This window comes from Phocoena phocoena, chromosome 7 (genome assembly GCF_963924675.1).
Source record: "Phocoena phocoena chromosome 7, mPhoPho1.1, whole genome shotgun sequence".
In the NCBI taxonomy this organism is placed as follows: Eukaryota; Metazoa; Chordata; class Mammalia; order Artiodactyla; family Phocoenidae; genus Phocoena; species Phocoena phocoena.
In genome coordinates this window covers 52,050,522-52,194,700 of record NC_089225.1, presented here as the reverse complement: position 1 = coordinate 52,194,700, position 144,179 = coordinate 52,050,522, and the positions used below count along the sequence as shown (strand labels likewise).

The 144,179-nt window shown below is 40.2% G+C and overlaps 2 protein-coding genes and 1 pseudogene across 5 annotated transcripts; 1 reads left to right on the top strand and 2 right to left on the bottom strand.

Annotated features, from left to right (window-relative positions):
* Positions 1-6,169: 6,169 nt before the first annotated feature.
* Positions 6,170-19,874, bottom strand: DHRS9 (dehydrogenase/reductase 9). Of its 2 annotated transcripts, none has more exons than XM_065880756.1 (5): positions 19,730-19,874; positions 11,703-12,072; positions 10,236-10,494; positions 9,733-9,896; positions 6,170-6,736 (listed from the first exon to the last, which is right to left on the bottom strand). In XM_065880756.1, exons 2-5 carry the CDS (start codon positions 12,013-12,015, stop codon positions 6,504-6,506), a joined length of 969 nt encoding a protein of 322 aa, XP_065736828.1. In that variant the 5' UTR covers positions 12,016-12,072; positions 19,730-19,874; the 3' UTR covers positions 6,170-6,503. The 2 variants fall into 2 exon arrangements, with proteins under 2 accessions (XP_065736828.1, XP_065736829.1); XM_065880757.1 differs by lacking the exon at positions 19,730-19,874 and adding an exon at positions 19,325-19,511 and having other exon boundaries at positions 6,229-6,736.
* Positions 19,875-32,266: 12,392 nt separating this feature from the next.
* On the bottom strand, positions 32,267-32,568 carry LOC136125372 (ATP synthase subunit g, mitochondrial pseudogene; annotated as a pseudogene).
* Positions 32,569-50,435: 17,867 nt separating this feature from the next.
* Positions 50,436-134,590, top strand: ABCB11 (ATP binding cassette subfamily B member 11). Of its 3 annotated transcripts, none has more exons than XM_065880224.1 (27): positions 50,436-50,511; positions 52,022-52,043; positions 55,095-55,149; positions 55,924-56,162; positions 64,025-64,112; positions 65,237-65,370; positions 73,998-74,169; positions 77,029-77,153; positions 78,607-78,781; positions 85,026-85,139; positions 87,097-87,207; positions 89,470-89,595; positions 90,991-91,194; positions 92,778-92,948; positions 93,459-93,660; positions 94,585-94,654; positions 98,747-98,849; positions 112,967-113,131; positions 117,756-117,860; positions 117,948-118,109; positions 120,329-120,532; positions 122,033-122,274; positions 124,985-125,141; positions 126,287-126,484; positions 130,798-131,004; positions 132,310-132,456; positions 133,535-134,590. In XM_065880224.1, exons 1-27 carry the CDS (start codon positions 50,436-50,438, stop codon positions 133,733-133,735), a joined length of 3,975 nt encoding a protein of 1,324 aa, XP_065736296.1. In that variant the 3' UTR covers positions 133,736-134,590. The 3 variants fall into 3 exon arrangements, with proteins under 3 accessions (XP_065736296.1, XP_065736294.1, XP_065736295.1); XM_065880222.1 differs by having other exon boundaries at positions 94,579-94,654; XM_065880223.1 differs by having other exon boundaries at positions 130,798-131,008; positions 132,311-132,456; positions 133,535-133,735.
* Positions 134,591-144,179: the final 9,589 nt, after the last annotated feature.

Genomic DNA, 144,179 nt, shown 5'->3' with positions numbered 1-144,179 from the left:
CCTGGCCCATACTTGGGCAAATTGTTCACCTCTCTGTGACTTCATTTCTCTGTCTCTAAAAAGCACACCTAATATCCAAAATATATAAGGAACTACTCCAACTTAATAGCAAAAAACCAAATAAGCTGATTAAAAAATGGGCAAAGGACTTGAATAGACTCTTCTTCAACGAAGATATGCAAATGACCAACAGGTACATGAAAAGATGCTCAATATCACTAATCATCAAATAATGCAAATCAAAACCACAATGAAGTATCACCTTACACCTGTTAGGATGGCTATTATCAAGAAAACAAAAGATAAGTGTTGGTGAGGATGTAGAGAAACTGGAATGCTTAAGCATAGTTGATGGGAATGTAAAATGGTGGAGTTGCTATGGAAAACATTAAGGAGGTTCCTCAAAAAATTAAAAATAGAAATACCATATGATCCAGCAAATCCCACTTCTGGGCATTTATCCAAAAGAATTGAAATCAGAATCACAAAGAGATACTTGCACTTCCATGTTTATAGTAGTACTATTCAAAATAACCAAAATATGGAAACAATCTAAATGTTGAGCAACAGATGAATGGATTAAGAAAATGTGGTATATACATACACTGGAATATTATTCAGCCTTAACAAAGAAGGAAATCCTTCTATATGCCTCAACATGGATGAACCTAAAAGATATTATGCTAAGTGAAATAAACCAGTCACAGGGACTTCCCTGGTGGAGCAGTGGAAGACTCTGTGCTCCCAATGCAGGGGGCCTGGGTTCGATCCCTGGTCAGGGAACTATATCCCACATGCATGCCACAACTAAGAGTTCTCATGCCACAACCAAGGAGCAGCCCACCTGCCACAACTAAGACCCAGTGCAAACAAACAAATAAATAAATACAAATAAATAAATATAAAAAAAAGTAAGAAACCAGTCACGGAAAGACAAATATTGCATATTACCACTTATATCAGGCATGTAAAATAGTCAAACTCATAGAAGCAGGGTGTAGAATGGTAGTTGCCAGGAACTGGGGGGAAAGGAAAAAGGGGAGCTGCTGTTCAACTGTTGTAAAATTTCATTTATGCAAGATGATTGAGTTCCTGAGATCTTTTGTACAATACTGTACCTATAGTTTACAATATCGTATTGTACACTTCCTTTGTTAAGAGGGTGGATTTAATGTTGTGTTCCTACCACATTAAAGATAAATGAAAAGCAAAAAGCCCCCATACCTAAGATATGATTAGGGTTAGGTAAAATCATTCATGCAATGTATAAATGCATTAAGAACCTGACATGTACTGAGTGTTGAATAACCATTACTATATTTTTCTTATTATACCTGTGAGAAGCCAGGTTGCTTGGATTATTTGATCCATAACAAAGGTACCATCATTAATTGGGTAGCATCATGCTCAAGTTCTAGTTGTCATATCTAGGAGGAAAAAACAGACCCAGAAGGCTGAGAGTAAATATTTTACCTAGGCATGGGACTGGATGGTTTTTGTCAGGGCTTAAGCTATGTGTCTATAGCAGAATGCTTTCCATCTCCAGTTTCTCAAAAGGAACTCAAATGGAACTGTTCAGGGTAGTTGCTGGTGTAGAATGTGACAGAATGTTATGTTGCTTTGCATGACCTGTTTCAGGCTGGAGTGTTATTTATTTCCAGGAATGAATTAGGCAAGAGCTGTGATCTGGTTTTTTCCTAGGCAGGTACTATGTGCAGAAAGAGCTTGGAAACTTTGCTAAACCAGAATCTGCATTAGAGCCCTGGCTATTTTAATGCCTCATATAGAAGAATGGATATTACTCATATTGTTTTTTTAAAAATGAATCACAGAGTTGAGGAAGAATGTCTGAATTGAGTATCAACAGAATTGTCTTATTTTTCAACATGCAAAAATTCATGAAACTCTTGGCCAGTATTATCCTTATAAACTGCGGCAAAGATTAAGTTGTCACAAATAATTTGTAAATATTAAAAAGCTTCTTATTTTACGAATGTTTAGCTCTTTCCTCCACACCGATGGCACTGTTATCTCTTGTGTTCTTGACAATTATTGGGATTAATAGGGTGGAGAAGAGCCAAAATTGATCACTTTTCTTAGAAGCTCCTGAAAGTTTTCCTCATTAAATGCTGGGCTGGGTTTCCCACAGAAGTTATGGAGTTTCTGGAGAGATTTTAAATAGAAGAGATTCTCTTCAGCCTGGATGGCATGGACATATCCTGCCTATAGTCAGAGAAATGGACAAAATGATTTTTTTTTTTTTTTTTGCCACATCACGCGGCTTGCAGGATCTTAGTTCCCTGACCAGGGATTGAACCCGAGCCCTCTGTAGTGAAAACACGCAGTCCTAACCCCTGGACTGCCAGGGAATTTCCTGGACAAAATGATTTCTAATGTTCTCTTTTTCTGTGACCACTGGACCCAGGAAGTCTCAACATAGACGCAGGCTCCTTCACAGTATCTTTGGATCAACAGGTCACTGGGAAATCACTATGGCAACACTGACTAATCTCTGAGGGAATGCTGATAGCAGAACCAGAGGTAGGGAGCCCTTGCGGAAGTACTCAAAGGCTTAAGGAAGTTACAGGATTTTGTTGAACTGACATTGATAGCACAAGTAATGGGGCTGACAAACTTGATCTTAAGTGATAGACGGCACCTTAGTCAGAACGGCTAATACAGGCTGATTTCTGAATTTATTCCACAAATATTTATTGAACACTGGTCTATGTGCCAGTAATGTGCTAGGCAAGGGAATACGAAGATAAGCAAATCATCATGGTTCCTGATTTCATGGAACTTAAAATTTGATAGGGAGGGTCATACTGTTCACTCTCAAGGTGACTGTCCCCCTCCCCCATACGTACAGACAATAATAGGTGTGGAATGTCATCAGTGGCAAACATTTCACAGATTTTTATTTTGTTTCTGTCTTCAACATTTTTGACACCGTGCTCATAGTTATATTCAGTACATGAAAAGATACTACTGTGTTGAAAGCCTTTTAGGAAATTTTGACAGTATTTTTGTACAAAACATTTTTTTGAAAAAATACTTGTTAGGGCTTCCCTGGTGGCGCAGTGGTTGAGAGTCCCCTGCCGATGCAGGGGACACGGGTTCGTGCCCCGGTCTGGGAAGATCCCACATGCCGCGGAGCGGCTGGGCCCGTGAGCCATGGCCGCTGAGCCTGCGCATCCGGAGCCTGTGCTCCGCAACGGGAGAGGCCACAGCAGTGAGAGGCCCGCGTACCACAAAACAAACAAACAAACAAAAAATCAACTTGTTAATTTATTCTATTTTAATTTGCCAATGTCAATAAAAAGTTAAGAAAAAAAATTGATAGGGAAAACCAATATTAACTAACTTACCAGCCACACAAATACATAATTACAGACTGATAAGTACCCTGAAGTAAATTATAGGGTGCTGTGAGAATGTATGAGATGGGAACCTAGTTGGGATGAAAAGATGGTGGTCAGATTTTGGAATTGTACACGCTTCCCTGAGGAAGGGGCTGAGATCGTAGGATGAGAACACTAGATAAGCAGGTAAAATCAGAACATTCTAGGGAGAAGCATGGTCAAAGGCCCTGAGGTGGCAAAATGAGAATAGTAGCCTAAAATGAGGCTCATGAGGCATGCCAGGATAACGTGGTTTATGTTATGCATTTTAATCCAGTCAAAGCGCAATGGGAACATACTGAAGGGTTTAGGAGAGTGGAGGTGGGGAGAAGACCAGCATGATCAGATTTTAATTTTGAACAATCTGACTGAAGTGAGGAGAAATCATTGAAGCTACACAGGGCAAATATGCTATAGTTGAGATAAGAGATGATGGAAGCTTGAACAGATGGTTGCGCTGGACATGAAGAGAAGTAGATGGACTTGAGGTCTCCTCAGGAGATAAAATTGCCAGTAGTTGGTGCTGGACTGGGAAAGGGTAGGTGGGGCGAGGGAGATAGAAACTCCAGATTGGAATATATTGTTCAGATAGAGCTATATTGGACACAGCTGGATTTTTAGAGCGGACCAGAGGGAACATCTGGGAAGTTCTCCTGGTCCCTCCAAACTAAGTGGGGAAGGACCTCCCAAGCTCAATGTGGCAGAAGACGACGTCTCAATTCATTTTGACCACAGATTCCTGGAGAAGCTCCTCTAAGGCATCCTGAGTGGCAGCCTCAGCCTTTGGATTACCTTAAGCTCTGTGAAGGAAGGGACCATATCCATTTTGTTCCTGACTGTAGGCCAGTGCTTAGCAGAAAGCCCAGCACATATGTCCACCAAAATATTATTGATAAAAATGTATTTCCCCAAGAGCACAGAGAATATGAGAAGTGATGGTGCGATGGAGAGACGTCTAGGAACCCATAGTTCAGACTCCTGGTGCCGTGACCTTCCCATGTCCCTCCCCCCTGAGTCCCTCCCTCCCCCCCAGGTCTTGTGCTTTTGTTGAGACTATGCCTTTATACTCCAAATGCCCCCACCTTCTCATTTAGTTGAAAAACTTTAGAAGTTGCTTGGATGAATATATTTGGTTTCATTTTAAGGTGATATCATATTTGAGAGCATTCACTTAAGTACAGCATTTTTTTGGTTTGGTGAAACAGGGAGTTACCAATTGTAGCTACTTGGAGAAATGAGTAAAGAACTCAGGTCTAGGTGAAACAAAGGAAATAATACCATTAGGTAAGCCCAACGACACGGTGGAAAGTTCAGCAAAGGAGGTTCCTGCAGATTCTAAAGCCCTGGAGGCCCAGAAGGTCAGGGAGCAGCAGGCTAGATGTTTTTAAAGCAATGAAATGAAGCCAAGATCTAGGAATTCAAGGTGAGAAGGAGGAGCCCCAGCAAACAATGCAGATGAACTTCAGCTCCAAGGACAAGCCGAGTGACAGTCACCTAACGCATAGGTGGTTCGTTGCAACAAGAAGAAATCAGGAATCTATAGGTGGATGGTCTCTGGGGCTAGGACCAAGATGGAGATGAGTTCATAAGTAGGTAGTGATGATAGTTGAGATAACTTTGCCCGAGAATTTTTCTGTCTGATTCTTGCTGTGATTTTCTTCATTTTCATGCAAAAAGGATGAGAGTATCTACTCTCAAAATCACGAAATATATGTTCAGGTGGACCTGACACCATTGGAAATTTGATTTTGCAAAGTCATCAGTATGTCGCAAATGTGAAAGGAGGAAACTACCTCATAGGCAGATGTTTCCTGAAAGGTGAGTGTAAATGAATTGAATTACTGATGTCTTCTAAGTGACATGGTTTCAAGCAGCAGACATTAAATAGTTTCTTCACTGGAAGTTCAGTGTGTGTGTGCGCGTACACACAAATATGCACACTAGATAATTTCTCCCGCTGTTTCATCCTACATTAATCTGCAACAAATGTTAAATTTTGACAATTCAGGCTTTTCATGTAAATATTCAGCCAAACTCTGTGAGTGATACTGGGCTGGGCGCTGGGTTTTGGGCAAGCATCCGTTTAGGTAGCTGTTTCTTTTGGATGGGGGGTGGGTCCAGAGTCAACCCAATTTAGAACCATGATATGAGCCAGGAGCAGACCTGCTCTCACTGTAACTGTAGGTGAAAGAGAGTCTTTGAATTTAGCTCTGTATTTTCATGGGGCTTCAGAGACCCCTTCAAATATTGGATTTCCAACCATCTCAGGTGTGATTGTATCAGATAGTCTATGTCTTGTTATATTTACAATAAACCAGAATAGACACACATGCTCTACATTTTTATTCTTTTGGAATGACTGGTTCCTCTGTTGTTACCATCTTTCCACAGAGAGCTGTATGGGCATCAGTGTTCATAGTGGCCTTGAAGAAGCTGTCCGTCCTCTGTAGTTCCCTCTAGGATAGGCAGGCTTGTCTTGGAATCTCCCTACCTCTACTTTTACACTTGTTTCTTTTTTTCAGTCCTCCTATTCCTTTTCTCCTTTTCCTTCCCTCCTACTTGTAGTCTTACCTAGTACTTTTCTGCTGCCTCTTAGCTTATACCAGTTCCATAATGCTTCAGTACCCTTCCTTTTCTTGCCTCCATCAAGGCTCACAGAACTGAGTTCTAATCCTTATTCCTAACCTTACTCTCAACAAGATAACACACCTAATCCACTTATAAAAGTATTCTACTTATCTCTCAATGTTTTGATAAGGGACAAATATTTAACATTCAGGAATTACTTTTAAGTGCTGTGGACTAGAAGCATGGGGCAGGCAAGGCGTGGAGATCATTTTGGATGGGAAAGCCTTCCCATTTTCCTTACATCATACCAAGCAGGCAAAGCCTGAATGTCGGGCAGGTGTCATACCTGCCCATCTTTTCAAATAAAGTTTGAAAAGGGACCCTGGGACATCATCAGTGACGGTGGGATCTCTTCTTTTACCAAAAGACGCATCATCTAAATGAGTCCAGGTTAGATTCGGTAAAGAATGAGATGGAGAAGGAGATGTGTCCTTGGAATCAGCCAATCTCATAGCCTGGGGCAGGCGTTTGTGGTCAGCTGAGTCCCACTGCCTTGGGATTAGCCAGCTCTACTTTCTGTTTCAACAATAAAAAGTCTTGCAAAACTGCTGGCATGTGAGACAGAGGAATCCAGAAAATTTTGGCATCTTTTCCAGCAGCATAATGGGTTTTAGGGAAGAGACTTGTGAGAGCGTGGTCCATGCATTCCACCACCAGGGAGAGGTCCATGTTCACAAGGGATGTAGTGCCTTTCAGTTTTTCTAGACCTGTAAAAAGAGACAAAAGTACATTTGCTCTGTGGAAGAAGAGGAATAGGGGAGTGTGAGCCTAGGTTGCAAAGGAGAGGATGCAGTGAGGGAATTTATTTTGAATTTGCCATTATAACTGGGTCCCCTTGTGATGGGTTTCTATCTATTCCTCAGAAAAGGATGCAACAGTGATTTCTTTAGACCACTGGCTCTCAAACTTGAGTGAGAAGCAGAATCTCCTAGAGGGCTTGTTAAAAGCCAGGTCCCACCTCTAGTTTCTGACTCAGTGAGTGTGAAGTGGAGCCCAAGAATTTGCACTTCTATCAAGTTTCCAGCTGATGCTGATGGCGCTGGTCCACGGACCAAACTTTGAGAAGTGCTACTTTAAACCAATGTAGGAAAGATACTTCACAAAGTCTCGGAGGCTCCTGAACCCAGGAAGTTAGTAGTTTGATTCCGTATTTGTTTTATGGGAGTACTAAGTTTATAGGAAATGTGAGTGTTCACAAGTGCTTGCGCCTCTGTGTGCGTACACTCATATAGCATGTGCCTCTATAAGTCAGTGAATAAAGAGAGAATTATCTCCCAAAGTCCTGACTCAGGAAGCTAAAGGTATCCTGCTTCTCAGGTAAATGAAGTGTTTGAGTAACGAGCTAAGATACTTTTTAAAAAATATAATATATTTATTTATTTATTTTTGGCTACATTGGGTCTTCATTGCTGTGCACGGGCTTTCTCTATTTGCAGCAAGCGGGGGCTACTCTTTGTTGTGGTGCACGTGCTCTCATTGCGGTGGCTTCTCTTATTGTGGAGCATAGGCTCTAGGGGCGTGAGCTAGAGCAGCACGTGGGCTCAGTAGCTGTGGCACACGGGCTCAGTAGTTGTGGCTTGCAGCTCTAGAGCGCAGCCTCGGTAGTTATGGCACACGGGCTTAGTTGCTCCGCGGCATGTGGGATCTTCCCAGACCAGGGCTTAAACCCATGTCCCCTGCACTGGCAGGCAGATTCTTAACCACTGCGCCACCAGGGAAGTCCCGAGCTAAGATACCTTTAAAGAGGCAGGTATTTTATCAAGGGAGTGGTGATGGCTTGGAGCATTCCTCCTAAGCTCTTAAAACACACCTTGCGTTGTGTCTTCTCAAGGGAAAATCTATTGTGTTAAATCTTTCTTTCTACTTCAGGGCCAGTAGCCAAAAGTTGTTCAAAGAGTCTAATTGAGGCTAGCTCGTAAGTCTTAGTCAATTTTAAACTCCTACTACTCCACCTTGCGCAATGAAGCAAGGTGAGCTTAAATTTGTGGTCTACTTTGGAACTGAGTCTGGCTGATCTTGAGGTCCTGGCTCAGAAAACTCTAATGAGCACCCAGGACAAAATAGGGCTCTAAACCTTTGGGAATTCTGAGAAAGGACACCTGACCCAGGGGCCAAGTCAAAAATAATTTTGAGATGGAAGTTGATGATATATTCACAGGCACTTAGAAAGTATCAACGTCAACATCAAACAGGGAAAGCTCTTTTCAATGAGGGATTTTGTTTCCGAATTTACTTAGAACCTTCAGAGGTGGTACGTGAGTGAGAAACAGAGTTTAATGGCAGTGGTTGTAACCCTACACATAGTGACATATCAGCACTGGGAGGTTTGTCAAACCAGATGTTCTAGTTGACCTGTGTGTGTGTGGGGGGGGGGGTGAGGTGGCTGGGGAACTCAGTCTACAAACTTCCCCAGGTGGATCTGACTAGGCTCTTGGCTCCACCTTGAAAACTCCTGACCTTGAACCTTGCCATAGTTGGCTGTCTTACCAAGCCTGCTGATGAAGAGGTAAGGTCACAGCTGGGGTTAGAGTGACACAAAATTAGGTGGGGCCCTGTTTGGCTCAAAGCAGGAGCTTAGTAAGTGTTCGAGGAATGGCAAATAAACTAACAGGGCCATGACGTTTGACGTGGAGGTGGGCCCCTCATACAGGAAGTTCCAGCAGTTCCTCAATGCCTCTTCACTGTTGCAGTGCACGGCCCGAGAATAGATGGCGAAGTCAGGCTGTCTGGGTTTAGATCTAGCTCTTCCACTTACTAGCTGTGCCACTTTGGGCAAGTTAAATCCCTGTGTCTCTGTTTCTATAAAATTCAGAGGGTTTGTTTGGGCATTTTAAATGAAAGAGTTTGTGTAAAGCACTTAGAATGGTGACAAGTACATAGTAAATGTTCACTATGTGTTAGTCATTGTTATCCAATCTTTATGATTATTCCTCTATCCCTGACTCAGTCTGACTTATGTTACTTTTCCTTCCATCTCCATCTCCCATGCATTCCTGCTCCAGAAGATTTCCACCCAAATCATTTCTTCCTGTTTAGGCTTATTCAAACCTGACCTTTCATATAAAGGCTTCTTAACCGGCAGTACTTTTTATCCTGTGCTGAATTTCTTGGTAATTAGACAGCATACTATCTAGCACCCCTTCTGGGCTGTTGGGTTGTGTCTCAGAAGTAAAGGATCAAGTTTCTTGCATGTTGTACAGTCTCATCTGCTTACATTTTGTTGTCAACTAGCTTGTAAGCTAGTTAAGGGTCAAAGTCTGAGTCTTTATATTTTGTAACCTCCATAAATCCTTGAACAATGTTGAATGAGTGGTCGGTGATTACCAAAAAGAGGAGGTTTGGGTAGGGGTGATGACCGTGGGCTCCAGTTCAGGCACGGCCTGGGGGAGTTGTATAAGCTTGGGTAGGACACTTCCCCTTTCCAAGCCTCTGCTCACTACTATAGTTCTTTTGAGGAATAAATGATATAATTTATAAGGCACTTAGTATAGAACTTGGCACTTAGTAAATGCTCAGTAAGTGTTTATAAACACTTGGAGGAGCAAGAGATGACACCGGAATTAATAAGGATCCTTGATCCATATTTGAGATCTCTATTGGTGTATTACCATGAGAACCTTATTTTTTCAATTATGTTTGAGTCTCCTTCAAGCTGTCTAGGACAATGAATACCAGAGAACCCTGGGTCCACCCAGAAACTCACTTTTTTCGATGTAGCCTTCTCCGTATTGTTGTTTGATATCTGGAGACAGATGCTTCCAAATGGTGAGTTTTCTTTCAGTGGTCTTTACTGGATCTGACAGATCTGTTTTGAACAATCCTGGTTCAATGCATGCGACGTGCACATCAAAAGCTTTCATGTCCCGCCTGTGAAAAGAGCCCATAGAAGATGTTTAATCCAGGCTTACTTGGAGAATGTTTGCTTATGAATCTTTTCATGGAATCATGGAATGGGGTGCATGGGAAAGAGCATCTTGTTCTACCCTCTCAGTTTGCAGATGAGGAAACTGAAGTTCAGGGTGGTGAAGTGAGGGCTGGTTTAGTGGCAGAACAGGGAAGGGATCTGGGTAGACCCATCCCCAGTGCAGTGTTCCCCCAAAAGATAGTGTCTCATTAAGCTGACAAGCGTATAGTGTCTGGTACATAAATAAATGTTCAGTGAATGTTAGCACCTATTATTTTCTAATATGCCCATCTTTGCTTTACCTTAAGCTGTCATTGAAGGCTTCTACTGCATATTTGGATGGAGCGTAGCCCCCTCCGCTGAATGCAAGCCGACCCCCAATGCTGGAGACGTTGATAACCCTCCCTCGAGCTTTCTTGACCAAGGGAAGCATATTTAACGTGACACTGATGAGTCCAAACAGGTTCACTTCAATAGGTTCTCTGTAGTCCTCCACTGTCAGCCAGTCGGTGGGCGCCAGCACACCGAGAACACCAGCGTTGTTGATCAGACCCCAGAGACCTAGAACAGAGAGGAAGGGAAGGAGGTGTGGTAGAAGGTGGCATTATATGGGCATCCTTGATGGAAATACAGCCCCTTGCTTTACCTGATGGTGCGATTTCCTGCTCCTAGTCATACTCCTTCCTGCTTTGAAATACTTTACTGTCTTGGGAAGTGAGAGCACAGAGGGTGGGAGGCTAAACTGAAATGGCTGAAGTTCTGTGACTGGAAGCCAATCTCACAATTCTGCTTCTGTTTCTGCTTCTGAATGTCAAATACTGATACTGTCTGAGTGAGACTTTTTGCTTTTTAATCTCAGATGTGAGTAAATTGGTCGATTTTTCCTACCGTGCTAGATGGCAAAGCCAGAGAATATTTATAAACAGTTCTTTATAGACAAAGAACAACATTGATCTATTTCCCAGTTATTTTTGGTAAAAATCCAGTCATTCACTTGGCTTATTTTATGGTGGGGAGCATTTAATATTGTTAAAGGTGTTTGGAATTCAAGCATTAAAAAATAACTGGAGCCTCATCAAACCATTGTTTTTGAAAGTTTCAGAGTCTCAACTATATGATGAAGATGTGATAGAGAAAAATCACATACATTTGTTTTTTCCTTTGTGGACTCAAATATCTTCATTCATGAGAATATTTCAAACTTGATCCAAGCCAATAAAAGTATTCTAGTTCAGAATGCTGCCATCTTTGCAGAATCTAAGGCAGAATGAGGTCCAGTGACTCACTACTCTATCACGACTATCTAAGACACCTTTGCTCAGATCCTCAGACCATTTTCTTCCTTTCCCAGTGAAAATGTGTGAGCTCTGGAACCATTTTGTAGTGAGAAGTGGGTCCCAATCCAGCTGACAATTTGGAGATTGCCCCCATGATCTCCTGTGGCTTTTAGCCCCAAGTTCTTTGCTGTGCAGGGGGCTAGAGTAACAGTTTACAGGAAAAGTCCAGGAAAAGTTAATACCTCTATCTCAGTTCTAAATTCACCCACTGGGACTTAGGATAACGTGGGCTGTGTCTCTCATGCACGTAGAGAGCTTGCAACTTAGAACTACTCAGGGGGTTATTCTAAAATTTCTCCAATCTTCTCCAGTACACAGCTGGTATTTAGGAAGCATTTTTTTGGAGGAACTATTTAAAATCAGAACACATTTTATTTAGCTTTGGTAACTTCTCAACACCCCTTTCATTCTTCCCATCCCCACATCACTCACCTTTCTCCCCTGCTTGATTTTTCACCCACTGGGCAGTCCTCTTGACACTTTCTGGGTCAGTTACATCCAGAAGCACCGTATGAAGCCTTTCTGAGGTTTCTTCCTTTAAAGCTGTTGATCCTGATTCAGTCAGACAGGCAGCAATTACATGAAATCCTTTTTTATCAAAAGTTCTGGCTGCCAAGTTTCCAAAGCCAGTGTCACACCCGGTGATGAAAATGTACTTATCAGTGATGTCTGTGATCTTTAGCTGTCCTTTATAATGCCATAGAAAACCACAAAGGATCAGGAGGGCTAACACCCAAAAGAGCATTTCCCCCTGTGTATGACAGAGACACTTCTTTCTTGAACAGTAAAAGAAGGTGGCGTCCTGAGTGTTCAAAATTAGAAAGAAAATTCAAATTAGAACCATTAAGGCATTATAACCCAGGAGTGATGAACTTAAGATATCTTAATGCATTTGAGTGGATAAATAGATAGTTAAAAATACAATAACTCTTATTTGGTTGGGAAGATGGCCATTTAAGTGCTAAAACACTCCTCTAAAGTAATGCAAAAACTAACCAAGTAGTAGAAAAAGTAATGGCAAAGTTGACACAGGTCATTGGGTTGATAAGACATTTATTTCCTGCATATATATGCAAATATTTCTTTCCTTAATAAGGAATACAAACATACATACAGATAGAATGGTACACACACACACTCATGTGCACACATACACACAATTTTATTTCTATTGCTTTACAAGGAACATATTGTTTCAGATAAAAAATAGTGTAATATATCTTCACTTATCATGGAAAATTTGGGCTCTGCTTTCATCTTTTTTTCCTGCCAAAAGATCTATAGCTAAAGAAAGAAAAAAAGAGTAAAAGAATTACTAACTGATAAACATAAGTCAGAGGTAAATGGTAGGTTTGTGAAAACTAGTTGATTCTTGTGATATAGCTGTGACTATTTCTAAAGCAGTCAGGTTTTTAGACTATCGTGGCGTAAAAATTTGGTATAGTTTCTCCAAATCTTCCCTCTGTAGGAGTTATTCATTTGTTGCAAATCATGTCCATGTAGCAGGATTTCCCCTTCTCAAATATATAAATACATTAAAAATATATAATTTTGAGGGGTGGGGTGGTGTAACCAACTCTTGCAAACTTTCATATTTAGACATTTTAAGGAAATTTCATGTTTATACATTCAATTAGTATAGTGTTTTGTTCAAGTCCTGGTCTTGATAAATAATTGTCAAATAACGAAATGTTGACTATATTCCCTGAATAGATTCTGTAGCCTTTATTGCAATCCGAACTCCCAAGGGAATTTTGTGAAAAATGCAAAATGCATTTTGCAAAAATGCAAAATGCATTTTGCAAAAATGCAAAAATGCATGGGGTTTAACGTGCCCTAGAGCAGAGAGTGGAAATTTTCTGTGTCATTGTGTTTGGCCGATGGCAGGCATAAGGTGAGCAATAGTAAAACAATGGCTTACATTTATGAAGCATTCTGCACTGTATTTACATATAGGTCTCATTTGATCCTCTTAACAGCTTTCTCAGTTAGAGAGGGCACATTACCTGCCTCATTTTATAGGAGAATTAATATGCCAGTTAATAAGTGTAAAACGAATGATGGAATTAGCAAATCATCATTTGGCAACTGACATAGTGACAATTATTCCAGGCAATTTTAAACTAGTGGGTGAAATTCTGACGGGAAACAATAACCATAGAATCTTAAAGAATCTCTGCATAAGATTTGTACTAATTAAAAAGAGAGCAATAGTAATTTCACAGTGGAGAAATCTGACAGATACCACTTTAACCAAGTGATAAAAATGAACACTACTAGTTATGGGACAAACCAACATCATGTCCCTCCTGGTATAGCCACTGAGAAGGACACAGCAGCACTTCTGTGCATAACTGAAAGCTAATCATGCATAAGGCACATCTTTCAATTCCACACAATGTATGGCCTGTACTCTTCAAAAATGTCAAAGGCATGAATGAAGGAAAAGAAGGACTGAAGACTGTTCCTGATTAATGGAGACTAAATAGGAGTGACAACCCCATGCAACTTGTGATCTTGCACCAGAAAATCATTTTTGTCTTTTGTCAAAAAGAACATTTTTAGGTTGACAAGTGAAATTTGAGTAAGCTCTGATAAATAGTACTACATGAATATCAATTTCTCAATTTTGATAATTTACTATGATTATGTAGAAAATGTCCTGCTTTTTAGGAAATACACACAGAAATATTTAAAGATTAAGTAGCACCATGTCTTCAACTTACTCTCAAACAGTTTAGGAAATAATAAGAATATGTATATAAACAAATATATTAGGAACACATTTGTTCTCTAAGGAGAGAATAAGAGTGTAAATGTGGTACAATGTCAATATCTGGGGATTCTGGGTTGTACTATTCTTTCAACTTTTCCATAAGTTTGAAATTAATTCAAAACAAAAAAGTTAAAAATTTGGCAAAGGAAAAGAAAGCTTTTTTTTTTTTTTTTTTCTGAGAAAAGTGTTCGACTGCTTTGAGTTCCATGCACAGAATAGGTAAGAACTATTTCATACCCAGGACTTCAGAACCTAGTGACGTTGGACACTGAGTTTTCTACCTTCTACTCTTTGGCAAGTTCACCTTCATAACGACTGGAGAAAAACAAAAACTCAAACCAAACCAGTCAGACTCCCTCTTCTCTCCTCATCTTCTCTACACCCCATTCAACCTCCTCCTTCCCTAGCCAAACCAATTTTTCCTTGATAACAAGCAAACAGAGAGTAGGTTTTAGTTGTTAGGGATGGGCTCACGTTCAAATGTGTTGTCCTCACTAGTTACCCCTCTGGGCTGAGGGTCATTTCAGATGCTGGTGTCCCAGCCTGCAGCCCGAATTTGAGGACAGCAAACCTTGACCTAGAGTTTTGCAAATCCTGTCCTTTCCCCAAAGATTATCATCCCAAAATACTGGTCTTCTTCAGTTCCTAAGGTTCACATTCCTCTAGGTCATTGGACCAAGTCAGCCACAAACCAACACATACCTTTGTCCTCTAATAGTATTTTAGCCAAGATGCCACCTCTGAGTAACAACCATGGGTCGGTCAGAGTCATTGGGAACATGACCTGTACACAGAAGCTGATTGATGGCTGATTGGTTCATTGACCACCGAGAAGTAAATGAGTAACAGCAACTAATAGGTCTACTTCAACCTTAGTCTGCCAGGTGTGGTCACCTCCACATAGTTCTCTGGTGACAGCAATTCAGTGACTCAGGACACTGACTTTAGTTGCTTGGGTTGTTTGCTTATATGTTGTGTTTTCCAATTTATCTCACACAAACTGCTTGGTAGGGGTACAAATCCCTTGGCAAGAAGCACCTAGGTCTGCAATAGTCCTTCTAGCACTCAGGGGCTGTGAGCCCCTTGACTCGTCAAGGACAAGAACCAAGTAAGAGAAAGCAGAGCTGCAGCCCCTACAGTGCAGTGCAAAGGGATGGGTGCAATTCTGAATATAAGTCCTCTGAACTGGTCATGGAAATTTTTCTTAAGCCAAGATAAAATCTGGAAAAGCAAGGACCAAGGTCACACACATACACACACACACACACACACACACACACACACACACACACACAACAATTAGAGCAGGGCTTAGGAGCCCAGGCCTTGGAATCAGGCCGGTAAAGTTTCAGTCTCAGTTCCTCTACCATCAGAAGGCCTTTGGGTAAATTACTTTTATTGTCTTCACCTCCATTTTTTTCTCTGTAATATGGAGATAATAACTTCTACCTTGAAGAGTACTTGGTGAAATAAAGTGACTAGGCGTGCTACACAGGAAGAACCTTGTCGTATGGCAGGATCAATCACTTTCACTTTGTGAGGGGGCTGCTCTATGCATTGCCCATATTTTGGATTAGGTTCTCAACCTCAGTACTTCTGCAATTTTGGGTCAGATAATTCTTTGTTATGGGGTTTGTCCTGTGTCTTACAGGGTGTTTAGCAGCACCCCTGGTCTCTCTTGTCTAGATGCCAGTAGACCCCCTCCCCAGTTGTGACAACCAAAAAACCAAAAGTGTCTCCAGACATTGCCAGATGGCCCCCGGGGATAAAAGCACTCCCATTTGAGAACCACTGGTCTAGCGCTGCCTTGTCTTGGGGGCCCAGAACTGTACAGCCTCAGAACTACTTTTCTGGAAACTCAGTTGTTGGTTCCTCAGTAGTGCCACATTGATAAGAGTTCATATTTTTTTATAGTCTTACCAGGTAAGTTTTGTTATTTATAAATATTATTCATACCCTGCTGCTGTAAGCATCAATTTCTATGTTTATAAAAAAATAATTGCCTTTTTGTCATCAGGAGGATAGGAGGCAGTGAACAAAGCCAAATTTATGTGTGATACAATTTGTGAATTTAGAAATTACCAAATGAGCACTCACAGCTTTTATGAGGCCTAAATTCTGGCTGAGCCTTTTGAGTTTGGACCTCTCTGGACTCCTCTGGGGCACCTTTCAGATGGGTGGCCTGCTGACTACAGAATTCAGAGGATGCTCCTAGAAAGCCATGGTCCTTGGGATTCCCAGTTGACCAAGTCAGGTAGAAATGATAATAACTCTATGATTTATTGAGTATTACCACATTCTAGGTGCTCTGCTAGGATCTAGAAATATCTTTCTCATTCAAACCTTACAGTAAAATGATCTGTATTTTATAGATGAGGAAACAAATTCAGAAATGCATGTTAATTGGCTCAAGATAGAATTGTGCTGCTCTGGGGACTGCTATGCAGGCCACTCAATCCCAGCATCCATGCTTTAATCCTCTGCTCCACTGCTACCTGGATTCCCACGCAACTCTGGGCTATGTGTACACTTCTCTACACCACCTGTGCATTGTGTGATAGTTGGTATTAAGTAAATAAATGTGGAAGGAAAGAAGGAGGGGAGGGAGAGAAGGAAGTTTCCACTTGAACACCAGGGTTCTTCTAGTGATAATTGGATTAATCTTTGAGCCCTCTAAATCATCAGGGCATCATCAACATCATTATTATTGTCATCTAGTCACACTTCCAATTTAGATAACTTTAAACATTTTTGAAAAGTGTTCAAATAAAATTTATCTCATTAAATTGTCAGAATACTTCTGTGAGCTAAGTAGGGTAGATGTCATACATAAGGTCATTTGCCAGAGAGCGGCTAGATCTAAAATTTTGATCTCAATTCCTAAACTGTGTAAAAAGAAAAGTAGAAATAGAAAGAGATGAACACATTATCAGTCAATAGGAAAAATGAAAATACATTATCAGAATGCTCCACCATGCCACAAAGCCTCAAAAGGAACCAAGAAAGGAGAACTAATTTTCTCTTTCATCTGCACGGGAAGGGCTGAAGAGTAACTGCTTGGCTGCAGCTATAGGAAAAGATTGCAACTCGATTGCTGACCTTGCCCACTTCTGCTTCTTTTAATTTTCTCTCTCTGGCTTTCTTTTCCTACTAAAATATCTAAAATAAGATCCTTTGATATCACTTCTCTTAGTCATCTTCCTCTGCCCTTTAAAAATAAATGACACAGTTTAAAAGAAACAAAACGGAAAATAATGTCTTAACGTTTCAATGTCATTGCAAGGTATACTTTTTATAACAAATGTCGAATTCTTTCCATACAACTTGGTTTTATTTCCACAGAACTTCACAAAAGACTTTGTTTTAGAAAGCAATACTGAGACTAGTCAATCACACTGATCGTTAAGGGATTTGTAGAATCTTTATTTTTTTTCAATTTGTTGCAATCATGGCCTGAGTTGAATCCACAACTAAGTTTTTATCAAAATACATCAAACAGAGAACATTTAGCAATTGTTTTCTAAAATATTTCCTTTCTGAGGTTCTCTTGCACAAGCTTTCTTAGTGTTGACAGCAGTCTGACCGGACGTGTATGTCCTTTGTATGTTTAAATATTGTAAACCTGGTTAATTGACACCAGATTCCTTTTTATTTTTACCTTTTCATTGAGTCAAGAAATTCTGTCACTATTTAACCTAACTGCCCTTTCTGAGATTTCTGTGGCACTTTTCTTTAAGAAAAATGACACTTGCGCCTAATGACACAAACTAATTCGTATGACTAATGAATGATGTTCCTGTGAAAAATATGTTCACGTTGGGCACCCAGAAATCTAAAAAAATTTTTTAAAATGAAGCTGAGGGACCTTACCTGAAATAGCCTTACATAAGGCAACAAACGGTCCGTTGAGGGTCTGATTAAAATGATAATGATTATGATGTCCCTGATAATACGGCTGAGATGGTATTTATCCTTGTAAGTTCCCTCACTCAGTGGGAAGAAGAAGCTCCTCCACCAGTTATGTTCCTCTTGCATCCTGCTTCCTGCAGGAGGGAGGCAGCCCTCGGTACCCAGTGTGCCCTGTGGAGTGGGACATTGAGGTATGGAGAGGGGTGTTCCTCTTTGCAGACTCATTCAGTCTCCTGGCAGAGGTGTGCCAGCCCACTCTTTTGTAGGGAAAACCTGACGAATTTACGTTTTGCATTCTTTAGTAATAAGGAAAAAAATATCTCTTTCTTTTGCTTTCTCTCAAAACTTTAAAATTATAATTGATAAAAACATCCATAATAATAAATTAATTAATATTTCCAGTCCCTCCTAGGTTTATTATTTTGCCCATATGCTTCCTGACAGTACTGGCAGGTTAAGAATTGTTGTTAAAGCCATGGTTACCTTATTTATGTTGCTGAATAAAAGTTGCTAATTGGAAGACATTGTATTTTATTATAGCTTAGTTACAAAGCTTCAAGGAAAGCTTAGAATACAGAGAGAATGTTATGTAGAGATGCAGAAAGCATGTTCAGATCTTCAGTATATTTCTTTTAGTCTCAGTTATCTTTGAGCAGAAGCAGAGTTTTTAAAGACAGTACCTTGAGAAAGTGACATGCCTTATAAGGGTTTTAGAACGAATTCCCATTTTCTCCATTTGATATGTATGAGATAATAATTTTTTCCTTGCATTGAAATATTGAGCTTTGTCCTAAAAATTGGGCACACTTTTCGAATGTCTAAAGTACAATAAAGATGATACAACATTTAGTTTGTATTTTATGCAGTATCTAGCCAAGGATTTTTTTTAGAGCACTTACTAAGCTAAATAAAACATAATCCTTACCCTGGAGCTAATAGTGTAGCAGGACATTTCAGAACTATTTGTACAACCCTAAATTGAATTTTAATTTAAAAGTGTGTTTTCTTTAAACTTTTTCCCCAGCTGCTAAAAATCAACCCGCTGAGAGAGAGACACCACACTACCGTTTGCATCATAAAGCCTTTAACAAGGGCTGTCCTTGAAGCCACTAAATTGACTTTCTCCCTTTCTCATTGTATGTTGGGAGTTTCAGGTAAAATCCCAACCTGAATCATAAAATGGAGAGTAAATATACGAAGTAGGTTTATTATTGTCATCCCAGCGTCCAGGGATCAAATGTGTGTTGAGGAATTTCCCTGCTTCCTTCTGGACTAGACAACATCTTTCTCACTCAGCTAGCATGTGTGTATATAATATTTGCCTAAATTGACATCTGAAAATATTGGTAAAGCAGGTAGACAAACAGACCTGACCTGCAGTTGGTAGCAAATCTGTTGTTCCAATCAGAAACTCAGCTAAGATTCCCACTCTTTCTGGAGCCTCTTCACACTCCAGTTTGCAATTAATTATAAGATTCACAGATGGTGGCAAATAAGCACAGAGAGATGAACTAGATGTAAATGTAATTGTAACTCTAGGGTGCTAAAGAACATTCAGAGAGAAACCTGGGGAAGTTCAAGGCCAAGTCTCGAGGGACACTGAGATCATTTCTGTGGTGAGATGGACCCAGGGCCCGTTACAGCCTCCTAACATATCACTTTTTTTTTTTTTATAGCAACCGTTGACTGCAGCATGAAAGACAACTTGATTCATTTTGTGAGACAAAACAGTTTGAAGACTGACATGAGAAATGAAGGAATAAATGACAGTTACCTTATTTAAGATGAACGGGGACACAGAAGCTGGTGTGGACTGGCTGGGCTGCTTGTGATCTGCCCGATCTGCCCTCTGTGCTGGGGAAAGAAGGGTTGTGCCACCCTGACGTCGAAGATCCTCTTAGGGTGGAGGTGCCTGGGCTCCTGTCAAACTCAAAGTGCTTAAATGTGTGAGGAGTCCTCAGGTTCCCTCCTCGCTCTGTGAGTCACCCTCGCTGTGACTCGGTGATGACTAAATCTCTCTTCTGCCGTTGAAGGAAGCCAAGAAGTTGTGGGTCACGTGTTTCCAAAGGAATCAGCAGTATCTTTAGTAAATGAAAGGTAATTACTTTTAGAAGGGACTTACAAATGATCAATAACACCACTTTCACTGTGAGTACTGAAATAATTAACATGGAGACATTCTTTTGCCCAGTGCATTGTTTTAATTATTTAAGTTTTGAATTATGATTATTGTTCATGATCTCTAGTTATTTTTTTCCTCCCTGTTAACACGCCTTTGCTGATTTAGTACTCCTTCCCTCCTAGGAGTGTAGGTAGGGGAAACCAGTCTCTGATGATTCGTTTTTACCACTTTTGTTGTTGTTGTTGTTATACATTGGAGAGCAAGGAGATCAAAACATTTTAAGGAAATGAGAGAGTGGACTTATTTATAAGTCTTAATTTGTGTTTTAAGGTATGACAAGGAGATATTACTGAAGTGGTCTCTAGAACTGAGACCACTGGGAAGAGGAAAGGACGCCCCCTCCCTGCCCAGAGTTGGTCTGTTTTAGGGTCATCACAATTGACCTGGCATATCCTGGGATGCAACAGAAAGTACCAAGGCTGCAGGTGCTAATATATACACCAGCCCCACCCATCCCCAAGCCTGTCACCTTCACCCTAGGCACTCAAGCTGGTACAAACGCCACTGATTGTTTAGTTTCAGTCTCTTTATATACTGATTTGTTGCTATACGTCTCAGATTTCCCAGGCTTCTGTGTCCCTTCTTTGAAAAACGCAGTTTCTTACGGTTGAGCTGAGATGAGTGGATGAGTGAACATATCTGTCTAGGTAGAGTCTAGACAACTGCTATCACTCTTTAAATTACACAGGGATCTTTTTTCTCCAAAAGAACAAAACACCAAAACTGAATTTTACTCAGGTAAAGATTTAGTGTGTCCAAAATGTCCAAATATAGTTTTTCCCCTTTGACATTTCACGTCAGAGTAAGGCTTAAATAGAAATCTTCTTTGAGAGATAATACATTGACTTACATCCTCATGAAGACAGGTATAAATGATTACTGTCTGACCTTTCCTGCAAGCAAGTTACTGTCACTGAGAGGTGGAGAGAGCCACAGACACCTGGGTGGTCATGGGGTAGAGATGGGAAAAGGGCCAAGAAAAGGCTGTAACATCAGTAGGTTTTGCTGACTCAGCAATCGTGTTTGGTGCCCTGTTTTAAAATTTTCCCAAGTAGACTTTAAAAAAAAAATCAGATGTTTTGTCTGATCTGCATGTTGAGAACCAGAATTCTTGCCGTGTGTCTGGATCCCTCAATTCCAGTGGACCCAATTTAGGAGTTCAGCTTCAGTAGCCCTGGCACCAGGGTTGGAACACTTGCTTCCTTTGCCAAATGATCCCATCTAGGTGTTCAGTTAATGAAATCATTTGTCAGCAGCGCCTTATCTGGACTGTTAACATATCTGCATTCAAATTCACTTCTTAAGTGCTAAGCTTTCTTTCATTTCCATTCCTTAATAAGGCAACATATGAAAGTGTTTTTTTGTTCAGAACTCTCCCTACATTAGACTTCTGGTCATCAAAGGTGATGTAAAAAATCAAGAATGAAATTGCAATTCCATTTTCTTCCTAGTTCCTTTTTAAAACAGAGATTGTATTGTGAATTTCATTCAAATGTAAATTTCGATGTTGATACTTGGGCTGTAATCATACAGGGGTAAGTCTAGATACTGCCATAGAAAAAACACTAAACGTGACTCTCCTTTTTCTTCTAAGTGTGTATGTCCCCCATATTTCCCTCTGATTTCTGCCCAAAGATGCCTTCTCCACTCTTTTCCAGACACCAAAACACAAGGAGAATATCCGGATCCAACACTGTCTCAGAGGACATACATCAAGTTCCTTGTCACGGCACTCTGCTGGGGTGGTCCAAGCCACAGGTATTCTTAAAATGGGAGTCAAATGGAAAAAAGCACGTACCCCAGCACTGCAGGCTGTAGGGGATCCAATTCCTGGAGTATGGCTGGTGTCACTCTTGTAAGGGTTGCCAGAGAGAAAAGACTGTTTATGGAGTTTGCGTGTTGACTTCCTCCTTCCTGGCATAATAATATAGTCCTCTCTCCAAGGTCGCTCGCAGTGGAGTGCGTTTCTCTGAATAACCAATAAGGAATTGGATTTATGGCTTCCTGGTAAAAACAGTACAGGCTGTAATTTCTACCTCCTTCCTTTGTCAACAGGCAGCTCTCTTATTTCCACTATAAAGGTTCCCCCGACTACACCAACAATGCCTCTGACATGCGAGGAGCTGAATTGCAAATGCTGTTCATAAATGCATAGCTAGGCTTGGTCAGAACCAGGAGCTTTGTTATTCATTTGGCATTCCCTGACTGTCCCAACTGTAAGATGAAGCTGGGCTAATCTTTTGTTCCCCTACACTGTAAGATATTTAGGTATAATAATAAGGGACTGAGTCATGGGAACATTTGGTAGATTATTTGAAGAAAGATTCTTCTCATTTGCAGAACACACATCATTTTAACTTACTCAAACAAGAGGTCTTGGTTTGAAAGGTGGGGTGAGGAGTATCGTATCGGTGAGCATTGTCCCGTCAAGGCACGTGGAGCAAGAGAAGATGGGTGAGAATGGAGGGAAAAGATCAGAAACACTGGGGATTCTCAGCAACAGGGAGACTTGCGAGAAATAAGGGTGGAGGTTTAGTAAGAAAAATGTGACTCTCACAGAGGGAGGGAGGTGTTTACTCCTTCTGGTGTGACCAACACACATAGAGCATTAAACATTTTTTTATCCCCTGGCTTAAGAATGATCCTCTTGCTAACTTTACTGGTTTCTTCCTTTCCAAGACAACTTCCTTTTCCCAGAATCTTAACTGAGATGATAAAGAATCAAAGGAAATTATGAGCAGATGCTTGATGATATACAAGTGCCATCCAGTAGGAAAGAACTCACTGGGATCCAGGAAATGGAGAGGAGTTAAAAACAACATTTGGTAGTTAGAGATAACTGTCTTCAGACCCTGTTTTAAGGTCTTCTGAGCTGTTTGTTCTATGCCACTCTGTGTTAGGCTCATGAGATGCAAGGATAAATAAGTAGGGCCTTTCCTATTGAGGAATCACTCACCATTGGCTCATTAATTGTTGATGAAGGAAGCCCACAGAGCTTTTTCCTCTCCTTGAATGACCCCTGCCCCTTGCTGGCTCCCAACATGTGACTCTCATCTGTGACTATTTTTTGCTCCTTGAGACTGTTTTATATTGTCTGAGAAAGGGTGATCTCATCCTTGGCTGGTGGATATGTGAACCGCTACAGCCTTTTTTGAAAGCTAACTGGAAACATCTATTAAAATAAAAAATACATATTACTTTTTAACCCAGCAATCCCACTGCTGGGAATCCATTTTATAAAAACAAAGCCAGTATACATGTATATATGAACCAGAGGTGGCAACAAGATCCAGGATTGCCAAAGAGCAAAGTGATTGCCACCAAAAGTGGGATGGCTGAGTAAATCATGGTAGATGTGTACATGGAATATTATTTTAAAGCCATTAAATAGAACAAATTACAGCTCTACCACTTGGCTTGGAAGGCTTTCCATGTCCTCACTTTTGTAAAGTAGACAGGGAATCTCTATGTGCACGTGTGTAAAGATATTTAAGTGAACAGGGAGAAATTATGGAGGGATATGCCCTGGGTTGTTAATATGGGTCGCTTGTAGATGGGTGGTATAGGTGAAACAAAGAGAGGATGAAACAAGAGAAAAAGGAAAAGATACATATATATGTGTATATATATGTGTGTGTGTGTGTGTGTGTGTGTGTGTATATATATATATATATATTTTTTTTTTTTTTTTTTTTTTTTGCTGTGCTGCGTGGCTTGCAGGAGTTCCCTGACCAGGGATTGAACCCAGGCCCTCAAAAGCACAGAGTCCTAACCAGTTGACCACCAGGGAATTCCTGGAAAAGATATTTTTAAAAGACTGCACTGGGGACTTTCCTGGTGGCAAAGTGGTTAAGAATCCCTGCTAGTGCAGGGAACACAGGTTCGAGCCCTGGTCCAGGAAGATCCCACATGCTGCGGAGCAACTAAGCCCGTGTGCCACAGCTACTGAGCCTGTGCTCTAAAGCCCGCGAGCCACAACTACTGAGCCCACGCGCCACAACTACTGAAGCCTGCATGCCTACAGCCTGTGCTCTGCAACAAGAGAATCCACTGCAATGAGAAGCCCACGCACTGCAAAGAAGAGTAGCCCCCACTCACCGCAACTAGAGAAAGCCCGCGCGCAGCAACGAAGACCCAACACAGCCAAAAATAAATAATTTTTTTAAAAAAAGACTGCACTGAAAATGATATGACCCAACACAGTGCCAGCTAGGAAAAAGTCCTGCCATATCCCCAACCACCCAAAAAACCAAACACCAACCCCGCCACCAAAAACCCCTTGAATCTCATAGAGCCTTTACATCCAATTACCAATTTATAGGAAATATAGAGAATAGGGGAAACAAGTCAAACTATATCTTGGGGGCTATAATCAATAAACCATTGAAGGAATCTTAAGGACAAACAACTTGATTTATTCAGTAAAAATGAATCACACACAAAATAGTGGAGACGGAATCTACTGATTAAAGGAGACTTAAAAGATATAACCAATTGCAGTATGCAGACCTTATCTGGATCCTGAGGGGACATACTTTAAAATAACAATAAATCTATTTATGGCAATTTTTATGGGACAGGAATTTAAATTAACTGGGATAGGTTTCCCTGGTGGCGCAGTGGTTAAGAATATGCCTGCCAATGCAGGGGACACGGGTTCGAGCCCTGGTCAGGGAAGATCACACATGCCGCGGAGCAACTAAGCCCGTGTGCCACAACTACTGAGCCTGCACTCTAGAGCCTGCGAGCCACAACTGCTGAGCCCGTGTGCCACAACTACTGAAGCCTGCATGCCTAGAGCCCGTGCTCTGCAACAAGAGAAGCCACCGCAATGAGAAGCCTGCGCACCGCAACGAAGAGTAGCCCCCACTCCCTGCAACTAGAGAAAGCCCACGCGCAGCAATGAAGACCCAATGCAGCCAAAAATAAATAAACAAAAAATAAGTTAACTGGGATAGTTGATTACATTAAGTAATTTTTGTTAATTTTTCAGATATTATGATGGTATTAGAGTTATCAGTAAAGGAGCCCTTATCATTTAGGTTAATTACTGAAGTGTTAGTGGATGAAATAATATGATGTCTGGGAATTGTTTCAAAATACTATGGAAGTGGGAGGAATGAATGAGAGTGTGGCTGGACTGGTGATGTGTACGTGGGACTTCAGGATACTAATTTGCCTACTTTTATGTATGCTTGAAATATTCCATTATAAAAAGTTTAAAACATGATATAACCACACTTTGTTATTTATATAAAATTTTTTGCAAATTTTTTAAAGAAATTACGTAAATTAAAAAGACTGACTTTGAGATATTAAACATATCTATTTTATCAATGTTCTCCTGAATGAAAATTCAAAACTGAATTAAAGCATTACAGAAGAGGCGGCCATACTAGATTAGCTTCCAGTCTCATAACCTGTGCCTGAGATGAATATCTTGTTAAGAACAGATTGCTTACCTAATGGAAGGTATAGTTTTGCTGTAGGTGTTTTACACTCTAAATATGCTTTCAATTTGTCTCTGTTCTTTTGCCATAACGATGTCTAAAAAGTAAGATGCCTCATTGTTATTTATAAAGTGCATCAAATGCTTTCCCTATGGTTATGGAATTGAGCCTGTATTTGCAAGACAACAGCACCCAACGTCAATTCATGTGGTTTGGATATTAGTCAAGAAAACCAATCTGGCCCATGTATTTCTTTTTATTTTTTAAAATTTTTATTTATTTATTTATTTATTGGCTCTGTTGAGTCTTCGTTGCTGAGCTCGGGCTTTCTCTAGTTGTAGGGAGTGCTGGCTACTCTTCGATGCGGTGCGCAGGCTTCTCATTGTGGTGGCTTCACTTGTTGTGGAGCACGGGCTCTAGAGCACAGGCTCAGTAGTTGTGGCGCACAGGCTTAGTTGCTCCGTGGCATGTGGGATCTTCCCAGACCAGGGCTTGAACCCATGTCCCCTGCATTGGCAGGCGGTTTCTTTTTTTTTTTTTTTTTCGGTACACGGGCCTCTCACTGTTGTGGCCTCTCCCGCTGCGGAGCACAGGCTCCGGATACACAGGCCCATCGGCCATGGCTCACGGGCCCAGCCGCTCTGCGGCACATGGGATCCTCCCGGACCGGGACACGAACCCATGTCTCCTGCATCGGCAGGCGGACTCTCAACCACTGCGTCACCAGGGAAGCCCCTTCACTCCTTTTTGTAGCCAAATAATGTTCCATTGTATGGTTATAACACATTTTGTCTAACTATTCATCTGTTGATGAACATTTGGGTTGCTTTTGGCTATTATAAACAGAGCTACTATGAACATCCTTGTACAATTTTTTTTGAATATCTATTGTTTTTTAAAATATATATATACCTAGGAGTAGAATTTCTGGGTCATATGGTAATTCTATGTTTAACTTTTGAGGAAGCACTGAACTGTTTTCTACAATGGCTTCACCATTTTACATTTCCACTAGCAATGTATGAGGGTTCTAATTTCTCCACACCCCTGTGAGAACTTTTTATTACCTGTCCTTTTAATTTTAGCCAGCCTGGTGGGTGGGTATCTCATTGTGATTTTGATTTGCATTTCCCTAATGACTAAAGATGTTGAGTATCTTTTCATGTACTACTTGGCCATTTGTGTTTCTTCTTTGGAGAAATGTCTATTCAAGTCCCTTGCCTGGTTTTTAATTGGGTTGTTTACCTTTTTGTTGTTGAGTTACTAGTGTTCTTTATATATTCTAGATACTAGATCCATATCAGATATATGATTTGAAAACATTTTCTCCCATTTTGTGGATTGTCATCTCACTCTCTTGATAGTGTCATTTGATGCAAAAAAGTTTTTAATTTTGATAAAGTCTAATTTTTCTTTTGTTGCTTATGCTTTGGGTATCATATTTAAGAAACCGCAGCAAAACTGAGGTCGTGAAGATTTGTTTATATATGTTCTCCCAAGTTTTATAATTTTTGCTCTTACATTTAGGTCTTTGTTCTATTTTGAGTTAATTTTAGTGTTAGGTGTGAGGTAGGAGTCCAATTTTATTCTTTTGTGTGTGGCTATCCAGTTGTTCCTGCGCCCTTTGTTAAAAGAAAACTATTCTTTCTAAACAGAAAACTCTGAAAATCAAACACTCTTCTTTCTAGAATCTGTTGTTGGTCCTTGCTGTGGGTTGTAGTTGTTTGTTTAGTGACTTTTCTAAGCTATTTTTGTAAAGAATGTATTCTTTGTTGGATCTCTGAAGTCTCCATTTCTTTAGCTTAGTAGTCAGCTAGTTGTTTGATAGTGACTTCTTTAAATGACTGGAACCAAGAAAAAAAGAAAAGAAATGAAAAGAAAATTGTCTCCAGGCCTTAGCAGATTGGCTCTGTGTTGGGCCAATCCTCAGTGCTTAGCCAGGCCATTTACAACTCTGAATTAGCCTTCACTTCCTGCTTACGCTGAGCCTAAAGTTCAGCTAAAAGTGGGGGAATCCCTGGCTGTCCAGTGGTTAGGACTCTGTGCTTCCACTCTAGGGGGCAGGGGTTTGATCCCTGGTTGGGGGACTAAGATCCTGCATGCTGCGATGAGCCCCTGCCCCCAGCAAAAAAGTGAAAGCTTACAGTCTTTTCTAAGTCTTTTCTGAGCATTCATGATGCCCTGGGCATGTGCATGGCTTTCTAGATTCCCTGGTATACTCAGAAGTTTTGCAAAGCCTTTATTCCCCAGAATCTTACTCCCCAGGTTTTTCTTCCTTTTGTCACGTCTATTGTTTGCTTCAACTGTTGATTTTTGTCCTAGGTGGCAGCAGCTTGTTCATTTGGCTGTCAATATTTTCGAGGAACGTCCTGCACCCTGAGGGCATTCCAAGATAGGTGAAGCAAGGCAGGCTTCTTGTGTTGTTCTTCAAGGAACCCATAGACATGTCAAAACAAACGTGATTCTTTGGGAACAAGGTTTTCTCTACTCCCTCCAGTACCAGGTACTCGTACTTGGAACTCAAACTGTTATCTTGAAGACCACTATGTGGGGAGAAGGGCGGGACAAGGCTAAGTTAAAATGCCCCAGAGTTCTCTATGTTTTAGTGGCCTTCTTCTGGTTAAATGTTTACTTGGTTGCTGTTAAGCTTTGTCTGTTTTCCAGAGTTCCAATAAGGTTGATCCTTACAGTTTTTGGCAGATAATTTGATGTTTCTGGGGAGGGACAAGCCCCTTGTGGTCGCTATTCTGCCATCTTCATTGGTGTTACCAGTCCACTTGGATGACGCTTGAATCCCTTTTGTATATCTCCAGTTGGATAGCAGACTCGGTGCTCTGTGTCGACCTAGATGGGTGGGATGGGGCAGGGGGTGGGAGGTGGGGTGGGAGGGAGGTCCAAGAGGGAGGGGATATAGGTATACATATAGCTGATTCCCTTCATCGTACAGTAGAAACTAACACAACATTGCAAAGCATTTATACTCCAATAAAAAAAATTTTAAAAATAAAATAAAATGCTGCAGAGACATAGAAAACAAACTCATGGTTACTGAAGTGGAAAGGTAGGGGGGAGGGATAAATTAGGAGTATGGGATTAATAGATACACACTACTATAAATAACATAAACAACAAGGATTTACTGTATAGCGTATGGAACTATATTCAGTATCTTTTTAATGACCTGTAATGAAAAAGAATCTGAGAAAGAATATATATATATGCATAACTGAATCACCTTGCTGTATACTTGAAACCAACACCATATTGCAAATCAACTACACTTCAATTAAAAAAAAACACAGCAGAATGAGATATTATTTTTATTACATCTTAAATTTAATTAAAATTAGTTTTAATGATAATATTCAGTGTTGCTAGAACTGTGAACAGTGTTTTTTCCTAAGAAAAAAGTGCATTTCTAGAACCTTGAAAATGCTTGAGTTCTGTGCCTCAGTAATTCCCCTTTTAGTAATTATCCTAAGGGTATAATCAAATTTGCAGTCAAACATTTATCAAATATTTATCTACTTGTCATCATTCATACGTCTTAAAAGTACTTTCAAACTTTCTTTAAAAGTGCGATAATCGGGGCTTCCCTGGTGGCGCAATGGTTGAGAGTCCGCCTGCCGATGCAGGGAACACGGGTTCGTGCCCCGGTCCGGGAGGATCCCACATGCCGCGGAGCGGCTGGGCCCGTGAGCCACGGCCGCTGAGCCTGCACGTCCGGAGCCTGTGCTCCGCAACGGGAGAGGCCACAGCAGTGAGAGGCCCGCGATAAATCTATGTTGAGTGCGATAATCTATGTTGAGCATGGTGGTTAAACGGGTTGTGTTAAATCTATATCAGAGACTATAATGCAGGTTTTATAAACCTTGTTTTTGATGAATATGTAATAACATAGGAAACTGTTACAGTGCTGTGGAAAAGGATGATATAAAATTAAATACGGTGTATATTTATAAAGTTTATTTTTAAATGCATATCAATTTTAAGTGCAGAGAAAAGGACTGGAATAAGAAGCAGCCAAATGTTAACAGCGAAAGAAACAACTTTTGCTGTCTAACATACTTTCTTCTTTGATGATTATAGAGGATAATGGCAGGATTTTTTTTTCTGGCTCAATTTCTGATTCTCTGATATGCTGAAAAGATGCTTGATTATCTGAAAAACTTAGTTTACAGAATCCATTACTACAGACCCTTCTGGGTTTTAATCAACATTTCTAGAGGTCAGTTTTTAGTCTCCTTTGGCCCAACCTTAAATGATGGAGTCCTTCAGGGATCAATTGTAAAAATTTTTTTTCATTCTATACTCTCCAAGCGGATTTTTTTTTTTTTTTTTTTTTTTGCAGTACGCGGGCCTCTCACTGTTGTGACCTCTCCCGCTGCGGAGCACAGGCTCCGGACGCACAGGCTCAGCGGCCATGGCTCATGGGCCCAGCCGCTCCGCGGCATGTGGGATCTTCCCGGACCGGGGCATGAACCCGTGTCCCCTGCATCGGCAGACGGACTCTCAACCACTGCACCACCAGGGAAGCCCAAGGGGATTTTATATTCTTCCAAACTCATAAATACTGCAGGTACTCCAAAGACTCCAAAATTAACATCTCTAGTCCATGGTTACTTGCTGAATTCCAGACCCAACTGCTACTCACAGTTGTCCTTAATATCTCACAATATCTCAAAATAAACTTATAAAAACTGAACACTTAGTTCTTACACTTACAATTATTTTTCTCCTCAGTTCTTCCCCATCTTAGTAAATGACAGTTCTATCCATCTATTCATTTATTCTAGAAATTTTGGAGTCATCCTTGACTCTCCACTCCTCTTGACCCACAAATTCTATTAATTTTGATAATTAATAAGTAATAATTAACCCTATATATATATTTCTTGAAAGTGGCCAGTTCTTGACAACTCCACTATTAGCATCATAAGATAAGCTGCCATATCATATTTTGCCTGTTTTACTCCATAGCCTTCTACCTGTTTCTCTGCTTCCATGCTTGCCACCTTCAACTCACCCTGCCATGAGTGAATGTTTAATCATGAAAATCAGATCCCATTACTCTTCTGCTGAATCGTAACTCGTGAGTGTGGCTTTCAAGGTCCTGTGTGATTAGCCTTCCACCCACCTGTCCAGCCACAGGCCGTGCCACTCTCTCCCTTTCTCATCACTCTCCAGCCACAGTGGGGTCCTTTTAGTCATTCAAATCTACAGGCTCTCTCCTGACGTAGGGCTTTTGTATGAACTATTTTCCCCTAACTGTTGTCCTCTTCTTTCTACTCTTTTCCTGGCCAGTCCCTTCACCCTCTCTTTCTCAGGCCAGCCTCCTCCAAATCCTCAATCTAAGTTAAATCCCTCTTCTCAACTCTCCCATAGCCTCTTGAACATTTCCTTAATAGACTTTATGACCTTTATCATCATTTCTATGCTTGTGTGATTATTTATTATTGGTTCTCCTTTGGATTATATACTTCATGAGACCACACCTGTTTTGCTCATCATCTCTATCCATAATGCCTATCGAGATGCTAAGCTAATAGTCATTGATAAATGAATATTTGTTGAATGAATAAATAAAAGATTGAGTGGATTAGGGATCAGAAGCAGTCCTATTGTGATTTTTCCCAAGGGGTAACAGTATTAAGTATTTCTTGGGCACCTGTCCACGTTACAGCAATGGGAGTAAACCCCTACTTTCCCTTTCCCCTCATATGTGTCAGGAGTGTGATGTACTTTGTTCAAAGACTGCTCTGGGATGAAGGAACTGAATGCCAAGATGAGCCAAGGGCAAGAGAGGAATCTTCTTTACGCTCAAGATGAACTAGGAATTACCATGAAGGAGAGAAGCTAAACCCATTAGATTAAAAAAAAGGTTTTTTTTTATTGGGATATTTACAATTGAAGTTGATTTACAATGTTGTGTTAATTTCAGGTATGCAGCAAAGTGATTTATATATATAAAAATATTCTTTTACAGATTCTTTTCCCTTATAGGTTATTACAAAATTTTGACTATAGTTCCCTGTGCTATACAGTAGGTCCTTGTTGGTTATTTATATATAGTGTGTATATGTTAATCCCAAACTCCTAATTTATCCCTTGCCCCACCTTTCCCCTTTTAAACCCATTAGATTGTTTAAAAAGTTCAAAAGGCCATAGGTTTATAAAGAGGGATTTATCAGAAATGTTATGATGATGTGAGTAAAATAAAAATGAGAGCAAAGGTCATTGGAGTTATGACAAAATCTAACATTGTGTCAAAAAACACAGCTGCAGGCCCTTGCAAGGGGAAGTTGAAAAATGCGAATCCAGCAGGAGGGTAAAGACAAGAGGAAGTGGTTTCTCAGTGTTGGGAGTTATAAGTAGTTCAGGGGCTTATAGATTTGAAGGTGATAATTGAGAAGCAATGTTGGAAATTATGAGGAAAGATGTATAAACTTAAGTATTGCTGTGAATTTTAGCCTTATTATAAAAGATAAATATGAATGTTCTGAAACTTAGGATATCATAGGAAATATTAGAATTGATAAATGGGGTTTCATGCATGAAAAAGGTGTACGTATTTTTTATCATACGTTATGTTATTTTATTCAGATACCAGTCTGATCACACATGGTCCAAAAACACTCAAATAATAAACCAAATATAATCAGGTGTTAAAGACTGGTCCTTAAACATTATAGTCAATAATACCAGGCTTGCCTATGATCTCACTGATATAAAGCCACAACCATGCCTCACTGGCCACCAAACTCTTCAGCACAGCTTCCTTAACTGTGAGCTACTTACAGCAACCAGGTTGAGCACAACTGATTATTTTTTCAGGCTCTAAGTAGTTGTAGAAATCTTAGCAGAGGTTGGAGAAACCAGCTCAATCTCAAGGTCATGCCAAGATGTGGCTAATCTAGGCTTTGAGTAAGTCACAGCAGCATTTATTTGCACTGGGGCCTTCTCAGTGAGGTTATGGACAAATTGTCACCTTGGATGGTTGACTGTATCAGGTATAGGTATTTAACAAGGCTGATGAGAAGAAAGGGTTCCAGGAAGTAGAAGTACAGAGAAGAGCAGAGCTTAATGTTTTACCAGTGGATCTGAGCTGGCAGTGACACATCAGGAATCAGGCTGAAGGAAGAGAGGGAAGTCAGTAATCACTTAGGTGGGGGAATCACTCAGAGAGGCCACGAGAAGTTGTTGGAATGAAGATTTGAGATGAATCATTGCAGAGTCACTTAGTTGAGTTGTCACTTCCTTTTTTTTTCTTACTTATTTTCTTGTGCCATTTTCTGAATTCTCTATGATGAAATCTTCAGAATTTATAAAATTGTGTACCTGTGTCCCTCCTTGAAAAGTAATCAATTTAATTTCTGGAGCTTTCTAGGAATGTAAAGAGTTTCTGTTAGCATATACCTAGCTGCCTATGAAAGAATATCCTGGTAATGGTGGCTTAAATAATAAGCGCAGTGATTTCACAGTACATGAAATATGGAGGTATTTGGTTTCAGGGTTGGTTCAGTGGTTCAAGTATATCATCAGGACCCAGACTCTATCTCTCCACCCTGCTGCCCTCAGTATGTGGCTCGTCATATTTTAGTATGTCATCACCTCATGATCACCAGACATAATTTCTTTCTTTTTTTGTTGTTGTCTAAATGAGGTTTTATTTATTTATTTAGGCTGCATTGGGTCTTCGTTGCTGCGCACAGGCTTTCTCTAGTTGTGGTGAGCGGGGGCTACTCTTCGTTGCAGTGCACCGGCTTCTCATTGCGGTAGCTTCTCTTGTTGTGGAGCACGGGCTCTAGGTGAAGGCTTCAGTAGTTGTGGCACGCAGGCTCAGTAATTGTGGCTCACAGGCTCTAGAGTGCACGCTCACTAGTTGTGGCGCACGGACTTAGTTGCTCCGAGGCATGTGGGATCTTCCCAGACCAGGGCTCGAACCTGTGTCTCCTGCACTGGCAGACAGATTCTTAACCACTGTGCCACTAGGGAAGTCCCCCAGACAAAATTTCTTAAATTCTGACTTAGAGGGAAATACCATAACTTAGAATATGATACATTGTGAGTTTTGTTTCTGCTTGCCATGCATGTGCACACACAAACATACACACACATTCATTTATATTAAAAATAAAGGCATATACAACAGTCCAGAGGAAGAACAAGAACTAGTGACTGTCCTTAGTATATGCCCATAAGGGGACTTCCCTGGTGGCACAATGGTTAAGAATCCTTCTGCCAGTGCAGGGGACACGGGTTTGAGCCCTGGTCTGGGAAGATCCTACATGCCGCAGAGCAACTAAGCCCGTGTGCCACAATTACTGAGCCTGAGCTCTAGAGTCCACGCGCCACAACTACTGAAGCCCGCGCCTAGAGCCCGTGCTCGGCAACAAAGAGAAGCCACCGCAATGAGAAGCCTGCGCACCGCCATGAAGAGTAGCCCCCCTCGCTGCAACTAGAGAAAGTCCACATGCAGCAACAAACACCCAACGCAGCCAAAATAAATACATGAATTTAAAAAAAAAAAAGAAAGAATATGACCATAAGGACCATGTGAGATCCTGAAATGAATTCCTGAGAATGCAAGCAACCACCCTTTCATACCCTATAAAGAAGTGAAGATGTGGCAAACCAGCTAGTGTGGGATGAGCTGTAGTCTAAAGGGAAGGATGCCTGACTGCATCCAGGGAGAGAGGAGGATGGACTCTGACACGAGGTCTGCTGAAACCCCTGGGCTAAATGGGAAGAGAGTCTCTAGTGTTAGGACAGCTGCCTCTACTTCTCCGTCAGAGTTGCATGCAAGTTGAACTTAGCTGCAAGTCCTCTATTTTGCTGTATGTCAGTTTGAGGTTTGATGCTCATGACCAGGGGCCCCTATTTAATCACTCTTAATCATTGCTATTTAAAATTGTGACATTCTCAAACATGTGCCTGGACAAGTGTCAGCGAGAAGCCATGAATGAGTGAATGAGGTCTAGATAGCTCACAGCTTTACAGCACTCTTTCACAAGCTAAGTTTCCTGGTGTCGTAAGCCATTGCCTAGAGTTAGAAAGAGTGGAAATGAGGAGCCCTCAACAGCCATTTGCAACATAGCAATAACAATAATGTGTCTGTCTTCGCTCTTTCTCCCCAAAGCTAAAAATACTAGTTTACCAACATCCACCTGGATTGACAAGCTTATGTAGAGAACTGGATCTTGGTCACATGTGGCTATTGGATTGCTGGCCAAAGGCATGACGGACTGATTTGGTAAGACTGGTTCCTTGTTGCCAATGTATGTTGAGTTAAGAATAAATTGCCTTGCTTTAAGCTAGGGAGTAGTAGATAACCTCTCACACCCTATTTATAACCACATGGCATGGATTACTGTGAACTTGTGACTGATGATGAACAACCACCCACGTCTTACCGCCTCCTCTTCCACCCCAGCAAAAGAATGTTTCCAGGACTGATAGATCACTTTAAGAATGGAGGTGTCCCACGTGAAGCTGAGACAAGCAAAGCCAATCCATCCAAGGCCTCAGGCAGGCCTGCCCCTCTCCAGTGAGAAATGCATTCATTTGACAGTTCAAATGATGACTCAGCTACAAAGACACAACCACCTGTTAATGAATTTTATTCTGTATCAGGAGTCTCTTTGATTTTCTTCTTCTTTATTAATTTCACCTATTCCTCTCCCTTCTCCAATTATTGATGTTCCCTCATAATTTTTATAACTGTGTGTGCAATGATGTATAAAAGTGTGTATAATTTTTGTAACTGTGTGTGCAACTGTGTGTATATTTTTGTGCTGGTTTTCCTCATTAGAGAGGAAAACAAAAATAGAAATTCTGACCAAGTACTGAAGAAGATAAATAGCTGTGGAGTTCAAAATATTTCATTCAGGTAATTGTAAGCTACAACTTGCTAAGAGTGTGATTAAGCAGTCTTATTTGGTATTGTTAATTCTAAAGGGGGAGCATAAAGCATCTAAAAATATGTTGAGGTTACTCAACTCACTACTTTTTTTTTTTTTTTTTTTTGAGGTACGCGGGCCTCTCATTGCTGTGGCCCCTCGCGTTGCGGAGCACAGGCTCCTGACACGCAGGCCCAGCGGCCATGGCTCACGGGCCCAGCCGCTCCGCGGCATGTGGGATCTTCCCGGACCGGGGCACGAACCCATGTTCCCTGCACCGGCAGGCGGACTCTCAACCACTGCGCCACCTGGGAAGCCCTCAACTCACTACTTTTAACTTTGGTTCCCACGATCATCTTAAAGGAAGCATGATTTGAAGCCCATCATGAAGGGTTGTATGTGTCACGTCTTTTACTCTAAATGGTCAAACAGGTAGGGCCTGGAGGAGTTCCAGGAGCCAAGGCCATTCATGGCACGAGGTTGGGACAGACTGTCCACGGGGGCAAAGGGGATCGCAAGGGCTATTCAGATTAGAACCAGCTTGTGGGAGAAGTGGAGTCAGGGGCAGAGGTCTGGAGGGAGTTGGGGCTACCTCCAGGTTCGGGACCATTGGGCCATACCACTGAGTAGGAGCTTCAAACACCACCACACTGGCTGGTCTACGTTAGGATAAACCAACATTGCAATGAAGACAAAGACCTAGAATCCACAGAAACCTTGCCTGTGATGTCCAGATGAAGGCCCTATCTTTTCTGCAGAGGGTAAAGTCTTTAGGGAAGCAAAGCAAAGACTGAACTGCAGCTAGTATTTGGAGAGTGCCCAGAGTCTCTAGATATATTTAAAAAAATCCTTATTAGTATAAATTTTATGAAGCATCCTTTTAGGCATTACCGTTTGTCATGAACTTTATTCTTTTTATGTAATAACCTGCATATTACAGAAAGAGATAGTTTTCTCTTATTGTATCCAATTTAGCAGACACAGAAAAGCACAAGGCAGAAAATAAAACTCACCCACCTTCACATTTTTATAACCTACAGATAATCACTTATATTTTCATGTATTTTCTTCTAGTCTTTTTTACACATCTATAAAACAAAATTAGGAATATACTAATTTAGATAGATAGAAGTTTCACCTCCCTTCCTGCCTGGGGGTGAGTCACCGGATAAAAGAAAGTAGAAGAGGGAAAATCCATGGATTACTGGTTCACAGTATTATCCTACCACACTGATCTCCAATAATCCCCACACAGCCATAGATCTCATTGACTTCTTGGGAAGGGCTTCTACTCCACGACTATTGATACCTCATAATGGGCACCCTTGACTAGACAAAATGGGATCGAGAAACTTCATTAAAAATTTTTTTTAAACGTGTATTTTTCATGGCAGAGCCAGCTGTAGGATGTGATTAAGGAGGATGTCTAATCGGTGGCTTGGGGGATGTTGGTGTGTACATCCTCGTGCCATCCAGATAGACTAAAATCTTAGACTCTAAACAAAAATTTCCTAGGGCATTGTCTCTAGGAGTCAGATCAACTTGATGATACCCATGCTGGAGGAGAAAGCACTCTGCCTCCAGATCCAAAACACTTTCTTTCCCACGTGCAGCATGTTTGCTCAGGATCTATGGCACAGGGAAGTTCAGACAGACTTCATCACCCTATACATCACTCCCATTTTACAGATGAAGAAACTAAGGCCAATGGAGATTAAATAACCTGCCCAAAGTCACTTGGCTAGTGTGTGAACTCAAATCATTGTGATTCCAAAGCCCATCTCTTGAGATTGGCTAGCTTTTAACCAAATCTCCTGTGCTCACAGCTAGACGTCATCTCCCAGTCTCTCTGGCAGGTAGATGTGACCATGTGACAGAGTCCTGGCCAGTGGAATGCAGTGGAAGTGATGGATGTTATTTTCAGGTTTGGCTGTGGAAACTGTCCACACATAATGTTCCATATTTTCTCTTCCCTTGTGTGATGGCTAGATGCCAATGTACAAGGAGACCTTGAAAGCCACATGTTGAGGATATCAGCACCTCTGTCAGCCTGGGCCCCTGAGTGACTTGTGGAGTAGAGCACCTTCCCCTGCCACCAATTTTCCTTCACTCAAGACCCATTGGACTTCATAGGAGTCCAAGTATCATTAACAAGTCTCATTAGCTTAACTAAATCACATCGCAAGTAAGTGGCAGAACCAGAATACCAGCCCAGTTCTTGTGGCTCCATAAACCTGTGCTTTTTTCACAGTACCATTCTGCCTCCCTCTGTAATGAACTAAACTACAGAAATTTTACCCTTCCGGGGAATTACCTGGCGGTCCAGTGGTCAGGACTCCGCACTTCCCCTGCATGGGGCACATGTTCGATGCCTGGTCGGGGAACCAAGGTCCTGCAAGCTGCATGGCACAGCCAAAAAAAAGAAAAAACAGAAATTGTACACTTCCACACAGTTGGCTTTAAAAACACAGAGCGACCCAAGGATGCCCTAATCTAGCCATTTTTCTCTCTATTAATCTCCATACCACAAAAACATAGCCAGTTATGTGTTAACTGATTCAAGTTGGCTTTTTGCAATTTATATTGATTTTCAAAGTGGTAATAACCAAACAAAAGAGCCCATCATTGTTGTACATGTGCAAGTTTCCCTGGACTGAAGTTCCAGTCTTAGACTGGCTGCAATGCATCCTGCCGGAATCAAAATCCTTCTTTGCCAGTCTTTCCCTATTTAAGCAAACTAGATGCCACTGTTGCCAAGAAACAAAACACCGTTTTCTAGTCTCTCCTCTCAGTAGACATCTGGTCCTTCTCAATGCTGCCTGCATGTGTTCTATGACCTTGCTTTCGCTTTATTTCTGACCTGGTCCTTCTCCTACTTTGAGACATAACTCAAATTTCCCCTCTTCTGACACTCTTTCTCTGATGATTCCTGTCCCCACTGATGTGTCACATTTTAAATACTTGAGACGCGTTGAACATTTTGACATTTGATGTTGTTTCGTCCTTTTTTGTTTTCCTTAATTGCTTTTTATGTGGAGCCTTATCTTCCCTTTAAGATTTGAACATTCTCAGGGACACTAACTTAATGTTTACAAGTTGGAAATCAGCATAACACCTGACATGGTGTCTTGCAAATAGATGTTCAATAATTTGTTCTTAAATGGTTCAAGGAATGAAAGTAATGGTAACTTCTTTTCTTTCTTCCACAGTGAGTGCCCACAATGATCCTCAATATAATTTTTTAAACTGTTGGTTGAATTCTGTCTTCGTGGTTTGGGGCCTTCCCTGAGGCATTTTGGTGTATGATTTTGAAACATGGTCCAAATTGGTCTACAGTGACCTCCAAGACTCTACAATAGCGGTTCTCAAGCTTCAGCATGCTGGGGGCCGTCCGCAGAGTTTCTGATTCAGTAGGTCTGGGTAGGACCCAGATTTTCCAGTTCCAAAAGGTGATGCTGCTGCCGCTAGTCCAGTGGCCACAGCCTGAGAACCACTGCCCTCCTTCCACCATACTGATACCGCCTGCTACGGCCCTGCCCGCTTATTCTACTCTAGCTACGCGGACTTCTTGTGGTTCCTTCAACTTACCAGGTGTGCCCCCGCTTCAGGGATTTTGCATTTGCTGTTTTCCCAGATACTCACGTACTTTCTTCCTTATCCCAGGTCATTCCTTACATGTCATCTTCTCCAACCACCTGATTTAAAATGGCAACACTCTCCGTCCCCTCCCCTGTCTGCCACACGCACACATCCACACATCCACACATACTCCCTATCACATCCCTTTCCTGCAATGTTTTCCTCCATAGCATTTATCACCATCTGACATATATGTTTTATTTTTTTACTGTCTAGCTCCTCCCCCCACCAGAATATAAGGTTCCTGAGGACAGGGATTCTCATCTGTTTTGCTCATTCCTGTAACTCAGAGGATAGAACAGTATTTGGCACATAGTAAGCACTCAAACAGTAGTTGATGTTTTAACTGGAGGACAGCAGGGAACACGACCTTACCTGTTTTCAGGCCATAAACCATAAAGAGAACACACCTACTGCTGGAACAAAATAGGAATGATTAACACGGTATTCACTCTGCCTGGGCCAACCCTGTCAAGGGGCCAGAGTTGAAGGAGCAAAGGAAGATGCCATTAACCCTCCCAGGGCCTCTGGAGGGGTCACTGCTCTGTCCTCACTTCTCATCTATAAGCTGAGGGGTGGATGAAGTATCTGCAACGTTGTTTCCTGCTCTAAAACTCCAGGCTCTATCTTCCTCCTGGTCTATATGCCCCACAAAGGGAGGTCTTAGGACAGTAGGACCAGTGAGAAGCTCTGCTCAGTTTTCTCCTGAGCATTTTCACCCTTTGGCTATTGTCAACAATTTCACCACAACAAAGTTAGCAAAATCCTATTGAGAATCTTCCCCCAATCAAAGGTACAATCCCACAGCTGTGTTGCCTTTTTGGTTTTGTGTCAAGTTTTTTCTCCTGGGTCCTAATTGGTGCCAAACCCAATATTATTATATTTGCATTGTCTCAGAAGTCAACCTACCCCAGGGATTCTCAAACCAGTTTAGATAGGGGAACATCAAGAAATCTTTCTTGCCTTTGCTGACCTTGATATATTGAGATTTTAACGTCTAAATATAATAACACAACATTTGGGGCTAAATCACAAACTATCGAAATCTTGTATATAGATTCCAGTAGAGACAAACAGTAGTGGAAGCTGAATTTCAAAGAGAAACTTATGGCCAAAAAATTTTAAGTTGAGAAAATTTGATCTTATCATTTAATTTGACCTTGCTTTCTGCAAACTGGGAAGCATTGGTCCATCCACGGCATTTCAGAGCATGGGGTGGAAGAGGGTTAGCTTAGAGTGGTCAGGAGCATAGGTTCTCGACCTACTAGTTGTAAGACCTTGGGTGGATTATTTCACCTCTCTGAGCTTCAGTTTCCTCTACTATAAAATGGGAATAACAATGACAGCACCTAACTCCTACGGTTACTGAGAAGTCCAAATAAGGTGGTACAAGTGAAACTCTTCAACTGAGTCAGGTACCCAATAAAGTGATGACCGATGTTGGGTATTTACTATTCATTGCTGAAGGCCATAGCGAGGAGTGTTTAGGAAAGGGTTCACTCAGGTAGGGAGAGAAAGAAGAAATAAGAGCATTTGAGAAGATGGAAGGACCAACAAGAAGAGAGAGGAATGGATGTGGGTGACAGCACAAAGCTGTTGGAGAAGCTATATGTGTTGATTTGACTTGGTTTTCTGTTCATTTGGACCTTTTAAAAAATCATTAATCTTTACTTACACAGGGCTTCATCTGGTGGGTAGAGGCTGAGGTTATTGACTGTTCAGACCAGGGTGCAAGGGTCATCTGAGCACTCAGAGTTTTGAGCAAAAGGCTATTTCCGGTATGCTTTGAGGTTATCTGTCTCCATGAAACTCTGGGGCTGGGGCAGGAATATCAGCGCCTGCAACCTAAAGATTTTCCAAGAGTGATCTTTTAAATTGAGGAGGAAAAGCTTTAAGGTATTTTTTTCTGCCTTGTTATGTTTTCAAGCAACTCTTCAAAAATAATGGCCTATAAACAGAAGAGTTAGTTGGACACGGCCAGAATCACAGTGTTCTTGCTGGGCACCCCCTGCTGGCGTCTCACCTCTCCTTCGAAGCTGAATCAACACTTTGCAAAGCCTGTTGACACCCTCAGAGGGATTCCCAAGTGCACTCTGTGTTTGGGGTTATTATTTTGAGGGTGTTCAACCTTTCCTCAGATGTCACTGAACTCTGCTTAGGCTGGCCTTCAGGGCATTGACCCTTAAGCAAATAGATAGTGTTCTCGAAAAAGCTTGAATTCTGTTCAGTGCTTTACAATGATGAAAACTGAAGTTGGAACGGGTTAGAAAACTTTTTGACTCTCCACAGTGGAGTCCATTGTTTCTTCTGGCTTCTTCAATTTCATGTTCACAGGTAAGTGACGTATACCGGCTAGAGCATGTGAAGACTATGTTCTGCAAATTCATTTCCTCTAAGTCTTACTTTGTGGCGTGTTGTGTTTCTGATTCATTAAAGGCTGGCCTCTTGTTATGCAATAAACAATGCTACAGGGCCTGGCTAGGAACTTGCAGAATACATTAATGATTTCATAATATTGTATATAATACAGATAAATCTTTGTTGCTATCTCATTTATAGTAATACTTTTTTTATGCATCATTTGTCTTGAGAATGTGTGTGCGTGTGTGTGGTATGTGGGTGTGTGTGGTGCAAATGGGCAAATAGATTGAATAATCAGCGCAAAGTAAAAATGTTACTGAACTTTTTAAACTTGGCTTTATGAAAGCACAATTCTGTATGCACTGACCACCACAAATCTCACCCCAGAAAGCTGGTGCTGGTTTCATACAGAACTATACCGACTCCATTCTCCTAGTTTTCAATAATTCAGATGCTAGAAAATATAAGCTCTGGATTCATGGCTAGAAGGGGAAAAATTGGATTCTAGAATCTTATTTCCATTTTTCGGTTTCCTTAGTAGAAATCACATGTTGCTGATGATTTGAACACATTGATCAAATATCATTCACATTTAAGGCTGGGAATAAAGTGCGTTTTTTCTAACGTTTTGAAGGGGAGAATAGCTTTCTAGACATTTTAGAGGCAAATTATAATGATTGTACTTAGAACTCAATATTGGGATCTAATAGTGGTTATTACTGAACTTTTAAGGTATTAACTTATTTACAGGCTAATTTTTTAAAATACATTTATTTATTTTTGGCTGCGTTGGGTCTTCGCTGCTGCGTGCAGGCTTTCTCTAGTTGCAGCAAGCGGGCGTTACTCTTGGTTGCGGTGCGCGGGCTTCACACTGCAGTGGCTTCTCTTGTTGCACAGCACGGGCTCTAGGCACGTGGGCTCAGGAATTGTGGCTCACGGGCTCTAGAGTGCAGGCTCAGTAGTTGTGGTGCACGGGTTTAGTTGCTCTGCAGTATGTGGGATCTTCCCGGACCAGGGCTCGAACCCGTGTCCCCTGTATTGGCAGGTGGATTCTTTTTTTTTTTTTTTAACATCTTTATTGGAGTATAATTGCTTTAAAATGGTGTGTTAGTTTCTACTTTATAGCAAAGGGAATCAGTTATACGTATACATATATTCCCATATCTCTTCCCTCTTGCATCTCCCTCCCTCCCACCCTGCCTATCCCACCCCTCTAGGTGGTCACAAAGCACCAAGCTGATCTCCCTGTGCTGTGCGGCTGGCAGGCGGATTCTTAACCACTGTGCCACCAGGGAAGCCCCTACTGGCTATTTCTTAATAGAGGTTCTTTCTGTGTGCAGTCACCCCTTACCTTATGCCCCCTCCCCCAGACTTAGTTACCCTCCTACTCTGCCTGTACCACTCTTGTCATTATCTGTTTGAAACCTCCATCTCCCTGCCTAGCGGTTTGCATGCCCTTCCCCCCACTACATTGTTGAGCCCTTGAATAATTTGTGTGTCCTGCTACTAAGAGTAACGGTGACAAATATTTGCCGATGAATGCTGGAAGTGGATTTGGAAGTAATTTAGGAAAAAAACACTGCTCACTCTGTGGTTTTAAAAGACACTGAAATTGCTAGAAAATGCCGAGTTCCTTAGCAGGAATCAAGTATTAGGTTTACTTTGCTTTATGAAGGTGAAAGAACTACACCTATAGAGACCAAGAAGAAGAGCAGGGAGGAACTTTGGGGTTAAATCCTGTTTTCTTCAAGAGCAATTCCTTAGTTCTCTGTCTCATTTGCGATCCTGTGAAGCAGGCCTACCCGTCTGCCCCTTGAGGATCACTGTGTATTTCTTTCCCTTCTCAGTCAGCTGTAGCCCCCACGGCTAAAGGGCCTCTGTTTCATCTTATCCTGGGACAGTGTCTCCACACTGTTGACACACACCTGCTTATCTGCGAGGCAGTATTTTTCTATTTTTCTTGCTTCTTGGTATAAATCAATATTTCTTTTCTCCTTTAATGATCCTTTGGAGAAAGAAATCATTTGCTGGGTTTGATCATAATCAGGGTGCCCTTCCTACATACCTAAATGTCAGCAGTGAAAGACTTGTTAAGGGCTTTTTTTAAAAAAATCGGAATTTGTGGCTTCAAAAGGGACTTCCAAATTCACCAGGAGCAGGTGCACTTCTCTCTGAGCAGCTCAGGGAAGGGGAGAGTGTGGTGCTGGCGGTCTTGAATGGTTTTACAGAGGGGAAGACTTCACGAGAGAAAAGTTAAAGCCAATATTCACAGTGTGATGTGAGGTCCGGAGGCTGTTCCAGCCCCAAGACTGGCCTCCCGCCCCTCAGTGGCTGCTACACCATTTAGATCCTCCTTACCATCGAGGCCTAAACATGGAAAAATCTCAGCCTCTTCCTCTTGAATTCAGTCTAGGCAAGATCAACGTGTTTCAAAAATATCATTCGGAAGAAAATGAACCGGAATGCAGAACAGATCTCCACAGAGGAAATTCAAAGCCGAGAACACTGGTAGAGTTGAGAAGCTGTGTCCTAAAGTGACAAGAGCCTGGGCACCGTTGGCCTGGTTGTCTTGCATCACATAGCCTGTTTCCTTTGGTCACCTCAGGCCTGTCTGCCCAGGAGTGAAATGAACTGCATATGCCCCTGACCTTGGTAAACGAGGGGGCACCGCTGCTGGGCCTGGAAGATTTCTGTCCTTCCCAGCCCGATCTCCCTGTCTCTCTGGGTGTGGGCTTATCAGAGTGCTGTGTTTTTTGAAAGTATAAATACGATCATATCTTTTTCTTGCCTAAAAGCCCTTACTAGTTCCCGTTGCCCTGGGGATAAGGACCTAAGTCCTCAGCATTAAGGATTATGAGGCCCTGAGGAATGAAGCAGCCATATCCTCCAGAGCTGCCCCATCCACGTTCCCTCAGACTCACTGGACACCCTTGGGTCCTTGAACCTATGTATTGTCTTTTGAGTCTGGGCCTTTGCGTGAGCCTGGAACGGCCTTCTCTCTCCTGTTCCCTTGGCTAACTTTCCCTATGTTCAAGGTCCCATGCTAACTGTGCTGGTTCCAGAGCCTTCCCTTACTCTCTAGACAAGGGCAGGGCCCTGCTTGAGGGTCTAGGGGATGCCTGTACTTCTCTTTTACTCACAGTCACAGTACTTACTTCTTACGTGTCATCTGCCTGCCCTGTCACAATGTAAGCTCCATGAGGACAGGCAGGTTGGAGGGCTGGTGTGCTGTAAGATTTTTAGGTTGGGTAAATCCGCTCTCCAAAGATTTCTCCCCGGGCTTCAGGCTGTCCTGAACTGACTTCATAATGCAGGAGTCTGCAAACATATCTCTGAAGAACTAGACAGTGAAGGTTGAGGCATTGGCGGGAAGGTGGGAATGGTCTCTGTCACAGCAACTTAACTCTGCCGTTGTAGCCCCAAAGAAGCCAAGGGCAAAATGAAAACAGATGGGCATGACTGTGTCCCAAGAAAACGCGATGTACAAAAACAGGCAGTGGGCTGAATGTCCTGATTATTCTCATATCCTTCAGCCTGGAAGGATTCTAGCTACTGGGAGAACTGTTTTTACCCCAACCTGTTCCTTCCTTCCTTCCTTCCTTCCTTCCTTCTTCCCTCCCTCCCTTCCTTTCTTTCCCAATTGTTCTGCAGTATCAACAGACAGTTGCTAGCGTTGACCCAGCTTTTGGTGAAGGTCAGCCCACTCATCCGTTGCTCCAGGCTGGTGTCTTGAGGTCACACTAGCAGCCTTGGTGTGATGGCCCATGATGGGCTCTGACATGTTGTGTTGTCCTCAGGATCTTTTTTTTTTTTTTTTTTTTTTTTTGCGTTACGCGGACCTCTCACTGTTGTGACCTCTCCCGTTGTGGAGCACAGGCTCTGGACGCGCAGTCTCAGCGGCCATGGCTCACGGGCCCAGCTGCTCCGCGGCATGTGGGATCTTCCCGGACCGGGGCACGAACCTGCGTCCCCTGCGTCGGCAGGCGGACTCTCAACCACTGCACCACCAGGGAAGCCCTCCTCAGGATCTTTGATTTGCTCCTGGCACGGCCTATAGAACGTGTATCTCCTCCAGCTTTGACAGCCTCGACCCCCTGTGCCGCTGCTCCCTTAGCCCCTTCTCTGAGGTCTCTCACTGTCCCAGGTTCTCTCGGGCGACCATCCAGGTGCTGCTCTCTGTCTCCTCTCTCTCCTCCCCAGCAGTTGTCTTCCAGAATGCTGTTGCTAATGTTCTAAGGTAGAAAAATCCTTGCTATTACTACCAATAAAGGTCAGGAGACTGTTCTCTAATGTAGATTTCTGTGTTGATAAGATTACACATTTTATCAAAGAAAAAGAAACTTTGACCCTGGAGAGTTTAACAGAAGTGCAGGTAGTACTCAGGGTATAGACCATGTACCATTTGGCAGAGGGGGAAACTAGTGTTGGCAATTCAGAATTCTTGGGGGATTCCATGATTAGGTGGCCAAAATCTGCTGGTCAGTGCTTAGAAAGCTTGATTTCCTACTTTTAACTTCTAGATTCTCTTAAGTTTATTGAAAGACAATTTTTCTGGGAGACCTTGAAAATTCTCAATCTGTTCCCAAAGAGAGTTTTTAGAGATTAAAATAATTTACTATATAAAAAGACAGAGTGAAAAGGAAATAGCTTGGTAAGTTATTTTCAAATCTGAGTTCTTTTGTGTGGGTTAAAGTACAATTTTGTTATTGTAAATTGTTAAGAAGCCCTAATTAAAGCTTCTTGCAATGCATAATACCCAAGTACCTTTCACATGCTTCAGGAAGCTCAAGAACAAATTGTTAGCTTAAATGCTATAGATAATAGCTGAGAGAGTAGAATTAGATGACATGACATCTGCTTGCACTCTTAAATCATAAATGTACCAAGTGAGGAAGAGACATGCTCTCACCACCCTGTACAACAAATGTGCTTGTCACTGAAATCTAGATTCCCACTGTTCCAGGGTTTCAGAGACTAACAGAGATGTTCTCCAGCATCTGGTCTAAGAATTTCCCAGGATCTCATCTAATAAAAAGGGAATTAACCAGTGGGGAAAACATGGTCTAATGATACATCAGGGTACACTTATAATGGTATGAGGCCATTCATCTAACATCTAATTTTGGAAACATCGTTTTTTTCTGGAAAATACCACAAGCAAAGTCTTCGTTTATTCTTTCTAGTAATTTTAATATCTCACTGCACTTCTCCAAATGTAGTGTTATAAAATTGCTACTATCTTTGTGGGTGCACACAAGTAATTACCATTTTCAACACAATGGCCTTTAAAAGTCATCACGGAATTGACCAGAGATAAGGCAACTAGCTTCCATTTCTTTTTTTCCTCTTTTTGTTATTTATTTATCTATTTATCTATCTATCTATTTATTTATTTATTTTTGACTGCGTTGGGTCTTCGTTGGTGCACGCTGGCTTTCTCTAGTTGCGGCCAGAGGGGGCTACTCTTCATTGCAGTGCCTGGGCTTCTCACTGTGGTGGCTTCTCTTGTTGTGGAGCATGGACTCTAGGTGCACGGGCTTCAGTAGTTGTGGCATGTGGGCTTCGGTAGTTGTGGCTTGTGGGCTCTAAAGTGCAGGCTCAGTAGTTGTGGCGCACAGGCTTAGTTGCTCCGTGACATGTGGGATCTTCCCGGACCAGGGCTAGAACCCGTGTCCCCTGCATTGGCAGGCTGATTCTTAACCACTACAGCACCAGGGAAGTCCCCTAGCTTCCGTTTCTGACTGAGCACTGGAGAGAGTGTGTCTTTTAAAACATAGCTCCTTGGAATGGACTACTGAAGTCCAGAGTGATACATTGAATGTTGAGAAAGAAAACAAACAAAAGAACAGTCCCAAATATTTGGTTGCTGGCCTGGCACTCACAGCTAAGCTGTGTTATTCTCCTATAAGAAATAAACAATCTCATAGAATACTAACTGAATTAGTCAGCATTCTGCAAAGGAACAGAAAGAATAGGATTATATATAGATACATAGAAAGAGATTTATTATGAGTCATGTGATTATACAGGCTGAGAAGTCCTACGATCTGCCATCTGCAAGCTGGAGACCCAGGGAAGCCAGTGGTGTAGTTCTAGTTGGAATCTGAAGGCCCAAGAACCAGAAGTGCAGATGTCTGAGGGCAGGAAAAGATGATGTCCCAGCTAAAGCAAAAGGGCAAATCCACCCTTCAAAAAAATTAAATAGTTAATTTTTTAATTGATACATAGTTGACATATAACATTGTGTCAGTTTAAGGTATACAACATGTTGATTTGATACATTTATTTATTGCAATATGATCACCACTGTAGCTTTAGCTAGTACCTTTATCACATCACATAATTATTATTTCTTTTTTGTGGTGAGGACATTTAAGATCTAGTCTCTTAGCAGTTTTGAAGTACACAATACAGTATTGTTGACTGTCATCACTGTGCTGTGTATTAGATCTCCAGAACTTACTAATCTTCTAGTTGCAAGTTCGTACCCTTTAACAACATCTCCCCAACTCCCCGGGCCCTGGTAACCACCATCCTACTCTCTGTTTCTACAAGTTCAGCTTTTTTAGATTCCACATAAAAGTGAGATCATTAATATTTGTCTTTCTTTGTCTGGCTTATCTCACTAAGCATAATGTCCTCAAGTTCTATCCATGTTGTTGCAAACGGTAGGATTTCCTTCTTTCTCATGGTTGAGTAGTATTCCATTGACTTAAAACGTGGAGAAATCAGGGCCTGGAGAAAGGTTAAAAAACATATCCAACAACATAGAGTGAATCCGTAGGCAGTACTGGGATCTGTGGAACTCCAAAGTTCACAGGCAAGACATTATGCCAATGGCCTCTAAACACTGCCAAATATTTGCACACCAGTGGAAAGAAACCTTTTAAATGAAGAGCTAAGCCAGGAAAAAAAATAATTGGAGACTGGAGTTTTAAAAAATGTCTCATTTTGGGCTTCCCTGGTGGCACAGTGGTTGAGAGTCCGTCTGCCGATGCAGGGGACACGGGTTCGTGCCCTGGTCTGGGAAGATCCCACATGCCGCGGAGCGGCTAGGCCCGTGAACCATGGCCACTGAGCCTGCGCGTCTGGAGCCTGTGCTCCGCAACAGGAGAGGCCACAACAGTGAGAGGCCCGCGTACCACACACACACACAAAAGAGTCTCATTTTAAAATTAGGAAATGCAATATTACAACTATGGTTCATGTTGTTTTATTATTTTCTCATTTTTCAAAGAGTTTCTTTCTTTGCTTTTTGAAAAAAAAATTTGGTCAAAATTTCAAAAATGTTATAACCAGCAAACATTGCAGCCTGAATGTAATATTGCTATGTTAAAGAAATTTTGTTGTTGGATAAAAGAGTTCTGAATTTGTTTTTTTTAGTATTTTTTTCACTGACCTCCTAAGCTACATAGTTAATGTTTCACACTCTGCATTATTTTTTTTTTTGGCTGTGCTGGGTCTTCATTGCTGCGCATGGGCTCTCTTTAGTTGCGGCGAGCGGGGGCTACTCTTTGTTGTGGTGTGCAGACTTCTCATTGTGGTGGCTTCTCTTGTTGTGGAGCACTGACTCTAGGCCCATGGGCTTCAGTAGTTGCGGTGCATGAGCTCAGTAATTGTGGCACACGGGCTTAGGTGCCCCATGGCATGTGGCATCTTCCCGGACCAGGGATTGAACCTGTGTCCCCTGCATTGGCAGGTGAATTCTTAACCACTGGACCACCAGGGAGGTCCCTCTCACTCTGCTTCTTAATAATGAGTTTATTTTTTAAAATTTATTTTGTATAAATCATGTTGATAGATACCATCATCTTGATAGTACATTTGCTAGACGTAACGAGAAGGGTACTTTATCTCTGTGGTCTTCCTCCCCAAAACACACAACTCCTGTCTAATCATGAGAAAAACAGCAGATAAATCCCAATTTCAGGAACATTCTGTAAAATAACTGTTCAGTACTTCTCAAAACTGTCAAGATCATCAGAAAGAAGAAATTTATAAGAAATTGTCATGGCTAAGAGAAGCTTAAGGGGATTTGACAACTTAGTGTAATGTCTATATCTTCACAACACTTTGCACTATTGGATATTTAATCTTTGCCAGTATTTCAATGAATGGTTTTAGTATTTGTCACTGATCAGTACCCAAATTCATTCATTGGGTTGCAATGTAATGACTTTTCTAATTTTATGGGCTTTTAAACATCTGGAATGGATATTAATTTTTACTGAATACTTTTTCTCCATCTATCAGGATGATCCAATTTTCTTACATTAGACAATCATTGCATTTCTGGGATCAACGTTGCTCACTCTGTTTTTTTCATAAACTGCTAGATTATATTGAACATATTTAGCATTCTAAACTCTACTTTCAAAAATAATTATAATTCTATTTTTTTTCTTATAACATTTTTATTTGTTTTGAAGTCAAGGTTATCCTTGTGTTATAAAATGAATTAGGTAGCAGTTCTCCTGGTCCATGCTGGACTTTCCATATTCTGGATCTAGGGGCTGCATTTACAAAGGAGCACTGAAACCTACCCACCAGTATTTGGTTGTTGTTGGTCAACTCTACTGACCCAAGAATGTCACCAGTTGGCTGTGCCCTTCTAGTGGTTTTTATTTTTACTCATTAAAAAAAAAAATCAATCAAACAAGCAAGCACAGATAAGCAGAAAGAACAAATAAATAAAAAGCAACTATCCATCCAGCAACCAGAGAAAGTCATAATCAATGGTTTGGGTTCATCTTTCCTAATAATTAGACTCTTTCATGGGGTTATTAACCAATTAAAAAAATCTACTTTTGTCTGAGATTGTTAATGAAGATAATTTCTTGAACCAAATTATTCTTTCACTTGGCTACTTTGGTTAAGGAGGAGAAAATAAATAATAATCACAATGATTCTTTTATTTTCTAGAGTTGTTGGCTGTGGACTGCAATTACCATGTCTGACTCAGTAATTCTTCGCAGCGTGAAGAAATCTGGAGAGGACAATCATGGTTTTGAGTCAGATAGATCATGTAAGTGGCTTTTTTCTCTTACTGTCTCTTGTACAAAGAGAGGTGAGAACAAAAGTGGAACAAGCTAGTGAAGGTTTAAGGAGAAGAGAAAAATCAATGGCAATAAGTAGAACTGTTACTGGATGGTCTTCTAACATACTCTAGGTGTTTCTCCCTAGAATCCATCTAGTGGAATGGCTGAGAGTGCTAGGTAAGAACGCACAAATCCTGGGTGAGTGAAAGCATCTCACCTATAAATATCTCTTCCCTGGGTAGAGTAGGGTTGTTCTAGCACTGGCTATTATTATTACCTTTATTCGTATATTGTTATAATTGATTATAGTAGTAAATGTTTAGTGAGCGTTGCTTCCTGAGAGGAACAGTACAAAGACTCTGCTGGCCAGAGTGAGGTAATGTGTGTAGCACTAGTACATGGTGTGTAGTGAGGGCAGATGATTCTAAGCTATTATTATTATTTCTTTTAATCCTATTATTTTACATTTTATAGAAGAGGAAACAGAGAGTTGGATACATTTTTGAAAACTTGGCAAAGATCGTGTGACTAATAATTAATGGAGCCATAATCCTAATCTGGTTCTGATTCCCAAACCTAAGAGGTTAATCTCTATCTACACTGTAATGCGTCTTTACTTTTTTTTTTTTTTTTTTTTGCGGTACGTGGGCCTCTCACTGTTGTAGCCTCTCCCGTTGCGGAGCACAGGCTCCAGACGTGCAGGCTCAGCGGCCATGGCTCACGGGCCCAGCCACTCCGCTGCTTGTGGGATCCTCCTGGACCGGGACACGAATCCGTGTCCCCTGCATCGGCAGGCGGACTCTCAACCACTGCGCCACCAGGGAAGCCCCGCATCTTTACTCTTGATGAAATGAAATGACATGAAATTTAAATGCCAGGGGAACCAGGATGTGCTGTCCTATGACAATGGTTGGCATTAGCACCTCGGGTTCCTTTCCTTGTGGTTTCCCTACACTCAGGACCCTGAGCGCCCACTTTCACCTCCTCCCCTCTGTCTGCTCTGACCTATGCTGGGGAAAATAGTATGTGGCTCAATCCTATGGCTTCTACTGGCATGGGGGTGTCAATGATATCTTATTGTTTAGTTGATTTGTGGTCCGCATTTTAAGTAGACAAATTCTGATGTTTATAAAGAACCAAACAAGAAATAAATATTCATTTTATTTGGTAGTTCAAAAAATCAGACTTTCTTTAGCTAATTTAGAAATGTTGGTCTTTAGTTGACATCCAGAAGGTAAAAAGATTTCATTTTCTGGAGAAAAGTCAAGAAACGTAGTCAAGGCAGCAGTCCTGAATGTGAAAAAAATGTCTTCTATAATATGGAAAGAGAGAGAGAGAAAGAGAGAGAGAGAGAGATGAAAAAGCAAATAATTATTTTGCATCATTCCATGAATAAAAGTGATTATAGAAATGGTTTTCCAGAGCAAAATTGTTAATGACTATGTTTCATTTTGTCATTATTATTAACTGCTTTATGTATTGTTTTTATCCTGACAGATGACAATGATAAGAAATCAAAGTAAGTGACTACTCAACAATGCATCACATCTTCAAAATAATTTCCTAATATTCCCATAAAAGGCACAAAGCAGAAGCAATATTTTTACACACATTGTACTGCCTACAAAATGGTATATATAATCCATTCTTTTTCTCTTTAAAACATTACTATAATTTAATTTCAAAAACCTTTGGGAATATTCCTTCTGGATTAGGCCCAAATCTCCCTTGTATGTCCAGGAACACCACAGAATTTCTGACCTAAATGAGCAGAGGAAAAATCGGACAAGTATGATTTCATGGGCACAGAGAAGAAAGCCCAATTCTTCCCAAAAGCAAATAGTAGAAACCTAAAATGTAATTATTAGATGTTTCTCTTTAAGAGTTTAAATTCTCTTATAAAACAAATGCCACTTAATCATACTCGGTATGAGGGCAGGATTAAAGGAGTCTAATTTAGAAAACAAGGAGGTACCAGCTAAGTTTCTGAAATAGAGGTGGTGGAAAGGGAGAGGTTGAAGGTATTTAAGACATTTTAAGTAATTCATGGCAGAGAGAGGTGGTAGTTGTGGTAACATTAGCTTTGGACTTGGAGGGTAGGGTCAGCTGGGTGCAGAATAACCATTCTTTCTCACGGGGTGGGAAAGAGATGGAAGAGGGCATGGATGCTGATGAATGAGCTGCAATGAGGATGAGCAGGAAAGCTGAGTGAGTGCTTTGGTTTTTAGAGGATACGAACCTTTCTCCTGATAAGTGTGGTAACGTAGGATGAGAAGATGACAGTGAAAATTTGATAAAGCTGCTGAGGGGAATGGGAACAATCTGTAGAGGGATGAAGTACAGTGCTGTGGGTTGAGCTGAGGTTGGAGACCATACTCATTCATTCATTCATTTCACAAATATTAATTGAGGACATACTGGGCTTAGGTGCTGAGGATATAGAAAAGAACAAAGTAGGCAAAAATCTCTGTCCTTGAGGAACTCACATGCCCTTGAAGAGCTCCCTCCCTTAATGAAGGATACATAATAAACACTATAAATAAATAAGATATATAGCATGGGAGCTAGTGATGATTTATCACTCCCTTTCTAAGAAGAAACAAGTAAACAAGGAAATGGAGATTTGAAATGATGTAGGGGAGAGTTGAAACTTTAAAGACTTTGGCCATGGAAGGTTCCATTGAGAAGGTGACTTTGGAGAGAAGGTATGAAGGAGGTGAGGGAGTTGGCCATGCAGATATCTGAAGAAAGAGCATTTTGGTGAGAGGAAGTAGCAAGTGCAAACACCCAGAGGTGGGAACAAATTTGGCATGGACAAAAGTCAGCAAAGAGGCCAGGTGGCTCAGGTGGTGAAAATTGGAGTGAAGTAGGAGAAAACAAGGTCAGAGAGTCAACTGGCCAGACCACGGAGGGCTGTGGATGTGTCAGCAAGGAACTGTGATTCTACTCTGAGCTAGAAGGGAAGCTTAGGGCAGCCAAGTGCTAAGGACAGCATGTGCAGCACCTTTCAGATGGTGGAGAGGTTGTCTCTAGCGGGCCCAGCAGCCTGGCTTCAGGAGAAGGGGGAACAGCGGGCTGAATGCAGAGATGGGGTTTCCAAGGATGGGTTGTCTCTAGCAGGCCCAGCAGCCTGGCTTCAGGAGAAGGGGGAGCAGCTGGCTGAATGCAGAGATGGGGTTTCCAAGGATGGATTTGGGGAAAAGGATTGAGGATGATGGTGAAAGTGTTGTCCAAATGGCCAGCGGCGGCACTTAGGTTGCCTGAGTAAGGAAGCAACATCTTGATGGGGTTTAGTGATTGTAAGTAAATGGAGAGTTTAAAGGACTGCGGGTCTCAACTGAGATGACAAATAGCTATAGAAGGAGGAAGGACATGAGAAAACAAGATGCATGCTCAGTCCCAAAGAGCCAATAGAGTAGACTAGTTCCTGGTGAAAACAAGACCTGGGGTATATTCGTGAATGGATGACTCAGGCGAAGTGGAGATCCCTGGAGTTGAAAAGTTCAAGGATGGGTGGAGTACGATTTTATGAGCAATAAAATGAATAAGAAATAATAAATAAATATGAGTTTATGGGAAGTATGGGAGTTTTTTTGAATTTTTTGTCATATTTAATGTAGTTGTAAAATTTTTAAGTGCGAGAAGGAAGCTATAAATCAGATAATCCAACCACCTCAACTTATAGGGAAATGTAGGTAGAAAGAGGCCGAGGTTCAAAGCTGAGGTCCAATAGTTATTTGCTACTGTAACAGGGAGTACAGAGTACTTTTAATTTTCTCTTAGCACCTCTCAGAAAGACCTCAGTGAATCTCTACTGAACAAGAGATACAGCTATACTGAAATCTCTAGAAGAGGTAAATCTGAAAGTAATAGCCAGTTAAAAAATTTTTTTTATTTTATATTGGAGTATAGTTGATTAACAATGCTGTGCTAGTTTCACAACAAAGTGATTCAGCTATACTTATAAATGTATCTATTCCTTTTCAAATTCTTTTCCCATTTAGGCCATTACAGAATATTGAGCAGAATTCCCTGTGCTATACAGTAGGTCATTGTTGGTAGTTTTTGTTTTAATTTTCTAAAAATAAACTTATTTATTCATTTTTGGCTGCGTTGGGTCTTCGTTGCAGTGCACGGGCTTCTCATTATGGTGGCTTCTCTTGTTGCGGAGCATAGGGTCTCAGCTCGCGGGCTTCAGTAGCTGTGGCTCGAAGGCTCTAGAGTGCAGGCTCAGTAGTTGTGGCACGTGGACTCAGTAGTTGTGGCTCACAGGCTCTAGAGCGCAGGCTCAGTAGTTGTGGTGCATGGGCTTAGTTGCTCCGCGGCATGTGGGATCTTCCCGGACCAGAGCTCGAACCCATGTCTCCCACATTGGCAGGCGGATTCTTAACCACTGGGCCACCAGGGAAGCCCCCTGGTTAATTTTTAAGATACCAGTTTTGGAAAGAATTTCACAGCTAGTGGGGGCTTTCTTTCTTACTAAAGAATGACTCATAAAATCACCATCTAGGAAGAATTTCTCATTGTTTTGGAAAAGGTGGTCTTTAAACCCCTGTGTTTTCCTCCACAGGTTAGAAGATAAGAAGAAGAAAGGTGGCAGCAGTCAAGTTGGCTTCTTTCAATTGGTAATAAAGCTGTGCTGATTTATGGCACAGGTTTTGCCACTGTGAGTTGTTCAAGTGGCGGAGGAAATGTTATAGTCACATTGGCAGGTTTTTTAGCTACAATGATCACATTTTCAGTCATAACCTGTCTACGTGATAACATGTTGAATAGCAATTAGAAATTTATTGCTGATTAAACACACAAATTCTATCTGGTAGATCATAAAAGTGTTGTAGAAGATAATCTCTAAGCCCCTAATTATCATTTTAGTAAGGAAAATTATCATAGTAATCATGTCATGTATACTTATTCTTATGACATCTTTAGAAATTCCATAGTGTAGGTATTTTTCTCAAATTTGCAGAGTGGAGGCATTTCTGGGCACAAATAGGCACTCTTCATTGTCAGTATCAGTTCTGGGAGCTAATTTATACAATTGCTGAATAACCCACACAGAATATCTACATGGCAATAGCATCTGTGCCAGTGATTGTTTCCCCCTTAAGCTGGGAATGAATATCTAAGAACTAAAGTCAGCTCCTGAGATAAAGAGAATGAATTAAGAGACTAGGAAAGAGATAACATGAACTAACAATGTAAGAGTCTAATGATTTAGATAATCGACGTACCCTTTATTTCAATATTAGTGAGAACTCTACCTTTCAATTAAGATGATTCCCTTAAGACTTCGTGTTGAATACTATTTATCAGAATCTAGTAACTAAAATTAAATAGTCCTCCTACCTCTCCTGCTTTTCACCCATAGATGATCTCTGAATCCTTTGTTTTTCAAGTTTCGATTTTCTTCAAAGACTGACATTTGGCTGATGTCTGTGGGAAGTTTATGTGCATTTCTCCATGGAGTAGCCTATCCAGGCGTGCTGCTGATTTTTGGCACAATGACAGATGTTTCTATTGAGTATGACATGGAATTACAAGAACTCAAGATCCCTGGAAAAGCATGTGTGAATAACACGATAGTATGGACCAACAGCTCCCTCTACCAGAACGTGACAAACGGAACGCGCTGTGGGTAGGCTGCTATTTTTTACTTTTCACTGTTTTGGCTTGTATCTTAGATTGTAATTCAAAATGTGTGAAGAGAACCTGATGGACTGAGCTGGAGTGGTGTCTAACACAGAGCAAAAAGAAACATAAATTTACCCTTATTTCTATAAATTACTCTGCCCTGAAGTTCTTCCTGTCCTACCGGATTTTTAAAGCTTAATAACAACAACAGCAAAACCCAGAACTGGAAATTGCTCATTAAATACATCACCCAGATTTCACCACTTTGTAGACCACAGGCTTGAGGATGACACTACCAATACTTGATGCAGTTGGAGGATGACCCATGAATTTTACTTGAGTCCTTGTCATGTCTCATATCCAAGACTTCCTTTTTCCTCTTTCCTGTTTCCTCCTCCCTCCCTCCCTCCCTCCCTCTTTTCTTCCTTCCTTCCTTCCCTCCTTCCTTCCTTCCTTCCTTCCTTCCTTCCTTTCTTTCTTTCTTTCTTTCTTTCTTTCTTTCTTTCTTTCTTTCTTTCTTTCTCTTTCTCTCTTTTTCTCTTTCTTTCTTTCTTTCTTTCTTTCCTTCTCTTTCTCTCTTTCTTTCTTCCTCTCCTCCCTTCTGTTCCTCAGCTGCTGTGGCCACGCCAGATGACTCACTTGATCCCCAGCCTTCTCTCTACAATGGGAATTTCATCATTCCTGTGCTCTAGGACTTGGAATAGGGGCCGTTGGTCTCAGTTAGCAGTTGAGTTTCTGTGGAAGAGTGATGTGGTGCTATGAATAGAAGACAGCCATGCAGAATTAACCAGAGCTCACCATGCTTCTGTTCTGTCTGTGATAAGCCCGACAGGCTGCCTTGTAATCAGTGAGTCTGTAGTGTACACAGAGTTGATTCACTGTCATAACATGGAATTTGCAGCCTGCCTCATGCTGCCTCAGGGCCAGAACAAGCTCATTTGCACGTATGAACCCACTCAGGTTCAAGAACCAAGGGCAGGGTACATCCTAGCTAGAAAGACACTTGGAATGGCGCCCCCACGTGAATTTATATTTTTCTCCTTCATTTAAAAATTTTTCTACAGACTTGATTCCAGATTATGACAAATCCTTCTAAATCACTGATGTTCTTCCATAATATTATTTGTTGTTAGCGTCTTTCGTTCATTTACTAATTTAACCAAAATTTTTGGAACACCAATTATATGTACCAGGAAAATGTGTAAGCATCATGGATACAGTGGTACCTTATGAATCATGGTCCTTGTATTTGTGGAGCTTGGGTCTAGTTGGTGAGACCATAATGAAATCAACGACCATGCAAATAAGTACGTAGTTATAAACTGGTTAGCACTTGACAGGAAAGTACAGGATAACATACAATGTGCAGAATTAGACTTAACAAATAATAAGCGTACTCATAAGAAATAAATTTCCAATGTCTAAATATGTATATTTCTCTTCTAAATTTGGAAGTAACACTCCGAACAATTTGCGTAAAAGAGAGACTGTCTTCAATGACAGTATTATTATTATTATTATTTTGGCTGTACCACGTGGCTTGCAGGATCTTAGTTCCCCAACCAGGGATCGAACCCGAGCCCTCAGCAGTGAAAGCGCAGAGTTCTAACCACTGGACAGCCAGGGAATTCCCAATGACAGTCTTTTAAGTCTTTCATTTATGTTGGGGAACAGAATTGAACGATTTTTACAGAGTGGTATGACTACAAAATGGCTTTAATCCATTTTCCCCCTTTGAAAAAAATCCATTTTCCCCCTTTGAAAAAAATCCATTCAGACTTATGTATGATGTAAATTGACCCCAATCATTAATAACGCATGAAGATAAATTCTTCAAGGGAAAATTCCTGAAAGTATATCCTGTTATGTCTTAAAAATTGGAAATAAATGTTAGAGGGACTAAAATTTGAGACATATTTTGTCTCAAATGCTCATAAATATTTATTAGATGAACTAAAGAATGAATCTGCCTTTAACGTCTGCATCACTGGCATCCATTAGAAAGGAATTCACCATGGCTACCCATTACTTTATTCATTTTTACTGGGTCCTATACTTGAGAGTGAGCAAATAATTCAGAGCAAATAGGGGTTTTCAGAAATTCCTTGGCTTTGGCTGAATTCACATGATACCAAACATGTAAATAGATATTTGATTGTGTAGACCACACCTTTCTCAGGCCTTTCCTTTACCAGGAACTCCATCGACGAGTTAAATATTTTAATCGTGAGCTATTATGGTCATTGACATGAATACTGTTTGTGCACTTCTGAATAAATGTTTAGATTTCGTGTGGTAAGATCACTGTGAAAATGGACTTGGGTGGGACAGAAGAGAGGGAGGGGACATTTTCTTACCTGTAAGTAGTAAACATGCCTCCAAAATTACCCAACTCTTTCACAACTTTCTTTCTTGGAAAATGTATATCATTAAAAGTACAATGTCTCCACCTATTATAATTGGTGTGTTGGTCTTGAACTATACAAGGCAACTCAATGATTTTATCAACATAAGCATGCATGTATAATGTAGGAGCTGGATTTTCTCTTTCATTGTATTGGTTTCCACATATCAATTGTAATCCATTGGATGGAATTTTAGGCTGGAGCCTCCTTTCAAATGGCTCTTGGTGAATAAGGCTAAAAAGGATTACAGAACGTTAGGCCTCCTGATTAGCTTCTCAGAATTTATTTGCTCAGAATAGTCAAATAATAAGGTAACAGAATGAAAGAAGAAGAAAGAAGGAAATACTTTCTTTCTTTCTTTCTTTCTGGCTGTGTTGGGTCTTTGTTGCTGTGCGCGGGCTTTCTCTGGTTGCAGCGAGCCAGGGGCCACTCTTCGTTGCGGTGTGTGGGTTTCTCATTGCAGTGGCTTCTCTTGTTGTGGAGCATGGGCCCTAGGCACATAGGCTTCAGTAGTTGTGGCACGTGGGCTCAGTAGTTGTGGCACACGAGCTCTAGAGCACAGGCTCAGTAGTTGTGGTTGCACGGGCTTAGTTGCTCCATGGCATGTGAGATCTTCCCACGCCAGGGCTCGAACCTGTGTCCCCTGCATTGGCAGGCAGATTCTTAACCACTGCGCCACCAGGGAAGCCCCATACTTTTCTTTTTTTTAATCCAGTTAAAGTGTAGACGCTCAAATGGAGGCTACAATGTCTTGTAACTTAATTGTGGAAGTGACATACTATCATTTCTGCCATTTTCTGTTGGTCACACAGACCAGCCCTGGTATAATTTTGGTGAGGATTACACAAGAGTGTGAATACCAGGAGACAAAAACAATCAAGGGCTCCTTGGAGGCTCACTACCACAGCCATTGGGAAGTTTGTGTCCTTACCTGCCCCACATATGGATGCATCGATGCAAAAATCCAAGTCTGTACTTTCTCTTGGATTTCAGTCTATTTTCTTAGCAAGGTACATTTAGCTTATGCACTCAAGTACTATTTTGAAGTTAGACACTGTAAGACAATGTACATTGAAAAACAGCTTTATTGAGATACAATTCACATACCGTAAAATTCATCCACTTAAAGTATAAAACTCAATAGTTTTTAGTATATCCATAGAGCTGTGCATTCATCACCACAATCAATTTTAGAACATTTTTATTAGCACACAACCCCCCTACCCCATATCCCTTAAATTTCACTCCCCAATTCCCCATCCCCCCTCAGCCCTAGACAACCACTAATCTACTTTCTGTCTCTGTAGATTTGCCTATTTTGGACATTTCATGAAAATGGAATCATATAATATGTGGTCCTTTGTGACTAGCTTCTTTAACTTAACCTAATGTTTCCAAGGTTCATCCACATTGTATCATGAATCATACTTCATTTCTTTTTATTGATGAATAATATTTCATTGTATGGATATAATACATTTATAGTGTGGATATAATGAGTGGATTTATCCATTCATCAGTTGATGGACATTTGAGTTGCTTCCTCTTTTTGGTTATTACAAATGATGCTGCTATGGACATTTATGTACAAGGTTTCCTGTGGACATATGTTTTCAATTCTCTTGAGTATATACCTAGGAGTGGAATTTCTGGGTCATATGATAAATAAATGTTTAACCATTTGCAGAACTTCCAGACAGTTTTCAAAGTGGCTGTACCATTTTACATTCCCACTAACATGTGTGAGGCTTCCAATTTCTTCACATTCTTACCAACACCTAATAGTATCTATATTTTTAAAAATTAATTAATTTATTTATTTTTGATTGCATTGGGTCTTCGTTACTGCGTGCCGGCTTTCTCTAGTTGTGTTGAGCGGGGGGCTACTCTTCGTTGCGGTGCCCAGGTTTCTCATTGCGGTGGCTTCTCTTGTTGCGGAGCATGGGCTCTAGGCGCAGTGGGCTTCAGTAGTTGTGGCATGCAGGCTCTAGAGTGCAGGCTCAGTAGTTGTGGCACATGGGCTTAGTTGCTCCGTGGCATGTGAGATCTTCCCAGACCAGGGCTCAAACCCGTGTACCCTGCACTGGCAGGCAGATTCTTAACCACTGTTCCACCAGGGAAGCCCCAGTATCTATATTTTGACTGTAGCTCCAGTAGGCTGAATAATGGCCCCCCAAAATATGTAGGATATCCCTGGAATCTGCAAATGTTACCTTGTATGGAAAAAAGAGTCTATGCAGGTGTGATTAACTTAAAGATCTTGGGTTGGGGGAGATTATACTGGATTACCCAGGTGGGCCCTAAATGCAATCACTAGTACTTTTTAAAGGGACAGTTACTAAAAAGAGGCGGAGGGAGATTTGACTATAGAGAAAAAAAGAGGCAAGATGACTATCAAGGAAGAGTTTGAAGTGATGTCCCAAGCTCAGGAATGCCAGTAGCTACCAGAAGCTGGAAGAGGGAAGAAACAAATTCTTCCCTAGAGCCTTTGGAGAAAGTACAACCCCGTCAGCACCTGAATTTCAACCCAGTGAAGCTGATTTCAGACCTCTGGCCTCCAGAAATGTGAGAAAGATGGAAGTATGTGTATATATCAAAGGGCAACAAGAGGAATCTTTGAATGATGAGAATATTCTGCTCTTCATTGTGTCGGTGTCAACATCCTGGTTGTGATATTGTCCTATAGTTTTGCAAGATGTTACCATTGGGGGAAAACTAGATAAAGGGCATATATAATGTCTCTGTAATATTTCTCACAATTGCATTAGCCATTCTGGCAATATGCTATCCTAGTGTGTGGGTATTCTATAAAGCAACTTTACCCAGTGATAAACCATTTGTCCATAGGTCAATGTCCCATGCATTAATGAACATGGACCTTTCAACATTTTGGAAGTAGGATATGGACACATTTCTGCCAGTTTGGGTTGACACTGATATGCACTCTAAGGTTTCAATGCTACTGGGTCTACAGGGCATCAGAACCATTGAAAGGAGTGCTCCTGGTGAGGCAATGCACCTTGTCATAAAGACCTCATATCGTTGTTAAATATCTTTTACCTTTTCCCTCTAATTGTCATTTCTCTCCCCTCTTCTCTCTTCAACAAATGCGTCAGGGGAATCTTAATTTATCCAACTAGGCATGTATCAATTTTGTTTTGTTTTTCTTTTTGTTGAAAAGAAAGACAGTCTGTGGTCCAAATCACCTGTAAACTTTACAGAATCCTTACTAGGATTTTATAATCACAAGAGATTTCCACCATGCAGATGATGAAGTCTGATGTGCAGTCAAAGGAACCAAGTTGACGTCCCCTTTTCCTTCCTATCAGTTTTTCTGATAGGTTTGCTCTGTTGTCCCAGAAATATTCCCAAGTAGTCTTTAAAACTCTAATGACTCTAATGACTTCTTCCCAGAATCAAATAGAAGTGAGTTAACCATTCATCTCCGGGGTGCCTCAGGAGTGAAAACAATCACAAACTACACATGTCCTATCCACACCCCCCGACAGTGATGTAATGCTCCTGAACTTTGCTCCAGTAAATCCCACAGCTGGGTCTGTGCTCAGAGCTCTTAGTCGAGTACATTTATTCATGACTGGAAGCTGCGTTTTTCACGACAGGCACTCTCACCTCTGCTTACAGTGTCTGTAGAATAAACGCACCACAGGGAATCTAAGGAAAACTTTTTGACAAATGCTCATAGTTTTCTGTTTTTGGACACCCAAATTTTATTTCACAAACAGAAACCAAGAGTATGCACTCATTTATTTATTTTAAAAAAATTTATTGGACTATAGTTGCTTTACAATGTTGTGTCAGTTTCTACTGTACAGGAAAGTGAATCAGCTATACATATACGTATATCCCCTCTTTTTAGGATTTCCTTCCCATTTAGGTCACCGCAAAGCACTGAGTGGAGTTCCCCGTGCTATACAGTAGGTTCTCATCAGTTATCTATTTTATACATAGTATCAATAGCATATATATTATGCACCCATTTATACATTAGAAGTCTACTCATAAATACTGCATTATGCACTCTATACAAAGATACTTAGCTTTTGTAAGGGCCTCTGATCGTGGATACTTGTATACAAGTTTATGACTTTCTAGATCTTTTTCATTCTGCGGGTTGCCTTAAATCATCATGAAAGACTGGGAATGTGGTGAACACAGACATATTAACTGGTTTGGAGATTGTCAGAGGGGTTGACCAAGGCAGTTGTTTCCCTTACTCGTTAGTATTTTGCAAGTGAAAGAAAAGTCAAGAAACATTCACTGAGTACCTACTTAATGTGTAAGGTATTGTGCCAGGCTTCGGGAGTGAGAGCAAGCAGCTTACCTAGTCTTTGCTGTCAAGTAGCTTGCAATTTACTAGCAAGAGAAACATGAATATACTCGATATAAATATATTCAATAAAAATATTGAATAATAGTGCAAGATGGCAATAAAATCTGCCATGGAATAATAGTTCATTCTGAATTAAATAAATTATACTTAAATACTTGGTCTGAGTTCAGTAGAGGGAGAAACAATTCAAGCTTGGGTCACAAAAGGAAGGCCTGATAGAAAGCAGAAAGCTGGTAGGCTGAGAGCATCTAGGCTAAAGATGCTACTTTCTGATTCTCTAAAGAAATGGACATCATCTAGCTTATCCCTGAGGATCGGCTATATCAACAACCAATATGTTAATTTTTTAATGATAAAATTTCTTATTTCCCGAAAGCGATTTCAGAATCATTTTTTCTCCCCTCCCTGCCCCTGCCAATTCCAAACCCTGTGTCGCAGTGTGATACTTGTAATGGGAAAATTCTGTGTAGTTTTCTTGCTTTCCCACAAGTTCTTTGACTTCAGCCTTAGAAATTGTCCTGGGGAGCGAGGATTCCTGGGCTGTGGTCAGCACAAAGACTGGGTTAATAAAATGTTTTTCTCTCTCTATGGGAAGATGGCACACACATTTCTCCTAGTGTTACTCTGAGAGAGGAAGGAGTTGAAAAGCTGGCTTAAGATTGCTGGACAGGTAACAGTAAGCCTCCTGATTTACAGCACACATCTCTCTACCTGTGCCTTTCCAGACACTTGTCTGGCTTTTTAGAACATTTCTCTAGCTGTGATTGCACTACCACTAATGATGAGCATGAGTGAAAGGGGCCTCAGTGGATAGAGCTCTGGGCTGCCATGTAGGGTCCCCTGTCTTCCAACAGATGCCCATGAATTATTTCACAACCCTCGCATCTCTACCTGTAAAAATGAAGGAGGTAGGATCTTTGCTATGATGGATACCATGAGGTCTGTTTGGGGATTTGGATTGATTGCAATTCTACACAGGTAAAACGCCTTACCCATATTTAATAGAAACATACAATATGTATATTTTAAATTCCTCTGTACTCACAAATGCAATCTTTGTTAGCTAGATCCTACCTGTGAGTCTTACCATTTTTTTCCCCTCTTTTGAAGGTTTCTGGACATTGAAAGTGAAATGGTCAAGTTTGCCAGTTACTATGCTGGCATCGCTGTCGCGGTACTTGTCACAGGATATATTCAAGTTAGTGACGCCTCCATTTTATTTATAGATCAGCAGCTGGGTTCAAAGACGTGACAATGAAATGCAAAGTGTGTTCTTTAAAGCTATTCAGAAGCCCCAAGGACTACAGCTTTATTTCAGACAAACAATAGACGGTGGGGAAGGATTCTTCCTCTCAGTTGGGGAGGAACGCTTGTCCAGAGAAATGGAGAATAGACTTTTAGCTCCAGTGTCTTGTTCTCCCCTGCCCTCCCTGCTTCATCCTCTCGTCTAAACTCAGAAATAGACAGCTGTGGATGTGTTTGTACAGGGGGAGCAAGTACGAACCTTCTTCGTACCTGGAAAAAGCTGGGAGTGGGGAGTTGGAGGAAAGCAAGCTTGACTTTCTTTTTCTCTGTTTTTGCTAAAGTCACACCAAACTGCAGTCCAACCCAAGTTCTGTAAACTGAATCCATATTCTAGATTTCAGTTATGGGAGGGCTTGGAGTTAACTCTTATTAAGGAAGAAAAGTATTTCATCTTTTTCCTATTAACGTAGGAAAAATAATAAATCCCCCCTACTCTCCATTCACTTAAGAATTCCAGGAAGTTAGTGTTAGTTGTAAAGAGAAATGAGTCAATTTTCACCATTCTGGCACTGGAGTTTTAATGACAGTCTTATTTTGCTTGCATGGGGGAAACTGTCAGCAAGATTCCCTGCTTATGTCATAATGTTTGTCTTCCTTTCTCTGAAAGTCATTGTCCAACAGCTGGAAAACAATGTATGAATGCTTATTGGAAGGCTTCTCAGGGGAAAAGTTCATCAGAAGTGGCATGCAAAAGTAGTGATTTAAGAGCAATAATTTATTTTTGGTGTGATAAGCCTTCTTTTACACATGAGGGAAGTGAAGCTTAATACGGTTAACCCTGCACGTGGCTGAGCTGGATTCAAACCCAAGCCTCTGGCTTCCCTGTTAACAGTGGATCGGCTCAGCCCCACTTTCAGCAGATGTCAGAGCTCACACCTTAATTCTCAACAGGAGGCATGTTGTGAATTACTTTTGTCCTTTTCTCAACTGTCATAGTGAAAATGTTTTCTTCTGAAAAGAGAAGGAATTAATGACTATTTTTATCACAGTGCTAAACATTTCTTGCTCCATTTACAGATATGCTTTTGGGTAATTGCTGCAGCTCGCCAGATACAGAAAATGAGAAAACTGTACTTTAGGAGAATAATGAGAATGGAAATAGGATGGTTCGACTGCAATTCAGTGGGAGAGCTGAATACAAGATTTTCTGAGTAAGTGGCTGGTAGGACATTTTAATGAATGTGTGATTTTTCGCTAATGAAACACTTGTTTCCAAATTAAATAACAATTGGAAACACATTTTCAGTTCTTTTGATGCATTTTGTCTCTTAAGTTGCGCTTTTATAGGGAGCATGGCTTTTTTCATAGGTTTCATGGCTTCAACAAAATGACTTTTTTTTTTTTAACACCTTTATTGGAGTATAATCGCTTTACAATGGTGTGTTAGTTTCTGCTTTATAACAAAGTGAATCAGCTATACATATACATATATCCCATATCTCCTCCCTCTTGCGTCTCCCTCCCACCCTCCCTATCCCACCCTCTAGGTGGTCACAAAGCACCGAGCTGATCTCCCTGTGCTATGCGGCTGCTTCCCACTAGCTATCTACCTTACGTTTGGTAGTGTATATATGTCCATGCAACTCTCTCACTTTGTCCCAGCTTATACTTCCCCCTCCCTGTATTCTCAAGTCCATTCTCTAGTGGGTCTGAGTCTTTATTTCATTCCTGAGCCTAGGTTCTTCATGACGATTATTTTTTTTGTTTGTTTTTTAGATTCCGTATATATGTGTTAGCATACGGTATTTATTTTTCTCTTTCTGACATACTTCACTCTGTATGACAGACTCTAGGTCCATCCACCTCAGTATGAAAAACTCAATTTCGTTTCTTTTTATGGCTGAGTAGTATTCCATTGTACATATGTGCCACATCTTCTTTATCCATTCATCTGTTGATGGACACTTAGGTTGCTTCCATGTCCTGGCTATTGTAAATAGAGCTGCAATGAACATTTTGGTACATGACACTTTTTGAATTATGGTTTTCTCAGGGTATATGCCCAGTAGTAGGATGGCTGGGTTGTATGATAGTTCTATATTAAGTTGTAAAGGACCCTCCATACTGTTCTCCATAGTGGCTCTATCAATTTACATTCCCACCAACAGTGCAAGAGGGTTCCCTTTACTCCACACCCTCTCTAGCATTTATTGTTTGTAGATATTTTCATGATGGCCATTCTGGCTGGTGTGAGATGATATCTCATTGTAGTTTTGATTTGAATTTCTCTAATGATTAATGATGTTGAGCATTCTTTCATGTGTTTGTTGGCCATCTGTGTATCTTCTTTGGAGAAATGTCTATTTAGATCTCCTGACCATTTTTGGATTGGGTTGTTTGTTTTTTTTGATATTGAGCTGCATGAGCAGCTTGTAAATTTTGGAGATGTCTTTTCGTCTGGTTTATGGTTTTCTTTGCTCTGCAAAAGCTTTTAAGTTTCATTAGATCCCATTTGCTTATTTTTGTTTTTATCTCCATTACTCTAGGAGGTGGGTCAAAAAGGATCTTGCTGTGATTTATGTCATAGAGTGTTCTGCCTATGTTTTCCTCTAAGAGTTTGATAGTGTCTGGCCTTACATTTAGGTCTTTAATCCATTTTGAGTTTATTTTTGTGTATGGTGTTAGGGAATGTTCTAATTTCATTCTTTTACATGTAGCTGTCTAGTTTTCCCAGCACCACTTATTGAAGAGGCTGTCTTTTCTCCACTGTATATTCTTGCCTCCTTTATCAAAGATAAGGTGACCATATGTGCGTGGGTTTATCTCTGGGCTTTCTATCCTGTTCCATTGATCTATATTTCTGTTTTTGTGCCAGTACCATACTGTCTTGATTACTGTAGCTTTGTAGTATAGTCTGAAGTCAGGGAGCCTGATTCCTCCAACTCTGTTTTTCTTTCTCAAGATTGTTTTGGCTATTCGGGGTCTTTTGTGTTTCCATACAAATTGTGAAATTTTTTATTCTAGTTCTGTGAAAAATACCAATGGTAGCTTGATAGCGATTGCATTGAATCTGTAGATTGCTTTGGGTAGTAGAGTCATTTTCACAATACTGATTCTTCCAATCCAAGAACATGGTATACCTTTCCATGTATTTGTATCATCTTTAATTTCTTTCATCAGTGTCTTATCATTTTCTGCATACAGGTCTTTTGTCTCCTTAGGTAGGTTTATTCCTAGATATTTTATTCTCTTTGTTGCAATGGTAAATGGGAGTGTTTTCTTAATTTCACTTTCAGATTTCTCATCATTAGTGTATAGGAATGCAAGAGATTTCTGTGTATTAATTTTGTATCCTGCTACTTTACCAAATTCATTGATTAGCTCTAGTAGTTTTCTGGTAGCATCTTTAGGATTCTCTATGTATAGTATCACATCATCTGCAAACAGTGACAGCTTTACTTCTTCTTTTCTGATTTGGATTCCTTTTCTTTATTTTCTCTGATTGCTGTGGCTAAAACTTCCAAAACTATGTTGAATAGTAGTGGTGAGAATGGGCAACCTTGTCTTGTTCCTGATCTTAGTGGAAATGGTTTCAGGTTTTCACCATTGAGGATGATGTTGGCTGTGGGTTTGTCATGTATGGCCTTTATTATATTGAGGTAAGAAGTTCCCTCTATACCTACTTTCTGGAGAGTTTTTATCATAAATGGCTGTTGAATTTTGTCAAAAGCTTTCTCTGCATCTATTGAGATGATCCTATGGTTTTTCTCCTTCAGCTTTTTAGTATGGTGTATCACATTGATTGATTTGCATACATTGAAGAATCCTTGCATTCCTGGGATAAACCCCACTTGATCATGGTGTATGATCCTTTTAATGTGCTGTTGGATTCTGTTTGCTAGTATTTTGTTGAGGATTTTTGCATCTATGTTCATCAGTGATATTGGCCTGTAGTTTTCTTTTTTTGTGGCATCTTTGTCTGGTTTTGGTATCAGGGTGATGGTGGCCTTGTAGAATGAGTTTGGGAGTGTTCCTCCCTCTGCTATATTTTGGAAGAGTTTGAGAAGGATAGGTGTTAGCTCTTCTCTAAATGTTTGATAGAATTCCCCTGTGAAGCCATCTGGTCCTGGGCTTTTGTTTGTTGGAAGATTTTTAATCACAGTTTCAATTACAGTGCTTGTGATTGGTCTGTTCATATTTTCTATTTCTTCCTGGTTCAGTCTCGGAAGGTTGTGCATTTCTAAGAATTTTCCATTTCTTCCAGGTTGTCCATTTTATTGGCATAGAGTTGCTTGTAGTAATCTGTCATGATCCTTTGTATTTCTGCAGTGTCAGTTGTTACTTATCCTTTTTCATTTCTAATTCTATTCGAGTCTTCTCCCTTTTTTCTTGATGAGTCTGGCTAATGGTTTATCAATTTTGTTTATCTTCTCAAAGAACCAGCTTTTAGTTTTATTGATCTTTGCTATTGTTTCCTTCATTTCTTTTTCATTTATTTCTGATCTGATCTTCATGATCTCTTTCCTTCTGCTAACTTTGGGGTATTTTTGTTCTTCTTTCTCTAATTGCTTTAGGTGTAAGGTTAGGTTGTTTATTTGAGATGTTTCTTGTTTCCTAAGGTAGGACTGTATTGCTATAAACTTCCCTCATAGAACTGCTCTTGCTGCATCCCATAGGTTGTGGGTCGTCGTGTTTTCATTGTCATTTGTTTCTAGGTATTTTTTGATTTCCTCTTTGATTTCTTCAGTGATCTGTTGGTTATTAAATAGTGTATTGTTTAGCCTCCATTTGTATTTTTTACAGATTTTTTTCCTGTAATTGATATCTAGTCTCACAGCATTATGGTCGGAAAAGATACTTGATATGATTTCAATTTTCTTAAATTTACCAAGGCTTGATTTGTGACCCAAGATATGATCTATCCTGGAGAATGTTCCATGAGCACTTGAGCAGAATGTGTATTCTGTTGTTTTTGGATGTAATATCCTATAAATATCAATTAAGTCCATCTTGTTTAATGTATCATTTAAAGCTTGTGTTTCCTTATTTATTTCCATTTTGGATGATCTGTCCATTGATGAAAGTGGGGTGTTAAAGTCCCCTACTATGATTGTGTTACTGTGGATTTCCCCTTTTATGGCTGTTAGTATTTGTCTTATATATTGAGGTGCTCCTATGTTGGGTGCATAAATATTTACAATTGTTATAACTTCTTCTTGGATTGATCCCTTGATCATTATGTAGTGTCCTTCTTTGTCTCTTGTAATAGTCTTTATTTAAAGTCTATTTTATCTGCTATGAGAATTGCTACTCCACCTTTCTTTTGATTTCCATTTGCATGGACTATCTTTCTCCATACCCTCACTTTCAGTCTGTATGTGTCCCTAGGTTTGAACTGGGTCTCTTGTAGACAGCATATATATGGGTCTTGTTTTTGTATCCATTAAGCCAATCTAAGTCTTTTGGTTGGAGCATTTAATCCATTGACATTTAAGGTAATTATCAATATGTATGTTCCTATTCCCATTTTCTTAATTGTTTTGGGTTTGTTATTGTAGGTCTTTTCCTTGTCTTGTGTTTCCTGTCTAGAGAAGTTCCTTTAGCATTTGTTGTAAAGCTGGTTTGGTGGTGCTGAGTTCTCTTAGCTTTTGCTTGTCTGTAAAGGTTTTAATTTCTCCGTCGAATCTGAATGAGATCCTTGCCGGGTAGAGTTATCTTGGTTGTAGGCTTTTTTTCCTTCATCACTTTAAATATGTCCTTCTGGCTTGCAGGGTTTCTGCTGAAACATCAGCTGTTCACCTTATGGGGATTCCCTTTTGTGTTATTTGTTGTTTTTCCCTTGCTGCTTTTAATACTTTTTATTTGTATTTAAGTTTTGATAGTTTGATTAATATGTGTCTTGGCATGTTTCTCCTTTGATTTATCCTGTATGGGACTCTCTGTGCTTCCTGGACTTGATTAACTATTTCCTTTCCCATATTGGGGAAGTTTTCAACTCTAATCTCTTCAAATATTTTCTCAGCCCCTTTCTTTTTCTCTTCCTCTTCTGGGACCCCTATAATTCAAATGTTGGTGCGTTTAATGTTGTCCCAGAGGTCTCTGAGACTGTCCTCAGTTCTTTTCATTCTTGTTTCTTTATTCTGCTCTGAGGTAGTTATTTCCACTATTTTCTCTTCCAGGTCACTTATCTGTTCTTCTGCCTCAGTTATTCTGCTATTGATCCCATTTAGAGTATTTTTAATTTCATTTATTGTGTTGTTCATCACTGTTTCTTTGCTCTTTATTTCTTCTAGTTACTTGTTAAACCTTTCTTGTATTTTCTCCATTCTGTTTCCAAGATTTTGGATCATCTTTCCTATCATTGTTCTGAATTCTTTTTCAGGTAGATTGCCTATTTCCTCTTCATTTGTTAGGTCTGGTGTGTTTTTGCCTTACTCCTTCATCTGCTGTGTATTTCATTGTCTTCTCATTTTGCTTAACTTACTGTGTTTGGAATCTCCTTTTCACAGGCTGCAGGTTCGTAGTTCCCCTTATTTTTGGTGTCTGTCCCCAGTGGCTAAGGTTGGTTCAGTGGGTTGTGTAGGCTTCCTGGTGGAGGGGACTAGTGCCTGTGTTCTGGTGGATGAGGCTGGATCTTCTCTTTCTGGTGGGCAGGTCCACGTCTGGTGGTGTGTTTTGGGGTGTCTGTGGACTTATTATGATTTTAGGCAGTCTCTCTGCTAATGGGTGGTGTTATGTTCCTGTCTTGCCAGTTGTTTGGCATAGGGTGTCCAGCACTGTAGCTTGCTGGTCGTTGAGTGAAGCTGGGTCTTGGTGTTGAGATGGAGATCTCTGGGAAATTTTGGCCGTTTGATATTATGTGGAGTTGGAAGGTCTCTTGTGGACCAGCGTCCTGAACTTGGCTCTCCACCTCAGAGGCACAGCCCTGACACCTGGCTAGAGCACCAAGAGCCTGTCATCCACACGGAAAAAGAGAAAAAGGGAAAAAAAAAATATATATATATATATATATATATATATATATATAGTTGCTGCCAAAGTCCACCTCCTCAATTTGGGATGATTCCTTGTCTCTTCAGGTATTCCAGAGATGCAGGGTACATCAAGTTGATGTGGAGATTTAATCCGCTGCTCCTGGGGCTGCTGGAAGAGATTTCCCTTTCTCTTCTTTGTTCGCACAGCTCCTGGGTTTCAGCTTTGGATTTGGCCCCACCTCTGCGTGTAGGTCGCCTGAGGGCGTTTGTTCTTCCCTCAGACAGGACGGGGTTAAAGGAGCAGCTGATTCGGGGGCTCTAGGTCACTCAGGCCGGGGGGGAGGGAGGGGCACGGATGCTGGGTGAGCCTGCGGCGGCAGAGGCCGGCGTGACGTTGCGCCGGCATGACGTTGCATCAGCCTTAGACGCGCCGTGCGTTCTTCCGGGGAAGTTGTCCCTGGATCCTGGGACCCTGGCAGTGGCGGGCTGCACTGGCTCCCCGGAAGGGGAGGTGTGAATAGTGACCTGTGCTCGCACACAGGCTTCTTGGTGGTGGCAGCAGCTGCTTTAGCGTCTCACGCCCGTCTCTGGGTTCCGCGCTGTTAGCCGCGGCTCGCGCCCGTCTCTGGAGCTCCTTTAAGCAGCGCTCTTAATCCCCTCTCCTCGCGCACCAGGAAACAAAGAGGCAAGAAAAAGTCTCTTGCCTCTTCTCGGCAGGTCCAGACTTTTTCCCAGACTCCCTACCGGCTAGCCTTGGCGCACTGGCCCCTTCAGGCTGTGTTCACGCCGCCAGTCCGCTCCCTGCGCTCCGACCGAAGCCCGAGCCTCAGCTTGCAGCCCCGCCCACCCCGGCGGTGAGCAGACAAGCCTCTCGGGCTGGGGAGTGTCGGTCGGCCCTGATCCTCTGTGCGGGTATCTCTCCGGTTTGCCCTCCGCACCCCTGTTGCTGTGCTCTCCTCCTCGGCTCTGAAGCTTCCCCCCTCCGCCACCCGCAGTCTCCACCCACGAAGCGGCTTCCTAGTGTGTGGAAGCTTTTCCTCCTTCACGGCTCCCTCGCACTGGTGCAGGCCCCGTCCCTATACTTTTGTCTCTGTTTTTTCGTTTTTTCTTTTGCCCTGCCCAGGTACGTGGGGAGTTTCTTGCGTTTCGGGAGGTCTGAGGTCTTCTGCCAGCGTTCAGTGGGTGTTCTGTAGGAGTTGTTCCACATGTAGATGTATTTCTGATGTATTTGTGGGGAGGAAGGTGATCTCCGCATCTTACTCTTCCGCCATCTTGAAGCTCCTCCAAAATGACTTAAAAATTGAAAGTCGGGATACTATAATTTGGTTTGTAGGTCCTGGACTAAAGTACTAGAAATGAAGTATTATAGAAGAGAGTTTAAAGGATGTAGGGTTATTTGATCTCGAAAGAAGAAATTGAGGGATGTCACAATCTGTGTACCCATAAGGAAAACAATATGATTAGAAAGAATTAACTTGCTTTGCCTGTTGACATAATTTCCACATATAATGACAAAAAAAATTCAAAATAGTTTGAGAAAGATTCAAACTGAAAAACTAGATTTAAATCCAGTTTACACCTAAATACTAGTTTGGGTCTTTAATAGTGCCCCCCCCGCCATAATTTTTGAATGAGCTCTGAGTACCGTTGAACCATGTTGAATTTAAGTTTGAGGTCCAATGAAAGACAGTGTGTAGTGTAGTGAAGATAAAAGCAGACTGAATGTTGGGGCCCCTACCGTTCAGCACTCATTCTGCCCTTTACTTACTTTGACCTTGAACACATACTTAAGCTTGCTAGAATACAATTGTGTAATCTCTCTGTAATGTCTAAGGTCCTTTTTTGCTATCAAGTCCTGAGCCTTGTTTGCTCCATCTGGACCAGAGATTATGGGAATGTTTCCAGGAATATGAATTTAATGTAATGATAGTCAACCAATACTCTGGAGCACTTACCCTATGCAAGGCATGAAGATATACCACAGAGCTCCTGATATCAAGGAACTTACAGCCTAGTAGGAGGGATAAAGGGTTCAAGCAAATAATCAGAGCTAACATACATTGATTGTTTACTATATGCTAGGCACTTGTCTACATATTGGGTTGGCCAAAATGTTCGTTCGGATTTTCCATATGTTACAGAAACACCCGAACGAACTTTTGGGCCAACCCAATACTTTACGTGTATTAACTAATCCTCACTGCTACCGACTGAGGTAGGTTCTGTTTTTATCTGCATTTTATAGATGAGGAAACTGAGACATGGAAAAGCCAAGTAACTTGCCCAAGAACAGCTTGTGTTTAAATTCAGAGTCTGGCTCCAGAGTCTGTGCTGTTAACCACAATTCTATACCGTGTATAAGCAGAAAGCAATAATTACATACACATACATATACACATGTATACAGATTAATTACATTGCTATGATAACACAGGAAAGAAGTTATTACTTCTCCCTGGGGGATTATATAAATTTTTATGAAATAGGTGGTATGTGAGTAGAACCTTGAGGCTGAAAAGATTTAGCAGGTATAAAGGAAAGAAGGGCTGTTTAGGACAAATCAAGGATATTAGCTTTAAGAAAGAAAGGGACAAATAAGAGGGTTTCCAAAAGTCTTTGCCTATGTTGAATGAACACCAGTCAGGAAAACTGGATTAAGGACACACTCCCTTGGCTATGAGGAGAGAGGCTTGTTGCCCTCCCAAGCTGCAGCAAAATTTCCAAGATATGAGAAGCTATTAGGTTTCCCAAGGGCAATGGCATACAGAAATAGGAGTGTTTAGAAAGGAAAGATTGTACTTTCTCAGCAAGATATTGAATTGACTAAATTCAGTTTTAGTGACCAAAGCCTCTCTTGTTTCTAGTGATATTAACAAAATCAATGATGCCATTGCCGACCAAATGGCCATTTTCATTCAGCGCATGACCACGAGCGTCTGTGGGTTCCTGCTGGGATTTTACCGGGGTTGGAAACTGACCTTGGTTATTATCTCTGTCAGCCCTCTCATTGGGATTGGAGCAGCCATCATTGGTCTGGTAAGAATGTCTTCTCACTTCTCTCCATGGGAAGACTTTTGCACTGAGAAACAGCCAAACATGTGAAGCTTGATTCCCTTCTCCTGAGTATGTTTAGTCAACATCATTATCACCATTTTGATTTATTTTGTTTGATTATTACTCAGTATCAAATAACATTCCATTATTAGATTAGGGATTAATAATGTTTTAATAACACAAATATTATTGTATTAATAACAATAACAACTACGTTAATTGAATATTTACTATTTTGCCAGGCAGTATTAGGAGCCTCAAGGACATGATCTCTAATTTTACAACAATCTTATAAAGTATTAATGCCATTTTAAATATAAGAAATGGAGGTTCAGAGAGGTAAAGGGACTTGTCTGGAACTGCACAGCCAGTGAATGACAGAATAGGATTCAAATTCAAGGAAGCCTGATTCTAAATCCCCACTCACTCTGCAGTGTGCCTGTGGCTTCCCGTGGTCTCCCAAGTTCAGATGCTTCCCTCAGAAAGGCCCAACAAATAAAAGAGATTTCTGCAATTACACTGTGTTCTCCATTCCATCTGATCAGTTTCAGAGAGAGGGTTATCTGACCCATTCAGAGAAGTATCCCAGTCACAGTTTCCATTCCCCAGGTATGCAGGCCAAGAAAAAGTATAGGAGTAGGAATTTGGGGTCATCCCAGTTAAAAAACACTCCCAAGGATTGAGAAATTATTCTATTTTACTTTTAGAGTAGCCACATTAGATAACAGGTCATGGGGTCAGGCACACTAATAATTTGCTGTAAATGAGAATAGAATTGCACATACATTCACATCATTGAGCAACAGGTACCGATCTCCATGACTGTATTTTCTAGCAAAATACTCTCTACACTCCACTGGCTGTATTACTCAAATGTTTCCCAGGTAATACAGAGTGACAATAGCAAAGAGCTCATTCTACTTAACTAGGCCACCACCTGGCTCTACCACCTGGCTCAAGAAAGATATGTTCAACTCGTCAAAATGTCAGTTTCCTCATCTTTAAAATAAGGTTAGTACCTCCCAAAGTCATTGTGATGACTCAAGGCATTATCCTTGTTATGCACTTAGCATAGCATCTGGCACAGAATTAATTACTAAAGAGATATTAGCTTTTGTTTTTTTCCCAATCCACCAAATCATGCAAGTTTTACAACAGTCTTTCCTACCAAATGCTTTTCAGCTGCACTCCAGGGAAGCCTCAACTTCCACAGAGGGTCACTGGGGAGTCTGCAAACATTTGATTCAGCACTTTTTTCCCTCCAAAAAAATTTAATCTCTTTCTTCAAACCCACAAAAGATTAATATTCACACTCAAATGGACCATATGTCACGTTTTAACATGTTGGAGACCAACAACATAAACTGGTTAACTTGATTTCAAATAGGCTCAAAGCACAGTTTCTCTTGTCTCAGTGTCCATATTTCAACTTCTTGTAAATGTGTCACCGATTTGGAATGTTGTAGCTCTGCACTTGTTTCTTCTTGAATTCAGGTGTGTGCATGTTTGTGTAAAATGATACGAGCAATTTCACTAAGCTCAATTCAAAAGCAGGACAAAAAAAGGTGGAGGGGGCAATATATGACATATTAGAATGTGACATTTAGAACTGATCATAGGTTTTGTATGCCTTTGTATGACTTTTATATACCTACAGTGGGAAACATGAACAACTGCTAGATATTTCCCAATATACATCTTTTAAGTTCCTATATCAGTTTAATTGAAGTATCAAGAGATTCGTTAATGTACCATTACAATAAAAACTGATAACATTCGCAACTACTTAATTTTCTCATTACTATGCTCATTACATATTTCAGAAGTAAATTAGAAGAGGATTGTGGTAAAAACTGCCATACCATCCAAAGTCAAATTTTAATGTTGATTCAAATAGCCTTACTTTCCTTTATTGTTGCCTTTCAATTCACAAGATTTATAAAATGTGGACTTGTGAAATAAATATATTGTAATAAAATACCAATTTTACTTATATGTTAAAATTCTGTCTAAGATTTTGTTTGATAAGGGTTTTGCTGCTAAAAGTTTGGAAAAACTTGGAAGATAAACTTCCTTAGTCTGGGTACTATATATATTTTTAGGTTTCTGAGCCAGTTAATCTTTCACAACATTTGCTTTTTCCCCTTCTTGTTTCTTAATCTGTGCCAGGGAAGTCTTTGGTGGTTGATTCTAACTAGGACTCAATCCAGGTCCAATTTTAGAAAAACTTAACTTATTTAATATTAAGTGCAATGTCTTTTTCTTTCCTTTTGTAAAAAGCAAAACTAGTTAGTTGAGTCCCTACAGTTGAGTCAAGTGGTGTAATATTTATCTGAAGCTTTCTCCTATGGAATTACCTCTGCTGCATATGCCTTTGCATGCTCAGAACCTCTCCCTTATTCTATATTCTAATGAATATGACAACACCTGCATGGGCCTCTGGTCTTTGCATGTGGTATTTGTCTGTAAACTGTGACATGGCCTTTGGACAATAGCAATGAACTCTGACATGGTTTGACTTGGAAACGTCATTAATATGTTGACTGAAACACTGTGGTCACATAGAATGCCCTATTTAGTACATACTCTGTGAGAAGTTTCGTTGAGGCTGACTTTTAATGGAGTCATTTTGATATGTCAACAACCAGACACCCATGGATGAGGCTTAACATGGCTCAGACTTGGACCAAATTCTTTCCTCGGTAAACGCTGTTCCAGTGGGAATCTAGTCTTGTATTAAACTGTGCTACATGTTTGCTCTGCTAGATGAATCAATGAATGGCGGAGTGACTTACCTAATTATCTGGTCTTCACATTTTATTTTTTTCGTTTGGACTTCAGAGCGTGTCCAAGTTTACAGACCGTGAATTGAGGGCCTATGCCAAAGCAGGGGCAGTGGCTGATGAAGTCATCTCATCTATTCCAACAGTGGCTGCTTATGGTGGTGAGAAAAAAGAGGTTGAAAGGTTAGTTAATTGAAATGTCTGCCACTTTCCTGAACTTTGTTGATCTGCATACTACCCTGAATCTTCCCCATTTTGTATAAAGTGGCAGATTCACCTTGCTGTGGTACCCTGAGGGAGCTTTTGTTCAAGAGGTGGCTAAGCTAAGCAATTAGATTGGTCAAAGCACCTACAAAAGACTCCCAAGACTTTAGCTCTGTGTTCTTGAAGATGATGCAGTTGGTGGCTTTTAGAAAGCCATCTTAGGTTGGATATTTGTTTCAAACTCTGATGGTGTGTGTGTACATACACCATACTTCATGCCAGTCTAAAACACTGTCTTCTGACATTAAGGAAAAGCCTACCTGATCTAAAATGCAATTTTGCACTTTTTTATTGAGCACTTTTTTTTTTTTTTTTTTGCTGTACGCGGGCCTCTCACTGTTGTGGCCTCTCCCGTTGCGGAGCACAGGCTCCAGACGCGCAGGCTCAGCGGCCATGGCTCACGGGCCCAGCCGCTCCGCGACATGTGGGATCCTCCCAGACCGGGGCACGAACCCGCGTCCCCTGCATCGGCAGGCGGACTCTCAACCACTGTGCCACCAGGGAAGCCCAATTGAGCACTTTTTTATTCAATGTGTTTTATTCAGCTACTGTACTATATGCTCTTTCTAAGTCTAAGATTTCCATTTAATCAAATAACATTTAGCATTGATATATTATAGACCATCATTCTAGGAGATTAACTGTTAATGGAAATCAAAACCTAAATGACCAAAACAACACAGTTGTCAAAACTTTGATTTTATTTATTCTTCCATTTATCTAGTATTTGTTGAGTGCTTATCAGGTGCCAGGTACTGATTTTATAAAACAGCCACCAACTTAACTAAACTTTTATTGCGTATGTTGTAGATCTAGTATGATCACATTCTCAGTTGCTACCAAATTCACCAAATGAAAAAGAGAATAGGATTTACAACCTCTGATTATCCTCTTTTCATTTTTTTTTCTTTTGCTTCTTTTGTTTGTGAAGTGATTACCTTACTTCTCATAAAACATTGCATTAGCCTATTTCCTCCACTATGGAAGATATTATCTTTCATGTCATGTGACTTAACGAGAGAATTCAAACACAAATAATACTAGATCCCTCATGGTCAAACATTAGTGTTGAAAATTCTTTTCTCTTGGGGCAAAGCTTACCCCACTGTACTCATCCAAGAGGTAATCAACTATGAGGCTTTGTTAGGCATCATCCTTTCAACACATTGTCACTGCCAGGTTGAAGCAACTTTTAAGGAACTACACAGGCGTTATTGTTGTTTTCTTTCCCTAAAGCTGCTCTGTGTTTGGAATGATTTTATAAGCATTGATTAAAACCACTGCACTGTGGCCTGTTCTAAACATTTTAACTTGAACTGCTGCTGCTGCTGTTGCTGTTGCTGAAATAGACTCAAATGTTTTCTGTTCACAGGTATGAGAAAAATCTTGTGTTTGCCCAGCGTTGGGGAATTAGAAAAGGGATAGTGATGGGATTCTTTACTGGATTCATGTGGTGTCTCATCTTCTTGTGTTACGCTCTGGCCTTCTGGTACGGCTCCAGACTCGTCCTGGATGATGGAGAATATACAGCAGGAACCCTTGTCCAGGTACTTCCGTCTTGATGACCTAGACAGAACATTTCCCGCCGGTATCTCAGCAAGGTCCACAGTGAAGGCATTCTGTTTATCCCGTTAGTGTCTGAAGGAGGAAAGCCTCAACGATTTGATGGAGTCCATCTGTTGAAACAGCAATACTTGTGCCTTTTATAGTAAAGGGATGCTGAGCATTTGAGTTCATGAGACTCGTGATTTCATGCTTTCCAATCAACAGAAGATATTATAGCTGTAAAACAATGATTTTTCTGATTGAATCCAAAAGATGAAAATGGAAAGTCAGGGATCTCCTAGCTAAAAATTAACAGCTTATGTGGTTGAGCTTAATAATGGCATAAGATATGTGCTAATGGACATAGTTGTTAAATACACTCACTCATAGTTACTAAAATACAAAGCCAATAATATCCTCAACTGAACAGGTAATACAAGTATATTTTATTTCTCACTTGCACTGTAGCCATGCTATAGCTAATGTCTTGGCTACTTTAATTTCCAGTATCTTTTCAGTTGTCCTTTCAAGAATTAATTATTGAGCATCTACTATATGCCAGACTCACACAAAGTGTAGAGAATTCGGTAGTGAGCAAAAAAAATGTGATATTTGCCTTGATGGAATTTACAGTTTAGTGGGGAAGCTAAACAATAAATAATCACATAATGCGTAATGACGATGGTGTTATATGCTGCAGAGGACAGGGACCTCGACAGTGAATAGCAGGTGTGGATGGGGTCAGGGAAAGCTCTTTCTTCCGCTCACCTTTCCTTCTTAGCTTACAGCACCTCTCCTTACAGTTAGACTGTTGTCATTGTTCAAATTCCCAACTGGATGGCACTTCCCCAGTCAGGTCTTCCATGCTCATCCAATCTTTTATTCTCCTGCATGGTTTGCTGAACTTTTCCTTTAGAGTCCTTGAATGAATCTGAACACTTGCATTTATTTATATTTGTTCCTGTCCCTTCCCACCCTCACACAGTAAGCTCCATGAGGTCAGGGAGGTAAAACATGAAATATATGTTCCATTTGGTCTGTTAATTATTCAATAAATTATATTAATTTAAAAAGCATGGAAGTGGTTTCATATAAGATTCTTAAAAAATATATTTTGGCTCCAGATTCTAGGTAGGACAAGCATCAATTAAATAATGCAAAATACCAAAATTTTGTGCACCAGAAATTTGCTAGCCAGAAGCCTGCAATTTAAGACCTACTGCTTTTATATAAATACATATCTAGGGAAAGTTGAATAGAAATTCCACTTGCAAATAGAAATGATTATTAGAGGTCAGACCATAATCACTCTAAGGCACTGACTTTATTTCATTAAGAGCATGGTAATACATGAAGAATGACTTTTTAAAATTCAGTTTTTCTTTGAAAGATAAGCAGCTGGCATCATTTGAAGTTTGTTTAAAAAAATTAAATATGATAAGTCATGTTAAAATGTTTTGTAAACCTTAAAGGGATAGCATAGATGGAAAGTGTTACTATTATCGTAATTTAACCACTTTCTTAATAACTTTAATATAGCTTTGCACATTTGAAAAGCCAGTGAAAGTACTGCAGGTCTAAAATCTGACTGTAAAGTCCTTTGTCTTTATTGACCTAATGATTCTTAAGAACTTTCAGCTTTACCAAACTAGAAATACCAGTAGTTGACTTTAGTCTCAACAGCTTGTATCTGCTCGCTCTGCAGAAAGATATGCACTGAGAAAAGACATCATTCTTTTGATTCCTTGCCTGCAAGGAGGGGACAGAAGTGTGTACAAATAACGGTTCAGAGGGCAAAATGAAAAAATGGTATTGAAAATACACAATTCCAGTTGGAATCACTGAATTACCACTGAGTTACCCTTGGTAACTCTCTTCAGTGAAGATCCAATTTTATGGTTCTGTTAAAAGATAAACTGAGGCATATTAAAATTTTTAGAAGTTTGTTTGAGAAAAAATAATTCCTGTTGGGCATACCAAACCAGAAGTGGTTAGAGGGGGTCTATTAATGAAAGCTAGGGGAAAGACTTTTTTTTTTTTCTTTTTTTTTTTTTTTTTTTTTTTTTTGCAGTACATGGGCCTCTCACTGTTGTGGCCTCTCCCTTTGTGGAGCACAGGCTCAGTGGCCATGGCTCACGGGCCTAGCCGCTCTGCGGCATGTGGGATCTTCCTGGACCGGGGCACGAACCCATGTCCCCTGCATCGGCAGGCGGACTCTCAACCACTGCGCCACCAGGGAAGCCCGGGAAAGACTTTTATAGAGAAGAGGAGGAAGCAAAGCAAAGGAATCATTTGATCAACTGTAGCTTAAGTAGTTGCCTTACTGGGGAAAGCCTAATTGGCTGATTGGTTGTCCTTAGGTTTTGATTTCTTAGCCTTGAGGCATGCAGGCTTAGGTTCTGGTCGCTTATGTAGGCTGCCACATTAGGTGGCATTAAAGCCACCTTGGTCTAACGGCGTTCTTGTTTAACTCATTGAACAAGTTCTCACCTTCAAGTTTCCTGCCCGTTGGATTATAGGCTACTCTATACCTTCTGTAAAGAATTCCTTCTCTCAACTGATATTTCTTGAGTACTTACTATGTGCAGACATGGCACACTATGTGTCTCTTAACATTTTAATCATCAATAACTAACCTCACCTCCTTTTCCTAAACTTTTCCTTGCAAGCCTCCACTTACATCTTAAGAAACTTTTCTTTGGGAAGATGAGAGACATTCTTTAACAGTATAATCATTGGTGAGCATTCCCTTTGTGGTTCTCTCTCTCCCTCTCTCTCTCTCTTTCTCTTGAGCGTGCATGCACTTTTTTGGCCATGCTCTGAGCAACAAACTATAAAGGCTGAGTTTGCATAAGCTGAGTTGAGTGTTTTTAATGCATTAAACTAATTAACAATTAGGTTAATCTAACACATTTTGTGATGCACAAAATCATTATTGGCTGCACAGTAATTGGGCATAAATGGTAAGTATTTCACATAAATGACTGTAATTAGTATCACTTGTACATGGACAAAAAACAGACTCTATGATCTATTACGAAAAAAAGATGAAAGGGAACTGAATGGTGCTGATGGCTGCTCTTTCATGCCCCTCTTAAGTTTCAGGACTCGATAATGAAAAAGTAACAGCAGTAATAGAGAGGAACATTATTCAGTGTATACAAGGTGTCAAGCACTGAGTGAAGTATTTAATATAATTACCATGTGTAATACTCACAACTTCATTCTGTGATTGATGCCATTATGCTACCAGTTAAAAATGAAATGGAGCCATGAGGTTGAGAAATATATGCCAGATAGCACAGGGTGGGATTTGAGCTCAGATCCCTATGACTCTGAGGCTTGACCCATTAACTACTGTCTTCCTGTTTCTGAATCTCTTCCAAGGGGCCACAGATCCCTTTTAATTTAATTTATTTATTTACTTATTTAATTGAACTCTAGTTGATTTACAATGTTGTGATAGTTTCAGGTGTAGAGCAAAGTGATTCTGTTTTTTATATATGTATATGTATATATATATATTTTCAGATTCTTTTCCATTATAGGTTATTACAAGATATTGAATATAATTCCCTGTGATATACAGTAGGACCTTGTTGTTTATCTATTTTGTATATAGTAATGTGTATCCATTAATCCAAAACTCCTAATTTATCCCTCCCCCACTCTCCCATTTGGTGACCATAAGTTTATTTTCTATGAACAGATCCCCTTTTCTCCAGCACAGCACACCCACAGATAAATTATTCCCCAGAGGTCTCTTTTGCCCTCCCTCTTCTCACACCACAGTCCACAGGGCTGAAGAGTGAGATATTTGGGGTGAGAAATGATGTGTGCTAGCTACTGCGATGGTATTAGGATGTGTACCTCTGTCTGTCTCACTCCCTCTTTCCCTGAGGACCCCGAGAGAGATGTTTGCTTGAGGTAGTGCTTGCAAAGCCAGGCTGAGCAAGGGTTTGACTCTAAACTTCAGTTCAGGCCACTAGTGAGTTGGTCTAGAATCAGCAAACCGTGGCCCACAAGTTAAATCCAGCCTGTGGCCCATTTTTGTAAATAAAGTTTTATTGGAACATAGCCACAGTCATTCATTTCCTACTGTCTATGACTGCTTTTGTACTACATAGTCGAGGAATTGAGTTGAATAATAGCTTCAGCCCATATGGCCTAAAAAGTCTAAACTCTTTACTAACTGGCCCTTTATAGAAAGTGTTTACTGACCCCTGAACTAGGACATGTGGAAGGCTTCTTTTGCTCAGTTAGAAAGACCTCTGATGAGGGTGGTCTTAACACAAATTAGACCACAAGTACTGCTCTGTCTGTTCATCTTCTCACTTCCTAAGTGTGGAATCTCACTTCTTTCATCATCATCATCACTATTATTTATGTGGCTGACATTGGATTAATCACCTTTACACACATTATCATTTACTTCTCATAACAATCCCTTGAGGTATATGCAATCATTATCCCCTGTGTTACAGATAATGAACTACTGGGGCTTGAGAGAGTAAGTAATCTGCCAATGGGAGGAAGTACCTGCCATAATTAAGGAAAAGGACAGATGGACAGATGAAGGACAGTTGAAGAGAGAATGTTTGTCCCCATGCATAGAGTAGAGAATTCAGGGAAAAGGCAAGAAGGAGCTGGCCCACAGCATCTGGATATATGGAATAGAGAGGTTACTGAGAGGGAAGAGATGCCTGACTGGCTTTGAGAAGCCCCATGGTCCAGCCATAAGGGAGAAAGAGAATGGGGAGGGACTCAGGTATTTTGCCCTGATGTGCTATAACCCATGGGAAGAATCCAGCTCATGAAACCACTATAGACTAGGTTCATTTGATTACCCGAAAAAGACTACATTCATGCAGGTGCCAACCTTTATTTTAGCTCAGAAAATAACTCCAGTCCTCAATACATGGTGGCCAACGAAACAGCCTCCATGTGAGTCACGTGACTAAAGCTCATTCTTTGGTTGAAAGGGTGAAGTCTTGTGCTTCTCCTAGAGGCCAACATGAGGAATTGCCTCTTTGCTTCTTTATAAACAGCACTGATTAAAAACAGAATGCTGACCTACTAGAGAATGGACTTGAGGATATGGGGAGGGGGAAGGGTAAGCTGGGACAAAGTGAGAGAGTGGCGTGGACATATATACACTACCAAATGTAAAATAGATAGCTAGTGGGAAGCAGCCGCATAGCACAGGGAGATCAGCTCGGTGCTCTGTGACCACCTAGAGGGGTGGGATAGGGAGGGTGGGAGGGAGGGAGATGCAAGAGGGAGGAGATATGGGGATATATATATATATATATAACTGTTTCACTGTGTTATAAAGCAGAAACTAACACATCCTTATACTCCAATAAAGATGTTAAAAACAAAACAAAACGCAAAACAGAGTGCTGTTGGGTAGGAACATCTGATGATGATCAGGTAGCCTTCCCCTAACTTAATGAGATGGCCAGGTTGGTGAGTCAAAGAAGAGCTTCACCAGCTCTGCACAGGAACCTGGCCACTCCACTTGTGTGCAGCAGCAGTAGATGAGCCTGGGAGCTGGACAAAATGTCAATCAAGAGCCTGGATTCAAATAATGCTCTACCCCTTAATACACGTTGAGACACTGGGTAAGTTAGGCAGCCTCCATACACCTCTGTTTCCTCTTCTGTTGTAAGGATTAAATGAAGTAATACGAGTAGAGCACTTAAACACATACCTTACTATTATTGTTATTATTGCTAGTAGTAGTATAGCAGTAGTTATCCTAAAAACTAGTTCACTAGTAGCAGGAATATAGCAGTAGTAGTAGGCATATTTTGCATGTACCAGTCTCTAGGACAATCAAGCTAATCACAGTGTCTTTATCATTTCAACAACCCTTTAACCAGAAGTCTTTAACATTATAAGGCTGTTTATATAATGAATCAATTATCGTATCACTACTCTAACCCACTCAGTGTCTATGTGCTGCCTTGTTTAGACCTCTTACTGATCTAAAAACATGTTCTTCTTTGTAGAATAGTGATGTTCAATCAAAAATAACGTAGTCTTTTAAATCAAAACAGTAGAAAAATTGGAGATACTTTGCAGAACAAAAACTGTTCCTAGTGTTTCCAAAGAGCTATTTAGCTTTCAAACTCCCACAGAAGAATATTTCTGAGAAATCTTTGAGTTCACTTGGGCAGCCCAAATGACAGTGAAGACTATTTACAAATTGATGAAAACTATGTTTGTCTCTTTTTATTACAGATTTTCCTCAGTGTCATAGTAGGAGCTTTAAATCTTGGCAATGCCTCTTCCTGTTTGGAAGCCTTTGCAGCTGGCCGTGCAGCAGCCACCAGCATTTTTGAGACAATGGACCGGGTATGTAAAAGCCAAAAGTAAAGGCCATTAGCAGGTTGGGGCTGGGGGGAGGAATGAACTCACGAGGAATTTATCCTCAATGTTAAAAAATATGAGAAACTATCACAATGCCCTTAATTCAGCAGTACTTAAATAAGTGCTGTCATGAGCCAGACCCCATTCTGAGCTGGCAGTGGAAGAGTGAAATAGAACAAATGAGGCCCCTGCTCTCATATCATATGGGAAATAGGCAATACCGAAGTAGGCACATTCAAAGATAAGATAATATTAGATGGTGATAAGTAAAAGCAAGGAAATAAAATAGGTCAGTGTGATAGTGGTTGGGATAGGGGATGGATTGAGTGACAATCCATCACTCAATAAATTGAGTGACAGTGACAGTGACACCGTTTCTGAGCTGAGAACCGAAGGAGGTGAGTCAGCCATGCAAAAGGGGACTCATGGGAGGGGAGATGCCTGAGAGGTGAGAGCAGGGAGGTATCCATGGAAGAGATCTCCAGGTTGGAAAAGGGCTTGGTGAGTGCAAGGAACTAAAAGTCAGTGTGACTGAACAGAGTGAGCAAGAGACAGAGGCTGGAGGAATGGGAAGGGGCCAGATCACGCAGGACTTTAAGACCAAGTTCATAAGATTAGATTAACTTCTAAATGTGACAGAAAGTCTACAGGCTTGTAAAGGACCCTGGCAGCCTGGCTAGGATTTCCCTGGTTAAGTTATTGAAGGACATCAGTGGTCAGGCTAGAGAGGTAAAAATTCAAGAACAGAAGCGGGGAGGTGGCAATATGTTGTTTTATATTTTGGGGTTTCATTTATTGGGGTATAAAAAGATTGTTGAAAACCACATAGAGCTATCCAAAGTCTACCTCATTCTTAGGGTTGTTGCTTGCTCAAGTAAGATGACGAGTCTGAGAGGCCCCTGAAACGATTACAAAAAATTAAGGCATTTAAAAATTATTTTATTATTTTTACTAGAGACCAAAGAAGAAATAGATGACACTGTAGCCCCAAATAGAGATATGATGATGAATTTCTCTCACTAGTGAGGGAGAGGGAAGAAGTTGACCCTGGAATGTTCTGGTAGATGGAGATGACCCTCACTCTTGTCTGATGACCTAACAACATGGTTAAGTTCTGAATTAGGCTCACCACTAAGGACAACAGAGGTGGAATTCAGCATATCAGTTGAAAGTTGGTATATTTGAAGACACCACTTGAGAACGTTAGTTTTAATCATCATCTACAATAGATACTTAAATGTTGGGTACTACTGGACCTTGGCCTCTTGAGATGCCTCTACTTCCTCAAGTGAACAAATGGGCGTATCACCTGTCTAGTTAGGTTACAGTGATGATTACATAAATGAAAACAGCATATTAAAACACCTTGTACATTGTCTTCTGTGGTATCTCAATGTACAATACTCCATAATAATATCAATATATTATATACTAATATATTAATTATAGATCAATACTATATGTTTCCATAACATCTATGGAAAAACCCAAACAAACTTTTTGGCCAACCTATTATATTATTTTATTGTCATTATGTAATAATATATCATAGTAGTATACAGTAAATACTAATTAATTAAATTAATGTGATAATATTTTATACCAATTATATGATCATTGACATTTTATATTAATTATAATTAATTGTATATTAATTATTTACGTAAGTTTGGTTATATATAAATATATGTAATATATTAATATTACTATATAATAATAGTAATTACAATAGTAATAATCTCACATTAATTTCTCAGTGAATGGTAGTGAATATTATTACTATCATTAATGCATATTTAATGTGGAAGCAACTTATCTTTGGCATATCACTGCAGTGTTTAACCTGGTTGTTGTTCTGTTTTATGAATCAGTTCAAAGCAAGATGGACAGTAAATGCATATAATACATGCTGTTGCTATATTCCTTTTATATTCTACTCCAGAAACCCCTCATTGACTGCATGTCAGAAGATGGTTACAAGTTGGATCGAATTAAGGGTGAAATTGAATTCCATAATGTGACCTTCCACTATCCTTCCAGACCAGAGGTGAAGGTAAGTGCCAATTTCTTCTTTGATGATCTATTTCCAGAGCCACAGAATAATTGTTTTCATGAAGCGTGACTTATTTTCCAGGAACAAGGCAGGGAGACACGTTTCTCTGGAAGTGACCTCAGGTGTCTTGTCATTCCTCAGGCCACAAACCATATTCCTTGTGATAATAATATATGCAAATCTCTCTGGTGGGAACACAGTCTGGTAGCACATTCAGGTTAAGTCAACTGAGTGATGCTCTGTTAAGATGAGTAGCAGATCCTGTCACTGTAAGTACAAGCTAAACAAACTGCAAAACAATCAGAACAATCCAGAAGGATGGCTTATCAACCACCTCCTTAAAACCTGCAGGAGGCGGGACACTGAGTGGGTAGGGTATGAAGTGGCAAAGGAAAGCTGCTGTCTTTGACGTTTTTTATTTCCTATCCATAAGTTCACAAGGATCTCTAGATCCGTCCCTGAAGGAAAGGCAATCTTGTGATATTATGGTCACATGTCTTGTACTAGGTGATTGTCCAGGGCACATGGTGAAGAAAATTTACAGTTTTCCCGCACCTACTGAGCAAATATCTTTAAAGCCAATTTACCCCACAGGAAAACTAGGATCTACTCCCCAAATGAACTGGCTTTGGGAGGAGACTTATCCCTCATTTTTAAAGAGTATCTTTAGCCACCCTTTCTTTTTATTTTTTTATTTGAAATATAGTTGATGTACAATATTGTGCTGGTTTCACATATACTACATAGCAATTTGACATTTGCATACATTATGAAATGATCACCATGATAAGTCTAGTAACCATCTGTCCCCATACAAAGTTATTACAATATTATTGACCATATTCCTTATGCTGTATATTATATCCACGTGCCTTTGTTTTATAACTGCAGGCTTGTACTTCTTTATCCCCTTCACTTATTTTCCCCTCTGGGAACCACTCCTTTGTTCTCTGTATCTCTGAGTCTATTTTCATTTTGTTTTGCTTGTTTGCTTATTTTGTTTTTTAGATTCCACATGTAAGATCATACAGTATTTGTCTTTCTCTGTCTGACTTATTTCACTTAGCATAGTACCTTCTAGATTTACCCATGTTGTCACAAATGGCAAGATTTAATTTTTTAGAGCTGAGTAATATTCCATTTTGTGTGTGTGTGTGTGTGTGTGTGTGTGTGTGTTTATATGTGTATACCACATTTTCTTCATTCATTTATCGATGGATACTTGGGTTGCTTCCATATCTTGGCTATTGTAAATAATACTGCAATGAACACTGGTATGCATGTATCTTTTCAAATTATTGTTTCTGTTTTCTTCCAGTAAATACACAGAAGTGAAATTGCTGGATCATATGGCAGTTCCATTTTTAATATTTTGAGGAAACTTTGTTCTGTTTTCCATAGTTAGCTACCCTTTCTTAATACTATTTCTATTACCCCCACAGAACTCAATCCCATGCAACTTAATTCTAATACTACATACTTATAATGTAGGTATATATATATATATATATATATATATATATATATATATATATATATATATACACACACACACACACACACACCTCATACATATTTGTATATAAAACATAGTTACATATATTCTGATAACATTTCTGAAGTATATTTTTGATTACTGTAATGTAGCACTATATGTATATATATATATATATATAAACATTAAATGTCAACATATGTAAAAGTGCTTTGTGAAATATAGATCACAAGGTAGTAGTTACTCAGTAAAGATTTTTGAACAGATGACTGAAAGCTTCATTTATAATATCTGTTCAGAGCTAGTTCATAATAGCTGTTCAGCAAATACCGGTTGAATTGAAATACATTTATGTCATTTCTGTTTTATCTTCTATCCCCAATGCCAGTAGTTTGTTTTAATAAAGTCTTCTACTGCTAAGTGGCTTTCTCCCCTAAGCTAACTGGGACAGTCTCCTTGAGGTATCCTGACGTGTCAGAAACATTTTAAATTAGATTCTAGAACATACTTTTCAAATTCGGCCTGGCTTATTTACTTCAACAGTGTTTTATTTGTTGGTTACAGCTATCAGTTTATTACTAAGTAATGTGCTAAATGCTAAAACCACATCCTAGGCATTATTTACTAATTTTTCTGGTTATTGAGGGAAATCAGTGGATATTGCTGTGAGGGCATAAGTAAACACATACACAGTGTCCTCACAAAGCATTCTAACTTGTAGCCTAATTGACAGCAATCTGAACATTGGTCTTTTCCTTTCTCTGCAGATTTTAAATAACTTAAGCATGGTCATTAAATCAGGGGAAATGACAGCTATGGTAGGATCCAGTGGAGCTGGGAAAAGCACAGCACTGCAGCTCATTCAGCGATTCTATGACCCCAGTGAAGGCATGGTGGGTATTTTCTAGAAACTTCTTAATCCACGGGGATAGGAAATTGCAAATGGCTATACATTGGTCAGACACAAAGGCCTAGCATACACAGAGACCATCCTGACATCTGCATAGTTGACAATGATTTTTGACGGAACCAACTGGACTTATTCCCTCCATGGTGGTTGTGTTCGATAAATAACCAGCCCATATGCTCAGTGATGCAACTGAATGTGCAGATACATTCAAAATGGTATTGCTGCCTCTTCAGTGAGGGAACATTTCCATTTCTTTCTTCTTATTGTAACAAAATTATTATTGTTCCCTAAAGTTCTCCAAACGCTAAGTATAAGAAAGCTTTCATGACCAGAATTAACAGAGAACAGCTCTCGATTATTGCTTTGAGAAGTTAGGTTAAAAAACTACTGTTTCTTTCTCCTTGTGTTTGTCTGACTATCAACATAGATTGAAACTAAAAAAAAATATTAATAGTTGCTATTTATCAATATTATATGTCAAGTGCTTTATGAAAATCATCACTTATTTTCACAGTGACCTCCAAAGATAAATATGCCCATTTTGCAAATGAGGAAGGAGAGAGATTGAGATCTGAACCCAGATCTGTTGGATGCCAAAGGCTATGCTCTTTTCACTCTGCCTCAAAATCATTCTTGTCAACATCTCCTTGATGCCTTTAGATAGGATCTTTTGACTGTATATTAAATGACTTCCATGCAATGAGCTCTATATAATGCATGTACTGTCAGAGTGACATGGCAAATGTGATAGGGTTCTCTTTCTTCACAGACACTTTGTTCTCTGATTGGGTATTCTTTGCTACATACCACCATAACTATGTTCTGAATATATAGAAATCATGTTTTCTTGATGTAAAATTTTTACTTTTTTCTAACAGTAATATTTATTTACTTATCACACTTACAGTTTCAATTGCTTTTGAACAGCCAAGTGTCATTTGATGAGTCTGGCCAGAAAGTAAGATTTTGTTCTAAACATATATATACAAGATAGAGATCATTGCTTATTTTCATTGTGTCTTTTGAAGTTCATTTTGGCCTCAAGTCAAAAGATAAAAATATTCAAAGTATGGTGAATAACTGACTCTACTCTTTATTAAGGAATTAACAACTTTTCTACTCCTGGGCCAATCATGTTAAACTATATCAAGTGAGCTTTATACCAATTGTGTTTCTACAGTGAATTGTCCTACAGCTATACTTGATTTCAATTTATGTTGTCATCCTTATATTAACAGCCACATTGTAAGCGGAATTGTTTCTTTTACGATCTCGTTGGTCTCTTTTTTTTCTCCCCATAGGTCAAGTACAGCCTAGTAGTATGACTCAGAACTCTGAAGGATTCCAAGAGAAGTGACCTTGTATTCTTGTTCTCTAGGTGACCTTGGATGGCCATGACATTCGCTCTCTTAACATTCAGTGGCTTAGAGCTCAGATCGGGATAGTGGAGCAAGAGCCTGTTTTGTTTTCCACCACCATTGCAGAGAATATTCGCTATGGCAGAGAAGATGCAACGATGGAAGATATAGTCCGAGCTGCCAAGGAAGCCAATGCCTACAGCTTCATCATGGACCTGCCACAGGTATCCCTAGCCTCTCATTCCAGAGGGAAACTCAGAAGTCATAGAAGGCAAAAAAATTACACAGTAATGTGCATTTCTTTTCATTTGATTCCTAAATTATTAAAATCTTAATGTCATGTTTTAATTTTATGCCCAGAAATGTATCTTGAGTTTCTCCCCTTTGTCTGAAAATATATTGTTGTTAATATATTAAAAACCTACCAAACTGGGGTAGCTTTCTTTTAAAAGCTACTTTGACCCAGATACAATTTCCTTATTCTGTCTGTTAAGCATTTGTCTAAGCGGATGATAAGTTTGTCATGTGGCAGTAACTTTCACAATGCCCTTTTGATGGCTATCATTGTCACTGCTCTTTAATTTTCTTGTGCTTGGGCAGCTAATACTGTGTTTTCAGTATTGTATCTCACATATTCAAAATCTCCTCATTTATCTTCATTTTATACAACACGACAACAAAAACCAACTCCCTAGTAATATACTTGTACGGATTTTGCGGCCAATGGTCTGCTCAATGGAAGAGTTATTATTGCTAGTTTACACATAGTTAGTGCTTACTACATATCAGGCACTGTTCTAAGCACTTTACATCTGTTAATTCATTTAACTCTCACAATCATCCTGTCAGGCAGCTACTATTATTATCCGCATCTACCGATGGAGAATTGAGGTTCCAAGAGATCAAGTCACTTGCTCAAGGCAGGAGAGACAAGGATCTCATCCAGGTGGTCTGGCTCCAGAGTCCATGCTCTAGAATACTTCCTACTCAGCCTTCTAAAATGTTTGTAGGAATAGGATTTCAGCTGTGAGTATTATATAGTCTAGTGGCTAAAAAGTATAAAGCTTTAGAATCAGTCTGCCTCCGTACAAATCCCAGCTTCTCTACTTGCAAGCCTTATGAACTTGGGCAAGTTACTTTGCCCCCTCAGGCCCCAGTATTTCCTTATGCATCAGTTGAGCAGAATAATAGTACCTACCTCATGTGGCATCTGTGAGGACTAAATATGATGATATGTGTAGAGGGCTCAGATTCATGCTTTCTACATGGTAGGTGCTCAACTCATGTTGGCTAATAATAAGCAAGATAAAAGTCTGACCACAATGCCCCATTGTGAGATTCCAGTATAACGCTAGACATGCAAGATACTCAGTCACTGTTTGCTATTCATGATAATGATTTTAAAGCTACTTTGATCTTTCATTCATAACATATAGACAGTTTTAGCGTTGTGTTTTCCTGTGTTGTCTAGCTAGAGAAAAGAGACAATGCTTTGATACATGCTCTAATCCTCTAAGATGGATTTTCAGGACCCTGATCCACTTTTATTGTGGTGGAAACATTTTATTTGAAGTTGAGCTAAAGAGAAACATTTTTACATCCCAGAATGAAAGGATAAATCAATATCTTAATTTTATACACAAATATTGATTAGATAATATCCTGTTTCAGGAAAGAGTCTTTTTAAGTGAAAGGCGGACCTGTGAAAATTCATGCTTGAGGAGGAAGCTAGAAAGGACCTTTGTAAAGAATCGGTCAGGATCCTTCAAATTCTTCCTTTTCATTACTGATGTCACCTTCTTCCTAGCAATTTGACACTGTTGTTGGAGAAGGAGGAGGCCAGATGAGTGGTGGCCAGAAACAAAGACTAGCCATTGCTAGAGCCCTTGTCCGAAACCCGAAGATCCTACTTTTGGACATGGCCACCTCGGCACTGGACAATGAGAGTGAAGCCATGGTGCAAGAGGCACTGAGTAAGGTTTGTTGAAAGTCTGAGTTCCTTTCATAAGTCTGTGTGGAAATTCTTGTGTTGCTGTAGGAAAGGCAGCTGTGGAGAGAGGAGAGACAGAAAGAGGGACAGAGAAGGACTACATGGGTCAGTGTATCCATCTGGAACATATTGGCTCCCCACTATGTTCCTTACAGTTGAATGGAAGACATTATGATGTGCTTCTAAAAGCTGCACATGTAAAATTTTAAATCTTGTTAAGTCTAACATAAAATATGTGATTTAAGAAATTTCTATTTTGGTTTTCAGCTGTTGATTAAGAGCAGCAACCGGACCAGTTGCTGATTGGTGTGATGTGATGTGATGGCGTTTATTAGCCACAAGAAAGCACGCTGGCATTTTCTAATGTCTGTACAGCCTATTTAAGGATCTTCCCAGGAACTGAGGCTCTGCCTTACTTGTGGATTCAGAGACTGCCCAAATGTCAGTGTCAGCTCTGTCTTACAGTCTGGCTTAACTGTGCACTGTACACTCTTACAGGTTCAGCATGGGCTCACAATCATTTCTGTCGCTCATCGCCTATCCACGGTTAGAGCTGCAGACGTCATTATTGGTTTTGAACGTGGTACAGCAGTGGAAAGAGGCACCCATGAAGAACTGTTGGAAAGGAAAGGAGTTTACTTCACTCTAATGACTTTGCAAAGTCAAGGAGATCAAGCCTTTAATGAAAAAGACATAAAGGGCAAGTGCCTTTTCCATTATGCTTGTACATTATATTAAATAGTTAGCTATATATAATGTTTTTTGGATTTCTATGCATTTTAATATACAGTATCTTATTTGTTCTTCTCAAAGCCTTGGGAGACATTATATAGATGATAAAGGAAAGAACAATGCTCAGGAGGTTTATTTATTGATCAAGTCATAGAGCTAAAACACAGGTCTTTTGTGGAAGAACTTTCAATTCCATCCCTTTTTTCCCTCACAGTTTGCAAATAGGAGAGTCTTCCTAGAGTGTCCTGCACTCAGTAGGAGCTCTCCTCTAGTTGGCTGAGTGAATTAACCAATGGCTAAAAAGGTTTATGCTTATTTTCACTAATGTAGATAGATACTTCAGGCCCTAGTGTACCTTCTCTTTTTCAATCTGAATTTTCAGGTTTGGTGGTTTACCTCAACCTACGTTAACCAAACATTCCATACTTTCTGTACCATATCACGTCTGGATTTGTGAACGCTATTGGGTAAAATGACTGTATACGTTTAACACATGTGATTTATTCTGAAAAGTTTTGGTTTTGTTTTTTAACTTGGTACGTCTATCTTTTTTTTTTTTTGCCACCTCTAGTAGGCTTCTCATAAGTTTTTTTGTGGTTCATATCAGCTATATCTATAGATTTTCTATTTCTGTGGTGATAACACATAGGCTATCATATAGTTCAAAAGATTCAATCTTGCTCAGTATTTTGATTTTTTTGTTGTTGTTTTTGTTAGAATGTGCTGGACAAGTGCTAACTTTCATTTATTGCAATAAAGTTAATAGACTGTTTTAGCATCAGACATAGTAATGATATGCTAGGGAAATATAGTAAATAATAATTTTATTTTGATATGGTTCTGTTTATTGTATACACTAAGGGATCACTTGTGTTGTGTTGAATAGGAAAAGATGAAACTGAAGATACCTTACTTGAGAGAAAACAGACCTTTAGCAGAGGGAGCTACCAAGCTAGCTTAAGGTAAGCTCAAGTCACAGGGCAGATTTTAAAGTTTTCAGATGTTCTTAGGAGCCCACTGCAGCTAAGATCCTCTGGCAATACCTCAGGTACAACCTGGAGAGCCCTTACTTAAGCACAGCCCCAGGTCTTGTGTAATAATGAACATGCAAATGAATCCTTGCTTGCTATATTGACATTTCTGTCTCCAATTCATAGAGATTTTCTGTTTAAATTTGGCTTCTCATTTTATTGAGGGTAGGGGTCATGATAAAGATAATCTGTAGTTAAAACGTTGTTTATTAAGCTTAGAAAGGGGATTTAAAAAAAATCTCTTCAGACTTGTCTCCCAAAGCTAACTGTGGTATGAAGCACTGTCTTAAAGGGAGTTCAAATTGATGCCTTTAGCTTCATTCTTCAACCTGCTGAGCTGTAATTGAATTACAAATATTTCTGCTCCCAGAGTTACCCATCCAAAGTCAAATCATTCTTTAACTAGATGAAATAAGAGAGTCATTGTCTGGCGTTTAAAGAGAATTTTCCTAAACATGAATTTTTTTCCCCCTAGATCAATACATGGGCATTGACTTCCAAAGCATATTTTTGGAGCATGCTATGTTACAAGACTATAAATCTAGCTTTGCATTCTGGTTTAAAAGTTTTTAAAAAATAGTTCCTTTAATGTTAAAAGTCTATGTATTAAGAATAATTCTGCCGAGGAGTATTTGTCTATATTTGTGAAAATGTTATTCAGGATCTTTTTTTCTTAAGGTAGGAAACTATTTGTAGGCAACAGACTGACAGCATATTTCTCCACCATGGAGTTTACCATTTCTAGGACATTTAATTCAAGGCTGTGCTCTGGACAAAGACTCAGTTTAGGACTTGCTCATTCAAGGCAGCTAATTGTTTATTGAAAAATGGTTAAAGAAGCTTAAAATATAATATTCAGGTAACAACTCCAAGTAGTTCAAACACAGATTTACTTATTTTTAATATTCACTGATTTTTATTTTTCCTTTTAAGAACAAGTCTATTCAGAAAAATTCTAAGAAATGCTAGTTTTGTTGAATTTTTTGAATTTGGAAAGTAATAAAGCAATAGCTTCATGTTTCTCTGTAAAATAAAAGATATAAAAATTGCCAAAAATGTTAGGCAATTTTTATAGACATCTGGTATTATGTTTAACCAGCTTTTTTTCTGATTGGAAGAAAAAAAATTATAAAGGTCATTAGAATCACAATCTGAAGATACCAACTAACTTCTTAAACACAGAAAATGACTAGGCAACTCTTTTGATCACTAAATTAAAGGTTGCAAAGAGATGTATCTCATGGTCATGTCAACAAGAAAATTAATATTTTCTTAATTTTTCAGATGAACAAAATTTTTCCCATTCTACATAGTTTACTTACAGTTTACTATTAGGAACAGATAACCATTTTTAATATAAATATTTCCTATTTAGCTATTAGTTCTCACAAATTCTCCATCTGGGTGACTGGGAAGAGAAACACAGAAATACCACCTATACACAGAAAGTAGCTATTAACCTCCTGCAGAGAAAGATTTATAAGTTTGAGTAAGAAGGTCTGTTAAAAATATCTTATTGTGTATGCTGACAGATCGTTTTTTTTAGATGACTCATTGAAATGTTCATTTGTATCATATTTCCTTGGCTTCAGTCCTTCTGATGCCTAAGTCTCTCTTTAGTAATGTATTTTAGGTTCAAGAGCAATTTCATGGATGACAGTAATTTCTTAAATAATAATGTTGACAGAGAGAACATATATTCCCAAATTAGCTGTTTTTATTGTGGTGGGAAGTGGCACTCAGCTTCTGAGGAAGGGAGGGGCAGATGTTGTAGGTTTCTGAAAAGGGGTGTGATAGAATTCTAATGCTGGTGTTTATGGCAGGCCAGAGGGGGCAGGTCAGGCCCCTGTCTCACACCCTTACTGCCCATGGTCTCACTGGGACAGCTTATGCTAGACAGGTGGAATGGTGGGCAACAGGGAATGAGAGAAAGAGAGATTTAAGAAATATAAGATGAAATAGTAGCAATTTGAGGGGACGAGGATCAAGGTCTTCCATGCTCAGAACTGGGCTGTAGGCAGCTATATTTTGATGCCCTCTTCTTCTGCACATACTCCTACCTTGGCTTCTACTGCTCTGAGTTTCTATTTAGGCCCATAACCTTAAGTCTCAGCCCTGTCATGCACTCTGCTCTCTCTAGCTGACACATACCTATTTCTCACACTTTTGGGAGATGACCTCTCAAGCTTAGTTAACCTAACTTAAGGAGATGACTCTATTGCTGCAGAGTTTCAGGCCAAGTGGGAGGGGATTGGGGTGTCCCGGAGGCCAGTGTGGTAGCAGGGAATCGGGGTGAGGTGTGGTTTCATGCCTGATCACAGTGAGACTTGGCAATAGTTTGAGCAAGAGCAAGGAAGATGGAGGACTTGACATAAATGCGCCTGTTGAACCTGGTGACTAAGGGGACGGCGATGCCATCAACAGAACATGGGAACAAATTAGAGTCATGCAGTTGATGCGTTGCTGCCTTCTCAAGAAGGCTAGATGAGCATCAATAATAGGCAGGCACCACCTTGGTATTTGTTTTAGTCTAACTTCACCTGCATACGGATGACAGAGAGAGACTTATGAATAGCTCCATCTAGATCACACGACCACAGCCGATGCAGGTCTCCTCATCTCTAAATCATTGTCTTTACGCCGTACTTCTTCAGATTAAGTGCTTTGATAGTGTAACTTCTATCCTCTCAAGTCTTCAGGATTGCCTCTATCACTTAAGACTCTATTTGCAAATGGCTGAAAACCTAAGTCAACCTGGTTTAACCTTTAAAGGGAAAGAATAAGTTAACATAACTCAATAAATAGTCCAAGGAGGCTTTGGCATCAAGTAAGGCTGGGGCTTCGATGATTTGTCCAAGATACTTACAGTTTCTTTCTCTTTCCTTCTCTGCTCTACTTATTTTTCAGCATTCATTTTTCAGGAAGCTTCTTTCCTTGACATAATTGCCAACAGCTTCCAGTGTCACATACTTTCAAGTTTAATCTAGAGGAGAGCAGGAGTCTCCTTCCCAGAAATCTCAGGGAAAAAACAAAACAATTTGAATCAATTACTTCCGGTATCTGCTCTATACTAAGTATATATAACTAGTAACTCTGTCTCCATGCTTCTCTTTATACTGTTCTGTCAATCAGCAATGCTCTTCCCTCCAGCCTACAGATACCCAGAACCTACTTTAACCACCTCCTCTGTGAAATCTTTTATGGTAACACCTGACATACATTCCTTTTTCCTTTAAATTTCCATACTGTTTATTTAAATCTGCCTTATAGCACTTACCACATTCTCCCTTACATCAGGGTTGGATGCATGCACTGCTCTTCTATAAAGCCCCTTAGGGAGAAGTCTGTAATTGACCAGTCTTTGTATCCCCCAAAGCACCTGGCACTGGTTTGCATGTTGTAGGTGCATGGTAAGCTTCTGTCGAGTGAATGAATGAACACACCAAGTTAAATTATATTTCAATAAGAGATTTGTTAACTGAATCCATCCCTATGGGCAGTATATAGCCTGGAGAAAACCTCACTAGTGGCCCTCTTTCCTCCTACTGGTCCATTTGTATCCAGGTGGCATTATGCTAAAGCAAACATCAGGGTGAAAGAGAAAGAGAGAGAGGGAGAGAAGGAGAGATAACAAAACTACAACCTACAAACAGAAGGGAGGTAACAGTGATGGACCATTGCCATTATAGCAATTAGTAGAACCATGTGGGTTTGGAATGGATTTGAGTCTTGGACCTTCTTTTGGTGGACTAGTTGAACAACTTTGCCCCCCTTCTCTTTCTCCCTCCTCGGTTATACTCTGAATCAGGGTCTAGCCTGCTGTCCACAGCAACCAAACTGATTAGCTTTGCCTTAAGAATAGCTCTATCAAACTTGATCAGGAAGCTCCCTTATCTGGTTACCATGTAACCTAGCAAACATTTCTGTTCATTTGACACAAGTGATGTAAACTCGGAACCAGCTGAGTCCTGTTCCAACCTGCCCATAATTTATAGGCTAATTCATCTTTCTGTTTACTTACAGAGCTTCCATCCGGCAACGGTCCAAGTCTCAGCTTTCTTACCTGGGACCTGAACCACCATTAGCACTTGTAGATCATAAGTCTACTTATGAAGAGGACAGAAAGGTCAGGTACCGATCGCTCATGGGGGGATGGAAGAAGTCTCTCCTGGAGACTACTGTATGCCCTTTAAGCGAAGATGAGTTTTCAAGGCCTTTATCTAGTATTATTTCACTAAGTCAAACTAAATGGGAGACTCCACTAAGACCTGATGGAAACTCTAAATTTTACATAATGTTTTACATGATATTTTAAAAGAAACACAAATTAATTAGATACTTTTAAGAATACATGGTAACTAAAACTGAGCTATTAAGGCTTAATTGATAGTTCTTAGATGAACCATTCTAATAAACACAAGCAAATTACAGGTACTTAGCAGATTATTTGATTGTGTAGGTATCCTTTAAAAATTTTTAAGGGTATCTGAAAACTATTTTTGTAAAATTTTAAATCTCCTTCTTAAATTATAGTAACCTTGGCAAAAGTGTTTGACAACAGAAATATTTGATATACAAGTTATCACAAATTTTAAATTAATGGGGACTGATTAGGTTTTATGGGCATTTGTTCAGTTCATACAATTTTATAATAATTGTTTAAGAGTGCATTTCAAATTAACACTATTAATTTTAACATCATTCAAAACAACATAAAAATGAAAGAGATAGGAGAAGAATCAACACATATAACAATATTAAATTTTCTTCATCAGGATGTCTATTGCTGTGGTGGGTACAGTCTAACTTTCACATAAGGTGACCATCCCTCCTTCTCAAATCCTTGCTTAATCCCTGAACTTCATTCTTCAGCCCTGATACTCCCATTTTCGATCCCCCATTACTCTTCATTTGAATCTTTTCATGGCAGTTTTCTTATTGAGGCTTATTTCAGGTCATGTTGTCTTATCCTGTTACTAAATTATAAGCTTCTTAAAGTTGGCGACTATATATTATTTATGATTGTATCAACTTGGGCACCTTGCCTTGCCCTGAGAATAGCTCTGTCAAACCTAAACGGAAGGTCCTTTATTTGGTAACCATGTGACCTAGCAAACATTTCTGTTTATTTGACACATGTAAACCTAGAATCTGTTGAGTCCCGTTCCAACCTGCCCATGATCTACAGACTCTTTGATCTTTCTGTTTAGTTACAGAGCTGCACATAGTAGGACATCAAGGGATTTTAAAACTAGGATGAAAAATTAAATTTTTATAGTAAAATAAGGTCCAAACCACAAGATATATAAAGAAAATGAGTCAGAGAATATTTTAATTACAAGCACATCCATTGTACATGATGTAATTTTAAATTGTCTTTAAAGAATTTCAGTATGAGAATCCATTTTGGGAGTAATTATAAACACTGATTCACAATGCCAAATTTGGAATAAAGTACTACTTAACAATCTTATAACTATGATGGAAGGATTATTAAGGCTCTCTTTTGGCTTTAATATATTGATAATAAATAGATAGAGGTCTCAATATCTAATAGAGTTGGTTTAAATAAATTTCATAGAAGAACACCTTGTCTCAGGAGCAGAAGGATGAATCCAGTGAGAGAAAATGTTTAGCAAGCATGGTTGCTTACTGCATCTTGCAATTAAGGACTCAGCACCTCTTCTAGTTCTAGAAACAGGTTCTTCATTTATGTCCATGATGCTGCCACTCATAACTACAAGATGCATTATGTAAGGAGTTTAATAAGCTTCAAGGGAGAAGGAACGAAACACTACCCTGACGTTTCAAACATAGCATAACATTGAATCGTATTCAATTTTTTAAAATAAATTTATTTATTTTATTTATTTATTTTTGGCTGCATTTGGTCTTTTTTTTTAAACATCTTTATTAGAGTATCACTGCTTTAAAATGGTGCATTAGTTTCTGCTTTATAACAAAGTGAATCAGTTATACAAATACATATGTCCCCATATTTCTTCCCTCTTGCATCTCCCTCCCTCCCACCCTCCCATCCCAACCCTCTAGGTGGTCACAAAGCACCAAGCTGATCTCCCTCTGCCATGCGGCTGCTTCCCACTAGCTATCTATTTTACATTCGGCAGTGTATATATGTCCATGCCACTCTCTCATTTTGTGCCAGCTTACCCTTCCCCCTCCCTGTATCCTCAAGTCCATTCTCTAGTAGGTCTGCATCTTAATTCCTGTCTTGCCCCTAGGTTCTTTTCATCTTTTTTTTTTTTTTCGGTACGCAGGCCTCTCACTGCTGTGGCCTCTCCCGTTGTGGAGCACAGGCTCTGGACGCGCAGGCTCAGCGGCCATGGCTCATGGGCCCAGCCGCTCCACGGCATGTGGATCTTCCCGGACCAGGGCACGAACCCGTGTCCCCTGCATTGGCAGGCAGACTCTCAACGACTGCGCCACCAGGGAAGCCCCTGACCATTTCTTTTCTTTTTTTTACATTCCATATATATGTGCTAGCATACGGTATTTATTTTTCTCTTTCTGACTTACTTCACTCTGCATGACAGTCTCTAGGTCCATCCACCTCACTACAAATAACTCAGTTTCATTCCTTTTTATGGCTGAGTAATATTCCATTGTATATATGTGCCACATCTTCTTTATCCATTCATCTGTCGGTGGACACTTAGGTTGCTTCCATGTCCTGGCTATTGTAAATAGAGCTGCAATGAACATTTTGCTACATGACTCTTTTTGAATTCTGCTTTTCTCAGGGTATATGCCCAGTAGTGGGATAGCTGGGTCATATGGTAGTTCTATTTTTAGTTTTTTAAGGAACCTCCATACTGTTCTCCATAGTGGCTGTATCAATTTACATTCCCACCAACAGTGCAAGAGGGTTCCCTTTTCTCCACACCCACTCCAGCATTTACTGTTTGTAGATATTTTGATGATGGCCATTCTGACTGGTGTGAGATGATATCTCATTGTAGTTTTGATTTGCATTTCTCTCGTGATTAATGATGTTGACCATTCTTTCATGTGTTTGTTGGCAATCTGTATATTTTCTTTGGAGAAATATCTAGTTAGATCTTCTGCCCAGTTTTGGATTGGGTTGTTTGTTTTTTTGATCCTGAGCTGCATGAGCTGCCTGTATATTTTGGAGATGCATCCTTTGTCAGTTGCTTCATTTGCAAGTATTTTCTCCCATTCTGAGGGTTGTCTTTTCATCTTGTTTATGGTTTCCTTTGCTGTGCAAAAGCTTTTAAGTTTCATTAGGTCCCATTTGTTTATTTTTGGTTTTATTTCCATTTCTCTAGGAGGTGGGTCAAAAAGGATCTTGCTGTGATTTATATCATAGAGTGTTCTGCCTATGTTTTCCACTAAGAGTTTGATAGTGTCTGGCCTTACATTTAGGTCTTTAATCCATTTTGAGTTTATTTTTGTGTATGGTGTTAGGGAATGTTCTAATTTCATTCTTTTACATGTAGCTGTCTAGTTTTCCCAGCACCACTTATTGAAGAGGCTGTCTTTTCTCCACTGTATATTCTTGCCTCCTGTATCAAAGATAAGGTGACCATATGTGCGTGGATTTATCTCTGGGCTTTCTATCCTGTTCCATTGATCTATATTTCTTTTTATGTGCCAGTACCATACTGTCTTGATTACTGTAGCTTTGCAGTATAGTCTGAAATCAGGGAGCATGATTCCTCCAGCTCTGTTTTTCTTTCTCAAGATTGCTTTGGCTGCTTGGGGTGTTTTGTGTTTCCATACAAATTGTGAAATTTTTTATTCTAGTTCTGTGAAAAATGCCAGTGGTAGCTTGATAGGGATTGCATTGAATCTGTAGATTGCTTTGGGTAGTAGAGTCATTTTCAGATTGTTGATTCTTCCAATCCAAGAACATGGTATATCTTTCCATCTATTTTTATCATCTTTAATTTCTTTCATCAGTGTCTTATCATTTTCTGCATACAGGTCTTTTGTCTCCTTAGGTAGGTTTATTCCTAGATATTTTATTCTCTTTGTTGCAATGGTAAATGGGAGTGTTTCCTTAATTTCTCTTTCAGATTTTTCATCATTAGTATATAGGAATGCAAGAAATTTCTGTACATTAATTTTGTATCCTGCTACTTTACCAAATTCATTGTTTAGCTCTAGTAGTTTTCTGGTAGCATCTTTAGGATTCTCTATGTATAGTATCATGTCATCTACAAACAGTGACAGCTTTACTTCTTCTTTTCCAATTTGGATTCCTTTTATTTCTTTTTCTTCTCTAATTGCTTTGGCTAAAACTTCCAAAACTATGTTGAATAAGAGTGGTGAGAGTGGGCAACCTTGTCTTGTTCCTGATCTTAATCGAAATGCTTTCAGTTTTTCACCATTGAGGACGATGTTGGCTATGGGTTTGTCATATATGACCTTTATTATGTTGAGGAAAGTTCCCTCTATGCCTACTTTCTGCAGGGTTTTTATCATAAATCGGTGTTGAGGGCTTCCCTGGTGGCACAGTGGTTGAGAGTCCGCCTGCCGATGCAGGGGACACGGGTTCGTGCCCCGGTCCGGGAAGATCCCACATGCCACGGAGTGGCTGGGCCCGTGAGCCATGGCTGCTGAGCCTGCGCATCCCGAGCCTGTGCTCCGCAACGGGAGAGGCCACAACAGTGAGAGGCCCGCGTACCGCAAAAAAAAAAAAAAAAACCAAAACAAAACAGAAAAAAAATAAATCGGTGTTGAATTTTGTCAAAAGCTTTCTCTGCATCTATTGAGCAACATGTATTACGTTGATTGATTTGCGTATATTGAAGAATCCTTGCATTCCTGGAGTAAACCCCACTTGATCATGGTGTATGATCCTTTTAATGTGCTGTTGGATTCTGTTTGCTAGTATTTTGTTGAGGATTTTTGCATCTATGTTCATCAGTGATATTGGCCTGTAGTTTTCTTTCTTTGTGACCTCTTTGTCTGGTTTTGGTATCAGAGTGATGGTGGCCTCGTAGAATGAATGAGTTTGGGAGTGTTCCTCCCTCTGCTATATTTTGGAAGAGTTTGAGAAGGATAGGTGTTAGCTCTTCTCTTAATGTTTGATAGAATTCACTTGTGAAGCCACCTGGTCCTGGGCTTTTGTTTGTTGGAAGATTTTTAATCACAGTTTCAATTTCAGTGCTTGTGATTGGTCTGTTCATATTTTCTATTTCTTCCTGGTTCAGTCTCGGAAGGTTGTGCATTTCTAAGAATTTGTCCATTTCTTCCAGGTTGTCCATTTTATTGGCATAGAGTTGCTTGTAGTTATCTCTCATGATCCTTTGTATTTCTGCAGCGTCAGTTGTTACTTCTCCTTTTTCATGTCTAATTCTATTGATTTGAATATTCTCCCTTTTTTCTTGATGAGTCTGGCTAATGGTTTATCAATTTTGTTTATCTTCTCAAAAACCAGCTTTTAGTTTTATTGATCTTTGCTATTGTTTCCTTAATTTCTTTTTCATTTTTTTCTGATCTGATCTTTATGATTTCTTTCCTTCTTCTAACTTTGGAGTTTTTTTGTTCTTCTTTCTCTAATTGCTTTAGGTGTAAGGTTAGGTTGTTTGTTTGAGATGTTTCTTGTTTCTTAAGGTAGGATTGTATTGCTGTAAACTTCCCTCTTAGAACTGCTTTTGCTGCATCCCACAGGTTTTGGGTCATCGTGTTTTCATTATCATTTGTTTCTAGGTATTTTTTGATTTCTTCTTTGATTTCTTCAGTGATGTCTTGGTTATTAAGGTGTGTGTTATTTAGCCTCCATGTGTTTGTAATTCTTACAGATTTTTTCTTGTAATTGATATCTAGTCTCATAGCATTGTGGTCGGAAAAGATACTTGATACAATTTCAATTTTCTTAAATTTACCAAGGCTTGATTTGTGACCCAAGGTACAATCTGTCTTGGAGAATGTTCCATGAGCACTTGAGCAGAATGTGTATTCTGTTGTTTTGGGATGGAATGTCCTATAAATATCAATTAAGTCCATCTTGTTTAATGTATCATTTAAAGCTTGTGTTTCCTTATTTATTTTCATTTTGGATGATCTGTCCATTGGTGAAAGTGGGGTGTTAAATTCCCCTACTATGATTGTGTTACTGTTGATTTCCCCTTTTATGGCTGTTAGTATTTGTCTTATGTATTAAGATGCTCCTATGTTGGGTGCATAAATATTTACAATTGTTATAACTTCTTCTTGGATTGATCCTTTGATGATTATGTAGTGTCCTTCTTTGTCTCTTGTAATAGTCTTTATTTAAAGTCTATTTTTTCTGCTGTGAGAATTGCTACTCCAGCTTTCTTTTGATTTCCATTTGCATGGACTATCTTTCTCCACACCCTCACTTTCAGTCTGTATGTGTCCCTAGGTCTGAAGTGGGTCACTTGCAGACAGCATATATACAGGTCTTGTTTTTGTATCCATTCAGCCAATCTATGTCTTTTCGTTGGAGCATTTAATCCATTTACATTTAAGGTAATTATCGATATGTATTTTCCTATTCCCATTTTCTTAATTGTTTTGCGTTTGTTATTGTAGGTCTTTTCCTTGTCTTGTGTTTCCTGTCTAGAGAAGTTCCTTTAGCATTTGTTGTAAAGCTGGTTTGGTGGTGCTGAGTTCTCTTAGCTTTTGCTTGTCTGTAAAGGTTTTAATTTCTCCGTCAAATCTGAATGAAATCCTTGCTGGGTAGAGTAATCTTGGTTTAGGTTTTTCTCCTTCATCACTTTAAATATGTCCTGCCACTCCCTTCTGGCTTGCAGGGTTTCTGCTGAAAGATCAGCTGTTCACCTTATGGGGATTCCCTTTTGTGTTATTTGTTGTTTTTCCCTTGCTGCTTTTAATATTTGTTATTCGTATTTAATTTTTGATAGTTTGATTAATATATGTCTTTGCATGTTTCTCCTTGCATTTATCCTGTATGGGACTCTCTGTGCTTCCTGGACTTGATTAACTATTTCCTTTCCCATATTGGGGAAGTTTTCAACTCTAATCTCTTCAAATATTTTCTCAGCCCCTTTCTTTTTCTCCTCTTCTTCTGGGACCCCTGTAATTCGAATGTTGGTGCGTTTAATGTTGTCCCAGAGGTCTCTGAGACTGTCCTCAGTTCTTTTCATTCTTTTTTCTTTATTCTGCTCTGCAGTAGTTATTTCCACTATTTTATCTTCCAGGTCACTTATCCATTCTTCTGCCTCAGTTATTCTGCTATTGATCCCATCTAGAGTATTTTTAATTCATTTATTGTGTTGTTCATCGTTGTTTGTTTCCTCTTTAGTTCTAGGTCCTTGTTAAATGTTTCCTGCATTTTGTCCATTCTATTTCCAAGATTTTGGATCATCTTTGCTATCATTATTCTGAATTCTTTTTCAGGTAGACTGCCTATTTCCTCTTCATTTCTTAGGTCTGGTGGAGTTTTGCCTTGCTCCTTCATCTGCTGTGTGTTTCTCTGTCTTCTCATTTTGCTTAACTTACTGTGTTTGGGTTCACCTTTTTTCGCAGGCTGCATGTTTGTAGTTCCCGTTGTTTTTGGTGTCTGTCCCCGGTGGCTAAGGTTGGTTCAGTGGGTTGTGTAGGCTTCTTGGTGGAGGGGACTAGTGCCTATGTTCTGGTGGATGAAGCTGGATCTTGTCTTTCTGGTGGGCAGGTCCACGTCTGGTGGTGTGTTTTGGGATGTCTGTGGCCTTATTATGGTTTTAGGCAGCCTCTGTGCTAATGGATGGGGTTGTGTTCCTGTCTTGCTAGTTGTTTGGCATAGGGTGTCCAGCACTGTAGCTTGCTGGTCATTGAGTGGAGCTGGGTCTTGGCGTTGAGATGGAGATCTCTGGGAGATTTTCGCCATTTGATATTACGTGGAACTGGGAGGTCTCTTGTGGACCAGTGTCCTGAACTTGGCTCTCCCACCTCAGAGGCACAGCCCTGATGCCTGGCTGGAGCACCAAGACCCTTTCCTCCACATGGCTCAGAATAAAGGGAGAAGAAAAAGAAAGAAAGAAAGAAGAAGATAAAATAAAATAAAGTAAAATAAGATAGAGTTATTAAAATAAAAAATAATTATTAAGAAATAAAATTTTTAAGTGATTAAAAAAACGGACAGACAGGACCCTAGGACAAATGGTAAAAGCAAAGCTATAAAGACAAAATCACACACAGAAGCATACACATACACACTCACAAAAAGAGAAAAAGGTAAAAAAATATATATATATCATTACTTCCAGAGTCCACCTCCTCAATATGGGATGATTCGTTGTCTATTCATGTATTCCACAGATGGAGGGTACATCAGGTTGATTGTGGAGATTTAATCTGCTGCCCCTGAGGCCGCTGGGAGAAATTTCCCTTTCTCTTCTTTGTTTGCACAGCTCCCAGGATTCAGCTTTGGATTTGGCCCCGCCTCTGTGTGTAGGTCGCCTGAGGGCGTCTGTTCTTCGCTCAGACAGGACAAGGTTAAAGGAGCAACTGATTCGGGGGCTCTAGGTCACTCAGGCCGGGAGGAGGGAGGGGCACGGAAGCTGGGCGAGCCTGCAGCAGCAGAGGCCGGCATGACGTTGCACCAGCCTGAGGTGTGCTGTGCGTTCTCCCGGGGAAGCTGTCCCTGGATCACGGGACCCTGGCAGTGGCGGGCTGCACAGGCTCCCGGGAGGGGAGGTGTGGATGGTGACCTATGCTTGCACACAGGCTTCTTGGTGGTGGCAGCAGCAGCCTTAGTATCTCATGCCCGTCTCTGGGGTTCACGCTGATAGCCGTGGCTCACGCCAGTCTCTGGAGCTCCTTTAGGCGGCGCTCTTAATCCCCTCTCCTCGCGCACCAGGAAACAAAGAGGGAAGAAAAAGTCTCTTGCCTCTTAGGCAGGTCCAGACTTTTCCCCAGACTCCCTCCTGGCTAGCAGTGGCACACTAGCCCCTTCAGGCTGTGTTCACGCAGCCAACCCCAGTCCTCTCCCGGCGCTGCGACCAAAGCCCGAGCCTCAGCTCCCAGCCCCGCCCGCCCCAGCAGGTGAGCAGACAAGCCTCTCGGGCTGGTGAGTGCCGGTCAGCACTGATCCTCTGTGCGGGTATCTCTCCACTTTGCCCTCCGCACCCCTGTTGCTGTGTTTTCCTCTGCGGCTCCGAAGCTTCTTACCCCCCTCCGCCACCCGAAGTCTCTGCCCGCGAAGGGGCTTCCTAGTATGTGGAAACCTTTCCTCCTTCACAGCTCCCTCCCACTGGTGCAGATCCCACTCCTATTCTTTTGTCCTACCCAGGTACCTGGGGAGTTTCTTGCCTTTTGGTAGGTCTGAGGTCTTCTACCAGCGTTCAGTAGGTGTTCTGTAGGAGTTGTTACACATGTAGATGTATTTCTGATGTGTTTGTGGAGAGGAGGGTGATTTCTGCGTCTTACTCTTCTGCCATCTTGAAGCTTCTTCATTTGGTCTTTGTTGCTGTGCACGGGCTTTCTCTAGCTGAGGGAAGCAGGGGCTACTCTTCGTTGTGGTGCTTGGGCTTCTCATTGCAGTGGCTTCTCTTGTTGCGGAGCATGGGCTCTAGGCACACAGGCTTCAGTAGTTGTGGCACACAGGCTTAGTTGCTCCACAGCATGTGGGATCTTCCCGGACCAGAGCTTGAACCCATATCCCCTGCATTAGCAGGCAGATTCTTAACCACTGTGCCACCAGGGAAGTCCCAATCATATTCAATTTTTGCATTTTAATTTTTTCCCCCTAGTTTCTGGGTAAATATTCGACAATAAAAGCAAGAGCATTAGGAAGGAAGGAAAAGAAAATTCAATTTTGTTGTTTTTGTTGAAGCTGGTAGATGGCTCAGCATTGTTACAGAGAACAATCAGATTTCCTGGAGGTCTGAAGATCATGTTCCCAGAGTTCTCATGAGGCAGGGAAAACTCAGAAGGGAGATATTTAAATAAATGGAAACCTAAATCAAATATAGAGATTAGTTTTAGAGAAACAAAAATGTTCCATAACCCAGTGTAATTTTATTAAGTTGACACTCTGATTTCTCTCTCTAGTTAAGGAAGGAAAAGGAAGAAAGGAAGAAAGTGACAGGGACACCAATGCAATTTTGCTAAAGCTTGAAGCGAATAAAGGTCTTATGCTTATATTAACACTGCTCATTTGTAGGATAATTATATTAGAATCTTTTTGATTTAAAAATTAAGTATCTTTTAAAAGTAAACAACAGAATCAGGGTTAATAAAATTTAATCCTGTTTGGTTAAAGTATGGACTTTCTCATCCAAGTACATTTTAAAGTTTTTTAATAGTTAACTAAATTCTGTAAGATTAAGCACTGGCAAATTTTTTTTTTTTTCTTATTTTGATGAAGAAGCTCTAACCTGACCTGTTAATTGGGAGATGTTCTGCCTTCTGTGGCAGTGCAAAAGTTTTACTTATATAAAGGAGTTATCTCCACCTTGTGGTCTCTTAGAGTTTTGACTCCAAAAACTTCAGGAAATGGTTTTAAAAGTCTGTCCTTCCAAACTCTAAGTGGGGTGTCTGACCTAACATCTCATAGTTAGCTGGTGACAGAGCCATGACTACAGCCTGTTTTCTCTTCCTCTCCAAGCTATACTCTTGGCTCTCATAAATGGAGTCAGATCTTAGTTACAATGCTGACAACATTAAGAGTAGGATTAGGGGAAACCTGCAGGCTAGAGGTTCCAGTCTCTGATATCTAGGCATCTCTTTTAGGGAAACTAAAAAGGTAGAATATATAGGAGCTTGAGTCAAGGTCAAATATTAGAAATCCATAGCTTCATCACAGCTAATTTGGAGACAGGGTTTAGGCAATGGTTGAGAGATAGGGCAGAGGATCTATAAAAATGACTATCAGTTTTTGGTTATTTGGAGAGTCCCTGCTTCTTGGTCATAGTTACCATTTCCTATCATCATATCTTAAAGTCGTTATCGAGGCAGGAGACCCCTATGGATTGGCATGACAAAGTCATTGTAACAAAGTATAGAAATCGGGACATAAGGTTTAAGTAGAAAGTTATATTTTCACCTGACGTACACAAGGAGATGGAAGGAAGGAAGCTGGAAAAAGCTCATTGTCTAGCATTATACCATCTACATTGTAAGTGAGTGAGCAGTGTTTTTTAAATAAATGTTTTGTTGCATGTATGCGCCACGGGCATAAAAGCTTCATTCATTCTTTCATCCAATAAACACTGATTGCACACCTATCACGTGCCAGGTATTGTGTTAGGGATGCAAAGATGAACAAGAGCCACTGTCCTTCTCCCTGCACTGGAGCTGCTAGCAGGATCCTTCATGACATATGATAAATAAATGAGCACTGTGCAACTTGACATTGACACAATAGAGGCAGGAACCCTGCAGTGAGGAGGCATATATAAACTTTTATAATTGTATTTTTCTGTGAGTTACTGGTTTGCTATATATATATATAAAATCTTTAGCTTTTTAGCTTTTTTTAGATGAGTAAATTCATCTTTAGCTTTGCAAAATCCCAGAGGTTAAAAACCCTTCTGTACATAGTGACTTTAATTTTCTTTTCTTCTTCTACTGTCTTTTAGCAATATTAAATAAAAGTCAATCAAAAGTCAATTACTCAGGGACAGATTTCCTAGTTTTTGCATCATTCAGTCTTAATAGCCTCATCTTTTTGGGGGTTGGGGCATAGTTTCCTTTAAAGTCAAATTTTTAATGAAAGGGGAAAAAAGAAAATTATTCAAATTAATTAAATTTTGCTTCCTGTTAGCCTATCTTGGAATGTTAACTACTGGACAAAAGGTACTTCATACTGCTTTTAGATGTCTTTGGTTTTGTTGTTAAGGTTTAGGGATACCTTCAGATATCAGAAGACCAGGGAGATTTGTATCATGTCAGACTGTGGGTGGACCATCCTGTGGGACAGTGGTTCCAGGAAATGTTGGAGTTTAATGTCCCTAGATGGTATAGCACAGCTGACACTTTCAAAATGTTCAAACATGGCACCCCAAACATTTAGTTCTGGAAGGAGTTTTGGAGATTGTGTACTGCTGAGGACCTCAAAAAATGGGCTTTGTCATCAGAATTACCTGAGGATTATTTTTTAAAACACAAATTCACACTTAGGCTTCCTAAAATAGAAGTTCTGTTGGTGGGACCCAGGTGTCTGTAATTTTAATCTTCGACCCACATGAGTCTGGTAAGCATCCAGAACTGGACACCAACCACTGTTTAGAACCGTAAAGGGTCTGATATTTTGCTCTATTGCAAGCTATAGCCTGACCCAATTTCATGGATGCTGGCAAATACACAAGAGCCCTGTGTCAGAGACAAACGACCTTTTACTCAGAGCACAAGCAGGAGCCAGAGTAGAGCATTTGCACTAGTTCCCCAGCCCGACCCCACTTCCCGTTAAGTTGATGCAAAGAGAGCCAGACGATACCAGCAAATGAACGGGGAGAGGAATCCTGGGCTTGAGGAACCTGATGTTTTTATAATGGGCAAATTTTTATAATGTCCTTTTCTTGGGATGGAGAACACTACCTCTGTCCTCCAAGGCTATTTGCTGTACAAATATCCTTGAAGAAATAGCCTGAACAAAGGAAGTCAGTGCCTCTTTTCACAAGATGTACAGAAACATGAGAGACCCATAGAGAATTGTCTTCCCCACACAACTTTCCTTTTGAGGAGGAGGTAACTGAGCCTCAGAGAGTTAAAGAACTCAGTGATATATTCCATTAGTGGCCATATGAGGCTCATCCAAGAACCCCATTCTTTCTACACCTGTTTCCCTCATGCTTTCCCAGCCACCTGTCTTCCTCTCTGCATTGATTTCCTAGAGTTTAGTAAGATGTCAGAGATGAAATCATTGAAGGATTTGCTGCATGAGTGAGTAGTAATGACAAGTGCAACTGTTGAGGGCAGGCCAAGAGAGAACTTGAGACTGAGGCATTGACAAATCTATCACCAGCTGAGCTGCCTTCGTCCATCCTATTTGGCTTGCAACTAGAATGAGAGGGACACCAGCCTTTTATTTCAATTGACTTGGTAATGTAGACTTTGACTTCGGAAGCAAAAGGATAGTATTTGAAGTTCCTTGCTGTCTTCTGTTCCTGGCATTCAGCTCCCTAAGGGGTAAATGCGTATTAAGGAAAGAGAGCACTAATAGTTTTGTAGTCAATTTGCTGTAGACATTTTTAGTATATTTTAATAGAAAAAGTAAAAAATAAACTAATACAGATCTATATACGTCACCTAAAAGCCTTTCTCAAACAAAGTGGGCAATAAATTTAACAGATTATTGAATAATGGGCCTAAAGACCAAGCACTGAACACGATCTGTAACGAGGAAAAATGATGGTAAAAACGATGATGTTCTGAATATATTTGCCTTTAAGAGGATAAAAATTTGCTAGCTCTGACACTTTAATGGCAACTAAAGAAATTGGAGGGGCTTCCCTGGTGGCGCAGTGGTTGAGAGTCCGCCTGCCGATGCAGGGGGCACGGGTTCGTGTCCTGGTCCGGGAAGATCCCACATGCTGCGGAGCGGCTGGGCCCGTGAGCCATGGCCGCTGAGCCTGCGCGTCCAGAGCCTGTGCTCTGCAACGGGAGAGGCCACAACAGTGAGAGGCCCGCGTACCGAAAAAAAAAAAAAGAAATTGGAATAGGGAAATTTTGAAATAGTTTTTACTCCTTGTGAAGAAAATGCAGAATTTAGAAATCCAAATTGATTACCATTTACTTCTGGGCATTAATTAAGGAAAACCTTAGAGAAGACATGGAATTGATAACCGTCGACACCACTTAATACATTTTTAAAATTATTTTGCCTTGTTTAGATACACTGGCCTGCCTTAGAGCTTTAGCCAGTTACAAGATTTTAGAGCTTTGACATTTATGAAGGACATATCTTGAAATTTTCACAAGTCCTCAAATATGTCAATACCACTCTAGCACAAAAACTTTTTAAAATTGGGGGATTATTTTTCTTACAGATCCAACATATTCATTACTCCCCAAGAGTTAATACCTATGCAATTGTGAAATGAGGACTACGAGCTCACCTTCAGATGAGCAGACACTCTAAGATCGATCCCATCCAAGTCACAGCATGGTGGCAAGCAATTCAGAAAGATTTTTCACAAAATAACGAATCACTTCGTCTCATAGATCTTTAAGGCCACTCATAACCAATCAAACCATGACTCAAATCTGTGAATGCCAGAGGGTCTGCTGTATAACAAAAGAGTATATGCAGAAATTTAGATGATTAATGTAACTCCCTCTTCCCTCAAGGACAAGAACATTCCTGTGGAAGAAGAAATTGAACCTGCCCCAGTTAGGAGGATTCTGAAAGTTAACGCTCCAGAATGGCCCTACATGCTGGTAGGGGCTATGGGCGCAGCTGTCAATGGGACAGTCACACCCCTCTATGCCTTCTTCTTCAGCCAGATTCTTGGGGTAAGCAAACAGCTGGACCAGCTTTATTCTCCTCCTGCCTTTGGTTTGTCTATCAGTGGATATTGTCATTTTTGATAGGTTGGCTCTTTGTTGTAATGGACTTAGCTCTTTTTTGTTTTTAAGCTTTTTTTTTAGCTCTTTTTTCTCATCTCTAAAGGATTAAAAATGTCTCGAGTCTCCATCACACAGGAGGCAAGAAGGTGAAGCGGTATTTCATTTGGGCTGGCAGCACCCTCCAACAGGCATCGTGTCTGTAAAAAAAACAGCACTATGGCTGCAAATTTAGTGTCAAAAGAGGGCAGTTTACCTATATGCAAACCAAATCAGAATGCAAAGCAGGTTGGTTGAATAATACAAAAGGATTGGGGGGCCATTTTGATCTTGCTGAACAGCTGAGGTACAAAGTTTGACTTGTAATAGCAGGTGTTCATGCATGTTGTATAATGCTCTTCTCTTCCGCTGGTTGCACCATTGAAATGGGGAGGTGGGGAGGAAACAGGAAAAGAAGAGAGAAGTAAAATAAGGCATGGATAAAGGATAAGCTTATTTCAGTTTCTCACCTCCTAGGAGTTTTGATATTCTCCATCTGACTTCATTGTTATAATACAATAATAATAATGACTACAAACAATAACTAGGTGCTATCTAAGAACTTGGTATACAATAGTTCACTAAACTTTTCTAATAACCACCTGTGGTAGGTATCCTTATTGTTCCCATTTGACAAAGGAGCAAACCAAGGCGTAAAGAACTTAGGGGAGTGACTGGTGGATCTGGGATTTAAATCCAGGCAGTGTGACTGCAGAGCCAAGTTCCAACAAAACCTTCTCATTGCAAAATTAGTTCTCAATAATTTTATCACATTTTCTTAGTTGAAATTTACACACACACAAATCCTGTGAGATCAACAAGGAGGCGAATCTAGAGAACTGTAACAACTTGTTCAAGGTGACACAGGGTCACATTGGGTGATGGGACCAGGACTAGCACCAGCTTTTTTGAAGGATTTGTGAGAGTCCTAAGTTTTAGTTTCCTCCTCTGCTGTTCTTTCTCTCTTGCGGTCTCTCTGGCAGAGTTCCTGACCAGAAGTTAAGTCCCCTCAGGCATGAGGTGTATAGAAAGACTTGTATAGTCCACAAGCAAGATCAAATTAATCCTATAGGGATTCCCTGGTGGCACAGTGGTTGAGAGTCTGCCTGCCGATGCGGGGGATGTGGGTTCGTGCCCCGGTCCGAGAAGATCCCACATGTCGCGGAGCGGCTGGGCCCGTGAGCCATGGCCGCTGAGCCTGCGCGTACGGAGCCTGTGCTCCGCAACGGGAGAGGCCACAACAGTAAGAGGCCCGCGTACCGCAAAAAAAAAAATACACTCATCATTCATCAAATATTTACACATCACTTACTGTTTGCCAGACACTGTTGCTGGTATTAGGAGGAGCAAGAAAACCAGAGCCCTCCTGCTCTCATAAAGCTGACATTCTACCAGGGATAGGCTCTGGAAATGCATTCCACTGAGCAGTGATGCAGATGTAGAGCATGTAGGGGGTGGCACTGAATCTGTTAAGACCCAAGACTATGCCCTAGATGTTCACTTTTAAAATAATTCCAGGATGCCAACTTCTTTGCTGATCATCTCTTTCTCTCTTATAAATGCAGAGTATGGAATGCATTCACTCAACTTCACCCAAACCCTGTGTATGAACTGCTTTGGGAAGAGTCCTGGGTTCCCTGCCAGGAGACTTTTTTTCTGCCCTGGGGTCACATCATGCCACTTCTCTGGGTCTCAGTTGCCTTAACTATAAAAGGAAGGATTGACAAAGATGATCTGTAAGATAACTTCCAGCTCTAGTGGTCTATGAAATGGCCAAGTCAAAAAAAATTTGATGATCCAGTTATAACCCCTGCCCTTGGTTATTGTTGGTGAGAATATTCTCTGTGATTCTTCTGGTCACAACCAGAAAATCCTAGCCTGAGCAATTCAGCTTTTCACGTAAGGACCGAAGGATCAGAGTAGCAGGATCTAGTTGGTTAAATCCAAAATCTGCTCATCGTTAAGGCTCTCACAGGGTTATATTCGCTAAGAGGATGAAGCTTTACTATTTTTCTTCTTTGATAAAGAAGGTTGTTTTTGTGTGCCTCTTAGCATAATTATCACATATTCATCAGTGGGTTCATGAGGCTTTCTTTCATCTCATAGGGTATAATCATGAGTCAGATAATAGTCTGGTTTTAATTGCACTGTTTTCATTCTGACATATCTAAAGGGCACAATATTCACAGTTGGTACTGAGACCACAGTTTGGAACGAGGACCCAGCAAATGATTGGGCGTTAGGGGCCTGGTTGCTAATCTAGCGAAGCCTCAATGTACACATAAAGCATAATTTCTCTGGTGCACTTTCCCTGGGTTTATTTGACTTGGAAAAGGTGCCAAGTGTTCCAAGCACTGCAGTTTGGACATAGCATGCTGGGGAAAAGCATGAACGCTGGAGTCAGCCAGCCCTGGGCTTGCCGCAGGTCTCTGCTCTGTGCTGTCTGCATGCATCTGGGCAAGTGGTTTCCCCTTGATGAGTCTTAGCTTCCTTATCTATAACATAGGGTGAGAAAATCTACCTCACTGGGTTGTTTTAAGAATCCTAATTTAAGGAAATCCTCATTTAAGTTAAAGTAGATTAAGTAACACATTTGCATCTGGTAAATAGCAAGAGTCTAGAGAATGTTCATTTTCTCCTTAAACAAACTTACCTTTACAAAATGATGTAGATGTGTGCTTGAACTACACCTAGTCTAAAAACAGAAGAACCGGGGGATGGGCAGCCCTTTGGGTTGCATTTCAGTAAGAATGTACAAAGAACTCATGCAGTAGAGTTTGTCAGCGGGGGTGGGGGTGGGGGGGGAGGTTACAGACAGCTGATGCCCAATCTTGAATTTAATATTAGCCAAACATTCTTTTTTAACCCTGAGAAGACGGGTAATATCAAGAGCCAAGAGAGCGTGCCCAGAAGAAAACCACTGCACTGGAATCTGGAAACCGGGCATTTCCTTATCTAATAATAACCACCAGCTAAATGAACTTGGATAAAGGACTTGATCTTGTGGGCTTTAGTTTCCCATCTATAAAATAAGAGTTAAACTGGCTAATATGCAGTACGATAGTCCATGATTATAATAGGTGACCTTAGAGGGGAATGAGAATTGTGGCATCACCGTGTGGGGTTTGTGGGGATTTGTATAGTGATTTTTAAAACCAAACTGAAATATATCTTTAAGTCCTCGTGTTTGTAAACTGTAAACTTACATGAGTTATTCCATGGTGGGGTGAATGACTGTGGCATCTTTTGAACCCACTTCATTCGTTAAGAATGAATGTATTCTTCATTGCTAAGAACCATAACGGGCCCAAAAGCTCTGTCCTAGAAAGAGTACATCTCATTAATTTAGAACCCCTCCCCCTACTTTGGAATTTGTGATAATTTCAACGGGTTACTTCTGCTTTACAAAAAAGGATTTGTTAATGGAGTAGTTTGCATTGTTTACAGGAGATTTATTTGGCATATAGCAGGCATTCGGTAAATATTTGTTGAATAAATGGTTTCCTTTGATCAACTGCTTTCTGGCATTGTTCTAGTTACTCAAATTAATGCAGAGCAATAAGTAAGGATTTATTGTGCAGCTCTCTAATAAATAGCTTTCCTGAACTCTCACAGTTCCCTCACTTAGTCTGAATTAGGAGGGTTTTGATGCACCTAAGATCTATTTCACTGTAGGGCGATGTCATTAGGATATGCAGCTATCCTTTCCATTTTCTTATTGCAACAGCGTGGGTCCCAGTCAGTTACTTGAGCATGTGCCTGTAAGTTCAGAATATACTTATGAGTATAGTTTACGACTTATTATAGACTGAAAAAAACCCACTCATAATTTCCATAGTTTCTTGAGGGGAATGTTTTCAGCTTCTGGTGATTTAGAAGCAACAATTTCAGCCTCTGATGGATGGAAGCTTTTCTGTCCTAAGACAATTCCAGTCAGTGCCTTGATAGCTAGTTGCTTTTTTTTGTGTGTGTGCCAGCTGCTTTTATAATGATGCTATTATTTGTATATATATATAAGTAACCTATAAAACTAATAATAGGCGAGGTACCTGAGTGTGAAAGCCATCTTTATTATTGGGGAAAGACATAGGTCATATTACTTTGAGTTTTGTCCCAGAATAATATTCTCAGATTCTCAAGTAACTTCCCCACTTCTCTCCTTCCTCCTTTCCTTCTTCTTTTCTTCCTTCCTTCCTTTTTTTCCTTGCCTTATTATGTAAAGAATTTGAGGCATTTCATCATATTTTTCATCTGTATCAAAGAAAAGCCAATAAAATTGCCTACATCAGGCAAAGAAACGAGACAAAAATTCTGTCAGTCATAACCACTGGGTTTCGTTCACCAGCCTTCCTTCCCCACAGAGAATTAAGTGCACATGTTCATAGTTAACGTTGGTTTAACACTAGTATGTTTAAAGTGAACTGGTTTTTAACCCAAAGCCTAAGAGAAATTTCTCTTAAACATATTTGAATTGATTTATTTTGCTATTGTTTGTTAATACTAAAGTTACTTCCTTGCTTACTGTCTTGCAAAGATTTTTTCAATTCCTGATAAAGAAGAACAAAGGTCACAGATCCATGGTGTGTGCCTGCTTTTTGTAGCAATAGGCTGTGTATCTTTTTGCACTCAATTTCTGCAGGTAAGGAATTTTATTTTTCAGTAAGCGACTTAGTTATTTTCCCCCTTTTCCTGTTAAAATATCACTAAAGACTCCTTTATGTTTCAGGGATATGCTTTTGCTAAATCCGGGGAACTCCTCACAAAAAGGCTACGTAAATTGGGTTTCAGAGCAATGTTAGGGCAAGACATTGGCTGGTTTGATGACCTCAGAAATAGCCCTGGAGCACTGACAACAAGGCTTGCTACAGATGCTTCTCAAGTTCAAGGGGTAAGCCGTGGTGGAAACCAGGCACGTAGTAACTGGAGTAGACTTTCTTTCCTTTATGTATTCCAATAATCACGTAATTCCAATAACCACGTACATATTTCCTATAAAACAGGAACTCGAGGGAGGATACCCCAGAGCTACACTTTTGCCCATTTCCAAAGTTGACAAACAGCAGCTAAAGCATACTGTCTCCTAGGTAATGCCCAGAATCAGTGTTATGGCATGAAACAAAACCTGTCAGAGTTTTGTATTTCCTCTGAGTCTAACAATTGAGAAGAACTTTCCCTCCTTTCTCAGATCGGTTTTTTTTTTTTTTAAGGCCCAGAGGCTCAGATTCCACAAGACTTAATGGCACCCCCAGAGGGTGTGTGTGGAAAAAAGCCTCCTTCCACAGGGGCCTGGCTTGTAAGTTAGTCTTAGGAAAAGAAGCTGTTCTAAGCAGCCCAGCCGGGAACCTGAGGGAAAGACAGGAGATGATTGCTATCTAGAATCCTGACACATTCCAAGGGCTGTCTTTTCTGACTAAGGGAGACTAAGCTGTGGTTTCTAAACCCCAGAACCTGTAGCCTTGTTCAGGAGATTTAAACATGTGTACAAGATGAGGCTACACCTTTATAAAACCAGGCATTTGGGTTAAAGGGGTGAGAGTTCAGTTTGCCTCTCAACGCCACTGCTCACTTTCCATGAAAATCAGAAAAAGAGGAAAAAGAAAAGTCATGGTTTGCCTGTGAGGCTCTTGGAAGAAAAAACTCACTGGATTGGTAGCGCTGTACTGTATATCTCGACTTCTACCAGTTCAACCAACAATATGAACCATGATATGGAGAGTTTCAAAGGAACATGGAATCCTCTTTAGAGGAAAATCCCTGTAAATTTTTCATTTTGATCATTCTACGCTTTTTCTATTGTATAAATAGAAAATGTGTTTCCCACAGTCATTGGGTCACACCGTACATATTATTTTGTAATCTTTCTTTTTTCTCCTGAAACAATGTGATGTGAGCATATTTTGGTCCTTATATATCCTTCTACAATGAATTTTTAATGAATGCTTAATTCATCATTTTAATATATCATCATTTCTTAAAGAATTCCCTGTTTAGGTCCTCCCTCCCCACATAAGCAATTTATATCATTTTGCATCAAGCTTGTGGCATACCCTTGATTATTTTTTTAGTTCTCAAAATATAATCACTGGATCAAAATGTATAATCATTTTGAAAGGTTTTAATATACATTGTCTTACTGCTTAAAGTTTTTACTAATTTTACTCTCAACATTTGAGTATTCTAGTGTCTAGTTCACCTTATTCTTGACCTTAGATTAAATAAATAAGCTATAGTCTCATCTCTTCTATTTTTGCAATCTTCAATCTGCAAGGAGCTTTTATAGGTTATTCATTATCACTAGAATTAATCTCACGCTGACTGGTCTAGCTCTGATACCCATGAAATGAGATTAGTCAATACATGAGCTCCCAAGAAGGTGTGAATAAGATGTACTTTTATTAATCCAGCCTTCAAGTGCATTGTGGGGGGGCTCTTTAATTAAAAGACCCTCCCTTTTTAAAGCATAGAACTACCATATGATCAGTAATTCCACTCCTAGGTACATATCCAAAAGAGTTGAAAGCAGTGACCAAACAGATACTTATATACCCATATTCATAGCACCATTATTCATTATGGCCAAAAGGTGAAAACAACCCAAGTTTTCATCAACAGATCAATGGATAAACAAAATATGGTATATACACACAATGGAATGTTATTCAGCTTTAAAATACATGAAATCCTGATACCTGCGGTAACATGGATGGATCTTGAAAATATTATGCTTGATAAAATAAGCTAGACACAGAGGGATAAATATTGTATGATTCCACTTATATGTGGTACCTAGAATCGGCAAAGTCATAGAGATAGAAAATAGAATAGAGGTTAACAGGCACTGGCTGGGGAGAGGGAGGAAGGGATGTTATAGTTTTTGTTAGGAATGATGAAAAAGTTTTGGGAATAAATGTGGTGATAGTTCCAATTTTGAAGGTATTTGATGCCACTGTCTTGTACATTTAGGAATGGCTAAAATGGTAAACATTATTATGTATATTTCATCAAAATAATTTTTTAAAACCTATCTGTTTGCTACAAAATAGCTTTTTCATGATATTTAGTTAGAGACTGTGTGTCTGAAATTGGTTGATCACGTTTGGTTTGCAGGCTGCCGGCTCTCAGATTGGGATGATGGTCAATTCCTTCACTAACATCACCGTGGCCATGATCATCGCCTTCTTCTTTAGCTGGAAGCTAAGCCTGGTCATAGTGTGCTTCTTCCCCTTCCTGGCTTTATCGGGAGCCATACAGACCAAAATGTTGATGGGATTTGCCACTCATGACAAGCAGGCTCTGGAGGTCACAGGACAGGTAATCTCCCAGACCCACTTTTCAGACTGCTTATGGCTGAGTGGCTGTCAGACTGCTAAGAATGAGGGGTGCAAACAGACTTAAGGAAACTGTCAGCCTACAAACATTCATGGTTAGAAACTTCCCATTAGCCTTTTTCATATATGCCTCTGATGATATGAGATTGAGCGGGTGTGGAGAAATAGTGGTGAAAACACAGAGGGTTACATGTTCAGTTTCCTGTCAAACAGTTATTTTTTATACGTCCCAGTTAGGTGTAGTATTCTCCTTTGCAAGAGAGGACAGTTCACTTTCCTCTTTATTTGGTTTTTTCAGCTTAATGGTTTCTCCAGGTCATGCCAACCACACAGAGAGGAGTTACTATCTTTTTAATGGCACATGCTTTTAACTTTCACACTTCAGGGTCTGCCTGACTTGTAGCAAATGTCTTTCCCAAAGAGAACCATGAGATATACACAGTTTAGGTCTCAAATACACTTAGGTTTTAGCTATGCACTTTTTTTTTTTTTTTTTTTTTTTTTTTTTGCGGTACGCAGGCCTCTCACTATTGTGGCCTCTCCCGTTGTGGAGCACAGGCTCTGGACACGCAGGCTCAGCGGCCATGGCTCACGGGCCCAGCCGCTCCGCGGCATGTGGGATCTTCCCAGACCGGGGCACGAACCTGTGTCCCCTGCATCGGCAGGCAGACTCTCAACCACTGTGCCACCAGGGAAGCCCAGCTATGCACTTTTAAGAGTATGTTCTAATTAAATCTGGTTATCAGAGGTAAATGAAGATATGGTGGCATGGACAGATATCAGGGATAAAGAATCATGCACACACACATATACACACCCTCACCTTTTAACAAATTTACTCTAAACTAGGTTTTTTCTCTTTAAAGAGGGAATGTGAACATCGCCCAAGTAGGCAGAAGCCAAAAGAATTTCGTATGCCGATAGTAGGAAGTAGCCCACTTTTGTACCATTTTTAGAATAGGACCGTAATTCAGAAACAGTGGTTATTTACCTTAGAGGAGGGATTGAAACAAATACAAATTTGTAGTATAGACTAAAAGATAAACTTCATACTCAGTTTTAATCTATCTTATATAGTATTTGGTCATAATTTTTTAAGAAATAGAATCTAATATTTTAGGTTTCTATTATTAAACAATCTTTTTCTCTCAGACACATTTAAAGATACCATTTTGAACATTTCAAATGAATTCACAAAGATAGCCTTGTGTACCGTTTTTCCCCCTCTTCTCTCTTCCTCAACAAGTAGAGGCAACAAAGCCATGTTAGGATCAAGTAGAACTTGTTTTGAACTGATTGAATGTCTCAGGGTCCAGTCAAATTGATCTCCAGCAACTTCTCTATGTTCCCAGATGATGCCCCCATCTGTGCTGTATACTGCCTTCTGTCATTTGCACCAGATCTAATCCATGTAACGGTTGAAAATGTCATGAAAGCAGTTATCTCTGCTCTTTTATTTCTAAAACTCTTTTTCATTCTTCAGATTACAAACGAAGCCCTCAGTAATATTCGCACTGTGGCTGGGATTGGAAAGGAGAGGCAGTTTATAGAAGTGTTTGAGACTGAACTGGAGAAGCCATACAAGACAGCCATCCGAAAAGCAAATGTTTATGGATTCTGCTTTGGTTTTTCCCAGTCCATTGTGTTTGTTGCTAATTCTGCTTCCTACAGATATGGAGGTTACTTAATTCCCAATGAGGGGCTCCATTTCAGCTATGTGTTCAGGTGAGGACTACCTGGCCAGAGTCATAAAAGATCAGCACTCCAGGGAGGAATGGTCTGGTTCTATCCGTTAGCTTCTGCTGCTTAAACCATCCCAAACATGGTGTCTTAAACAGCTCAGATTAATATTTCTTAAAGATCCTGTGTGCTGTCAGGGTGATTCTTCTGGACTGGGCTGACTCAGTCAGGCTTCTGAGTGCCCTTCTTTCTCCACATGGCCTCTTAGCAGCTGAGCTTGTTTTCTTCACATTGTGCTCTCGGAGTTCCAAGTGCAACAGAAGATTGCAAGACCCAACATGCAAGCACTTGCCAACTCTGCATGCATCACATTTTCTAATATCTTCTTTGGCCAAAGAAAGTCATACGACCAAGTCCAGATTCAGAGAAAAGAGGAACGGACCCCATCTTTTGATGAGAGGATCCAATAAGTGTTTCTCCTTTACTCTCACATGGCTATCACATGGCACTGACACCTGATGGCTGTCCTACAGTTCAGTTTATCCTGACACTATTTACCTGGAGATAGCGTTGGGTCCTCCCACAGGACTGCCCCTCCCCCAACCCTCCACACCAAAGCAAGTCCAGGTCATCACCTGTGCTTCTGACCAACAAGCTGTAGACCCAAGGTTCCCATGACCTCATCCTCAGCTTTGATTAATATGCTAGAGCGGCTCACAGAACTCAGAGGAACATGTACTTACTAGATTACCAGTTTATTACAAAAGGATACAACTCAGGAACAGCTAGATGGAAGAGATGCATAGAGTGTGGTATGTGGGAAGGGCTTGGAGTTCTCATACCCTCCCCAAGGATGCCACTCTCCTCAAATCTCCACGTGTTCACCAGCCCAGAAGCTCTCTGCACCCTGTCTTTTGGGTTTTTATGGAGACTCCATCACGTAGACCTGACTAATTAAATCATTGACCATTGTCGATTGAACTCAATCTCCAGCCTCTCCCCTCCCCTGAGGTTGGGGAAGGGACTGAAGTTCCACCCCTCTAATTGCATGGTTGGCTCTCCAGGCAACCAGGCCCCATCCTTAGGTTATCTAGAGTTTTTACCAAAGTCACTTCATTAACAAAAGACACCTCGGTCCTCTCAAAATTTGGGAAATCCCAAGGGTTTAGGAGTCTGTGCCAGGAACTGACAAAAGACCAATATAGTTTTCTTATCATAAGTCACAATATCACAGAGGAATAAAAAAAAATCATATTGCAAAAGGGTGTGTACAGAGTAATAGGACAAATTAAGCATTTTCACAATCTACCATACTGGTTAATGCTGAGAAAATCTAAAGTCCTTGAATAAGATGGTTCCTAGAACTACCTTATTTGAGCTCTACTTCTTGTAAAGAAGGCACATGTCTAGCTGACTCTTCCTAGGTAGAGACAGCAAAGACTAGTCAGGGGAATTTTGTTCTTTTGTTTATAGCTGGAGTCTGCTCTTCTAATAAGTTTAGCTTTGAGTCCAGTTTCTCACATTTCCAGACACCTAAGTGTGTCAAGGTACCAAGGGACTGGGTGCACATGCATATGGGTGTGGCGTGATAGGGCAGGGAACCTTGAAAAATGCGGGGGAGACGGTCTGAGAAAGCCTTGGAGGGCATTAGGAAAATCAGCGCTAAAAGAAATCTCTTCTCCAGCCACGAGTTCTGTCTGCTCGCCCTCTATCTTCTAGAAATATAGAAGAAATTCTTTTCTCCTGCCCCACTATGCCCACCTCAACCAGGAAAGTCTCCTTTCTAAATTTTTACATATGTAGAGCTACTAACCCCAAATCAGAAATCACAAACTCTTGACTTGTTTAGTTTATGTAAGACTTTTGAATAATTATTTGCCAACGTGTAAAAATTGGGACACTGCAGAAAGCTCCCAATTTCTGGCTTCTCTTTAAAAAATGAAAGATGACCTTCCATCATTTCCTATTTTATTCCAGGTGCTTGTCATAGCTTTAAGTTTTGGACTGGGCTCCTAGAGATGTCTGGCTTTGCCAGTCTGGCCTAAAACAATTTCTGCTTATGAACTGAGCAGTAAAACACACAGAGACACCCCACACCACCCCACCCACACTGAGGCAGGCCCCATGGTGCATTGCAGTGCAGGTGGACAACTTCGGGGGGCGCCCCTCGCAGCATGGTCTATAGAGCAAAAGGGCTACCTCTTATCATGTTTATCATTCATTTATTTATTCACTTATTTGCTCGTTAATTATGCACACATTGAGGCTGGGACAAGTAGAAGGATACAGGCAATTGCATCATGTTGTCTGAAGCATGAATCACATGCTTGCTTGGTACAGAATTGATGCTTATATCGCCAATAATTGTCTTTTACACATTAATCATAGATTCATAGAATGTTAACATTGTAAAAATGCAACCCAATCCAGTGATCTTTCAACCTCCCTCTTTTTTTTTTTTTTTTTTTCTAAGAAGTCTTTTTTCCTCAAACAAATTTTTAAAAAAATGCTGTTGTAGTTGAAGCAGGGTTTGGAGATCTGAGCCCCCTTTGTTCAATCCTCCCCTCACCCTTTCTTCTTAGAACACAATTTGAAAAAGGCTAATCTCTCCAATCTCCCATTCCCAGACAAGTCTAAAGAGACCTGCTCAAGGCTGCTCAGTCCTTTCCAGGGCTAGACCCCCAAACTCCTGCCTCTTAGGCCATGACACCAACCACACCGCGCCCTTTCTACCTGGGTGTCTGTCCAACTACAGGGTGATCTCTTCAGTTGTACTGAGTGCGACAGCTCTTGGGAGAGCCTTCTCTTATACCCCAAGTTATGCCAAAGCTAAAATCTCAGCCGCACGCTTTTTCCAACTGCTGGACCGACAACCCGCAATCAAGGTGTATAGTAGTGCGGGTGAAAGATGGGTAAGTATAGAGGGGTAAGAGGGTAGTGGGGGAGGCTTGTGCTTCTGTGTGTGTGCAGAGCAGCCATTGGGGCTGGTTATTCAAGACCACTTATCTTCTAAATTCTGCAGTGTTTGGGTGAACTCATATGCCCTTGGAATGGACAGACAGTAGATTTACAAATGTAAAGGAATGAAGTACCTTAGCATTAAAAGTTCTTCATAAAGCTGGAACTTGAATAAGGCAATGATATCCAGTGAATACTTGTTTTATAGTACACAGGTACTATAAAACACACTTAGTTCCGGAATGAATGAAGCTACGTGTCTTTTGAGACCTACCCAACCACCAGGATTTCTACTGATATCCTGGTACGGAATGTAGAAAAACCAGTTTCTCCTGTCCAATAATGCTGATTTAATTCATGTTTATCTGTGTTCCACATGAGTTCATGTGGACTCCCAGAAAATTATTTTGATCTCAATGAAATATCACTTTTTCTAATTGATAGTCCCTACAGGTGTTTTTTAATCTTCCCTGCCTAATTTTTAATATCCCAGTATGTTCAAGAGAGCCAAAAACCCCTAAACCCCAGTAAAGTCAACTAAATTCAGAAATCTTTTAAAATTGGTCAAATGCCCTATTTCTCCTTCAGCTCAATAAAAGGTAAGTCTCTGTGTGGTTTATTAAATGTCTATCCATTTCTAGAGTTTACACGTCAGAGAGTACAACTCAAGGTATTTCACCTTTGCAATTCAGGGCTCAAGTAACTTTCTGTGTAAGTCATTTCAAGTGTAATGCTATTATTTTAAATCTCTGGGGGAACAGAGCTGTAGGAATTTGCACAGTTACTGGCTTCTGTGATGTAATCATATCCTCTATTTTCTTCCATGCAGAATGTCAAAGAATGGGTGACAAGGAAATCCCCTTAGGTTAGAATGGGAATAAGAGATCAAATATCTTTAAATTCAATGCTCAAGCCTCCTTTTATTCTACATCTGCTGGAATAGAATGCCATTTCATTAAGTTGCTGTCTTTGTACTTTGCACTTCAGCAGCTTGGTGTTGAAGGTATCTTAAGCAAGGATTTAAAACTCAGGCTTATGTGCATTTTCAATAGTCTAGATTCTAGTAGAGCATATATAATTCTAATCTTCCCGTCCACAGGACAACTTCCAGGGGCAGATTGACTTTGTTGACTGTAAATTTACATATCCTTCCCGACCTGATATACAAGTTCTGAATGGTCTCTCAGTGTCTGTTGGTCCAGGGCAAACCCTGGCATTTGTTGGAAGCAGTGGATGTGGTAAAAGCACCAGTATTCAGCTGTTGGAACGTTTCTATGATCCTGACCAAGGGAAGGTGGTAAGCAAAATTCTCAATGCATTCGAGTATCTCCAACCCCTAAAAGTCATCTTCAAGGTTGTGTCTTGCCAGACTCATTCCAAAGCGCTTGCCTTGGACAGTATTTTCCAGTTCCAGTCATTCGCTGGTTGACCTGATTCTACCTCACAATTTCTAACATTATAGTCTTCCCAGTTCCAGATGGTCTGCTGCCCAGTTAGGCAAAGAAAACTGCAAAGCTGGAGATGAGTGTACTTAACAGAAGCATTCACTTACCTGTAAATGGGGCAGAAAGTGCAGACTAATCAGGAAACTAATGACTGGGAATGGAAAAAGTGGGGGTGATAAGAAACACAATGATAAATGAGTAAGAAAGGGAATTTAGTATGAAAAATCCGAGACAATCCTGGTTCAGGAAGCTAAAGCCTAAATAATATAAGGACCTCACATTGGTAGTCATATGCCATAAATCTTTGGTTAGGATGTTTGAAAAATTGGTGGTTTGCTTTGTTGCTTATTTTCCACAGAATTTCTTCCTCTTTTCTCTTCTTTTCTTTTTCCTTTCTATTTTTTCCAAATAATATATGCAAAGGAGCACAAAGTAGAATAAGAAAGATTTGTTAAAAAAACCAAAACAAAACCAACCCCTTATTCCACCCTTTCCACCCCCCATTCTCCATTTTCCTGCTCAAAGGCAACTATCTTTAACCACTTTATGTTTTTAGATCTCCCAATGATTACCTCAAAGTCCCTAAATAATATGCTTATGCTGCTGTTTCACGATTTAACGAATTTAGACCCTCTGTTGATTTATTCTCAAGAGATGGAAATTTAGCTTACCCTCACTTCTCCCCCTCCCTTTACCCACCTCCTCCCAATATGGTTACATTACTTTTAAAAGTTCCTTTATTTGTAAATTTAATCAATACAATTCTGTTTCTTTTCCATCACCTATAGATAACATCTCTTGAATTCTCATTTTCTAAGATGAGAATATTAGCAATTCTACCTCTATTTTCACCTCTTCCTCCCTCTTTTTACCTCTCAAGTCCTAATAACTATACTTTTATATTATCTTTTTTTTCTTTAATTGGAGTATAATTGCTTTACAATGTTGTGTTAGTTTCTGCTGTACAGTGAAGTGAATCAGCTGTATGTATACATATATCCCCTACCTCTCGGACCTCCCTCCCTCCCCCTGCCCCACCCCAACCCCCCATCTGGGTCGTCACAGAGCACCAAGCTGAGCTCCCTGTGCTATACAGCAGGTTCCCACTAGCTATCCGTTTTACACATGGTAGTGTATTTATGTCAAACCTAATCTCCCAATTTGTCCCACCCTCCCCTTCCCCCACTGTGTCCACATGTGTCTGTTCTCTATATCTATGTCTCTATTCCTGCCCTACAAATATGTTCACTATTTTTCTAGATTCTACATATATGCGTTGATATACGATATTTGTTTCTCTCTTTCTGCCTTACTTTACTCTGTATGACAGACTCTAGGTCCATCCACATCTCTACAAATGACCCAGTTTCATTCCTTCTTATGGCTGAGTAATATTCCATTGTATATATGTACCACATTTAAAATATATATATAAAATGCTTACCTTTTGTTTATAACATTTATTATCTTTCACGCTTTTCCTCTAGGTTGATTCTAAAAGTTGAAAATCTATTAACAACTTTTATTATGGCTAAGTAAATATTGTTCATCTCATAGTTAAGTAGTGAGGTACATTAGCATTACATTTTTCTTTCTTAATTGTTTTTCTGAAAGACTTTCTTTTTTCTTGCATTCTCTGCCTTTATAAAATCTTTAGTTTCTTCCAATGTCTCTCTCCTGATACCTATTCAGAGGAACCTGCTTCTTTCCCTTATTTCTGCCACTGCCTGGACTAATTACATCCTACACCTGCTGAACAACTGTCAGCCTATGAGTTTCCTGCAGTATCTTTTGCATTAGATCCATTATTTCCTAGTTCCCATACCTTTCTCTTTCTTCGGTTTTCCGTCTCATTTTGTTGGAGTGCATCTGCAAGTAGTTTTCTAAGAAATGATTCAGAGGTGTGGGTCTGATTGATTATTTAATCCTTCTTTTTTGAAAAAGGACTTTCTGATATCCCTGAATAGTATAATCTTCATTGCAATGAGGATAGATAACATGATGAGAAATGCTGAAAGAAACTTGAAAGAGGCAACTAAAGTTTCCCTTGCATAAAGCAAAACAAGAAAGCAAGCAAACACATAGTGGTAAAATCCAGGAAGTTATGAAAATAAGGAGTAAGAGTTGATTATCTGTAGTTTATAATCACTTTTATTAATTTTAGGTATAGAGATTTTAATTTGTTTGAAAGTATTTGGTGATTGATGAATCTAGAAAGTACGTTGCGCTGGGAGTCTGATCTCTACAAAGGAGAGGATCCAGTTTCCCCAAATGTCAGATCTTTCATGTCTATCACCCAGGTAGACTGTGAACTACATGACATGCAGGGACCTGAATCCTTCATGTTTGACTTCTTCAACATTAACATGTATATTAAGTATATTTCTCTGAATGTACTCAGTGAATGTTCTGGTCACAGGTAGAAAGCAATGCCCATGAAGAAATCAGTATGATTCCTTGCATTTCATAGACACAATATATTTTGTTACATCATCGTAAAATGTTTCTACAAACATTTTTCAGTAGGAAAAATACCACCGTTAATGCAATTTTTAAAAATCCTCTTTGCTTTTAAGGAAGCTAACAAACGCAAACATTCAACGTTTTCAATGTTTAATTGGGTACCTGTGATGTGCCCAGCACTGCGTTAGGCCCTGTGAGAAATTCTAACAAGCATGAAGCATGTCTTATGTCTTCTAGGAGCTTACAATACTAGCATATAGACAACAATTAGCAAACAGCTCCAGTAGTTAATTGTTAAATCGTGCTTTGCAGTCTATAAGTACTATGGAAAACGCATAGAGGAAGATGAGCGAGGGCTAATTGTTGAAGAATGCCTTATATTTTTTCTAGTAGTGTTTGTTTTTTACACTGTGAAAAAATTATCTAAAACATCATATATTTACACCATTTAATATAATCTTTTTCTGAAATCATGGGGCCAAATACTTTACAGTATTACAGTATGTGAGACATACTGTACCTTTACTATTCTAAGCCTGTTAAGTGAAAGAGCTCAAATGGTAGACATATGAGTTCCTGTAATTAACTGCCTAGATAGATCATGAGTTCTTAAAAAACAGAGATTTTTTCTTTCTTTCTTTATTATTGTTTTAACATTTTTATTGGAGTATAATTGCTTTACAATGTTGTGTTAGTTTCTGCTTCATAACAAAGTCAATCAGCTATATGTATACATATATCCCCATATCTCCTCCCTCTTGCGTCTCCCTTCCACCCTCCCTATCCCATCCCTCTAGGTGGTCACAAAGCACTGAGCTGATCTCCCTGTGCTATGTGGCTGCTTCCCACTAGCTATCTGTTTCACATTTCGTAGTGTATATAAGTTCATGCCACTCTCTCACTCATCCCAGCTTACCCTTCCCACTCCCCGTGTCCTCAAGTCCATTCTCTACATCTGTGTCTTTATTCCTGTCCTGCCCCTAAGTTCTTCAGAACCACTTTTTTTTTTTTTTTAGATTCCATATATATGTGTTAGCATATGGTATTAGTTTTTCTCTTTCTGACTTACTTCACTCTGTATGACAGACTCTAGGTCCATCCACCTCACTACAAATTATTTTTTCTTTATATAGCATACAAAAGACTGTCTAGGATGGTGCCTTTGTGGCAGGTAATTCAATATATGTTTGTTGGTTGACTAAGTGAATAAATGTACTCCTTTCTTACTGGGGTCTGTTATCTCAATTATTCAGAGGTTAGTATCAGTGAAATCAAGGAAACAGGTTCGATTCTTACATTGTCCAACAGCTTTACATAGGAAACCCCATTTCATAACCCATGGAGTCTCAAAATTGAGCAATTCTGTGTACTTGGAGAGGATGTGCTGCACCAAAGGATAAGGGGAAGTTGTTGTTTTTTTTTAACTAGATACTGTCTGGAGTGCCTTTCCTGTTTGTATAATGCTACCCGTAGAACTAGAATTTGGGAAACAAACAACCATGTCTGATCACAACTTTGACACCACTTCTGGCAGACACCACCTCCAGAGGTCAAAGGCAACATAATTTATTTCCAAGAATCCTTAGATTGTTGTCTGTTAAGCAAAGCAAATATCTTGCATAACACTAACTCTAGGATACAAACTTTCCTCACTGCTGGAATTCTAAAACTCAGTGCCCTGGTTGTCACCTCTATTTGGCAGATGATAGATGGGCATGACAGCAAAAATGTAAACGTCCAGTTTCTCCGCTCGAAGATTGGAATCGTTTCCCAGGAACCAGTGTTGTTTGCCTGTAGCATAGTGGACAATATCAAGTATGGAGACAACACCAAAGAAATCCCCACGGAAAAAGTCATAGAAGCCGCAAAGCAGGCTCAGCTGCATGACTTTGTCATGTCCCTTCCAGAGGTGGGTACCAAGTCAGAGTCATTCCCTGTGGCAGACAGGGAGGAAGAGAGGTAGAATGACTGTGGCTCACGGAGAAGGTCAAAGGCAACACAACTTATTTCCCAGTGCCCCGAGATCGTCTCCGTCTTTTACGCAAAATGAATGTCCTTCATCAACATTATCTTTAGTTTTGGAAAGTAGTATATTATCCAACGCAAAGGATGCTCTATTACTTGTTGTAAGTGAAGCAGTACCGCATTGAGCATCAGCTTAGCATAACGGAAAAACATCCTGAGATTTGGAACAGACATTGATTTGAATCCAAGCTTGGCCACTTTCTAGTGTAAAGTTACTTCTGTAACAATTACTTTTCTGAGACTCAGTCGTCTACAAAATGCAAAAAGTAACAGAATGAGAGAGCATACATAATAGCCTCAGAAAGAAAGCTGCTGCTGTTACTATTATCATCCTGATCATTTCATTACTTGGCAGCAACTCCTGTGCGTGGTGGGTAAGTTGCATTTGCCTTGGAGTTCCTCACTTTCCCAGAGCCAAGTTTGAATGTAGTGTGATATTGACTCTGCATTTTTCCATCCACCAAGGGTCTTTCTTGGTGGTTGATCACTAAGAAAATTAAGACGTGGAAACTGAAAAATAGTAATTGGGAGAAAATGATTTCTGTAAACATTAAATGATAAGCTGGCTAGAATAGTTAGTACGGTACCTGATGCATAGTAAATACTCTGTGAATGTAACTGTTTTTTACGTAGGCGTCAGGTAGGGATTTTCCTTCATAATTTCATCTAAAACAACAAATATGTTAACTAGTTATGAAGCTCACAGAAATTTAAATAATTTGTTCATGATCACAGAGCTGGTATGCAGCAAGGGTGAAGATTGAAAGTTAGGCTTGTGTTCCAGAATGAGGCTACCTCAACAAGGGAATGGACCAGGAGATCTCTTGAAGGCCCTTATATGCCTAGGATCATTCTGTCTTGGAAAGATATTCCAGACAGGAGTTGGGAAATCAGGGAATCTTAAATCAGGGAGGATCTCATACGCAAGGAGAAAGAGATCAAAAATACAAACCTAAAAGAAATGCAGAGAAAGGGATACAAAGTCCCCGTGTTTCCCAACATGAAAAGTCATAAAACGCCATATTTTTTTAATATGCCTAAATGGATTTGACATCCTTTATACAAATTATTCCCAATTTCAAAAAAAACAAATTGTTTAAATCCTCAGAGGGGGTCATTGATGTGGGCTCCCTACAGCACAGGAACAATGGCTGTTTCTGGTTCTCAAACTTACCATATTTTTTTCCAGAAATATGAAACTAATGTTGGGTCCCAGGGGTCTCAACTCTCTCGAGGGGAAAAACAACGCATTGCTATTGCTCGGGCCATCATACGAGATCCTAAAATCTTGCTACTAGATGAAGCTACTTCTGCCTTGGACACAGAAAGTGAAAAGGTAGGTACTGACTTTCTAAAGTCTTAGATCATTATAAATGAGTTTTTTGCTGTAATATTTGTCCTTATAAAATGGCAGTATTGTTAATTTTCTGATTCATTAGTAGTAGAAATTACCACTCCTTTGTAGCGCCCAAAGACAATAGTCTAGAGAAAGTGACTTGAAATAGGATTGCTTCAAATAAAAAAATTTTTTTCACTTTAAAATAAGAATTGTTTTCAAGATTGTTTAGGCTAGGTGACACTTTTTTCATGGGCAAATAATGAGCTTTCTTAAATAAAATAAAATAATCCAGGCCATCTGATAGGCATTTCATATTTTATAGTTCTAAAGTTCCATGGCAGAGCAGGTGGGAAGCATACAACACAAAGTTAGAGGCGGTATCTGATGTGCAGTTTGCATGAAAGGAAATGTAATTGGGCGAAACACAATTATGAAATTTACCATTTAGAATTAACTCCCTAAAAGTCAGGATTCTGTTTTGGAGAGAGCTAAAATGTCCTCAATGAGGAACAGTATCAGGAGTGACCTTTTTTTTTTTTCCTGCGGTACGCGGGCCTCTCACTGCTGTGGCCTCTCCCGTTGCGGAGCACAGGCTCCAGACGCGCAGGCTCAGCGGCCATGGCTCAGGCCATGGCTCACGGGCCCAGCCGCTCCGCGGCATGTGGGATCTTCCAGGACCAGGGCACAAACCCGTGTCCCCTGCATCGGCAGGCGGACTCTCAACCACTGCGCCACCAGGGAAGCCCAGGAGTGACCATTTAACTGTTACCTTACATTGTTTCCTTGGTTTCATTTTAGCAATCTAGACCCTCAAGTATTGTAAAATTACTTTGTGATCTTGTAGTTTGGTTCATTCTGGCTTCACTGAAATTTTTCAGCTTGTAGACTGCAATTTAAGTCACTGATGCATTGCATTCAGCAAATATTTATTTAATCCTCTCTCTCCTGTCAAGCCTTTGGGTTTAACCCCCGAATATAGAGATGTTAATCAAGTGGTATGAAACAGAACTCTCACGATGGTGGGCCAGGGAACAAGCATGCGTCTTTGCATCAACTTTCCATCTTCCCTTTGCAGACGGTGCAGGTCGCCTTGGACAAAGCCAGAGAAGGTCGGACCTGCATTGTCATTGCCCATCGTTTGTCCACCATCCGGAACTCGGATATCATTGCTGTCATGTCACAGGGGATAGTGATTGAAAAGGGGACCCATGAAGAACTGATGGCCCAGAAAGGAGCCTACTACAAACTAGTCACCACAGGAGCCCCCATCAGTTGACCTGACTTGAGAACTTCATGCACAGTTGGTGCACCAATTACAGAAGTGCTGTGGGTTTTTTTGTTTGTTTGTTTTTCTTTAAGCAGAAATAATGATATTTTACTTTTACAGACGTGGTCATACATTGGCATCCGAGCTAATTTCTAATGACTTTCAATAGTAATTTAGTTTTAAATGTCTGTATATAGAAAATGAAAGAAACTAGGGTCAGTGGCAGTGAGAATCCAGTGTCAAGCAGCTGCTCAGCCATCACCCAGTGCTTTCTCCATGCAGGAGCCAGTCCCAGTTACTACGTGGGTATTAGCAAGATTTGGAAGAAATGAGGCTTTGAATTTCTCAGGGACAGAGAACCATCCTTTGCATTTTTGAACCCTCAGTGTACACAAAGCCTGGTCGAGAATAGGCACTCAACAAATGTTTACTGAGCTGGGCCAAGATCATATGGAGAAGAACAGAAGGACTGAAGACCAACTGTATTTTCTGACTGAAGTTTTCTTGCATGTGTGAAAGCAGATTCATTTATGTCTAAGGATGAAGATGGGGAAAGGAGGGCTTTGATACTCTGGATGCTCTCAGGCTGAAAGGGGCAGAAAAAGGCAAGTATTAGCAGGAGCTTACCAGTCAGGGATGTTAATTTACAGATTCAAGGTGTAGTATGTGGGTGGTGAAGTCCCCATTTACTGGACTAGATTCTGCCGGTGTGCCTGGAGCAGGGGGCTCTATCCCAAGCCTTGTCCCCCTCCACATTGGTTGCTGTCCTTTGTTTCTTCAAATCCCAGCGTGAAATGAAAATAGTGAATTTTACCTTGTATGAGTGTTTTCTTCCTATGGCCAACAAATGAAATTCTGCCTACAAATTAAGACTGAGCTATTGTTTATTGAGGTATATTATTTGTTTCTGGTCCAGTGTTTCCTGGTAAATAACCACACAGGTGGTTTAACAGGTTAACTAGTTAGGTCAGGAGCATTGATGGTTGCAAGGTCAGGGAGGGAGAGGGTGGAGGACAGCATTCTAGTTAAGTTATGACAAATGGCAGTGACAAGTAAGTTGCAGAATAAAAATGCCATGAGAAGGAATTAAGCTTTGCAGTAAGCATGTGCTCATCTTGTAATATTGAAGAAAGAAGACCAAAATCTGTTTAAGTTTGCATTTCAAAGAGGAGGAACATAAGCTCTGTGCTGGGAGGCTGCCAGTTTCCTGGAATAGAATGTGTGGGGTGAGAAAAACGGATGATTAAGAGTTATTTTTTAGGGGTTTCCCTGGTGGCGCAGTGGTTAAGAATCTGCCTGCCAATGCAGGGGACATGGGTTCAAGCCCTGGTCCGGGAAGATCCCACATGCCACGGAGCAGCTAAGCCCATGAGCCACAACTATTCAGCCTGTGCTCTAGAGCCCACGAGCCACAACTACTGAGCCCATGTGCCACAACTACTGAAGCCCGTGCACTGCAACGAAGAGTGGCCCCCACTCGCTGCAACTAGAGAAAGCCCACAGGCAGAAACGAAGACCCAACGCAGTCAAAAATAAATAAATTAAATTAATAAAAATTTTAAAGAAAGAGTTATTTTTTAAATAAGGTCCTTGGAAGTTATTAATGAAAGGGAAAATGTTGACTGGAGAAGGCTTGAAATGATTTGGGAAAAACATTGAATTACAACTTCAAAAATATAGAAATGAAGTTGCAAGTTTATTTTGCAACACCAGGAGTTCCAATGTCTTCATTTTTGTTCCGTATCCTATATCACTCACAAAGTTTTGGTTTCTACAGTTTTATATTATTGTTTCTCAGGTGATGGAGGGACTTGCTTAATCTGTTGTGTCTGACACTTGTCTCATCTTTCTGTAATTTCTAATGCTTTCAGGATGGGTTCTGCTGTGATCAAACTCTCCCTGTTACCCCAGTTAATAAAAGTTTACAGAAGAAAAAAATAGAAGGATTGGAAGATGAAGTTGGGGAAATTTCCCTGAGGGTAGGACAGAAAGAGATGAAGAGTTAGAAAATAAAATTTAGAGGAACAATTCAGGAGATGCAATAATTAGCTAACAGCAGTTCCAGAAAGACAGTGTAGAGAAAACTGAGGGGAAAAATGATTAAATAGTCCAAGAATATGTCCTATAATTGAAGGATGTGAATTTCCAACTTGAAAGAGTTCACCAAGTGTCAAATAAAATAAATAAACAAAGATCCTACCTGGGCACACTATTATGCAATTTTGGAAAACTGGGGGAAAGGAGAAGATACTAAAATTTTCTAAGAGACATATAATAAAGAAACATAATGACATAGGATCTCTTGACAATGACACTAAAAGTCAGAAGACATAAAGATTCGCCTTCAGAGTTCTGAGGGAAAAATTATCTCCATCCTGGAATTGTATACCTAGCAAACTATTCTCAAGAATGAGAGAGGCCTAAAGAAATTCTGTCATGTAAGTGTCTCAAAACTGCATGAAAGCAGATACCCATAAACCAGAAATGCTGCTATTTGAGAAAAAAATAGAAGAGTTGGCCTCCAGATCCTTTTGTATAGAAACACCTTTTCATACAGTTACTCTAAGTCTGTTCTACATGTGCTGTTAGGAAATTGTTTCAATAATAAGACTTTGAATTTAGTAGTGCAGTCATGCATGCAATTTTTTGGCAATCATACACTCACTTAAAAAGGTAGATCCTTTAATTTTTTGATGCTATGTCCTGAAAGAGGAAAATACATAGGATCATAATTAGGTATAGTTTGCCACATATTTATTCATGAATTAAATGTAAGTTTCCTATCCTAAGATAATATCAGAATATTCTATTCAGGTTGTTTTGGGATCCTGCCTCATGTTTCCAACTAAGAGTTGGATCTATTAATATCTCTCATGCATGCAGAATCTCTCTGCAGTCAGAGCACATAAGGATATTAGTGGAGATAAAAAATTGCAAATTTGGTTGCTGTTTCCAAACACATTTTGAGATAAATTTACATATGCGTGTGTGCCATTATAAAATAAGCATTATGTCCATTTGTATTTGCTGAAAATTTCCAGATCAAGTGAATAATCTCACCTGCCTATAAGAGACGTCAGGTGAAATTAACTTAAACGAAATTTGAAACACAATTCCAATTTCTTTCACACTGTATTCAATTAAATGTCAAATTAATTTAAATGGATAGACTGTAAATAAAGCAATGCACATGATTATCATCTAATTAGCACTGGCCAACATTATAATGTGCTCATTAGTGAGTTGTATGGTATCCTAAGGCTCGTAATGAGTAACCAGGGTACGCGTGATTGGCATGTAGCTGTCTGGATGCAACTACTCAACCCAATAAATCAGCGCTAAGACAAACTGTGCAGTAGAAAAAGGAAGAAGAATATATAGCCAGTCAGTGAGTTGGCAGTTCCTTCCTTCCTGTAATTCAGGTACAGCTCCTACTCTCAGATACAAAGAGACAGATGTGAGAAGAACAGAATAGCTGGAGATAGAAAGGGAGCTGTTCACTGAAGGTGACCCAGAGCTAGTGTCTACAGTTAAGAATGACTACAGAAAAGAAAGAAAATTGTGCTATCTTACTGGTTGAGAGTATATATTCCTGGTATATCAAGTATGGAATCAAAGTAAGAGACGAGCAATGTTTTCATAAAATACCTTAGAGGGCTTTCCTGGTGGCGCAGTGGTTGAGAGTCCGCCTGCCGATGCAGGGAACACGGGTTTGTGCCCGGGTCTGGGAGGATCCCACATGCCGCGGAGCGGCTGGGCCCATGAGCCATGGCCGCTGAGCCTGCGCATCCGGAGCCTGTGCTCCGCAACGGGAGAGGCCACAACAGTGAGAGGCCCGCGTACCGCAAAAACAAAACAAAACAAAACAAAACAAAAAAACCTTAGAGTTTGAAAATTCAATTAATCATTTAAATATACCCCATAGTAACATTCACAAAGCATTTCATAATTTAGAAAGCATCTTGCCTTCATAATTTTTGTGTGTTATTGTGAAACCATTTAGTAGGTTGCAGAGGAGGAAGGCAGATGTAAGTTGCATTCATTGTTATATATGTAAGAAGTTGTAGGTTGACACCTAATCCTACACCCCTTCCCTTGCTTACCCCTTGAGATAGAGGGGCCTCTATCTCAGAGGTTGGAAAGTAAAATATTTACCTTCCCAGACTCCTTTGCAGCTAGGGTAAGCCATGTGACTGTTCTGGTCAATGAAATATAGACACAAGTCTCTATGGAGGCTTTCCCTTCTGGAACAAAGCCTGGGTTAAGAAAGCCCATTTGCATTCCCCTCTCTTCTTTCCTGGATGCACAGCAGCCATGCTGTGGCCATTTGGATAGAAGCCACACACTATGGATGGCAGAGCAGGAAGAGAGACAGTGCCTGATTCCTGGACATCCTTAGGCAGCTGTTGCAGCCCGGACTGCCCACATCCAGCCAACCTGTTACACAAGAAAAAGACACCTCTCACTTGTATAAGCTACTGAAGTAGTTTATCATAGTTGTAGTTTTTGTTGTTGATTATGGATTAACACACTCAGTAGATACACTTAGATTTTTATTAATAAAAAATGTTGAAACATAAGTATAAAGACAATAGAGCAATGTTGAAGTATTGATGTGTGCACAAATGACCTCAAAATATGACTTTTATATCCAGAAGTATTCCAAAAACATTGAGTGAAAGAAGAAATTACTCAGTCTTTTTGCAAAAGTCACAGCTATGAGAAGGAGATGTCACTGGATGGATGTCCTTTGCAGCTCATTCTAGTGGCTTTTCAGGAACATACCATATACCCTGCTTTATTACACTTTAAGTGAATGAGGCCTTTACTTAGAAACTTAGTGTTTTGTGATTATGCTTTCTCATCCTCTCCCATTATAAAATTGGTCTCAGACTGGGAACGATCTGGATTCCATTGGCAAGATATAGCCAGAGTTGAAAAGAAAGTGATTCAAGAAGAGGATGAATTTGAAAGGGGGGCAGGCAGGGGTTTAGAAGAGATGGGGAATAATGTTACCAGCTAATTTGTAGCTGGAGACAGTGTCAATCCAAACCTTCCAAGCCCACAGGCCAGAGATATCCCTGGAGTCTACCCAGAGCCTGGAGCCCGTGGGGATCTACCCCAGGGAAAGGCCTATATTGAACTTATCCTTGATTCTCTAGCACCTAAAGGCATTTAATAAGTGTTTGTCAGGTGGGTGGACAGAAGGGGTTAGAGAGAAAAAAGAGCAAAGACTGAAGGGGCCCTATTTGAGTCTGAGAAGATTTTAGAAGCTACGTGGAACTGAATCTCTAATTTAATTTAGCACGGTCATCCTCAAAAACCTTGGCATCATAAAATTTGGTGTTAGAATTTTTGTTGTATTCAAGAAGTACATTTCAACAGCCATATAGAATTTAAAAATAAATATTATCTTTATTTCTTTGAGAGATCCACAATTAGTCCACAACAAACTTACTAAAATGCTATTTCAAAGTTCTAGCACTTTCCTCACATAGCAAGTTGGTTAAATCCTTCCTCCCACAGAGTGAATTTTCTTGTTTCCCTTCTCACTCAGCCTGTTACTGTACATATCCCATTAGTATCTCTTCCAGCAAGAAGAATTTCTTCTTTACGATGTTAAGGAAGGGGAAGTGGAGCTGGTGATTTAGTTACAGGATTTCTTTTGTTAAGACACTCGAGCAGGAAGTCTGTGAATACTTTCATATGAATAATTTTGCCCTCCAAGATCAGTTACATTATTTCACGTCTCCATGCATCTCCTTTCATAGGGATACAATTCAGATGCTAATAGGAATAGGATGTTTTAAAGACTTAAATGTATTACATAAATCTAAAATTGTTTATTAAAGTAGCAAATTACAAAATGGAGTACACTTTAGAATTTACAGCCTTGTTCATTTGCATGTAAGTAAAATTTAATGTACTCTAGCTCTTCTTCCAGTTTTGCTGAATGAAATCCTCAGAGTTGCAGAATGTCAGAGCTGGAAGGAGCCTTTCATTCTAAGCCCATTTTAAGCCCCTCGCCCCTCATCTTAGAAACTGGTCAACTGAATCCACTAACATTAAATGGACTCCCAGTATCCCAGTGGTTAGACGCAGAGACAGGTTAGAACCCAGTCTAAGGACTCCATCCCGGGTGCTTGCTGCCAAACTCCAAGAAGTCTTTTGTACATCTATCTGTCTGTGAATTCTCTAGCACCTGCCCCCTTGAGTTCTGACACCTTTTGGGATCCATAAAGGGATGTGCGGCACCATCTCTTGATTGGCCAGCGTGAGCAGGGCACCGATACTCCAATGCTAAAAGGATAAGATGCACACAAAAATCTCACAAACTCGGACAGGAACGTTGACTTCCCCCTTGTTAAGTCAATGCAGTCTTCAAATAGAAAGGCAGCAGGGCCTCTACTATTTCTTTCCCTCAAAAAAATTATAAAAAGGCGGAGTTTGGAATGATTCTGTAGAAAAAGAGATCTCGAGGATCAGATGCTTTCAATGAAGAATTACTGAGTTTGAGGGCAAGAGCGGCATCTAAGAAAGGCAGTGATGGGTGAACTCAACGCCCACCTTTAGAAAACCCCTTCCATTAATGGCAGTGCGTGTGAGCAGGGATGACAGTCTGGCCAGTCCTGTTCCAAGAAGTCAAGTCTTTGAACAGAAGTTGGGGCGTGATTGGCCCAACTGCTATGGAAGGCAGCGGGGAGCTAGAGGAGAAGGAAGCTCTTCATCTTAATCAGCTCTGGGTTACTTTCCCAGGCACATATGTGGACTGCACCTCCTGCGGAGTGCCCAGATTGTCCCAGGGCAGTGGTTTCTGCTCTCGCTTGGGCCAGCACTGGAAATGGGCCAAGGTGGGTGAGAGCAATCGCTCCTGTTGGCAGCCCCCGGTCTGTGCCACAAATCCCGCTCGGCAGGACCACAGCTGCCACTCTTCTCGTTACCTTCCCCGGGTCCCAGCAGCTTCTTCAGGACATAGTGTTTTGAGGGGAAAATATCACAGTTTTTGAGCAGAAGATAGATTCAGAAATCACCTGGCAAAATGTTCGAAGAAAAGATTCTAAGAAATTAAAAACCAAATAATTAGTTAGCTTTGTGTTAACCTTTATAACCTCAACCTTTGAATTTCTTCCCTCCTTGAGTGCAATCACATCTGTGCTACCAAAAGAAACGAGATGCGATTTCTTCCAAGTCATTACTGTGATCTCCATCAAAGAACAGCAAAGACAGTAATTAGTACTCCACACCAAATCAGCCTCACATTTGACATAAATTGCATTCGTCCTCTGCAGAGCTAAAAGGAAGCGTTTCTAATTCTTAGAATTTTCTTATGAGTTGCTGTCATTTGGCAAAAGTTGCTGGAGTGTTGCTTCTTACAGACCTTTCTTGTTAACTGTTTTTTTTTTTTTTAAGAAAAACAAAATGAAGACTTCAAAAAATAAACAAGTAGCACCACTTTACCTTTAGTGTGGAATCACCATCAGAAAGCCTTAAAGGTAAGGGGAAGGAAAAATTAGGAACACCACCTTAGTTTCTTGGCAGCGTTGAGGTCCATTCTTCCAGAATGCTGTTTGCAATTTCCAGAGAGGCTAGGACAGTCAGTCAACAAGGGCCAAATCCTCAGGTGCAACTAGATACCAGCGATCCTTTTTGAATAGATTCTGAATATCTTCAGAAGTACTGATATCCAGCATATGGGTATGAGAGACACAGACAAGCAGGAAAGCTTGGTCAGAAAGTCATCCAGCCGTGTGAATATTGGATAAAGCTCCACTCAGTTTTGTGACCCTTCAAGTGTTTCTGGGGCACAGTGCAGGGAGGGGGAACTCAGACTCCCTGATTTGAGGTGACAGAGCTAAGAGTCCTGGGACACCAAGGCAGTTAGAGCTCACAGGACAGAGTAAGACAAGAGAGCTGCACAGAGAGAGACTCCTAGATCTGCAGAGGATTTCTCTCGAAAATGTAGCAGAGTTTACTATTAACTTTTTATGGTCACTTTAATCCTTCGAGCCCCAGAAATGTTTCGTGTCAGTTACCACACATGTTAAAATTTCTTTTAAAATGTGTGAAGATCACAATGGGAATTACTTATCACCATGCATGTTTTGAACCTGTTGACAGGAACTATTATTTTTTCAATCTGGAAAGTAACATCCATGGGCTAATCAAAAGATCTCCTGGTTGGAATAAACATACCTTGTCCATGTTCCGCCAACAAACCACTGACACCTCAGTTTCTCCATATAGAATAAAGCAGTTAATATTGATTCATGCTGTCTCACAGGAATGTGGTACAGGTGACAACATAAAAAAATTTTTTTTTCAGGGAAAGCACTTTGGGACTTGATCTGTGTTATCCAATTCAGTAGCCACAGACACATATGACTATTTAACTTTAAATTAATTAAAAGTAAATAAAATTTTTAAATGCAATTCCTCAGTTGTGTTAGCTGTGTTTCAAGAGTTTAATAGCTGTGGCTACCATACAGATACAGAACATTTCCATCATTGCAGAAAGTTCAATTGACGTGCTGGAATATAGAGTCTTCATATCCTTAAGAAATGACTCACATTTTAAATACCAAGTCTTTTGACTTTCTCTTATACCAAGGTTTTTTTGTATGTATATGTACCAGTTTGATCTTGAATTTATTTACAGGGTGTGAATAAATATAAAGCATTTAGAGATATAACTTTGAGTTTAAAGGGCACCTTATAGTAATTTTTAAATCATCCTTCTGTTGTACTGAAATAGGCATAGAGAAGGCATCAACTTAACCCGCTAAGGCAGACATCCATTCAAAATGTTGTCAAAGGGAAGGGATTCCACACTCTTCTTGTTAATTTGCATATCTTTTCAAATGTATGTTTCTCAAGTCACTTGTCTAGATTTTCTCGTCTTGAAAGCTCATGGTATTGACATTTTTTTTCTGAATATGTAGATATGTGGACATTATGAAAATATGGTTATAGTTACAGTTAAGTCAAATAAGCTCAATTCCACTTAGTTTTGGCAAATAAATTGGAAGCAGAAGTCTTTTCCATCATTATTAAAGGCAGGCATTTTCGCCAAGGCTGTTAGAAGCTCTTCTTCTTGCTGCCTAAGTGGTTTCTTTCTTTCTTTTTTTAAATTTATTTTATTATTAATTTATTTATTTATTTTTGGCTGCATTGGGTCCTTGTTGCTGCGTGTGGACTTTCTCTAGTCGTGGCGAGCGGGGGCCACTCTTCATTGCCGTGCGCGTGCTTCTTGTTGCAGTGGCTTCTCTTGCCGCTCAGCACGGGCTCTAGGCACGCGGGCTTCAGTAGTTGTGGCACAGGGGCTCAGTTGTTGTGGCTCGCGGGTTCTAGAGCACAGGCTCAGTAGTTGTGGCACACGGGTTTTGTTGCTCTGTGGCACGTGGGATCTTCCCGGACCAGGGGTCGAACCCGTGACCCCTGCATTGGCAGGTGGATTCTTAACCAGTGCGCTGCCAGGGAATTCCCTAGTTATCAACTTAAAGTCCAGAATTACTAGGTCCAATGAGGGGAAAAAAACTTTACTGAAAAATTTTTAGTATATTAATATTCCATCAATAATAATTTTCTGAAATAAAGCTGTGGCTTTTCATCACAGTTCAGTACACACAGAACCCAGCTAATAGATATAAGCATTTCATAGTTTTCCTGGGTTAGAGCATGATCTTAAGAAAGGCACTTGATTTCCCTGGTTTTGAAAGATTAGCTCCTAAAAATAAAGTATAAGGATGTCATAGTGAAGAGATAAACCTTTGGGGGATAAATAATGTTCTAAGCCGAACATCTTCAGCAGAATTTATTAAAATATTGGAAAGCACTACCATAAAACAGAGACCAAGAGTTAAGCAGAGATTCAAGTCCAGACAGTAACCTGCCTGTTTCCTTTCCTGTGGATATGTAACCATAACTAGAGCTACTGCTGGCCCCATCAAGACCCTGCTTGCATGGTCTAAGTCAAACAGCATATGGTATTTTAATGTCATTTCTGAAAAAATAGCTGATTTACATGGCAAACATCATAGAACCTATGTAAAAGCATTCATTCTTACAGATTTTTACCTCTTGAAGAAACAAAACATGGTGTCATGGAAATACATATCAGAAGATTGGGTTCTAATTCCTGTTCTGACCGTGGTGTGATAACGGTGAGTTCTTTCACCTGAATAAACCTATATTTCCTTATCTGAACACTGAGGGGATCAGGTTTGATTGCTGTTAAAATGCCCACAGGAGCCAGAAGCAGCCTGACTTTAAGATATACTGGGGGGCCTGTAGGGTACTGAAAACTGTGATAGCCTGCAAAGAGCATGTCTCCTACTGGGGGCAGTCAGCAACAGTGGATTGTCTCCAGGTGGGAATGCAGGCCCTGTGTTACCATATTGTCAGATTTTTGGGGAAAATACAGAAATTCAGGGTTTTGTGTCAAATATCCTGGTTT

What these genes read in the sequence shown, in the direction of transcription:
- DHRS9 (XM_065880756.1), bottom strand. Translation starts at nt 12,015, where the DNA reads ATGCTCTTTTGGGTGTTAGCCCTCCTGATCCTTTGTGGTTTTCTATGG. An exon ending in GCCTTCAATGACAGCTTAAG is followed by an intron (nt 9,897 to 10,235) that starts GTAAAGCAAAGA and finishes CTCTTTTCACAG; the next exon opens with GCGGGACATGAAAGCTTTTG. An exon ending in AGAAGGCTACATCGAAAAAA is followed by an intron (nt 6,737 to 9,732) that starts GTGAGTTTCTGG and finishes CTCTTTTTACAG; the next exon opens with GTCTAGAAAAACTGAAAGGC.
- ABCB11 (XM_065880222.1), top strand. Translation starts at nt 50,436, where the DNA reads ATGTCTGACTCAGTAATTCTTCGCAGCGTGAAGAAATCTGGAGAGGAC. An exon ending in GAGAAAAAAGAGGTTGAAAG is followed by an intron (nt 77,154 to 78,606) that starts GTTAGTTAATTG and finishes TTCTGTTCACAG; the next exon opens with GTATGAGAAAAATCTTGTGT. An exon ending in AGCTACCAAGCTAGCTTAAG is followed by an intron (nt 94,655 to 98,746) that starts GTAAGCTCAAGT and finishes GTTTACTTACAG; the next exon opens with AGCTTCCATCCGGCAACGGT.